At 43.2% G+C, this 144,179-nt stretch overlaps 1 protein-coding gene across 1 annotated transcript; it reads left to right on the top strand.

Moving 5' to 3' along the window:
• Positions 1-55,428: 55,428 nt before the first annotated feature.
• Positions 55,429-131,198, top strand: CNTN3 (contactin 3; the record flags this gene model as incomplete). The annotated part of the gene is made up of 20 exons (XM_084214565.1): positions 55,429-55,492; positions 78,100-78,195; positions 91,889-92,092; positions 93,156-93,258; positions 94,205-94,389; positions 102,716-102,852; positions 104,752-104,881; positions 105,939-106,089; positions 114,357-114,484; positions 116,342-116,517; positions 118,796-118,913; positions 119,989-120,147; positions 120,700-120,849; positions 121,657-121,727; positions 123,622-123,856; positions 124,354-124,469; positions 125,113-125,299; positions 129,158-129,270; positions 130,403-130,571; positions 131,095-131,198. The coding sequence occupies 20 exons, from the start codon at positions 55,429-55,431 to the stop codon at positions 131,196-131,198; spliced, it is 2,796 nt and encodes a 931-aa protein (XP_084070691.1).
• Positions 131,199-144,179: the final 12,981 nt, after the last annotated feature.

Raw genomic sequence — 144,179 nt, 5'->3', positions numbered from 1 at the left:
TTTGTAGACACAGTCATGTGCTGGGATGGCAGGAATAAAGCTGATTAGAGAACATTAATTGGCTCCTATCTTAATGAGGAGGGAGATTTGCCACGGAGGGAGTGTCCTTTGAATGCTGCCCTGAATTTATGACACAGCCCTGGCTATAAATGCTACAAAACCAAATTGTCAGAAGCGAAGTTTGATTTGAGGGCTCCGATCCCTTTGTTTGCCTACAAAGCTCTGGGTAAACTGTAGAGCTGAGGAAATAAATAATGAATTCTGGCAATTAATAATTCATCCTCTTGCTTGATCTCACTATTTCACATCCAGTGACCTACCTGGCCTCCTCTAAGACTACAAAGATTTGCCTCCAGCAAATGTCTTTTAATGGTTGCTTTTACCTCTTGTTTACCAGGATTGTTGACCCCAGTCACATCCCATAATGTAATTTTAATGGTGACTTTGTAATCAAGGAGTGTGTCTTGGAGGGAGCTGCAGCTGAGGCTCAGAGCAGCTCCCAAAGCAGCTCTACCTGGATGTTTCCCCTTCCCTTGGATCCAGCAGGATTTAATGCTGGGAACACTCTGAGCATCCCCAGTCTGCTGGCTCAGGTGGGGCTGACACCAAATCAGAAATATTCCCCAAAAACCTGTCCCAAAAGTAGCCTAGAGGAGGGGACATTCTGCTGCTGGGGCAGAGCAGATCTGGGTGACAACCACGTGTTCTGGATCTGCCCATGGAGCCTGGCTGGGACACACACCCCAAATACCAGGGAATCGTGGAATATTTTAGGTTGGAAAAACCCTTAAGGACCACTGAGCCCAACCTCAGCACTGCCCCTGTCCCCAGGTGCCACATCCACACCTCTGTTAACTCCCTGCAGGGATGGGGACTCCAGCACTCCCTGGGCAGCTGTGCCAGGGCTGGACAAACCTTTCTATGAAAAAACTTCTCCTAAAATCCAATTTAAATCTCTCCTGGCACTAGGGATTGACTTCCTGATGCTTTTTTTGAGGCTGGCTGGGGGCAGATGATGCCTGATGTCACCATCTCTTAAAAAATGAAGTCTCTGAGTGTCAACCTACACATCAGGGTTTGTGTCATTCACAAAATGACAGGAGTAGGAATAATAGTCTAACTGTAAATTTAATTATTCCTGTTGTACCAATAGTTACTCTCAGACACAGAGAGGCAATGTTATCTACAGAGGAATTTCAGGAAGAAAGTTGATAAATAGGGAAGATTTGAACAGGAAAACCTTATGTCTATGTTCTTTTAACATGAGTTGAAAAAATTATCTCCAAAGTTAGAGCACAGCAGCAATAAACTATTCTGAAATTAAGTGATAGCACTAAGAAATCTGGAGTAAACACTACCCAGAAAGAAATTGATTCAGCCTTTGAAAGGAAATTACAGTTATGAATTCATTTTTGTTGATAAAAACTATTTTGCTTGACAGCTGGCTGAGGTTCTTATAAATATACAGTTGAGGGGGAAAAGATGAGAAAACAAATTCTGTATACAGTAGAAAACTTTCTTTGGAAGGGATGAGTTTATTCACATATATATGTGCATGTATACATTGCTCTTGTGACCCCCATGCAGCCATGTGTTTCCAGTTCTGATTATTTATACATAAATATTCTGAATTTCTGCAGAGTAGGCAACAATCCCCTGCAAATGTGAAAACCTATGGATTTGAGTAACTTTTAGTGCTACTGATTGGATTTCTTTGGTGAGAGAAAATGAGAAATCAGGAGAAGGAGCAACTTCTAGAGCTTTCTAGCTCAGCCTGCTCAAACCTGATTAAAAAAAGCAGGTTTTCCCCTCAGGAGGAAAGCTGCAGGAGATGCTGCAGTTCTCAGGGAGCAGAGTCTGCCTCTGGAGATCTGCTCTGGTCCTTCAGCAGTGGATCTGCACACTGGGACAAGCAGTGGGAACGCTGCATGCACCATCTCAGCGATTTAATTACCACCAAATTACCCATTTAATCAGGACATCAGCTTGAAACACAAAAAGAAAATAAATTCTGTGTTTCCCCCTTCCTCCCCACACCTCAAGGATCCACTGATGAATGCAGGAGGTGCTGAGGTGATAATAGTTGTTAGTTCATGCTGTGCAAAAGCTTCATTAAGCTTGTGCTGAGCTCTGTTGGTAAATCCCTCCCTGCCATCCATCAGCAGAGAGCTCGAATCTGCTCCAGATATTGATCAGCCTGTTCTGCTGAGAGCTGAGCTCCTCAAAATCCCATCTATTCCTCCTCACCATGCCCCAGCAAAGGAGAAAGGTGTTTTTTTTACCCTTCCAGGGACCAGGCAGCCCCTGAATCTCAACTACTTACTGAGCAACACCAGAGATGCTAGGAAAGCTGTTTTCTAAAGTCACACAAGAAGTTTTGGACGGAGCAAGGAAAGAAACAAAATCTTCCTGGTCCCAGCCCTGCATCCTAAGCAGTGACCTGTTCTCCCCCTGCCTCACAAGGACAGAGTTTTAGCAGGAACACAAAGCAAACCTTTTTTTCTTTTTTTTTGGTTCAGTCTCAGGGTCATAAATCACTGAAGCATTTGGGAATGAAGCAGTAACCAGAACAAAATCCAACCCTGTATTTTTGATAACTTTATGGCCAGAGCAGCTGAGCTGTGACTCAGCCATGAGTGAACTCCCCTTGACTCGCTCCAGGTGCTCTCCTTGCCTCCCCATTCCCAAGGAAAAGCTTCTTCCCTTTCCCACTAATGCTGCAGTTGGCCAAGGGATCTGTGCAGCCACTCTGGGGGTTCAGGATCAGCCTCTCCATGCTGGGAGCAGAGCAGATGGAGCAGGGAACACTCCATGCCATGACAGGGCTCGTGGTTTTCCCTACAAAACTCTGCCCAGCCAAGGCAGGTGTGAGATTAAACCCAGCTCTTACAGGTGGGACTGGATAAACAAAGTGCAAAGCAAAAAAATAGAAGGGAATCCTGGTTTTCTGCTTGACTTTGTTGCCTAAATTGCTTTATCAGGTGAACTAAAGCATAAAGGAGAGAAAAGAAAAATAGAACAGGGAAAACATTATTTGTTTTTCCTCGCTCCTTCTCACCAAGAGAAGTGAAGAATTCAGCTGCATGCTATGCTTTGGAGGGATGAATTTTACAGTCCTGCTCCAGGAATAATAAAACTCTTCTTTCCTCTCTACACTCTTGTGTCTCTACTTAAGCAATAATCGAGCAGTTGCTTACGCAGAATAAAGAGAAACAAATGTTCAAATTCTCTCCCTCTCAGAAAATAATGAAACCCAGTCTCATGTCTGAGAAGATTGTTCCAATCCCATCATCTGTGTGTTCCAATCCCATCATCTGTGTGTCCCCAGCATCATCTGTGTGTTCCAATCCCATCATCTGTGTCCCCAGCACTCCCTGCTCAGGTCCTGTGGAGCAGGACAGCAATAATTCAGGTGTTCTGCTTGTGCTGGGGAAGTCAATTGCACTTTTAGAGGGATGATAAAGAAGTGAACATTTCTACTGGCTTTATATTTGGGTGAAAGAACACTTTTGGGTGGTCTTTTTGTTGTTTTTGAATTTTCTATTTAATTTTTTAATAGCAATTCCGTGTGATGCTGCTCCAGCTCCATCTCCATCTCCTCCAAGGACAGCATTCCCAACTTTGCTTTCTCTCTGGCAGTGCTCATGGCCCAGCTCCCTCACCCTGCTCACACACTCCCTAAAGTGTCCTCCCCTCCCAAAGTGACAGTCACTGGCTGTGCCTGGGTGCAGACTGCAGGCAGCATGAGCTGTCCACATGTCCCAGCATTAAGGACACCTGGGACATGACCCGTGTCACCATGATATTTTCTGAAAAATTCTCTTTGCCCAGGATTCTTCTCCTAGCAAGCTGAGAAGCCTCAGAGAGAAATGAAAACAACAATTATCTGATTGCTTCTCCTGTGTTTTGCTGCTTTGGAATGTGGTCTAGAGCTTGTTTACCAACAGGTGATTGTTTGTTTGGTTTTGTGTGAATTGTTTTGACTTAATGACCAATCACCATCAGCTGTGTCAGACTCCAAGGAGTCAGTCACGAGCTTTCATTGTCATTCTTGTGAAGCTTTCTGTCTGTATCCTTTCTCTTTCTTTAGTATAGTTTTAGCAAAGCATTCTTTAATATAATATAATATCTTAAAATAATAAATCAGCCTTCTGAGAACATGGAGTCAGATGTTCATTTCTTCCCTCATCCTGGGGACCTCACAAACTCAGCAGACCTGCTCTCTTCTGAAGTTTGACTTCCAGCCTCAGTTCATGTTGTATCTTATTACTAACATGGTTATGGCTGCTTCTTCCTTTTATTCAATCTGTTTCTGGCCCCTGCAGTAGAATTTCAGCATTGTTTGCAATGAGGAAATACAGCTTTGATCCAATCATTATCTCCTGTACAGATTTCCAGTACAGGGATGTGCATCCCAGCTCAGCTCTCCTGTGAGCTGTCAGAGGTTAAATATCAACATCTGCTTTAATTGACAAGATAAATCCTCTGCTTCAATCTCACATTGTGTTTTATTAAAAAGAAAATAAAAATCCAGATTTCCATGCTATGCAAAAATCCTCCTCTTGCAGAAAGTAGATTGTATTTCTATTTTCCTAACTGCAGTGACTATTTTGTATGAACCACTAGCAGCTCCATCAGATCATTCTTCCCTGATAACCCAGGTGTTTATGATGAGCACGGGGGTTTTGCAGGAGTAACAATGTAAGTACAGTGATAAAACTTGGATAAAACCAAAACATTATCACCCACTTAGGAAATTCTCTGGAAAACTTTGTTGTAGGGATGGGACAATCAGGATATTACACATGTCACCCCACGAGGTCCTTCAGGATGGGGGCCTTTGTGCTGGTACAAGGCAAATAGCAAAGGGATTGGATTGGGAATTCAAAGATCACTGCCCTCATCTGTCTGGGATTTAATTCAATGCAGATCTTGTATTTATTTCAAAAGAATATTTTAGGAATTGATCTTTTCGGGGAAAAGAATTTTAGGACTACTTCTCCTTATCCAAACCTAGGAAATTTCCCTAGGAGTTAAAGCTGGCTACAGCTCGATGTTACCAGGCCATACCAAGGAGACACAGCTTCTCCATGTGGGAAAATCTTCAACATCAGACTTTAGGAATATGGGTAAGACATGGATATTCTCCACAGGGTGGTCACCTGGATGGCAGCTGCCATCCCCAGCCTTACTCTTCCCCCTTCCTTTACATGGTACATTAAATACTGGCTGCACTATATTTGGCACTTTTTACAGATTTCCCCACAGATCTTCAGATTCAGCATTTCCATTGGCTGGATGTTGAGTGTAAACACATTAATCATCCTGCATCGTCCCAGATCCAGTTGCAGGATATTCACTATTCTGTAGAGTTAATGCTTCTTCAGATGCAAAAGTGAAAACATGTAAGAACATTTAACTTTGATTAATTAAACTGTATTAATTTAACAGATGGTGTGCTGTGACACCCACCAGGCTGAGGTTTAGATTTGTGATACTTTAAAGAGGGATCACTGCCTCTGTTTTGATATAAATTTTGAATCTCTGCACAGCCAACAGATGTTCAACTCAGGGTTTTTTTCCTCCCCCATTTTGTTTTGCCTTCAATTCATGGTTGGCAAGTCCAGGGACTTCCAGGGGGTTGACACTGCTGCCTGACAAATCTGAGTCCTTGGTAAGGAGCCCTCTCTCATTGTGTGCAAACAAATCCTCATCTTTAAGTAGCAAAGCAGAATTCAGTGGTGAATCCCCTTTCTCCTAGTGAAGTGTTAATTAGTGGAGTGAACCCTGCTGTATGTTCGTTATTTTAAGAGGAACCATCCAAGAGTTCAAATATTTCTCATGAAAAAATGAATTTAGAAAGAAGCACAATTTTAACTTTACAAGTATGCATGCTAAGGTATTGAGAGTACATAAGAGGTATATTAAAGAAAAGGCAAAAAATCATCATGGCATCAGTGCAAAGCAGAAATGCATCAGGGACCCTCCTGAGCTCTTGAACCTGTAACACTCTGGGCTTCCACTGCCTGGCTTGTGGCACCTTCCTGCAGCCCTGGTGTCACCTGGGTGTCCCTGCCTTGTCCCTCTGCCTCTCACCCTGCTCCTCCCCTGTGCCCAGGGCTCGTGGTGACAGCTTGTGAACATCCTCTGCTCGTGGGGGAGCATCTGCCTCCCCCTGTCCTCTGTGTCAGCCCCAGGCTGCTTCCCCTGCTCCTCCAGCCTCTCAGCACTCCGTGGCACTGCTCCATGTCTCCTGTGATAGATGAGCTAGAAGCAGTGCTGGCTTCTTTCAAGATTTATGAGATTTAGCTTGCTTTGAGCACTTCACAGAATCTACAAATGACATCTAAACACAAACCCCCTGATTTGTGAGCTGGGCTGTGCAATGCTCTAGACATGCTTTTTTAAATTTTTTTTTATTTATTTTATTTTTTATTTAGGAGAACCCTTCCCTTCTGGAAGCTGCTCTTCCAGGGTTGCAGAGATGCTGTTGCAGGCAGAAAATCTGCTGGAATTTCCACCAACCCTAGCCCCAAGAGTTGCTTAGTAACTACCAGTTGTTTCCCAGGCACAGCTTCCATGTACCAACCTCAAAGCCCAGAAGAGCCAAGCTCAGAAGCAGCTCTGAGCTTGCACATCCCCTCATGTGCCATGAGGCAGGAAATCTCACTGCTGAGTTTCAAACCAAAATTAGGAATGTATATATCCAACAGAGAGGGTATTTACTTGGTTTAGCTCATGCTGATTTGGAAGGCAGTTTGTGGAGTTAAAGCATTGCCCTTATAAATTGGATTTACAGTGGGACAATGGGTATTGAATACATTAACATAGGTTAAATTCCTGGAAGAAGATAGGGAAATAAAACCCCAATTTTTCACATTAGAATTTGGTGATTTTTTAAATGGCAGATTTCAACATGTCCAGAGTTTCTATACTTAAACCCCCTGAAGGAAGAAGGGAAAAAAACCCAGTGTGGCAGCACTGCTGGGAACAAGGGAAAAGCTACAGTAGAAGGGAGGCAGGAGAGAAACTGGACAGAGCTTAGCTTGTGTCAGAAATGGAATTAGCACCTGAGGCTGTGAGAGCTGATATCTCTGCAGGATTACTTTAAATCAGGATTAGTTTTCTGAACTGATTAAGAAACTGCTGCATAATGTAAATTCAGTTATGTACTTAGAGACTTGAAATTTTAGACAGGTGAGGCAACCTCGCTGGTGAAGGCAGTCATTCAGGCAGACCACAACAAAAATAACTTCTTTTTCAGTGCATTTTTCTCTAAATAAAGACAGAAAACAGGAGATAATTATTCAGACAACTCTATTGGAAAGGCTTGGGAATTGTGTCACTTTGTAACTGAACTCCTCCCATGCAGACAGTGAAACCCTCTGTGTCAGTGCCAAAATGTGACAGCCCCAGGCTGCTGCTCCTACCCTCAATGCAGCCCTTGCAGGATGCCAGGCAGCCAGGGCTGCTGGGGAGGCACTGCAAGGAGGAGAAACACAACTGCAAAGACAAAATGCAGTTCTTCATCTGTGCTATCTTGCATTATATACTTGTTTGAGGTTAAAAAATGTATGTTTGAATCATATCAGTGCGTTTCTATTTTTATAAGGAGACCTCTGAGGAGGTCTTACTTTTGTTTTTGGCAGGAGTCAATTCACCAATTCAGGTGGTGTTTGTGCCAAAAGTGACCATTTATCCCCAAGTGATGCAGGGCAGCCTCAGTCTGGAGTGTGGACTCTTGGTGCATTCAGGTATTGTTTGCTGTGGCTTTGGTTTTGTTTTGGTGGGTTCTGACCAAAAGCATTGAATGCTGCAGCCTCTGCTGTGGCAGCGCAGTTTTAGACTGTGAGCTTCCATCCCTGTGCACAGCCTGAGCAGCTCTCAGCACAGCCATTCTCTTGTCCTTGCTGCTCACATGCCATGGCTGTGTGAGCCCATAAAACTCCCAAACCACACATAAACCCCCTCAGTTGCCTGGAACCCCAGCCAAGGCCCAATCTGGCTAATTGCATTCTGTCTATTTAAAATTCAGGTGTCAAGTTTCAGTTTGCTGTTGGTTGGACTCTTCCTCCCTGTCTTCACTCCACCATCTGCAGGTTTTCAGGCAGGAGCTGCAGTTTGTTTCCCAGGTAGCTGTGTTCCAGTCCGTGGGCCAGGGGCTGGATGAGGGATGGCCAGGCTGTTCCAGTGCCATGGGCAGTTCAAGTGGCTCCTTGACTGCCTCACCAGCAGCTGCTCCTCTTCCTCAGCCAGGGATGTCACCTCTGCCTTTGCACGGTGACAGAGCTCTGACAATTCCACCCCAGGAAATGGCTGAGATTTATTTATTTTTGTTCTTGGCATCAAACCCCTTGAAAAACACAGCCTGGAAGGAACCTTGTGCATTGAGCTAAAGTTGGTCCCCTGCCACCTTGGCAGGCACAGCCTATGAAATGCTGCTGCCCCATGCCAGGCTGCATTGATCCCAGCACTGCCAGGAAAAGCTGTTCACTGTTTCAGAGGTGCACACTGACCCTGGAGGGCTGAGCTGCTGATCACATTGCTTGCTGCTGGCCCGTCTCCACCCCTGCAGTTTAATATTCCAGGAGAATTCTCCTAACAGGAATGTGAACTTTGCTGCAGAGCTGAAAGGTCCCAGACAGCCCTGAGGAAAGGTCCCTGAATGCAGCTGGGCAGGGGAAAAAAAAAAAAGATAAATTCTTCCCTTTCATGCTGAACTTTCCACGAGGCAGCCAAGCCAAAGCTGAAGCTTTCCACCAGCTCCAGATAATTCATGGCATGAAGGAGGAAAGTGAGATATAAGATCTATTTCTTGCTGAATATATTGCTGATGAGTAGTGGCTGAAAAGCTCCTATGCACAATTACAGGGACGGAGTCCTGGAGCCAACTTTAATTAAAGTTCTTTTGACATTACAGTAAATCCATAGTAATGGTGTCTTATTATTTCAGTTTCCTTTGACTGGCATGCCTGCAATGCCCACTGGGAATGGGAAAAACCCTCTCTGGAAACCCTCCTGTCTACTCTGCTTTTCTGTAATTAGCCTGAGCCAACAATGCTCACAAGAATATCTCTGAGCCCCTCAATGGATGCTCAAGTCTCCTCAGAGTCCTTTATAAACTGGAGATAATTACCCACAAAATAAATACTTCTCCCTTGGGTGCATCTGGGCACCTGAGAGCTGTGCCCATGGCTGTGTCCATCAGGAGAAATGTGGGCACCCTCCTGGTGTGTCCATGAGCTGCCCTCACCAGAGGGGTTCTCCTCAAACTGCAGAGAGAAACAGCCACATATCCTTTGAATAAAGCCAGAGATTTCCAGTACAATTAATAATAAGGGTGTAATGCATCCTCTCTAAGCTTCACTTATGCTTAAAATCTGCTGGAAATCTGTGTTAGTGGACATTGCCCAGCACCACCAGGGCTGTAGTGCTTAAAGCTCCTGGTGTGTGCAATTCCATGAGGTTGAAGCTGCTTTTTGGGACTTTTTTCACATGTTAACCCAGGAGAGAAACCCACAAACCTCATTTACTCAGCTAAGGAATGTAGAAATGCAGTCCAAAAAGAGGATCCCATATATAAATAATCACAGCCATGCCATTTCCAGTGTTCTCTATGATATCTATTACCTTGCAATAAATCTTGGTTCCTAAATAATAATGCTATAAACACTGAAGATTTGCAATATCTCCAAAAGCAAGATACCCAGTGACATTCAGATGTCACACTCCCAGGCCACATATTTATTTCCCACTTTTACAGCATTTGTAAAAATAAGCAAGTAAATATATAAGAAAAAAATAAGCAAGTAAATATATAAGAAAAAAAATCAACCACATTTAAAGATAAAAAGAAAAATAAAATGTGGAGAATTCAAAAGAATGAAGGGAGGAAGGAATAGGAAGCAGCTCAAAGCTGCAAAAATGGCTCAAATATCTAAATGACACCAGATGTTTCTGGCCAGCCCTAACCTGATGATCATGAACAGCAGCACTGATAGGCAATAACAAATGCACTTTGAGAAACTTCACTTTCATTGCCTTATTTTGGTGGCTAAATTATGAATCTGATAAGACAGATTCATCCCTTACTTAAAACTTTGCATTTTTTTATTAAAGTGTGGCATCATCTTCACACAGGAGCTCTTGTTCTCCCCTCTCCTTTTTTATGAAGCTGCTCCTTGAGTTACTTTGTCTTTCACCATCAGAGTGGAGGCAATAAAATATGTCACTGAGGTGACTGGAGCCCAACAGATCCTAACAGAAGCTCTTTTTCTCCACAAAAAACCTTAATTACTGAGAAAACTTTCTTTTTGCATACAAAAAATATTAAAAATCTTTATTTTATGAAGAGGAGGAGTAGAGGATCAGAAATCCCTTGATGTTGTCAGAGCTCAATCCCACTGAATAGACCCTACAGACTTCTCTAATTATTCACAAAACATTTGGAGCAGATGTCCACAAAATAAATTATCTGCTGCCTGCCAAAAACTACTTCTGGCAGGCAGCACACCAGGTAAATAAGATGAGAGGTTGGGAACATGAATAAAACATGAATGGAACAGCTTAGGGCGTTTTGTTCCTCGTAAATTCAGCAGCACCAGTTGAACCCATGGAGGTGCAGAAGGCAGGGGAGGGCCACCATACGAGAAGGGGTTGGAGGAAAAGCTCTTAACGAGCATTTTCTTGTGTCAGTGGCAGTATCCTTGTGCCAAGGCACAAAAAGCACTTTGGGGCTGCACTCTGCAGTATTTACCACAGGAGACAGAGAATTTGGGCTTCCAGCAGCAGCCTGAGCCGTGGGAGTCTCATAGGCCACCACCTTGGATTCTTATATTTAGCAAAAGATGCTAAACTGTGCTATTGGCAAGGACATCCTTATCTAATTTAGCCTTAGTTTGATAATCCAATTAAAAATATTTACTTTCTTGCCCTTCTTAGTAGGAACATGCTTGATGTTTCCTAATGAAGGCAGGATGCTCTACACCATTAAAATCAGGGGAAAATTACCTCTACAACAAGGCTGAACATTGCAATGAGTAAATCTGCAAATAGAAATGCAATACAGGAGGCAAAATTTAGGTTTTAAACCACTCAGCCTCATGTTGGCTCATCTAGTTCTGAGATGAGATACCACACTTTTTGAGTGTGGTATCGTTTCAGGCAGGTTCATATAGATCCACACAAAAGAAAACATCAATTATTTGAGAAGAAGGGGTTTCCCAAAGACTTTGCTTTGAAAAGGTAAAGTTTGCTACTCTGTATTCTTTCATTGACTAATAAAAAATTTATAGTGCTTTAGGAACAGGTATTGTCCTTCATCCATATCAAAATTTTATTGTGCTGCACAAAATTTGCTGCTTTGTTGTTTCAAAGAGAAAGACCCCATAAAGTCAGGCTGGTAAATCTAAACATCAAGAAAATATGAATTAATCATTTTGCCTTATGGAAAAGGTTGCCACATAAGAGAGGGAGAGGAAAAGATGGGAGGGCAGAGTAATCTGAAAATTGTGATTAAAAGAAATGTATGGGCAGGTAGGTAACCCCATAAATAATGGATCAGATTTATTCACAGTGGGTTCATTAAAAGCAGTGATAAATTAGTGCCAAGCAGAATTCTGCTTCTTTGCAGTGGTTGTGACCTATTCAGTGGAACCATTGTAGTTACTAATTCATACAGGATTATACATAATTGGGATGCCCAATTATTACAGCTGAGTTTCAGAAATGACAATGTTCCCTTTCCTTCTGGGATCTGTAATTTATTCCATTACCTTGAACCCGCGTTACGCAATCTGCCAAAATAAAATTTGCAAATGTTCTGCTAAATCCTGCTATCTTTGGTTCATACTCTATGTGTGAGGGAAACATGTTGAGAGGATTAAAAATATGGGGAAGAATTACCATTTTAATACATTTGACTTGTCCACCAAGAGACAACAGAAGGTTTCAGCCTCAGTAAATCCACTTTATTATATGCAAAGAGTTCATAAAAAATTATTCTATCCCATTGTCGTCATGAAAGCTATAGCTGGTCTGTGCTAGAAAGGCCAGGATTAGTTTACCAAAGAAATCTGCAGGTTTATTTTGTTTTGCAGGGACAGCTTCCCTTACCACATTTTATTCCACTCAAATACTTCCTAACCATATTAATTCAGGTGAAATCTTTTATACAAACTGCCAGCAGAAATATCAACCCTTTCAAAAGTGTGGCTGATGCCACGTTTCCCTGCACTTTGAAATCTCCAACGTAGAATTTGGCTAATGGCTCTGCTTTCCACGTGTCATCTTGAGAAGCTGTTGAGATATTAAGATAATACATGTTTGAAGAAAAGGATCTATTCACACAGAATCAATAAAGCGTTGCCAGGAGAAATCTGAAGCTCTCAGAAGGAGGTTTCCTAGAATAAAGGGTTTTCCAGGGAAGAATGGCTTGTACACGTTTGATTCTTTCTGATTGTTGCTGTCTCATTGCTTTTGTTCCTGTGGCACTCAAGCCGGCCTGCTTCAAAGCAGGAATTCCCCTCAGGAGGATCTTCCAGCAGCAGAAAGTGGCAAAATGACTTGCTGGGATGTTCAGTCTGTGTTACAGGGGTTGGATGAGAGAGAGGTGTGTGAGCAGCACCTCAGCAATGCAAAATGATGGGAAGGGAGCTGGGGAGGGACTGAGGTTTGGGGAGCTTTGGATGTGATGAAGAATTTTGGGGGAGGTGTGAGAGCTTTGGGGTTTTACAGATTGCTTACAGGGCAGGGATGATGATGGTGATGATGATGATGATGATTTGGTCAGCTTGCTGGATCTCCAAGGAGAAAGTGCTTTTTCTTACAGCTTTTGTGCCTGGACAATGCTCTTGGGAACACGGTGTGGTCCTTGGGGTGTCCTTTGCAGAGCCTGGACTTCGCTGAGCTTCTGGGTCCCTTCCCACCCCAGGATATTCTGTAATTTCTGTGTTTGTTCTCAGTGGAACAGTGCAGACATTATTTTGTGGCTGTTCAGATGATGTGAACTACAGAATGTGCATGAAAGTACATTTATACCTTTTTCCAGGGTTTGAGGGTGGATATCAATATCTGTAAGATGTGACAGCATTATCTTCTGTTGCTACAGTGAACAGTTCTTCACCAGCTGCTAAAACATGGGGATGAATTGGATTCTTTCCCAGTCACTCCTGCAGAGCTTTTCCTGTGGGATCAGCAAGCCTTTGGGCACACATGTGACACAACAAGGGGTGCTGCTGTCACCCTGCCTGCCTCCCCACAAAGCCAAAATCCGTGGATTGTCAGCCCAGCCCAAGGACAGGGTCTGTGCTGCTGCACATTCCACGGGTATGAACGGAGGGGCTGCTTCTCTGGCTGCCTCTGAATTCAGTTTACAAGGCAATGAATTGGAACAAAGCCAGAGCCATCCCTGAATGTCAGAAATGGGATCTTTGAAGTGATTCTGGATGCACAGCCAGCCAGCCAAGTTTGGTCCCTCTTCAAAGTCATGATGCAAGTATTGTAATGCAGATTACATCGATTTGCTACCAGTGGCTGGCAGCTCGCAGGAGTCTTTTCAAGATTCTCCACAGCACCCATGGAGTAAAGAGCTCTCTGCATGAAAAGGAAGCTGCATTTTCATGCAGATGACAGCTCAAAAAAATAGTATCAATGTTATCATATATGTAAGGCAAAATTCAATTTTGTGTAGTGGATTTAATGGCTGTGTAGGGGTTCAGCTTACAGCACAAAGAGAACTTACATCTGGCACTTGAGGACATGGTTTAATGGTGGTGCTGGGTTGATGGTTGGACTTGATGACCTTAAAGGTCTTCTCCAACCTGAATGACTCTCTGATTTTATGATTTAAGCACATAAGAAATGCTGCTGGCTGAAACACCTGCTTAAGTGCTCGTTGATTATTTGTTTTGTAATTAATGTATTGCAGAAAGGCAGCAGAAACGCTGACTTGCAATATCCCCACAGCAAGTTTGCTGTGGATCTGAGCTCTCCTTGGGCAGGACTGGTGTGCAGGTGTTTGATGAATGGGAGTAGACAAGATTCTACAATAAATACCTGAAATACCAAAGCCATGACTACTGAAGCATAAAAGGAGTGCTGCACCAGGCCATAATTCAAAGCAGCATTCCATTTACAAATGGAATAAGAGTAATAGAAAAGATTAACTTTCATAGGGAATTACAGTTTGGGTGTGTGGAAGTGCCTGTTTTTATGAAGTGCAGTTTCTTACAGACTTTATGTTGCTGCATCAAAGTTACCAGAACGATTTGAGGCTGCATCTCCTTTCAGTGATGTTCTGTCACGGTGTATCAGTGCTCCCAAGGACTGCTCCCCACTGGGACTAGGTTTTTGCAAAGATTTCTGTGTGTATTTAAAGCCTAACCATAATCCAAGCGCTGGAAACTGCAGTGTGTGCTTTTATTTTTTTTTTCTTTTGGCATATAAAGGCACATGCAAGCCTCTGGGATTACACCTGAACACTGCCTACAGCTGGATGCACAGATTTGCAGGCTGGAGGAATGTTCTCCAAAATATGCCCTGGTTTCTCCAGCTCCTCATTATCTAAAGACAAAGTGATGCAATGTTCAACCATGGCAGGGACACCTCCCACTGTCCCAGGTGCTCCAGCCCCAGCATCCAACCTTGGGCACTGCCAGGGATCCAGGGCAGCCCCAGCTGCTCTGGGCACCCTGTGCCAGGGCCTCAGAATCTCACAGGGAGGAATTCCATCCTAATATCCAATCTAAACCCTCCCACCTTCAGCTTAAGGCCATTTCTACTTGTCCTATCTCTTCATGGCCTTGTGAAATGTCCCTTCCAGCCTGGACAAGAGTCCCTGGACAATACCGATCCTGCAGTCCTTGTTGTTTGCTTCCATTCTGATGAACCTCCCAGCCTAATAACCCTATTTAAAACAAAGAAACCTAACACACAAAAAGGGACCTGAAACCAAAACACAGGCAATATGAAAATCTCATTGTTCATCCAAAAATAAAATCCAAAATCAAATGTGATTATGCAGGGGAAAGGAAGAAAGCTAAATCATTGCTCTGCTTCTACCTTTTCCTTCTTCCGCTCAACATCTGAGTTCCAGAGACTTGTTTAAAACACCTGTCCTTTAAAAGTTGCTATCCCATCACTAATTTTAGATGTGAAAGATCACATCTCACAGCTTTAATTTTCCTGTGTGAGCTTGAGGCCTATCAAAGCTGGTGAGAAATCTCCTTCGCAGATCCCTGCGCAGAGGGCCTGGCCGGCCGTGCCGTAATTGCTGCCCAGATTTCAGCTGCCCTCGCTGGCATTATCCACAGGACAGCTTTATTGCATCCCCAGCTCTGATCATGGGCTGTCAGCAGTGCCCAGGAGCAGCAGTGACAGCCCCGAGCTGGGGAAGGAGCGGCTGTCACAGGAAGACACGGCCCAAATGCCACTGAGGCCTTAATGGCAGCCGGGCCGCGACGCGCGGGGATGTCACACACGGGACTCCCAGCTTAATAACCCAAACACACAAAAAGGAACCTGAAACCAAAACACAGGCAGTATAAAAATCTCATTGTTCAGATGATGTCCATCCAAAAGTAAAGTCAAAAATTAAATGTGATTATGCAGGGCAAAGGAAGGAAGCTAAATCATTGCTCTGCTTCTTCCTTTCTTTTCCTTCCGCTGCACGTGTGAGTACTGCAGAGTTGTTTAAAACACCTGTCCTTTAAAAGTTGCTATCCCATCACTAATTTTAGATGTGAAAGATCACATCTCACAGATTAATTTTCCTGTATGAGCTCGAGGCCTATCAAAGCTGGTGAGAAATCGCCTTCACAGATCCCTGCGCAGAGGGCCTGACTGGCCGTGCCGTAATTGCTGCCCAATTTTGGTGGCATTATCCACAGGACAGCTTTATTGCATCCCCAGCTCTAATCATGGGCTGTCAGCAGTGCCCAGGAGCAGCAGTGACAGCCCTGAGCTGGGGAGGGAGCGGCTGTCACAGGGAGACACGGCCCAAATGCCACCAAGGCCTTAATGGCAGCCGGGCCGCGACGCGCGGGGATGTCACACACGGGACTGCTCCTGGAGTGGCAGCGATGCCTTGGAATTTCAGCTTCTGTATTTTTTCCAAATCCTGTACTGCTTTGGTGCATAACTCTGAACTCCTTATAAAGTGTTGGTTACTGTCTTCACATGTTGGTCAGACACAACGATCCCGCTGCTTGCTGAGCTCTTGCATGACTTAAAACCCAAACTGGAAGCCCTTAACATGATGGACCACCTCTAAAAATTCTAATTGAGCTGCACAGTGTAATAGATTGGGGGAAATGAGGTAAAACGTTATCACTAATCTTCGTGCTAACCGCATTAAATCTCAGGGTATATTTATAAAGGCAAGGGAGGATATTAGCAAAAAGATTTATCCAACAGTGAAGGGTTTTTTCCCCATTAACCAACTTCTAAGTTTCAAAGTTCTTGCAGTTTAATTGGAGATAGTGGAATTTAGGAGAAATAATTATAAACATGACTACACAGGCAATATGCTGCTATTAAGCACAAAATACAACAACTGTTTGTTTGGGGCTAGTAATTGAACCGACACAATGGGAGAAAATTCAAATAAAATTAACTTTCATTGGAAAATGGGAAAACGATAATAAGGAAATTTTGAACAAACTGTCAAAGCTTAATCTGACTGCCATTGAGAGGAGCATAAATAAATGGAGCAAGAACAGAGAGACAGCTAAAGCCGAGTGGCCTTATAGAAGGTTAGGGGTTGTTTTTCTCAAGGAAAAGAGAGAATTTAATGTCTGAAGTCAAAGTTAGACTCAATCAATACATTCAGGGCTCTTGAGAAATTTTGAAAATAGTTTCCTACTTGTAGTGATTTAGGGCAGTCAGGCATATAAAAAGATTGAATCGGTTGTGAGAAATCAATGACCTCCCCCCAACATCCCCCCCCAAGATTCCCACTGAAATGAAAACTTGCCAATTACAATGGGAGTTTTGATAAGGCCAGCAGGAGAGGGATGTTCCAGACTCGAAGAAACAGCATTTGAAATGTAATATCTGTTATTTTTTGTGCCATTAGGCTGCGAGACAGAAACCTGCTGAACATTTCAGCTCAAAACCCCAGCCTCCATCTCCCGTGGCAGATTAGGGGTGGTGATGCAAAGCAAATAAGCAGAGTTTACACCTGCATGGGATAATGATTCTCCATCTTCCAGGGATGTCCGCAGACATTTGCATCCCCACCCAGCAGGTACCTGAGATGCTCCTTCTTGCAGCCTTTGGAACCCCCTGTCAGAGCTTCATTTGGGTAAAATGGGACAAAAAATCCCTCACTAGGTAAAATAACAGATAATTGATTTCACCATTTAACACCTGGATCACTGGTTTCTTATTCTTTCACCACAATGGTCTGTCTTGTGCCATGCCAAGCACACAGGAACTGGTGGGGCCCTGTCACCACCAGTTAATGGGGCAGATCCACTGCTGTGGGGAGCTGGTGTTGGCTCTACAATTCCTGGGGACATTTTTCAGTTTCTTTTCACCTGAGAGGAACCAGCTGGTGCACTGTGAGAGTTGGCCACAATGGGAAGTGATGGATGGGATGAGGGATTCAGTTTGAGTGCAGAAGGGAGGTCCTGGCTTACAGACCCAGGTGCAAACATGGAATGCAGGTCACCATAGCACTGCACTGCCCTTTTCCAGCCTTCTCCCCCTTCTCCATACCTTCTCCTTTCCAATTTAGACATTTCAGCTGGGGCAACATTCTTCCTTGACTTGCTGCTATGGCCACTTGACAGAATATCTCTCTGAGGGCTCTGAGGAGCAACCAAGCTCTTGGGGATGAACCTCTCAAACCTCCACATAAGCACAGGTAGAGAGGATCCCAAAAAATCCTGATTGCCATGGCTTCCTGCAAGCACCCAGTGATTCCTCCTAAAGGCCAAGCCCATTCCCTCTTCTCTTGCCTTCCAAGAGCAGTGTTTGAGGGAAAAGCCAAGCAGCTGTGCTTACAGGACCTCGCAGAGATTCCTAAAAGCTGATAATCAGGTTTGACAGTCATGTCATAATTGTTAACAATGGTACTGGAGACACGCCAACAACCTCACACTCTGCTGCTGCTTCTCTGGCTGAGAGGAATTGCTCCACGAGCGCAAGTCTGCAAACCAAATTTGACATCAAGGGATGTTTCATTGAGAGGAAATGTAGAGCACTGGGTTGTATTGCTGCCAGATTACACAGCAGCCTCACAGGGCAAAGTAGTGAAAGAGCAGAGGCTGCAGTGATGCCACATTAATATTTGGTATTTCTGCTCTCTGTGCACTCACACTTATTGTGTTGTTAAGGCCTTTAGGAACCCAGTCTGGCAGGTTTGGCAGAGGGTGCTGGGCATGCTCTGCTGGGACAGCCAGCAGAGATGGATTCACATTGGCTGGTGATGCCTCACACCGCTAAAGGCTCTGCTCTTCCCTGCTCCTGATACACCACGCCGAGAAAAGTTTCCAAAAGTGTGATTTGGAGCTCCTTGTGCTCCTTGTGCACGGCCATCTGTCCTGGTTAGCATGCACCCAATAATGTACCTGCCAGAATAAATCACAGCAAATGATACTTTTCCATGTGGGTGTCATGAATTTCAGAGCTCAAGGTTCTGGGATTGTTTCAGGCCGATGGAGGGGACCAGCTCCTTGTGAAATTTGTTGACCCTCAGACAGCTATAACTCTAAGCAACCTTCACTGTGAAAGGAATCAAAATACAAATCAACACCATAAAAAGTGACACATGAGAACGCTGTCCTTTCTGCCTGTGTTTGTAATTCCTTCTCAATGGCTCTATTAGAACTCCTATCAGCAAACCCATGCAGATCTCTGCACGAGCTGTTAATGATTATAGACTGTTGTTTACCTTATCAGGGAAGCTGTCAATAGACCTAGTTAATGAATTTTTTTTTTTCTTGTCATGGCCATTTTATTTAACAGTTTATTAACTCCAAATCCAATTCACTAGAGGTCTTGGCAGAATTCTAGAAGATATATTATACATATGCTTATGCTTTCTTCTCTATTTAGACTATTTCTGGTCCAGAATTATTACATCAATTTCCCAGCACTGCAGATACAACTCTGACCACTCCAATTATCTGCCTGCTCCACAATACAGCAGCTGTAACTTCGAGCCATCAGAAAGAAGTTTATTAATTTAGCTCCAACTGAGTGCCAACCATTTCACTGCAGTGCTACAGAAAGTGATCTGCCCACGGAAGAAACCTCACCCTGTTCATCTCTTGCCTTTTCTAAAAGGACTTTATAAAACTTGCAAGGATGAACAGTGGCTCCAGTACATAGTCTAAATGGTAGCTTCCCTAAATTGCTGCAAGAACAAAAGAGATTTCAGGTGAGAAGCTGCTAGGTTTTGAGCCTCAGAAATCAGGTTTGCAGGGGATGCACAGCACTGAGGCTCTTTTTTCCCCTCATTTCGAAGGCCTGGAGTTTGTTTACACTTATTGGTGTGTGCTGTTTCCCCTTGAGTCAGCTTTTGCTGGTAACTCTGAATATAAACCTCCAAATTCACTCCTAACCATATTCTTCCCAAGAATGCTCACAAACTTAATATCCTGAGCATTGGATACACCTGACTTTCAGGCAAAATTGGGTTGAATTTCAACTGACCACTGTGCCCTGGGGCTGTACAGTCACCTGGGATGTCCAACAGCCTGGCAGGAAGGAGCAGAGCTGCAGCAAAAAGAGATGCTCAGAATAGATAAAGCTGGACTGTAATGGCCAGTGTGTCATGGAGGAGTCATCAGCAGAGCACCTGGGGATCACAGAGCTGGCCCAGGGCTGAGGGAAGGGGAGGGAAGGGGAGGGGAGGGAAGGGAAGGGAAGGGAAGGCAAGGCAAGGCAAGGCAAGGCAAGGCAAGGCAAGGCAAGGCAAGGCAAGGCAAGGCAAGGCAAGGCAAGGCAAGGCAAGGGAGAAAAAGCTCCTCAGCTGGATAAAATGAAGAACCCACCCAGGAAAGCAAGGAGTGAGGCAGGGACAGTCTCATAGGGATGTCAGCCAGGCTGTAACACCTGGTTGTGTGTAACCTCCGGCATGATCCTCACTCTGCATCCTCCATGTGACAGGAAAATTCCCAGGGATTTCCTCAGCCAACAGAGATTGGTCTGGGATGCAAAGGGATTGCTTTGCCTGCTCTCTGTGTTTGGAATAGATTCTGTACTTCCCAAGGTACTGAAGCAAAACAAAATTCTCTAAGCTCATGGCAAGTCCAGGTGCTGCAGCAAATCAGCCACTGAAGCTGAGCACATTTTGCAGGTGAGGTTCTGCTGTCTGTTTGAAAATGTCAGTTGTCGTGGGCATTATGGTACAGTTCCAGTCATCTCCTGTCATCTTGAATTGCTGTTGGTCAAATACCTGTAACCCCAAACTCAGAGCCTGTCTCTGAATTACAGAAAACAGCTGCCAAAACTGGCAGCTTAAATACCATCAGTCCATCAGCTGGGCACCAGCCGAGGGGAAATGCCAAGGAAATGTTCCTGCAGGGCCAGGCAGGAGCAGCACAGCCAGGGCAGAGCTTTGGGGATCTCTGGGGCTCCTGAATACATCCCAGTCAGGGTGCAGAGCCCAGTACAGGGAACTGGGACTGGCTGGGAGCAGGTTGGGTTTCCATGCTTTGAGAAGTCACACATGAACCTCTGACTCTCAGCGGAACACAAGACCAAAATCTCTGATTAGATTTTCTGCTGAGTAGGGGGAGGAGGGAAAAAAAGGCAATTCCAGTGCAGTGCTCCCAAAAGAGCCAAAAGTGACCTGCAGAGCCGGGCTGCTGCCCAGGGTGAAGGCCACACTCCATTTCACAGGAATATCAAACATGTTTGGCAGTCAGGTCTTTTTCTGAGACTGAACTGTTGCACTTCATGGATGGTTACTAGTGCAGATGTCTGGGGTTATGAAAGAGCAAAGATAAATTCCTGATGTTTAGGTGAGGCAAAAGGGAGAATAGAGGAAAAGAGAGCTTCTCTCAATTGGAATAAGGAACAAATGTGAAGCAACTATTTGAAAATTGCTTTAAAGCCCCTTAAGTCAATGAGAGGTTTGATTTCCCACTCATTCCAGTAAGCTTTTAATCAGGCCAATAAAGGGGAGACAGAAACAGACTGGTGGAAATTAGAGAGGTGTAATCAAAACACGTGTCTCCATTTGGAAATGGGACATAAAATGGACTTTTCCCTTTACACCATGTTTAATGCTCATGCTTCTGAACATATTTATTTAGAAAACCAATCAGATTCTCGTTGGCAGTGAACATAATAATCTAATAAGTTTTGCAGACTTATATGGAATGGTAGCTATAAAAGACACCACCTACAAATTAAGGTTCAAAAGGTGAGACAGAAACAGAATATTAAATAACAGCACCTTTCCCTAAGTTGAGTTAACTGTTCCAGCAAAATTTATTGCCAATCTGGCTCCAACATCTGCAGAACTAAAGGAATTGTTAGAGAAAAATGAAACTTGTCTTCCTGCCAAAGTTTGGAGAGGCTTAAACAGAAATTAATATCCATAAGAAATCCTGGAACATTTTTGAAAAATCATCTGCCTGGCAAATCCTGCTGCTTTTCAGAGAAATAAAAGCATTTTAAAAGGCATCTTTCACAGTGCAGCACAAACTTGCTCCACAGAAATGATGGTGCTTTGATACAACTGCTTTCAAATGCCGTCCCTGTGGTAAGGTAAATTTATGCTAATCACTCTTATTTCTGTCAAAACAAATCTGATGCATTCTCTACAGAAAGAGACACCAGGCTCCTGTATCCTCCCAGAACGTGGCACATGTAGGTGCTGAATTCAAGGGATATGGATGATAAGGCAGAGGTCTGTCTGCATGAGCAAGTTCAAGGTGACACTTGAGGACAGTGCTGTCCTCTGGGTCATAAATCCTCTCTCTGGTTTGTGTTCTGGAGGAGAGCTGCCAGAGCAGCTGTGACGGGCTGCAGAGGCCTAAAAACTCAACACTCGCCCATTTTTGCCTATAAAATATCCAGCTGTTTATAGTTAAACATGCTAATGGCCCTTCCCTTCAAATTCTGGAATCCTCCAGTTCCTTTTAATTACTAGATTGTAAGAGATTAATGGCACCAAGAATTCTCTCACTTGATGAGATGCTGCTTCTCTTTTTATCACTGAAATCTGATGCATACAGCCTCTGCTATTTGTGATAATAGACCATGGAAAAGAAGATAATCTATACTGCTACATTTTTAAATCTGAATTCTCTCTCCTCTCAGAGAACTGGGCTCTCTGGGCTGCTCCTCATTAGCAGGAGGCACACGTTGGATTACCAAGCAACATTGCACTTGCTGAGGGAGGTGCCCAAATTCCTGCCTTGGGATGCAATGCCAGCACTGCCAGCACTGTTGGAAAACCTGGGTTTAAAATGGCAAGGCCCAGAGAAGAACATCAGTTGCAAGTTGAGATCCCAGTACTGGGCAATGGTAGGGGCTGAAATGCTGAATTCATGACCTAAAAACCAAATTTTGATTAAGCAGTAGTTGGTGGAGGACCAGAAACCAGGATTAAATCAAGTAAAGGATGGCAAAAGATACAGCATTTGGATAGCATGGACTTCTTCAACACACAGAGCACTCTTCACTCCTGCTCAATCAAACTGGGAGAAATTCTTGCACAGCATTTAAGGATCATCAGGACTGTGAACAATGATTTCTGTTCGTAATGCTTTGGTTGTTATGACACCTTCTGGCTGTGGATTTCAGCTAATTACAGTAATTACTTTATCCACAGCATCTTTAGCTCTGGTAAAGGCACCACCATCCCATTATCCATAAGCACTTCTGCACAGGGCAAGTTCGAGTTCCCCTGCGCCCACAAGGACCAACATGTTTGGATTTTTCTTGCTAACAGAGCATCAGGGATAGATCCAAGGTGCTTCTTGATTCTGGGGTTTCAAACTTGCAGGGTCCTCACGTGTAAAAAAGTCCCTCATGCATATTTGATTGCTGCCTTGGGTGGCAATATCCCTGCCTTTAATGTATGTGCACATTGTGCAGTTGCTGTGGGAACTGTAACTTTGAGGCTTCACAATTTAAAAAACAAAATAGAAAGAATGTATTTATAGCCTTTATTTATTTGGCTTATGAATCAACATGTTAATATTGATGCAAGGGAAGAAGAAAGGAAAACAAACTTCTAAACAGAAAGTGCAACATCAAACACTGATCTGTTTGTTTTTCTCTTCTGCAAAGTTCCCAGAACAGCAAAATCGCAGCAGCAGAACGGGAAAGAATTATAAACCAAGGGCCAGAAAAAGAGAAAGCAAGCTGCAGAGAGGTGAGCAGCTGAATTAAGTTCTTAGAGATCAAGTTCTACCAGTCACAGGTGACACTGTGCCCAAAGATGCTGTGACACATCCCAGGATTTGCTGTCCCCAGGTGTTCCCCCAGGAGCCTGGAAGCTCAGCCTGCTCAGGTAATCACAGCCCTGCTTTCCACAGCAACCACCGAGGTCTGGGTGGGCACAGAATGTGGGATCTCTGTCTGCTTGCAGCTTTGGGCTTAGCTGAGCTGCCTTGAGGGGTTTGTCCCAGCAGCAGTCACAGCCCAGCACTGCCCTCACTGCCCATGGAGTGGGACTGGGGCTGGCTCAGCTGCAGATTCACCACAGATGTGATATGAAGGAAATAGAAAAGTCCCCTCACAGGTGGCTCTGTGGGGTGAGCCTGCCCTCTCTGAGTCTGGGAGTGAGAGATGCTCCTGTGGTGAAGTCAGAAGAGTAAAGCACTGTGGTTAATTTATTACACCGGGGAATTTCAGGGAAGGATCCAGCTCGATCCCTCTCTCCCTCTCGGGGCCAGGCCACTTTAGCACTTCCCTCTCAGATGTCCTTTACCTGCATTCCCACCATGGGAGTTATGGCCACAGAAAATGCCAGATTTGAACAAAATATGGAAGGAAGGGAAAATCTTTCCACTCTCACTTCACAGAGGGCTGGGATTGCGCCAGAGATGAGGAGCTGGTCAGAGGAAGGGGGCAGCAGCTCTGGTGTGTGGATAAAGTGGAATGAATATCCATGAGATTCTGACTGAACCACATGTACCAAGGGCCATCAAGCCCTGGGCATTCTGGCTAATTGTTGTGACCAATTAATAAGCTGGAGTCCACTTAGTGAAGCCCAAACTGCCCCATGCAGCTCTTTGCAGGAGCAAGGAATGAACTTGTCTGCAACACTGCCTGAAGGTGGAGAGTTGGGTTACCAGGCTCAGGGGTGGAGATAATCATGGCAATAGCATTGGTTTTCTTCTCTGAGATACTCCTGTGATACATTAAAAAAAAGTTTTGCTTTCTGCTGATTCACCACAGACACACAGTAGATTCCTAACTTAGAATATTAAGGGATATTGGTTTTTGTCCAGAGAAAGGTTCTGCCATAAAGATAAATATGTTTGAAACACACAGCAGTTCAAAGCAACAGTGATACCTGAGACACTAATATTTACTCCTACTGTGACACAGTTCAGCACAGAGAAGTTGGCAGAAAGAACAGTGCTGTAAGCACAAGTGCATCCTCTGCTTTCCTGTGTGATTACAGCTCATTTGGGCACTGTAGTTTTCTCTGGCAATGAAGCCCTTAATAGCAGCCTGAGATTTCTGAAGGCTGACCCTGTGCTATTTGTACCCACCTCATCTCCAGATAGAGGTTCTTATGAATAAAGCCACTTAGAGGGGACATTATAACTTTATTCTGTGATAAATGATTTGGATTCTGCTGGTAAACAAACTCTTTCCACTGCAGAGGGACAATGCTGGAGCCAAAGAAAGGGACAAGAGAACACTGGCCCCTTCATCTGCTGACTATTAAGTTTTCTGGGATGTAATTATTTTTTTTTCTTCTCTGATCCGTGTGGTCTGGTATCCATTTAATCTGCAGAGTGTAACTACATTTTACAGAAGGTGAAAAATGAGGGATCTGATGTGTTCCTACAGGCTGGATAAAAGTGTGGAGCTGGCTCCCAGTGTGGGGCTGCTCCCCACAGCTCCTTGAGGTATGAACATTACTGCCACTGTGCTGAATGGCTTCCATATTACGGCATAAATCTGTCAATTAGGATTGCAATTAGCACCTCTGACTAATCCTGCCCATGCTGGGAAGCTGCAGCATGCGAGCTCCTCACCAAAGGGGATGGTTTTTTTCCTTCATTTTTCCATTTTAATGCCAGTCGACAACTGCAACAGTGGTGGATAGGACAGAAAATTGAGTTTTCTTTTCAATGGGAGGTGAAGGGTTGATTAGAAGGGTTTCAGCAGAGGGTGAGGTTTGATTGTTCTCTATCATGTGAAATTCTAGATTCAAATCAAACCCTAAAATTTCCTTTAGAGTGAATACTCCAGATTTTCTTTAAAATGAACGCTCCAAAGCTGCTCTAAACTTCATGAAGGACTTTGTCACACAGCTCTGTTCTCATGGTCTCTGATAGCACAGCTCTTAAAAGCCTCATAAAAATGAAGTTATTTTAACTGTGTAAACACACCCTCCCCACCATCATACTCTTCTATGGCAAAGCCTTTTTATACTCTCTTAACAGTGTAAGCAGATTTTTTATTTTAAAAATAATATCTGTAAGCATTTAATGTGCTAAGATTTAATGATGAAAATAATCCAGTCTTCAGATGTGACTAAAACATAAATCAAAAAACCCCCAAGGAACAACTAAAAGTCGATTTGAGCACTGTGTTTTGGTACAGCAACTGGAAGCAAGGGATTTCTTTCTCTTTTTCCATGACTTTCTTTATGCCAGTAGAGGGCACAACTGTTTAAATCACATTTATTTCACACACAGTGGGACATAATAGAGGCAATTTAAAAATTCATAGGGAAAAAAACCCCATCTATTTCTAATAATGAAAATTTTGTAGCATTTTCCTGTATTATCCAGAAACTGCTAATAGCAAAAAGAATATTATTTAAATGATTTTGCATTCCACAACTGCAAGTGTTTGAGTGTTTATGTCAAGTTCACTATCAGAAAGCAAATTTTTGGGCAATGGTATTAAGGGAACAAAAGGTAATGAGATGGAATTGCATGAATAGAATAAAAACATTATTAATTTAAACCCAAATCCCATTAATTTGCTGCTATTAAATAACAGGAGTTGGAATGTTTGTGACTTTTAAATCAAATTTTATATAAAAACTTGGTGAACTTTCTGTACAAATCACCTCTGCCATGGGAAACAAAATCTTGGGGTAATTTTTCATTGCATTATTCCACCTGACATCCACGTAAAGGGAATTAGAGAGGCTTGGGATAAACCATGGGCTTGAAAATGACAAAACAGCAGTTCTACTTTTCATGCATAGCTTAGGATCCTTTCATCCCAGAGTTTATTTCTGGAAAGGCTTTGAAAAATCCTCAAGTCAATAGATTAATAGCTTACCTGGAATTGTAAAGGAAAAATTAATTAACAGCAAGAGCATCCAGTGGGACAAAGTTTAATAAAACACAGAAAAAAACCCAGTTACTTGTTTTCTTCCACTTTCTGGGCAACATCTCTAAATTTTTGGAGCCAGCTCTGAGCAGGGTGGAGAGGAGAAAACCTGATACTGGATTGATTCTAATGCTGAAATTAGAGATGTTATCTTGCAGCCAGCCAGCACTCTGCTGTCAAGGAAAGTTTGACAGAATTATTGAAGAACGTGGAAAATTGCCAGCCACGGATGGAATTGGTGTTTGGGAAAGGAGCACAAGAATCATCAACAGCAGGAACTGGGAAAAGAATATATTATCAACTTGAATTCTCTTAGAATCTTCCTTTCATTTTAACATTCTCCAAGTATTTTAAAGTCTGCTTTCAATGTGTTAAGGTTCACAAGTGCCCTCACTCTGAGCTGCAGGAACATTCTGGCTGGAGGTCACTGACATGTTGTTTCCCTTATTTTTCCTGCTCAAAGACATTTGCACAGGGTCATTTGTATTCATTACTGATGCAGAGTTTTCCCATCAGGGTATTTATAGATCTCAAAATTATTAATATTTGATTTAGGGAAGTATTCTTAACCTGGACAGGCATTAAGATGTGTTTTCATGGAGACAAATGTAAATAGTGGCTGAAATTCTTCACCAAATCCAAGCTCCTGGGGCCCTTTTTTGCCTTATTTATCTCTCAGGTAGGCTGGTTTTCATTTTGTTCCTTTCCAGGTCACCATTATTTATGCTCCTTGTTTTATCTGGCTGCATCTGATCCTGCTGGCAAAGGATTAAATGCATTTACCTTCTCTTTCCCTCAGACATGTTTGGGATGCCTGAGCTAACTCATGAATGAAACTGCATTTTGCTGAAGCCTGAACCTACTTTATTGTATTAACATTTAAAGTGTCAGATGATTTTAAAGTTCTACAGAATTACTCCTTGGCTGCATGGAAGGTGCTGTGTGAGAAATGTCTGAAGGGATGAATACAGTTCCTGATGTTTGGCTGCCATAAATTCCCCAGCTAGGAGGGAAAGCTTTGGAAAACACTGAAATCCTGCATCACATTTGCAAGCAAATATTGTCCCATTACAGAAATCACTTTAAAAGTATGAGTTAAGCTCTTTGGAGTGGAATGAAAAATCCCTGTGAGGGTGAGAAGAGAAGGAGGAGGAGCTGCTGTTTCCTCCTCTCCTCACAGTGCCAGTGATCACATTTCAGAGCACTTTTCAGGAGTATTTCTTTGCTGGGCAAGTATTTCCTACCAAATTTCATTGGAAATGGCTTTCTGTGTTTTGGTTTCTGTCTTCATCCCCTGAACAGCAAATTCAGAGTCACTGTTCGGATTAATTTATCCTCTGTGGGTTCCCCTCCTCAAAAGCCAGTTTGAGCCCAGAGAGAGGAGTCATTTCTCCTCCAGGGAGAGCCTCCTGCCCTGTGAGAGCCCCTCAGCACTCCAAACAAAATATCTCATTTCTTTAATAAGCTAAGCTGAGCTTTTGGTGGAATTAAAACCTCTCATTAATAAAATGTTCCATATTTAGCAAACTTGAATAGTACATCAGGCAATTTGTTGGAACAAAGGATGGCAGGGGTGGTGGGAATACGACTTTGTGTTTAATTGGATTTGATTAGGAAAGTTACACAGCCCATCACTCAGCTTCCAGGACAGCCATAAAATGTCTTTGCCTTTCACTGAATTGCTGGCCAGGCCTCCAGGCATCAGGCTGGTTCCTGCTGAACACTTCAGCTCAAGGTTGCCAGTTAATGGGTAATGATAAGAACTGATCCCTTGCATTTTAATGGGTGTGACAAAATCAGGCAGAAGTACTGCAAAAATAACTTGAAATACAGGGGAGTGATGGTATTTTAATGGCTGGTAGCTGCAGATGTTCAAATTACTGTAATGCTATTAAAATCACTAGCTATTAATACACAAATATTTCAACGACACACAAAAGCAGAGTCAAAAAAACCAAGCCTGAAATAATGACAAAACTAAAATTGCCCGTTTATTGGAATTAGCCTTCAATCACTTCTTTCTAATGGGCAAGAGGCTGCACATCTGACAGCCACACTCTCACTGCTATCCCTCCCAGAGTTCACAGATTGCTTTTATGCCTCCATCTACCTATATGTGAAATCATTTCCCCATTTTAATTTTCTTCCTCTGCGATTTCAAGATATTGTATATCAGTTTGCACTTGCTGGGCACTTAACCTTCCTATTATCATTTTCTTTCTGTGAGATGCTCTCCAGCACAATTGCTCATAATCCACTTTCTTCGATGGCTTTTGGAACAGTCACCGTGGCCTGCTGCAGGTCCTGCCTGCATTAAGGACATTTGCATCCACACCACTGGGGTTATTACAGAGGTGTAAACCCTGAAATGCAGGTTCTGTCAGGGCAAAGCGTGGCTTCCAGTGCTGCTCTTTAATCCAGCCACAGAATTAATTTCCTTCATACAGCCAGAGCCACTCATTAAGCCTCCCCTTCCAGCCCTTCCCTCCTGCTGCTCCCAACACCAGTTGCACTCTCCATTTATTAGCACGAGCAGCAGCTCATGGAGGCAATGAAATGGGAATTTTAAGATGCCTGGTGATTTAATCAATTGGGTTCCATGCCAAAAGAAGTGTTACCATTGAATTCAGTGAAATTGGACCAGAGCTGTGCTGGCTGCTTCTGAGAACAGAATTATCTTAAGATAACACCTCCCAGGCCTGTGGAGAGCAGGATTGTCCAAAATCCAGCTGGCCATGGGCACGAGGAGAATGGCTGGTGTTGGGGTCAGTGTTGGTGACCATGGACCAGGCAAGGAGTGAATTCAGCTTCTTCTGTGGCACCACCATGCCAAGGAATCTCCCCTGGGCTTGTGATACAGATATTCCAAAAAAAACCCCAAACCCCCGAGTTGTTACAGCTGACCTCAATCTTGAAAGAAATGCACAATCCATTAACTGTGCCTGCAGATCAAGGCCTCAGATTAGTTGGTATCAGTGTCAGCTTAAGGAGGGAAGCATCACTTAAAAATTAGGAAGATTAAATTGACATTAAGCAGTTCTCTTTAAATAAGAATCCCATAAATATTACTGGAAGGAGTTGATTTTCTACTCATTTAACTGCATCCAAAGGATCCTATATTTTGTCCATATATTTTTGCCTTTGACACAATTATGACTGAAAGTGTGATTGGAAGAGGTGGGCTGCTCTAACCTTTATGCCTAGAAAGACTGAAAACTAAATTTTCAACAGCTTTTAAATTTATTTTTAATATTCTACTTCCCAGGCTGTTTCAGTTAATTGAAACTGATGGTGATTGTCAGCGGTAAGACCAGACTAATGGTCTTTCACTGAGGCCCATTGGCCAAATCCCACTTTGGCAATGTCCTAGAGATTTTTACAAACCAAGTTCTGCTTAAGCTTGAGGTGAGTTCCTTGGTATTTCTGCCAGTGGTAAGAGAAACTCTTCAAAAGCTAAAGCAGCTGGGAGAAAAACACTGATTTTTTTTTTTTTAATTTTTTTTCTGGAGGAATTTATTGTGTATCTGAGTCTGCTTGTTACTGATGGCTAAATTTCCATCTCAAATTTGAAAAAAACAAGGTTTGTCAATGCAGGACACAAAAGTTATGTGGGCAATCCATGTGGTGAAAAGATGAAGATGGAAAAACAGCTTGGAAGTGGATACAGCAACTAAAGCAGAGAACAGTGAGAGGGTGTAGTTAATAGGAGCAAGAGCTCCGTTGATATTTTAGGTCTACAGCTGCCATCAGGATGGACAGGGTTAAGCCAGGTCTTCAAAACAAATGATTAGCTGGGAAGATTAAATATGATCTTCATGTACCTGCTTACACCTGTGCAGGGCTTTTTTCCCACTTTGATTCTTAGGAAGCCTTAATTAGACAACACTAGAGTAGAAGCATTGCTGTTCTTCACATGTAATTCCAGAGAGCTGTCGACAGTGATGTCTGAATGACAAGTGGAAATGAAAAAAAAAATCATTAGCTGGAAGGAGCATAAGACTGGTAATTCAGTTGTTATTATTGAAGGTGAATATTGCAGGGGGTTCAGAAGCCCCAGATGGCAGAAGGGCAGCACAGGCTCAGGGGCTGTGTGAAAACATTCCAGGTAACCTGAGAGAATTCACTGTCTGCAAATTGCTTCCCTTCTGTAAGTATATGGTGATACTGCACCTTTGCTGTGTTTTCTGAAATGAATACAGGAAAAGCACTTACAAACCCACTATTTCTGCATGCCTGGGTTGCTGGAAAATAAGTGAGGGGAAGAGTGGGTTTTGTCCTTTTTAAACTTGTCATCTTAACGATTAGAGTCATCTTTTCAACCTCACAATCTCATAAAGTGCCTCTATGACAAACTTAAAATAAAAGTATCTTTTATGTGGCCGAACTTGATACCTATGATAGGAATTTGAAGTCCTTGACTTAACTGAAATTGAAAAAATATATTAGTTGGCCAAAGGAGACCAAAATGGGGCTGGGCTGGATGCGACAAAGGACACCAGGCAAGGCAAGCTGCAGGATGCATTTTTAAATTTGAACAGCCTCTGTGGTTGGTCAAGCATAAAAATACAGGCTATCCTTCTCACGCTGGCCTTCACAGCTAAAGCTGCTATTTCCATGTGGAGAGCTGTGCCACAGGTCCCCGACCTTGTCAGCTCTCATAAGACTGGGGTGTTGTGAGTATGTGAGCAGCACAGCTCTGAGGGAGCCAAATCTGCATCTGGGGTTTGCTCCTGCCCCACAGAGGAGCTCACAGCCAGCACTACCTGAGCTGCAGCTTGTGGGGAACTATGGCTTGAGTCCTAGCTAAGGATTAGTGCAATAGTCACTGGGAGTTAGGATTATCTTCCAGGCAAAAGCCTGGAGATGTGGTGGAGTGATCAGACTGTGCTACAGCAGCCCAAACAGGCTGGGAGCACCCTCCTGCTCCATGCCAGGGCTGAGCTGGACCTTGCTGCTACAAATCTCTGAGCTCAGCTCATGGTAGCTCATTAAATCCCTGTAAGTCTATCATCTCTACGAGTCCTATTTGATCACACTCTGCCAATTAAAAATGCATCTTGTTTTCCTGAGATAATTTATTTTTTGACATCCCTTCCTCAGACCAGTGCCACATTTCATTACAGAAGTGGCTACACTTCTGTGCTGGACATTTCTTAATTATAAACCTGCACATGCATGGAGAAGTAAGGACATCTCTTTGGGTCAGGGCTCCTGCACCAAGTCTGGGTCAACAGATGCTGTGTCAAGTCTCTACTTTCCCCAGAGGAAATGTCATTGTTTCTCAGCAAGCACATTTCAATAATTCATGACACAACTGGACAGGAAGGGAAATGGAGGTGGCAGTGACTTAAATCTTATCTGCTGAAGAAGCAAATTGTTTTCCTCACATCCTTCCTCCTAATGCCATGACAGCAAAGCATCACCACCCTGTCCAGAATTCCTCTGTGTACAAAACAAGAGCCATTCAATCCTTTCTCCCTTCTGGGAAGATCCCAGCACAGGGAGGAGCTGGAGCTGCTGCAGAGAGTCCAGGGAGGCTCCAGGATGATCCCAGGGATGGAGCAGCTCTGCTGGGAGGAAAGGCTGGCACAGCTGGCATTGCTCACTGCACAGGAGAAGCTTTGGGCTGAGCTCAGGGTGGCCTTGCAGGGTCTGAAGGAGCCCCAGGAAACCTGGAGAGAGACAATTGACAAGGGATGGAGGGATAGAACACAGGGAATGGCTTAACACTGACAGAGGGCAGGGGTGGATGGGATCTCAGGAATTGGGAATTGGTCCCTGTGAGGGTGGGCAGGCCCTGGCACAGGGTTCCCAGAGCAGCTGTGGCTGCCCCTGGATCCCTGGCAGTGCCCAAGGCCAGGTTGGAGCAGCCTGGGACAGTGGAAGGTGTCCCTGCCATGGCAGGGGTGGCACTGGAGGAGCTTTAAGGTCCCTTTCCACCTTACGATTGACTCTCTTATACCAACACTCCACTGTGGCTTTGAAGACAAAGTCATCTCTGGTAAAATTTGACTTCAACTGTGGCACAGGGAGCTAATGCACACTTTATTATAATACACACAGCACTGTGCTTTGGGATGCTGAAAGGTTTCAGGAAATTTAGTACTACCTGCTCAAAAAAAAAAAAAAAAAGGACTTAAAGGAATTCTGCTCAGACTTAATTACACCACACAGCTCTTATGCTGCGATCAGCCGGAGCCAGATCCAATAAAACCTCCATCCGGCTCCTGCACAGCGACCTACGTGAACCTGACTCTTTCCCTGGGCTTCCAGCCCAGAAACGAGATGCAGTTTTCATTTAAGCCATAACGCCTCAACTTTCCCCGGCAGCGCATCCCTCCTGAGCGGGTGGGTCCAGCGGGGCTCCCGGGGGAACCGCGGACGCCGCCAGCGGAGCATCCCCGGCGCCGGCGGGCCCGGCCGTGTCCGGAGGGGCTGTGCCGTGCTGGGCAGGGCTGTGCGGGGCTGTGCCGTGCCGGGCTGGTCTGTACGGCCCCGGGGCGGTGAGGAGCCGTGAGGAGCGGTGGGCGGGAGATCGCGCCGGGCCCGCCCCGCCGCCGGGAGCGCGGCCAGCGCCGCTCCAGAAGAGGCGCCGGGAGCCGCGGGAGCCGCAGGATTACGGCGCTGGCTCCGCAGGGAAGGACAGCGCTGCGGCGGCCGGAGCGGCTCGGCTGCAGGTGGGCAACTTCGGGGAACAAAGTTGGCCAGCGGCTGAGGGGAGCGCAGAGCCCCCCGCGTCCCTCGGGGGGATGGAGCGGGGGAGCGGCACCGGGGACGCGGACACCGCTCCGGGCGCGTCCCTGCCGGGCTCGGGGGATGCAGCGCCGGGCACGGGCGCTCGGTACGTGCCGCTGCCCGCCTGGGTGACCCTGGCTGGTGGCATTTGCGAGGCTTCTCGTCCACCTGCAGGGAGCTGCTGTCCCCCCCGGTCCGCCTGTCCCGGGGTCCAGGGCTCCGCCGGGCGCCCGTGGCTCCCCCGGGGCTGGGGATGCGCTCCGGGTCCGGCGGCGCCGGAGCGTGCGGCTGCCGGCGGTCTGAGCGTTTGCACGGGGTTTGGGCTTTTTCCCCTGTAAAATTGTTCTGAGTCTGGAGTTGCTCAAGTTCTTAGTGTAGGAGGCTCTGGCTTTGCTTTTAATTAAGTGCTGATTGTCTCGAATGCGAGAAGGGGCGTACGGGAGCTCGCCCCCCGCTCTGGTGGCGGTGGGGCTCTGCCGTGTTGGTCTCAAACAGCCCCCGCACCGCGCCAGTGAAGGCTCGTTGAAAAGCTTTTTCCTTTCCCTCCTGAATGAGAATTTGGCTCTTTCTGCACGTCCCTCACGGCCATTCGGGTCTGACCGAGTCGTGGCCACGGCGGAACTTCGCCGTCAGCCGGGCAGAGCAGACCGAGCCGGCCCCAAGTTCCAGCCGTGGCTCGGCACAGCCGCTGCCTCCGCTCCCCGCCGCAGCCCCCGCAGCGCTCGCCGGCTCTGCTGCTCCTTCTCCAACCGCTCATCTGCCTTCTCTTGCAACTTCATGGTTCACACCTGTCTGGGTGCGAGCTGCTGGTGTCCCCAGCACCGTGGCGTGTCACCTTGTTGTCAGTCCAGCGTGGTGCCTGGCTGTGGTTAACCCAAATCCGAGCACCATTTTGTTGGATACGTCGGAGGGAGATCAGCCCGTTCCTGATGGGGAATGATCCAGGGATAGCCTTGGGTGGGAACTAGGTAGTCAGGTTTATCTTATTGGTGCCACTGACACACGCACAGAATCAGTACTGATTTTTTTGCTGTCGTGTTTTACACGGGGGGAAAGAGTGTCAGTATTTCTGTTGAGTGCAAAAATCAAAACCAAGATGTTATGAAGAACAAGAAACTCTCCAAAGTATTGACTGCTGTATTTTGCAAGAGAAACTTAAACTCCAGCTTAAGCTGCATGCCAGGCTTATTCAGTGATGTATTTTTGAAATGTATATGGGAAATTATGAACGAAATACCAAAATCAGGAATGGAAATGCTGAACTTGTAAGCACTGAAAGTGTGTAACTACCCATGTGGAATTGTTCCAGAAAGTTGTTTATCATGCAACAGACTTCCCATAGTAATCTGGCAAATGCATTTGTGAAAGCATTAGAGGGGACTGATTGGTGAAGGTGCTTAACTCTTGCCCAAACGCGGCTGCAGCTAAAGATGCTGCGAGCTCTGTCCTGCCACGCTGGCTCTTCCCAGGGCTCCCAAAGATCCCTGCTCCTTCTGCTTCTGTCTCTTACTCCCTTGCCCAGCAGGGGATGGATGGAAGCACTGCTGGAACTGTGCTGTTTTCTGGAATAAAGCAGTGGGAGGTGCTGCTGGGAGCACAGGATCTGCGAGCTGCCAGTGGCTGTGGGGTTTTTCCAGAGTGGGTTCTGTGGATGTCAGCTCAATGGATAAGAACAGGTAGGGGCTGGTCTGCAGCTTGGTTTTTTTCTGTGTTAAGGAAGTTAAACCACTGGATTTTGGGGGGTTGGAGCTGCTGTGGGATGGTGGCAAGCTCTGGTGGTGATTCCTGTGGCTCTGTCACTCACTCAGCTCCAGTGTTGGTCACCTAAGTTGGGGTCTTGTCCAGAAATCCGAGCATGCACCCAGCTGGCTGCACACCCTGCAACCCCTTGAGCTGGATGTGAAATATGGACCTACCTAAACAACTTGTTCTTTAAATTCCTGAAGATCACGTCACCGTAGCTAAGGAGCAGTGCCATATTTTCTTGTCACTTTTCTATAATGCTTCTGAAGTTTCCACCCACAAATGCTTCCAACCACTTGTGCAGGGGCGGTGGTTTTGGTTGTTTGTTTTTTCTGAGCTAGCTTTGCTGTCTTTGATGTTGTTTATGTTTATGTTCTTGTGGGAATTTTCCCATTGCAATACCACAAGAACATCTTAATGTTGTTGTGATACAGCAACGGGAGGTTTCTGCAAATAGATTCAATCATTTTACTGTTCTTCCTGGAAGAGGCTGAGTCTTACAAGTGACATAATCCAGTGGTTTTTCATGTATGGAAGTGATCATCAGGATTTACTTTGATACCAGAAGACACAGATTAACGTCAGTCTGCAAGTGAGATTTTTTTTTGTGTATTCACAGTAGTGTGAGGAGTCTGGGGAGCCAGCAAACCTGCAGGGACAGGGAAGTGATCAGTGATGAGGAGTGACTGGGGCTGGAGGTGAGCATCCCTCCTGACTTTGGATGGCTTGAGAAAGAATTGTAAGCCTGGTCTTGGTTTACTAGAAAATCAAGGAAAATGGGAGGTTTGTTCATGTATAAAGTAATTTTTAATCCTTCTTGGTGCTCAGCTTGGAGCTAGGTCTGTCTTGTTGTGCTGTCAGATCCATACCCTGCCAGTTCATGGTGGGAAACCTGGGAACAGTAGATTAGAGTCCCCTGGGAGGCATGCACACATGGAAGTGGAACACTACTGGAGATACAAGTAATGAAAAATGACTTTTTCAAGGGACCTGTGTGATGCCAGCCTTGTTTAATCTCCTGTTGTACATGGGTGATGTCAAGATGGGTTAAATGGCAGGATAGTGTGAAATTAACTTTTGTTTGGAGAAGTTAGGAACTTAATGTTCTTCAGAATGGAATGTGCCACAGGAACTGGCACTGGAAATGGACTTGCCTTGGTGCTCTGTTGCTGCTGTCTTTAAAATATATCTACAGTGACAGCAATTCTTGTTTCAGGTATTTTTGGTTGGTTGGTTGGTTTTGCAGCTCTGCAGCTGAAGTTTCCCTCTCTCAGCCAAACCAGGGATAGTTCAGTCAGTGATTAGCCAATTGAAAAACAACTGGAATGCAGAAAAACGAAGCTGGAAGAGCTGTAGTTCCCTCCTGTGCCAACATCTCCACCTTTGACTTAGTGAAGCTGTTTGGAATTGCAGCCCAGACTTTCCAGTGGAAATTTGATGGTCCACATTTTGCAGGATGTGGCGTAGGAAAATGAATTGCAGGAAAAAAATTAAATAATCAGTGATACTTTGTAATGTGCCTTGACCAGGAAAGGATTAGGTAAAGGCTGCAGGTTTGCATAAGCTGAGAAGTACTTTCCTGATTCAGAGCTCCAAAAGCCACACAGTTCTCTGGTCCACTGAGACAGATGAAAACCTGATCAGAGCTGATGGCCTTTTACACAGAAGTGTACCCAGGAGAGCACTGCTGGGGTAACAAGACTGGGAAGGGGGGAAAAAACCTTTGAGCTTTGACTACAGTCAACTGAAATTTATTTATATTGATTTATTTTTTTTTTAGTGTGCTGTCTAATACAAAGAAAATACTTAATACAGAGTGAGGGAAAGCGGCAGGAGTTCAAAAATCATATAGATTCTCAGTCTTCATGATTGAGTGAAGGTGGTGGGCAGCTGGTGAAATAATGGAGTTAGGTGGTATTTTATCAGTGTAAAGTTAAAATCTGCATGTTGAAATTTGGTCAATTGAAATGCAGGTCATAGTGTTTACAGCATTGGCTTTATTTTAAACAGTACTTAGTTTTATACCCCTAAAATTTCACTTTTTAAGTGTAATAAAGTATAATAATAGTTAAAATAAGTAATACTTTTATTTGGCACAGCTGGCGTAGGAATTTTTCCCAGATTATAACATCCAAGTATTTTTCTCTTGAAAAATTTATCTGTTAATTAAAGAATAATTAATTAACTGGCAGAGGTGTTGCACTTCCAGCTGGGGGAAGCAGCATTGGAGCTGCTGAAATTGTGCTCAGCCCTGGACAATCCCACCTGCAGCTCGTTCTCTTCTGGAGAAATCCATTTAATGGGAACAGCCAGGATTTGAAACCTGGACATGTATTTTAGTGTTTTCTTAATCCTGACTGCACACAGGAGGAACTTTATCTGTGTTTGACTGAATCATGAAATGCTTAAAATCTGGACTGCAGAGCTGGGGGCTCCCAGAAAATGAGCTGTGGGCTGTGAAAGGCTTGGGAGTGGCTGGTGATAGGAGCAGACAAGCAAGGATGACCAGACTTGTGTCTGGGTTTGTTTTTGGGTTTTTTTTTTGTCAGCCAGTTCTTGGTTGCTGGCAAATACAAATAATGCATTTCTGAGCTGCACTGTGAGGGGGAAGCACTGCCTGTGATGGCAAACAGTGAATAGGTGTGAGCAGGAATGTGCTGGAAAAATCCCTCTGCAAGGGAAATCTGACTTAAAGACAGTGCCACCAACCTCCCTGAGACCTGGGGACCCTTGTGCTCCCTGATACTCTGCAATTCCAGGATGGAGCAGGGATCCTGCAGGCCCTCACCAGGTGTGTGAGCAGCTGTCTCTGCTTTCCCGAGCCCAGCTTATTTGCAGAACAAATCCAGAATGGCTAAACTGGTTCAGCTCTTCCAGATTAGTCCCTCTACATTTGGTTTAAATTATGTAAACTAAATAAAGCAGTTTTTAACCCTAGTAAGTCCCTTGTGTAGTGTATAAAGAAAGCTGTGGAGTCCAGAGCTGTTGTGAGTGAGGGGTGATGGACAGCACTGCTGGAGGCACCAGGTAAGGGCACAGCTCCTACCATTCCTATAGATCTGTTCCTACAGATCTATTCCTAGATCCTGTTCCCTTGGTTTTGAGATCTATGGTTGAGGAAAAACCCACTTGTACAGTTAATTTTAACAGAGAAGTGAGAAATCTTGAATTTTACTGTAGCTTTGAAAAAGTGGTTTGAGCTTTGTTGAAACAGTATGGTTAAATCCAGCTTCTTTTTCCACCAACATCGCAAGTGGTAATGAGCTACCCTGGTATTAACTATTCTAAAAACTCTCCTCTCACTATTCCTGTTTTTTGTGACTGACTCTTTGAAAAAAAATAAAAAAGTCCTACTGCTTTTCTAGCACTGCTGAAATCACAGTGCCATGTTCCTGATGTGGGAAGCATATTTCACTTCAATAGGCCTTGACAATTCTGAAGAGTATTACTGCTCAACATGTTCAGGCCTTTTGTGAAATGTAAAATATAATAAATTACAGCTGTTTGTAGCTGTAAACCTCTCATTGGAGTAAACTAGTGGGGAAAATCAACTGGTTTTCCACAGTCTGGCTTAATGTGAAGCATGTCCAGCATCCCTTTTGCTTGTGCTGAGGTCAGGACAGTAATTTCCAGTGTACTGCAGTACTTGACTACATAAGGAGCAATTCCTGTCTAATCCAATCCAGGGTGGATCAGTAAATGATAAATTCTGTTTAGCTTGCAAGCATACAGATTTTCATAGTTCATTTGCAGAAGGATCACGCATCTCTGCATTTGAAGACATTCCATTTGTTGAAGTTGGCATCTCTTAGCATTCCTGGTGAAATGTGCAAGATGAAAAATACTGTTCTAATGACATATTACTGTGGAGTATTTTACAGGGAGAAACCAGCAAATTTAGCTGCAGGAACTACTGTTTATTCCCCTGGATATTGTAAAATATTTTGATTTTTATCCTGCATTCTCAAAGCTCGGTGCAGTCACCTGGATGTGTCTGTCCCACCTGTCCATCTGTCCTGCTGCTTGAGGAGAGTTGGATTGTAAACCTATGGAAACAGGGTCTGTTTTTGCCAGAGTGGGAGAGATGCTTGATTTTTGTGGGATGCTGGAGCAGATAAGCCCTTGGTGTGGTCCTGGGTGGTGCAGTTCTCACATCAAAAGCTCACTAGTGAAATATCAGCATTCCTGTGATGACTTTCTCTTTGTTCAATAGGAAATTTTTGGTGCCTGCTGCTGTGAGTGGGGTGCAGGTTGCTGTGTGGGCAAAGCAGAGTGGGAGGAGAGCTCTCTGCAGCACCCTGGGTAATTTAACATCTCAGCCCAGCGTGTTGGTGTAGCTTGTAAATGACAATAAAAAGAAAAGGCTGTATATGCATGTTTGCTCTGCCAGGGTAATCTATAAAGCAGGCTGTAATTGGGAACATTTCTGCCAGGTCACTGCTTGACCACCAGCACCTCCTTACCCCTGAAGTTTGTGTGCTCAAGCAGGACAATTAAATAATAACCTTATTCACTTTTTAAAAACAAATGCTCTAAAGAAAGAGGATGAAGAACCATTAGCATCTACCCTGACCCAGGTGCTTTCCTTTGCAGTGCTGGGATCAGTAGAAGACCCCAGGTCTCTGTGGTTTGCAGTCCTTCAGGTGCATCAGTTGAGTGTTTAAGAGCATGTTTTTAGCAGGGTGCACCTCCTCTGGATAAAGATTTATTGATGCTGCAGAGCTGCTGTGTTTGTGTGTGTGCTGGTGGTGTATGAAAAGCACGTTTGCACACTGAGCTTTCCACGCCACAGAAAATGTTGTGTTGTTTCAGGCTCAAGATCTCATCATTGATCTTAAGAGAAGGAAGATTACCTTGATTTACCTGCCCTAATGTCTTCCTGCTAAAAAAGTTAGAAGTTGGCTGGCTAAATTGATGCTGAAAACTTGAGTTTTGTGTGTTGGAGTTGAATTCCAGTTTACCTGTACCTGTGTTAGCCCAGGGCTTCATTCACAGCTCTGTGCCACCCCTGCCTGCTGGGGAAATGCTTTTCAATGGGTTTTATCCTTCTAGGCAAGATAAGGGGCAGCAGCTGCTCCTGTGTAACCCTTTCCCATTCTTGGGCACTGACTTCTTTTCTACTCTTGCCTAAGCAGGAGTAGAAGGAGCCGAATTAATGTAAACCAGAGTTATTTTCCTCTTTTCCCCCATTTTTGAGGGGCTGCACTGTTCTCACTGTTTCCTCTCATTGATTGTCACATCTTTCCTGGTCTAAAAATGCTGTTGAAATTACAGTGGAAAAAGCAGTGAAGCCTTACAGAGAACTGGCAAAGTATTTGTAGAATCAAATGCTGTTCTTGGAGGGGTTGCATACACGTGGTAGTTTTCCTTTTAGTTGTGGAGCTTAATCTGGTTATAGATCTTGCAGTTTTTCAATTTCTCACTATAATTTTTGTAGCTATTTGATTTTGAATCTCACATTGGCTATTTTTGCTATTGTATTGCTGAAGAAAATAAAAATTGCTGGTGAAGAGCAGTGTTTCTAATGCTTTAAAATCTATAGTTTATAGCCTCTTTGAGCATCTCTTTTCCTCAATAAGCTTAAAATGCAAACAGGAGAGGTGTTGCATCTAACAGTGCTGTTCTTCTGCAACTGTTAAATGAAGGATAAGTCAGGTTTCATGCCCTCTGCTCCTGGAATAAGAGATTGTGGATTTTGCTTGGATTTTTTTTTTCTGTAGCAGGTTCTTCCCTGCCACAGAGCTGTGGCTCACACACTAAAAAGCGGAGACTAGGAAGTTCCAGTCCTTCACCAGGTGCACTTGGAGACTGGAAAGTTACTCTGCAGATCTACAAAAGAGCTGAAATGAGCTGGGCCTTGGTGGGGAGATGCCCCATCCTCTTCAGAGGCACAGCCCTGGGAGCCCCTGGCTGCAGAGGGGAGCGGTGCCAGCCCTGGGGTGTTTGCTGAGCCCTGACCTGCTGACTGCCACCCCTGGGACTGGTGCTGGCACTTGGTGCCTCTCCAGAAGGCACTGAGGTGAAAGAAAGGACTTCTCCAAGCTTTTGTCAGGCTTTCTTCAACACCTGCCAAAGAGGACTGGAGTATCTCCCTCCTGTCTCCCCTTTTGTTACTCATTCAATTCCCAGCTTGGATGGAAATTAATCAATCATGTTGTAAGTCCTTAGGGCTTTGACCTTGTCCCTGTCCTGTCCCATAAATACCCTTGATGAGACCCATTGTGGGTTGATGGGTTTATTTCCAGGTTTATTTCCAGATGAAGAGTCTGAACAGCCCTCTGTAGTCATGTTTGGTGACTGGAATGGCTGCAGAGTTTAAACTCCGTTCTAAACCTCTTCTGCTTTCAAAAATACCACCACGAAACAGCTTCTTCATGTCAGGCTCCACTTGGAAATGTGAAATCATTTCTGGCTCAGAAGCTGGTTTGGGCTTTACTGTGCCATTTCCCAAGTCATGCAAGGGAAACATGAAGGAAAACAAGTATGGAACTCATCTCCTCTACTAAACCATACCTGACTCTTCTGGACAGATTTTTCTTGGGAGAGGACTTGGATTTTTGCTTCTTTCCTTGGTCAGAGGGCAGGATGACTCCTGAAGTGTCTGTCCCAAGTGTAACTTAACCTGAGCACTGTTTGCCATCACTTGCTGGATGTCCTCCAGAGTTAAGAAAGTTGCATAAGCTCCTTATCTGGAGCTAAGCAGCTTAAGGAAGTTGCAAAGCTCCAGCACCTTCTTCTTGTGGAGCTGTTTTAGCACAGTCCTCTCTTCCCCCAGCACCTGAACATCCTGATGGTGCAGATTTTGATAACCTGGTCTTTTATCTCCTCCTGCCTCTGCATCCTGAAAGAACAAAAAGCTCCCAGACCTTTGTGTAGCTGTGGATACAGAATGAAAACACAACAGTAAAATGTGTGGAACTGATAGAAAACTGTGCTGTGGTTTGGGTTAAATCTGGAGTTTTCTCCAGTCTGATCTCTTTCTGAGATGGGGTCTTGATTACTTCATGCAGAATAGGCATCAGTTCTGATCTGGGTCATTGAATCCCTTTAATTCCTCACCTGGTACCTGCTGCCTTTTTGAGAACCTTGGGCATTGTCACAGTAGGTGTTCCCAGCCTGAAAAATTATATGTCACAAACTTATAAATCCCTAATGACATAGACATACTTACTTCTAGTGTTCAGGAATGTTCTCTGTCCAGCAGAAAATAGTCCAGAGTGACATTTCTAAGAAAACCAGGCTTGGAATTTTTATTTGGAGTGTGCAACAACACCCCGAACATAAAAATGACATTTTTTTCCTTGCAGTCAACCTAGCAAAACAAGCAGAAGAAAAAAGTCTCCTCTTGTGATGCCCCTTAGCAATATTGTAACAAGGGCCATCTTCTGCCAGCCCTTGGCTCCCTGCAGCAGGGACAGAGGAATCAGCAGTTCCTCTGTATTTTCAGGAGAATTTGAAGTGCATTATTCCCCAGAATAAGCACTGCAGACAGTGAAGTGCCTGTCATTCTAATGCAAATTTCTTTTAATTCTAGATTGGTAAAGATCCACATTTTTCTTTTCCAAAAGGCTCAGCAGCTTGTCCAATAAGCCTAATTAAAGATGGTAATGGACATTCCATTCTCAGATTGATTTATTCCAAAGTGATTTGAACTGGTTAAATGGCACCTGTGCAAAGGGGCTGAGATACAAGCAGGGATGGCAGCAGAGAGCTGATGTGGTTTTCTTACCATCATAAAATAAATGGCAATGTTGCACTGATGGAAAACCCATTTACTCTTTGCTTTTGTAAAGTTTAACTCACAGTGAACTTACAGAGAATCCCAGAATGGTTTGGGTTGGAAGGGACCTTAAAGGCCATTCCACTCCAATCCATGGGACGCCTTCCACTGTCCCATCCTGGCCTTGGGCACTGCCAGGGATCCAAGGGCAGCCACAGCTGCTCTGGGCACCTGTGCCTCTCTCCAGATGCAGGACATTGCAGTTCTGTGCACACTTTTTATTTGTTATTTTTCAGGTTCCTTGCCAACCCTCCTGAGGAATGCATTATTCTGATAAATTCCACGAGTTCTCTTTGCATTATGTGGAGGATTTCTAAAATATCCAGCCCTTTGTTTTATGTACCTGAGACTTTTCCTGATTAAAAGGGATTGGTACTTCTAGAAACAAAATCCCAGCAAGGCTTTATTGTCAGTTGGCAAAGCTCTATGGTTGTGTTCTTCCTCTCCATGAAGTCCAATATATGGAGATCCAATTAATATTATAGGAAAGCGAAAGAAGTCTTGAAAGTCTCCTTTAATATTAGGCTTTGAAAAATCCTGCTTCTCTGATTCATTGTGGTCAGGTAAATTTAATGGTCTGCTTAGTCAAAAAAAAAAAAAAAAAAGAAAAAAAGCTAAAGGCTCCTTTGTAGAATTAAATTCTTTTTTTATGAGTTAAAACCATGCATTGCAGGCACAGCTTCAAGTGCTCTTGTGCAAGGGTTTTTTTTGTTGATGAGTTTATCCTTTGTTCTTGAGTTAATGGCTCCGCTTCAAGCCAGGCACAGTGTGTTCTTCAAGGCTCTGATTTTCACCTTCACTCCTGTACAGTGAAGGATGCAGAGCTGTCCCAAGTATTTTAGCAGCTGCAGCCTCTTTCAGGCCATGTGGAAAAGATGTGACTCCTCAAATTCCATATTCAGCTAAGAATCACTTCTCCCTGTGAGGAGGATGAGAACCCATCCAATATAAGTGTTGACACACACAAATATCCATTGTTCAGAGAGGATTTTTCCTCATGATGGTGGTAACTCCAGAAAAATGAAATGTAGAAGATCTGAAATTCTCTGGGAGCATTTGGAAGTTCAGGGATGCTGCTGCCCCTAGATCTGAGAGGTTTGGGAAGAAGTATTAGGTAAGACTGTGCTTTAGCACAGAAAAATACAGATTTCATGGTGGATTGAATTTATGTAGCACATCTCTAGTCTCTGTTTCTAAAGGATCTCTGGTGTCTTTGGCCTCTTCCTTCCTTTGCTGGCTCAAAGCACAGGACTGCTGTTAAACCATATAAACAGTTTCCACTCTGTGCTTTAAATCAAGGTGCTAGTGGATCTTGCTAAAGGGAATAAAGCAGCTTTGTGTGCCTGTAGCCCAGTGCAGAAGGGCTGAGCTCTCTGGTTCAGTGGGTTTATTGGTTTTTAAAGAATTATGAATTTAGTTTGAGGTCATTTCTGGAAAAGCACTTTCTCTTGGTCTGCAGTACACGATTAATGGCGAGAGCAACGCCAAGTGCATTAAGACATGAAGTGAACCTTGGAGATCTGAAAGAAAAACAGCATCTCCTCAGGCCTGGGGCTTGCTGCTGCTTTCCTGTTAGACATGGTGCAAAAGAATTGTTACTCTCTGAAGGAAAGTGGTATTTGGGAAGTGGAGCTTTTTGGTTAGTAAAGCTCCCAGTGTAACTTCCCTGGAGTTGTACCCCAAACTCACCTTGGTGCCATAATGAACCTCACAACAATATTATCATCATCATTATGAAATAAAGCTCAGAATTTAAATTTGTGCTTGTTTCTCCATCCCCCTGCATGGGCTCTGTCTGCAGCACCCTTCTGCAGATTTATTTTTCTGCCAGGGGAGAATGCCAGGGCATTTTTTATCTTGGTATTTTCAATACTTTGCAAACCAATTAACCTCTCTCCCCGTCTTCTTTTCCTTCCATGTTTTTCAGACCTTTGTCAGACAAAGATTTCCTAATTTGAATTTAGTTCCTAAGTCGAGAAATTGATTTTTTTAGCTCTTTAGATACTCCGAGGTTCATCACCACTGAACGTTATCTCAGTGTAGCTCTCTGCTCCTTCCAGTTTTGTTTGGGTTTTTGGTGGTTTTTTTTTAAACCAAAGCTGTCAAACTTGCCCTGCAAAGGCAGTGGAGTCTTTATCACATCTAACCTTGTACTGATATTTAAACAGATCTTGTTAAGTAATTTAAATACTTGCTGGATTTTTTTTCTCCCTGAAAGTGAGGCCTCATTACATGGGAAAGATAAAAGAGGTGTTCCACAGTTGTTTGGCTGAAAAAGCTGGTTTTCTTTGCTGCTTCTGGTGGATTAGCCACATTAGCATGCATTCATCTTGGGATGGGATGCAACATTCATCTTTTAGTGTCAGTGGAAGAAAACTTATGGGAATTTAACCTCTGGTTTCTGCTTTTTCCAAATTATGGTCTTATGCTGAGACTCACTTTCCTGAAGACACAAGGAACACAGATCCCCAAATAATAATGACTGTAATATCTGGATTGTTCAAAACTGAGATGAAATTCCCTTTCCTTTCCATCTCAGGGTGCTGGCCTCCTCCAGCAGTGAGTTAATGAAGCAAATGTGTATCTAAACCAATGCTGGAATTAAGTGGATTAATGATGGGGAGCAGGGATGTGGACAGCAAAACAGAGAAAGTGAGGAGTGAGAGGAGGGGGCAAAGTGTTAGTTTAAATTAAAACAAAACTGAAAAAACCATATTAATAATGTGTTATTAATAATAACCATATTCTGTGTTGTTAATAATAACCATTAAATGGTTTGGTTCTCTTGCTCTCCAATATGAGAGCACACAAATCAGCCCCACTCATCCCCTGAACATCTCTGGTGGGATTCTCATGGTCTCCTGTGGGTTTTGGTCTGCCTCCTGGTTGGGTGTTTCTTCTCTGACAATCTCACTTTTTGATTAATATCTGTGCTACTGGTTTGAAATTTGGCTGAAATGCAGTCTTCAAGTTCTCAGGCGATGTCTCATAGTTTCCTTTGTAAAAAAGAAAAGAAACTTTTTCACAAAAATATTTGAGCATTTTATTCCTATTCATAAGAGAGAGGAAACTCTGTCAGACTGAAGAACTTTTCAAGTGAAACTTCATAGACATCAATGCAGATTAAACTGCCTTGGTCTCAAATAAGAAGTAGAAGGGGGGAAAAAAAATGCAGAAATGGGTTCAGCTCTAACCATTCAGCTGTGACTTTGAGCTTTTCTCTCCTTTCACATCAGTGCTCTGTGCTGCAGGGGATTATTTTCCTGCATGTGACTTGGAGGGAGATAATCACAGACAGGATAGATTAAGGGTACCTGTGGCCATATCTCCCAAAGCTCAGTTCCTTGCTGAAATTGGTGAATGTTTCTATCAAGCTCCTCCATTTCCACTCTCTCTCTCTATATATATATTTCAAAAGAATAAGAAAAAGCTGGCAAAGCTGTATATGAAATGAAAATTTCACATTTTTTCCTTTATTCATCTTGTTTGCTTCCCTGCTTGAAGCATCTATCCCATTTTCCTCTCTTGCTTTATTACTTCTTGGGAATTAATTGTTTTGTGATTAAACAGAGACAAAACATCTCATTACCTGTTGCATCTTGGGCTGTGAACAAATGTGGTCCTGGAGCATCAATTTTATGTCAGCTTTGGTCTGGGGAGTTTCACTGATGTTGGTCAGGAAGAAACAGATGTGTAATAATAATAAAATATCAAATTCACGTGTAGGATCAATTTAGGGGGCAATCATCTGCCTTTGTGTCATGTAGTACATTTATTTGTCTGAGTTTTTTGAGGGATTGGACTTCCTAGTGTTAAAAACCCCAAATAAAACCAACCCAGCCATCAGACATCATCTGCAGGGCAGTGGGAAAAGCTGTCCTGTCTTGCTCTGAGCAAATTGGCCAGAAAAGTCTGCATTAAAATTCATTATTTAAGAGTTTAAAGTCTGCTGTCTTGGAGGCATTTTCCATTTAAAAGCCAGGCTGAGGCCAGGCTTTGTGGGAAGTCCCAATTCCATGGTGGCATTTGGGTGGGAGAGGTGCAGGTTCTCATCTTCACCACTGTTAGAGATTCTTTTTAATTTCTCTTGGGAAAAAGAAGTAACTGTGCTGCACTTTCTGGAAAATTCCTGGTTAATGCAGCGCACAGGTCGTGTTTTAAGGTTGGGTTGGGTGTTTTAAAGATGTGGTGGGGGATTGTGTTGGGTTGGTCATAGGACAGAAATGCCATTTAAATGGAATAAATTTTCCTGTAGGTACTTGAGCATTAATGAGACTTGGGAGGAGAGAGAGGGCAAGAAGGAAGAGGTTTTTCTGCCTTTCTCTCTTTAGTACACATTATTAAACTGATACATATATATATATATATTTGTAAATACATATGTGTGTATGTGGAGGAAGCTACACATTTTCCTGTTTGCCCTAAAAAGTCTCTGGAGTTTTTCAATCCCAAAGTGTCTGACTGTTTAATTTGCCAGCTCTGAAGGTGTCCAGCACTGAATGATTTCCTCATGTGTTGCAGTTTAAGTTGTCAGTGTAGGGGAAGTGCAGTGGGTTGGAAATGCTGTTTCTGCCTGCTCTGGTGGAGTCTGAGCCTCTCCTGCAGTGAGAGGGACCAGACAGCTGGAGTGCTCACACTGATGAGGATTTTTGGCACTAAGAGCAGCAATAGGGAGCTCTGAAAATCAAAGTAACCTCTTAGGAGACGTTAAACACTGCCCTGATGTCAGTTTTGGTGCATTTGGATGTTGGGAGTATCTTTGTGTTGAATTTTACATTCTTTTAAGTTGCAGAGTGATACTGTCAGCACTTTTTAAGTGGAGTGTCTGTTTTGCTGTTTTGTGGCATTTAATGGGCTGTCGATGGTTGGTTTTTGTTGTTTCATTTTAAATTTGTTTTCAGCCTTTTTGTTGGGAGGGAGTCGAGGACAGGCTTCAGGTTTGTGTCGGATTTTTTGTTCCATTTATTGAAGTGCTTGCTGGCCTGTTGTCACTTTGCTCCCTGGATGCCTCAGTTCAGGATCTGCTTGAATTTCACTTCCTGGGATTTGCTCAGGTGTAGGATCTTGTCCTACCCTGTGATTTTTGAGTAGAGACATGAGGGAGAACAGCACATTCTGTTTAAAACCATATTTGAGGGAGACGGTTTTACCATTTGCTGTAGCATCATTGGAAATTCAGCAGCCTGTAAATTTTTGATGAGGAGGGAACTGTTGACAAATTGCTGCAGGTGACCCTTGGAGGCAGGGCAGCCAGCATGGATCAGCATTCCTGGGGATCTGTGTGGGATGTGGGTGTTAATTCCAGCTGGACACCAGAGAGGCACAGAGCAACTTTGTTCTGACCGAGGAATATCAAAGTGGAATTATGTATGCAGGGGAAAGTGAGGAGTTTTTATTGGGGCAGCAGTGCAGGATGAAAGAGGCTTTTGAAGCTCTGATTTGTGGTGGATGGCAGGAAGGTGCTTGCACAGAAATGCTGATTTTTGTGCCTCACCAGGGACAGCTCTGAGTGTGCTGGTCAAGGCTCGGGAATGAGGAATGGATTGTTAAAGCACCCTGGGCTGGTCCCAGCAGGAAAGGAAAGGGGGGATCCTGCCCCACCTGCAGAGCTGCCCCAGCCCTGCCCCAGCCCTGGAGGAGCTGGAGCTGCTGCAGAGAGCCCAGGGAGGCTCCAGGATGATCCCAGGGATGGAGCAGCTCTGCTGGGAGGAAAGGCTGGCACAGCTGGCATTGCTCACTGCACAGGAGAAGCTTTGGGCTGAGCTCAGGACATGAAAGAGCTGCAAGAAACATGGAGAGAGACAGTTGACAGGGGATGGAATGATGAGACACAGGGCAGAGGGCAGGGATGGATGGGATATTGGGAATGAGGAATCGTTCCCTGGCAGGGTGGGCAGGGGCTGGAATTCCCAGAGCAGCTGGGGCTGCCCCTGGATCCCTGGCAGTGCCCAAGTCCAGGTTGGACACTGGGGCTGGAGCACCTGGGACAGTGGGAGGTGTCCCTGCCATGGCATGGGTGGGAATGTGATCTCCAATTTCCCTTCCAACCCAAACCCAACATTCTGATTCCAATGATCACCCTTCTTTTCAGGGGCTAAGAATTCTCCCAGCAGCAGCATCTCCTCCACCCCACGGCTCCCTGTGCTCCTGGCAGCCCTGGAGAGTTTGGAACACAAATGGGAGTCATTCCTGTTATGGAAATAAAAATCAGGTCTCACATTTTCCCCCATTGCAGCTGTACAAGCCAGAGTTCACCCAACTTCATATTTGATTTTTTTTTTAAATTCCAACAGCTCTGATTTATTTATCATAATTCTCAAGCCCTGCATTATTTTGAAGTGATTTGTGACATGCTGTCGTGTGGGTTCACAGAATTCCTGACCTCTGGAGGTACCTGCCTTGGGATGCCTGGTTGAAGGTGTTGACCCATAAATGTTATCAAAAGGGAGTCTGGAATTGGTAGGTCACAGGGGAAAAGCCTCAGGCACACAAATTACAACAACAGGGGCCTGAAAATGAAAAAGGAAATACTTGATTTTTGACAGGTCACTCTTCTGGGGAAAAAAAAAAAGAATTTTCAAGTTGATTATTGATTTAAAATATGGTTAGTCTAAGAAAGGAAGAATTAATGGGCAGGGCACAGGTCATGTCATCAAGGGTGCATTGCAATTTTAACATTTTTGTGTTCATCAGCATGGGTTTAAATGCACAAATTTGTGCTGTCACTGGTTGGGAAGGCATTTAATAATTACTGAAGTAGAGAGATGTATCTGTACAGAGCAATAAATGGAAATATTTAAAGAAGCAGCTGAAGTTGGCTTTTGTCAATGAGTGGTGAATATGATTATCTACTTCTCAATTTTATTAACACTTGTACGGAATCTTAAACTTTTCTTTGCGCTGAATATGCAAAATTCTGGGTTGCCACAGGTAGAGAATTCTTCCTGCAAGTATTTGGTTTTTAACATCCTTCTCTCCAGTGTATTTGGGAAGTACAATTTTGGCACTGAATGAAGGTTTTGGTTGGAGCCTGGGAGTGAGTTTGGTGTTAAACACCAAGTCCGTGTGCAGGTGGGATAAAGCAGATTTCCACAGCAGTTCCATGTGTGGATGTCTCTCTAAGTAATGCAGAAAAGGGCAATATAATTCTGATTTAATTTAATAGCTGCATGAAAAATTAATCTGCCCTAGCAGCGTAACACCTTCACTGCACCAACACCAAAAATAGTTTCCATCAAGTCCACATGTGGTGGTGTTTGCAGGGCTCCCAGGACGAGGGGAGAGATCAGAATCTTGACTCCATGTTTTAGAAAGCTGATTTATTATTTTATGATAAATATTATATCAAAATAAAATGATATATTAAAACTATACTAAAGAATAGAAGAGAAGGATTTCAAAGAAGGCTAGCAAAGAAAGGCATGGAATGATAATAAAATCTTGTGACTGACCAGAGAGCCTGAGACAGCTGGACTGGAATTGGCCGTTAATTAAAAACAACCACATGGACCAATCAAAGATGCACCTGTTGCATCCCACAGCAGCAGATAATTATTGTTTTTTCTTTTCCTCTGAGGCTTCTCAGCTTCCCAGGAGGAAAAATCCCATCAAAAGGATTTTTCATAAAACATGTCCATGACACACGTGGCATGAGATGTGGGTGGGAAGGTGGGGATTGGTCTTCATCAGTGTTTGCTGGGTTTTGAGTTGCTGTTGCTTCAGACTTACTAATTTTAAATTGTATCTCATAAGTGATAAGATGGCAGGAGTTTAAAGGGAGTCTGGTGAACATTTCCTGGAAGACTTTGGGAAGAATGCGGAGCTGGTTCTTTGGTGAGGTGTTCCCATGGCTGTGCCAGGGTTGATGGGGCTGAGCTGTCTCCACAGGTGCTGCAGAGTAAAAACCTCTGGCAGCACGTGAAGAGGCTGATGGGCTTAAAACAGAGCAGGAATCCTGAGGACTTTAAGATAAATAGCTCTCCTTAATTATTTTTTTTTTTCTTGCTAGTGTGCTGCTTTTGTTGAGGTGGAATAACTCCCTGTGGTAAAGGCTGAGCTGAGCTGAAGGTGTTTGAGTGATTCCAGAACTGCAGGGAGGGAGCTCAGCAAACCCTGCTGGTGTGTGCAGGGGCTGGGCTGTCACCAGGAATCAGAGAGAGATAAAAAGCAGAAATGTTCTGTGGCACTCGCTGTGGGCAGAGTGGCCATTCAATCACTACAAATGTTCTTTGCTGCTCTGGGAGAAGGAGGGACTGGAATCAGTTCCAGGGCCAGGAGGGTGTTCTGCAGAGCAGAACCACCTGTGTGAGCCGGGTTCCAGGGATGTTGGGATCAAGTGCAGAGGATGGATGGGCTGGGGAGGCAGGGCACCGTGCCTCAGAGTCCATAAATGCAGCCAGACACGAGAAGCTGCAATAAAACTCTCCACAGAACAGTTGCTGCTTCTTCCACATTAAGCTGTTGTAAATTAATTTTGTATAAAATGATGCTTTTAACTATGGCTCTGCTAATGGCACGCTGGAGAGAGCTTTACTCCTGCTCAGTGCTCGGGAATGGGGAAGTTCCTGTGGATGCTCCTGGCTGGTTTTTGTGCCTGCAGCGTGGTCAGGGGGGTTTGGCTGCAGGGACAGGAGGCTGAGGAAGAGCCAGGGGCACCTGACAGTGGCCAGCAGCTCCCTAATGAGTGCTGCTGCCCTGGACCTGGGATCTAATGAGACCCCAGAGGAGTTGGAGCAATCCCATTTTTCCTTGGAGCACCGTTTTAAACTTATCCCAGGAGCAGGGCACAGCATTGCTTAGCAGGTTTTGTCACTCTGTTCTTTGTCTTGCTGCTGAGGCTTTTAACTGGTCAATTCTTTTTTATTTACAGCCTTGCAGGTGTAGTGGATGCATTTGTGTTCCTTTCAAAAGCTGCTGCCACTGCTGGCTCTGTGCTGGCCAGTATTGCCTCTGTGTTTTGTTTTCCAGAGCCTTTCCAATCTCTCCCTTGAATTTACTCTGATATCTTATTCTCTAGATCTGCCTGGTCAATGGTGTCAAATTGAATTAACTCTTTCCTTCAACTGACAAAAATCCTCTTTTTAAACTGGCACCATCTCTGCTTCAGTGCAGTAAATGACAGATGCCAGTTTGGTTTTAGTAAATAATTAGTGGTCAGCTGTGGCATTGGACAGTCTGACCTTGTCTGGGTATTTGCAGAGACCTTTAACACTTTGGAGTTGGATTCATCTCAGCACAGATCCAAGGGAACTGGGCTGTGTTGGTACCGAAGCAAAATCTGGGGATTCCCTGGTATTAGAGAAGGATCAGCTTGATAAATCAGGTCCAGGTGGCACCTACCACAGGGGTTTGGTTCTCTTTCCTTTGGGTTTTCAAAAGCCTGTGACTGTAGCCTTTTTCTAATTATTTTTTAATTGACCATGGAGAGGTAAAGTGTGGAATTCCCATGCAAAACTGGAATATTTTCATCATGGCACTGGTGCCTTCAGACTTGGATAGGGACAGAGGTTGGACTCAGTGATGGGGAAATTCCCAGCTCAGCTGTTTCCTCATGGAAACCTGGTGGATTGGGTCGCCTCTCCCAACTGCTGATTTCATTCTGAGGCTAATCAGAAATGGATAGCACTCCCCTCTCTGATAAAGAAATAAAATTAACTGCTTGAGCTTCCTGTGGAGGGTTCAGCACCTCATTTTTTCACGCTGTGCTGTGGAGATGACTTCAGCATTACCTGGAGGGTAAATCTCATATTTTATCTGGATGGGCCCTGGCACAGCTGGGGCTGGATCCCTGGAATGTCCAAGGCCAGGCTGGACACTGGGGCTGGACATTGGAGCACCCTGTGATAAGTGGAAGGAGTCCCTGCCGTGGCAAGGTGGCAATGAAACGATCTTTAAGGTCCTTTCCAACCCAAATAATTCCGTGATTTTATGAGATTTTAATAATTCCCTGCCTTAGCAAAGGTCTGCTGGCCTCTAGTGTCAGGATATCACTTGGTTTTCTGTGCTGGGCTTTTTGTGATCAATACAGAAAAATAAGTTCTGGGTCTCCACAGCTCTCCTGAGTTCCAGGAATTACTGATTAATTTAGACTCAATGACTCTACAAATTCCTCCTGCTCAAACTCCAAGTTTAAAATGAACTTGCCAGCCAGCTCTGACAAGTTCCAGTTCTATATATATAGAAATAAAAATTCCCCCTTTAGGGAACTACTGCTTTTCAATGTTTGCCTCTGTATAGTAAAAATTAAGGTCACTGAGTAAAATTACTGACTCTTGAACCTTTCCCAAACTTTTTATTTCTTTCAGAATTTCATGTGCATCACTTGCCATGTTGTATGATCTGAAAGCTCAAAGGTCTGGAAGGCTAATTTTAAAGGAAAAAAAATGAAGCTGAATTTTTTTATATGTGTGTGCTCCTATCCTACTGAATTTGTTTGGCTGGTGGTTTGTTTGGTTCTTTTTTCTGGAAAACTGGTTGTTTCCATCAAAAAATGATTGGAGCAACTCATGAGAATTGACTTTTCTCTGAAAGTTGAAAAAATTAATAATAAGAAAGGTAATCTGTTAATTTTTCCTGGTGTTTTTCTCACCACTTCACAGCTTTTCTTTTTTACTGCCTTGAAATAACTTTGGCTTCTGAAAACTACCTAATAATAGGAAGCTTTCTGATTTAAAAATAAAGTTCTATTTCCTTTTGCATATTCTGTGGCTCTTACTTTGGTTCTTTACAATCTTTTCCAGCCACATCAGGTGCTGTTTGTCTTTCTGGCCTTTGCATACAAAGTGCTGAATTTTGGGGGAGCCAGTTTAAATCTTATTTCCAAAACCCCCCAGATAATGATGTGCATCTGCCCCTCTGCTTCTGTAAAGGAGGACATAAAATGACAATATTAGCAGTAATTTAATAATAATTGATATTTTCTAATTACTATTACTATTTTAATGTGGATATTTTAATATTAAATTAAAATTTAATCTGTAAAATGGGACATTTTGACCACAAGATCCAGAGGCAAGGGGCTGAACCTGAGGAACAGCTGGAGGAGCTGGACAGAGATGCTCAACGTTGTCCTTGGATTTTGGATCCCTGCATTGGCAGTGGATTTCTTTGTTGCAGGCTGTTTCCATGTGAGAAATAACTGGAATATCCATATTACAAAAAACAACCCACTGCAGCCTTTCTAATACAATGTTTGGGGATTTTAGCATCTTCATTTTTAGATCATCAGGGTAGGAGATAAAAGGTGACAGTGAGGCTGAGCTGCTGTGGTGCTCAGAATTTGATTTTCTTTATTTTTCTGGAGCAGTGTCCAAGGCAGAATCTCTCTCCAGGCACTGAGCAAGGCTCTGTGAACAGCCTGATCCCCCTGACTTGGCCAGGGGCAGCTCTGCTGTGCAGCCCTTCACGTTCCCCTCTGCAGAGAAAAATCTTCTGTGGGCTCCTTTTCTTGAGAGGAAAGCGATGAACTGAGGAGAGACTTCAGTAATTCACACTTTGGGTGTGCATCTGGCTTTGCATCTTTGTAAAGAACAGATATTGTTGGTGCATTTTTCTGGCTTAGAGCTGGAAATCTGAGCACTCCTAAGTGTGGTGCTTTTCAAATGAAGCATTGGTATTCAGGAATAGATCCTAGATTAGCAAAACCTCACAGAACACAGGGAAAATGAAGTGTTTAAAGTAATTTAAGTGTTACAATGTTGGCTGGTAGCTACTATTCTCTCTTTAGATATTAAAATTTATTGAAATATAATGCAGCCAGAGGTTGAAATGTATTTTTATGATTTTATACCCACATACAAAGCTTTCAATTTTTCAGGTTTATTTTTTTTTAACTTCTACCAAAGCAGTTTTTTCCTGGCCTGAAATGGATCTATCACGTTCTGCTTTGCCCAGAGCACTTAGAGAACAAAACCAAATTAATTTAGCTTCTCCATATTTTTTTTTTCCCCTTGCAAGAAAGCTGACACACAAGAGTGACCCACTTTAATATTGATGCTTCACCTCCTCCCCTTTCTCTGCTCTGGGCAGCAGTGGAATTCCTGGGTTCCAGGGGCTGGGATGGGGGTGACATTCCCTTGGGAAGGCTTTCCTGGTGCTCCTTGGAAACACAGGCTGAGCAATGGCCAGCTCCAAGTCTACAGCTTCAATGAGATGGGTTTTTTTACATTGTTTATTTTTTGTTGTTTCAGTTTGCCCTATTTTTTTTTTTTTTGTGGGTTTTTGTGTTTTGATTCTGAGCACAAGCTGCTCCTCCCAGATGTGTTCAGCTGCTGAACTGTGTGTGGTTGCACCTCATCTACTCCCTTCCTTTAAATCCACTCTATGTCACAAATAAATCAGTGCTGGAGCTTGGTGGGAAGTGGAAACTGCAAAATCAACTTTGCTGTCAGCTCTGCTCCTGCTGGAGAATAAAACTTCCAGCACCTCATGTACATAAAAAATGTGAAATATGGCTGCACCCTTCTGTTGGGGGATTAAGGCCTGGAAAAAAGAGGAAAGTGAAAGGATATGTCAACTCTGTATTTATTTAAAAATGCATTATCAAGGAAGCTGGTTCCTAAGGACCATCCAGGGATTCAGTATTATGTCTGTTCTTTTAACAGGTTAAAGCTTGCCACCTGAAAGACTCAGACAGTTCCTGTGAGACAGCCAGAATTTCTGAATTCAGGAGACTGAAGATGCTGCTGCTGCTGCTGCTGTGGGAGCAGCTGTTCCTGGTGTCATTTGTTGGCTGCCTTGCAGGTAACAATGATCTCCAAATTTCTCTTCTTGAACTGTGCATGAGTTCCAGATTCAAGGTTTCAGCTGCACTTGAGGAGGAGAACCCAGAGGCTTTGAAATGCAGAAGTTATGTAGAGTTTAGAAACCAAGCATGCAGTATATGTGTTAAATAATGGAAAATATTAAACGTGAGTGAATGAAAAGAGCCTTTGCCACATAGGGATGTGCTTGCCAGGCAAGCAGAAATACTGGGATGCATTAAGGATGCTGTTGGTGGCTGTGCTGATTGAGGAGCTGCAGTGTGTGTTTGTCTTTAGCTGGATGCTGCACATCCTTGCTGAGGCTGATTGCTGCAGCTTTTCCCAAAACCCTGCTTTGGAAAGGGCTTTATTCCCGAAGAGCAGCCCTGTGTTGTTGCTGAATTGGTGCAGAGATTTGCTTTTCTTGCTGTGTCAGGCAACTCTGGGAGTTTGGAGCCGTGCTGCTGCTGCTCTCCTCTCTGCTGCCACACCAGCCCTGCAGAGTCATTTTCCTTTCCCTTTTGGAGCTCAGGGCTCATCTCTCTGCTCAGCCTCTGCTCCAGTCTCCCCTGTGATGCCAGGGGTGTGAGTGGAGAGGAGCAGCTCCTCTCCTGTGCTCAGGGCTTGGCTCTGAGGTGAGTTCTGTGCCAGGAGCAGGGCAGTGTCCCCTGTGCATCCTCCTCAGGATGGCCAGCACGGCTCTGGGAGCAGGGCAGTTCCTGCCCTTGGTGGAGCCTGAAAATGGAGTGCTGATCATACCCAGGGTCTGCTGGGGATAGATGAATTTGCTTTCCAAGAGCTCCAGTGCAGGAGGGAAATGCTGGGGCTGCCCTGGGCTGTCCCCTGGCTGGGATCTCCTCCTGATCCTGTGCTGTGCCAGCCTCCCCTTCCATCCCCTTCTTCCTTCCATCCATCCATCCATCCCCTTCTTCCTTCCATCCATCCATCCATCCCCTTCTTCCTTCCATCCATCCATCCATCCCCTTCTTCCTTCCATCCATCCATCCATCCATCCCCTTCTTCCTTCCATCCATCCCCATCCATCCCCTTCTTCCCTCCATCCATCCCCTTCTTCCTTCCTTCCATCCCCTTCTTCCTTCCTTCCATCCCCTTCTTCCATCCCCTTTTTCCATCCCCTGTGTCCTGGCTGTGCTCAGGAGGGTTGGAGTCCTGCACACAGCTCCAAGGTAAATGGATTTAGCTTCTCATGGAGGCTCAGAGGGCCAGGAATTTTTTTTTCTTTTTTTTTGGCTTAGTCAGGAGCGTGAAAGAAGGGGAAGTGGCATTGTTAAACCGGTGTTCCTCCTCCCAGCCCGTCTCTGCACCTATTTCAGGTCACTCCCTGCAGCTGGGTCCTTGCCAAGTGTCAGTTTAGTGGCCATGGGAGTTGGTCAATTGGAGAACCAGCAAGAAGTCAAGTGAAAAGCTGCTTTTCCTGTTTCCAACAGCCAGCTGGCAGGCTTGGGAGCCTGGAGCAGCCATCAAGGATGTGCCTCCCAGAGTGAATGTTGGATTGGTGTCACTGGGGAGGTTGTGTGGAGTCCCTGTCAGCACCTGCAGAGACACGAGTTGAGCCAGATGCAATTCAAGGAACTGAGCATTTCCAGCTGCCTGACCCATCTCCCTCAAAACTCTGCAGAAGGGCTCGATCCTGACATGAAAAGCTGTTCTTTGGGCACGTGTTCATGCTAACATGACCTGTTTGCTTCAGTTGCACCAATCTCTGCAGTGGAGCTAAAATCCACTTGGGAATCCTGGAGCTGGATTGATTTCTAACCAGATTTTAGTAAGAGCACTCTGTAAACGTGGAGACAAGTTGTCAAACAATTTGGAGAATTTTGTTTTAACCTCTTATTAAGACAGATCAGCAGGTATTCTGCCTGCCCATAGAAAACCATTTTTCTTTTGCTTTGCCTATAAGCAAAAAGACAGTTCTTGAAAGAGCTGTGTGCAGTTCAGTGTTATGAAATAACATCACAGCTGCAGAGAAGGAGATGATGCTGATCTTGGCTTATGAACCCTGACATTGTCTGTCTTTGCAGATAATGTATTTCAAACTAGGCCCCTTATTGCAGTGTCCTATATTGAATTGCTTTTCCTTTATCTGTTGTGAATCTTCATAGTTCATCAAAGGGGAGAATGTGAGAGGATCTAATGAAAAAAAAAAAAAAAAACAGTGGCCCTTGGGTTTTTGTTTATTGGAGAATGATTATATCTGTATGACTGATGATGCCATGGTCTTTTTTGACCATTTACCTTGGGGAGCAAAAAGGTGATTACTGAGTATTAAATATATATATGTGTGTGTGTGTGTGTATACATATATGTGTGTATATATATATATATATATATGTGGGGTTTCCAAATGTCTGCCTTATTAGGAGAGGCATTTCCATACACAAACTTTAGCATTATCATCTTTAAATTACTCTGAAGACCAACTTTAAAGATAAAAATGAGTAAAACGTGCAGGGCAACATCAACAGTATAAGTGCCAAACTAAACTTTGCTAAGTCATGAATTAATTCCAGGTGTAACTTCTTGCAACTTGTGATTCTTGTAGGGCTTTCACCCCTCCTGAATGTGCTGATTGCACTTGGTCCTGGGGTAGAATTCCTGTCTGGAATGTGTGAGGAGGAATTTGATGAGCAGTTTGATGCATTTGTGAACCCCCATCACACAAGTGTGTAAACACTTCCCTGCAGTTTGAGAGGCAGCTGCATTTTCTGAGCACTTTTGTGCATTTTGGCCTGGTTTTGCTGCTCCTGGAGAGCAGGGAAAGGCAGGAAGGGCAGTGCCTGGGCTGCTCCAGCCCTGCAGAGCACAGGCTCTGCTTTCTGCACTCCCTCCCCTGCTCTGCCCTTCTCTCCTGCTGGAACCAGCTGCTCTCCTCCCCAGAAATGGATGTTCCTAAATCTGCTCCTGAGATTTAACAGAAAATCAACTTCTGAAGAGTGGTTGAAGGGGAAGGAAAGCTGTGAATAAAGAGAGAGTTCAAAGAAACGAAACAAGGAGGACCCTGTGTGTAAATGCATAAATTTTTCCCCTTCAGGAGATGAAGGGGCACATTTCAAACATCCAGGGTTTGAAATATCCAGGGTGAGACTGGAGACACCACTTGGATTAACTTTCTCTCCTGAAATTCTGACTCCTTGCCATCACAAACTGTGTATCCCGACACTGGATTTGCTGCACTTTATTTAAATAGAGAAAACAAAAAATAATTATTAATTTTTTTCCTCCAGCCCTTGCAAGCCTTGGCAAAAAAACAACCAAACAAAACCACAAACCAAAAACCCAGCCAGTGCACTACTGTAATATATAGAAATTATTTGGACACTGAAGCCTTGTTCCTGTTCTGTCACTTAATACTAAAATTTGCCAATAGGGAGATTTTTCTTCTAATTCCTTATTCAGCAGTTCATTTGAGTTTAAAACTAGATCATAGTCTATGTATTTCTTTATGTCAATTCAAGTGTTTTTATTGCTTTCATTTTCATTTTTTCATTTTGTTTTCTCAGTCTAATACAGAAATAAACTGTTAGGCCTTCAGGCACAGCCATGTCATGTATCAGATTCACAGTTCTCTTTTTGAGTGTCAAGTTTAGGAGACTTATGAAATTGGAAATCATGATTCTTTCTTTATTTTTCCAAAGAGCATGAAAAAAAACCTGTGGTCTTACTGCTCTGATGTTGTGATTGAATCATGCCACAAGGAGAGCAGAAATATCCCCTTCAGATTTAGTCTTTGGTGGGGAGTTTCTTTATGGGTTAAAGTCCATTTGTAAGAAAAATTAAATAAATAACATCATTTACTACTCTTGTTCAAATTCAGTTTTCATTAAGAGTTACAGCCTTCAGCCAGAGCCAGCCTGGCTTTTGATGCATAATGCTTTTGCATATTAATAGTAATCTCCTTTTTGTGCATTATACATGCCCAGCCATCATGTTCAAGTGCAGCTATGCCAATAGTGACTGTCAGAATTGTTTAGCTGGGATGGCTTGTGCAGCTCTACCAGCACTCATTGCACTGCCAAAAAGTTTGGGTTCAGCTAGTTGCAAAATGAGGAACTGGCCTTGAGAGTTCTGCTTTCTTCCTGAAGTGTTTGGGAGCACAAAGGTGATTAGTGAGCATTATATACATATATTTATTTATAGATGCAGGCATGTATATATTCAAAATGTCTGCCTTGTTCAAAATTTCAAAACACACACTTTAGAATTATTATTTCTAAATTACTCTGAAGAGCAACTTCAAAGATAAAAATGAGTAAAATACACAGAACCACACGAACAGTGGAAGTGCCAAATGAAGACAGCTGAAGTCATTAATTAATTCCTGGTGTAACTTCTTGCAGTTTTTGATTCTTGCAGGGCCTTCACCTCTTGCTGTAAATCCTGCCTTCCTCTGCAGCTCCTTCATTCCTCCTGGGTGAGGTGACCACATTTAATCCATTCACTGGGAATTAGGTGAGGGGGGGAAAAACAGAGTCTCCTTCATGAGGATCTGTGTTTTCTGGTAAGCTAAATGTAAACTTGGAGCTGGATATAAATTCAAGTCCAAAGCCCATGAAAAGACCTTTGTTGGTGTCCCAGCCTTTCTCCAAGTTCATGGATTTCCACCAGTCTGGGTTTCCATGGTGGGTGGGCTCTCACCAGTTACAATATTGAATTCCATGAGTGCAGAAAATGCTGTTACATTCAAATTCTTTTTGAAGAGAGACCTTTAATAGCTTTTGAAGGGTCTCCTTGGTCTCTGCTTTATCTTTCAAGCTGAGGAAAGCCTCCTCTTGAAAAGCAGCTCCCTGGTGCTGCAGATACTGTCTAACCTTAAAGCTGAATCCTCACCTTCAGACAATTAATGCCTCCTTTTAACGAGGCAAATGCTGCCTTTATCTTCATTAATTAAGCTCATTGCAGATTTGATGGCATTTGAATGGAGGGATTTTGGCTAGTGGCAATTCTGATTTTCACATGAATTACCCAGAAGGACTTTCCAAGTGGTTTATCCTGCAATAAAATTCTGTTATTGCAAATATTACTGAGCATGAAGGCTGCACATTTGTACTTCTGCAGTTCTTCTGCCTGCTGCAGTTTGAAGTGCAGTACAATAGAGCAAATAACTCCAGTATATTTAATCTAAAAGGTTGTGGAGTTTGGGCACATTGAATAGTAATCCCTACTGGAACACTTACTCCAGTCCACAAATAAATATTGATTTAACAGGAATTGTGGTAAATCACAGGGCTTTAGCACTTCTGTTTGCTGAATTTTTTGGTAGATAGATCATAGCCTGATATTTTGTTTATGGTTACTTCTTTGCTGTGTGACTTCAGCCTTTTTTGCCCAGACACATTGGAAAAAGTGACTTTTGAAGATTCCCATCTTGCCTGCCTTGTGACAGGGACAGCACAGGAGCCCCTCCATGGGTGTTTTTGGGTTTTAGTGTGGAACAACACAGTCAAAGTTTCAGAAGAAGTGAGGTCCTGAAAGTTGCTGCAAGACTCTTTGCTTCCATCCATTCCAGGCCTTTGCTTGGGAAGCTCAGGACATCGTGGAGTTAAAAAAATCAGATTAAAGAGGCTGAGACTGACAGTTGAAAAACAGGGGAGGTACGCTGGGTTGAAATCTAAAGCTGAATAATTTGGCAGATGTTCAGCAAAACAGCAGAACTGAGAATAATTCAGTTTGTATTTAAAAAAAGCTTTTCAGTAGAAACTGTTCTGATTTTTCATGTTGTTCCTTAATGATGATGTTCAAAATGAACGCTTTAGGTTTTTAATTTTGGGTGATTTTAAATATGTGGCTGCCAGTGCCTCGGACAAAAGCTTTATTTGTGCCATAATTAACCTCTCCGTTTTTTGTGTAATAACAAATGTGTTAATGGTAGCCTTTAGCTCCTCCAATACAGGATGTACATATCAGCAGTGAGATTCCAGGGATCAGTATTTATCAGGGATTAAAACACAAATTACACATTGTTTTTTCAGTAACAGAATAACCCAACATTGTAGAGTCTAAAGCTTAACCTCAACCATATTTACTAAACGTGTTTGAAAACCTAAGCGAATAAAAGCTGATTTACATTCCTGTCTGATTAGCACAATCAGAACTTATTGATGCTAAAACGAGCCAAATTTCCATAACTATAAACAGAATATTAAAATGCAGTTGACTAGCAGAGCATGATGCCTTTCCCCTCCTTGGATGGAACATGGAGTTACGACTTTCTTGGTGACTTTTTAGGGGTCTTTCAAGAAAATCAAAGGCATTTCAAGGCCAGGCCTTTGGGTAGGGAAGCAGAATTTTTTCCAGGCAAGTTTTGCTGCCTTGGAATAGAAAGCAGGTGATGATGTGTAGGTAAATGTGCTTGTGCTTGGCTGTCCTTTATTTCTGCATAGCTGGGGGTCAGATGTTCAGGAGCATTTCAATGTAGAAACCACTTTTTTTGAAGCAGCCACTACAAGTATTTGTAGTATTTTACTCATTAGATGTGGCCAGAAAACCTCAGTGAAGAGGGGGAGGTACAGAGTGGCTTTGTGATGTAAATTAAGGAATTCCATACTGAAGCCAGCTAGGTGTTTCCCTCTGGTGTAAAATGAGAGTGACAGAATGGTTTGGGTTGGAGGAGACCTTAAAGATCATCCAGTTCCACCTCCTTTCTCAGGCAGGAACACAGAAACATGGAATAATAGCACAATAAAGGAGTTTTGAGGAGACCTGGGTTTGGTTGTGATGGCTCTGAGGTTGTGCAGGTGACTCAGGTGTCCATTTGAATTGCCAGGAAAAAGCCCAGTGACACTTTAAAAGTTTCTGTGTGGTGAATCTGGGTGAAGAGTCCCAAAGCTGAGACTTGCCACATTATCCTAAATAGCATCAGGGTTGGTTCCTGTCTCTGAAGTGTCATTTTGGTAAAAAGTGCCACGTGAGGAGCGTGACTTTTATTCAGCAGACACAGTAGAGCGTATCAGGATCCTGTTTGAAATAATCAGAAAATTTTGCATCTCCAGTGCTGCCACTCCAGCCTCACAGACTGTGAGCAGCAAAGCCACACCTTGCACCTGCTTTGCAAAATAATTTGGGGCAACTTGAGGTGTTCTAGGTGCAGCAAGAAGCAAAGGACTGCAAAGAGAAGTGTGGCATTCCCTTGCCTTTGGCAGTTGTTGTGCAATAAGAACCTGAGAATGGTTTAAACCTGAATTAAAAATAGCTTCATTTGCATAGTCAGGGGTAATCAGCGTGTATTTTGTCCTCCTACAGCTATTTGTAAGTCTGAAAGCAGTAAAGAAAATCCTCAGGTAGTTGGATGTTTGATTCAGTTAAGGATTCTCCTGTAGAATCCTTAACTGGGTGGCACATGAAGATCTCACTGCTGGTAAACACCTGAGTGGCAAATTTTGATGCTGGGCAATAGCTTGGGAGAGATAAGGTGCAAATAAGAGTTCCTCTCCCAGAGCTGTGCTGCATGTCCTGGAAAAGTTTCTAGCTTGATTATTCCAGATTATTTCCAGGCTTTATGTTGCCAGAGATCATCCCCTGGTAGAGACTTTATGAATTGGGTGTTTGAAGGTTTCATCCCGTTTCTCATTTTTAAGGTTTGCTGTGTAGGGAGATCACATGGCCCTGGATTTATTGAGTCAGGGCAGCTCTGGGGGTGTGGAAGGGAAGGAAAGACATTTTCCCTACGCTCTTCAAAATGAGAAGAGACATTTATCCTGTATCAACAACTTGAAAATGGGACAGATTCATTCCTTGCCACGATGTTTTGTGCTGGCTGGGAGATGATTCCAGCAAGCACTGATAAGAGAGTGTTTTCTGAGATAAAGTACTGACAGTAATGGTGCCTTGGCTTTTGGGGGAGAGGGGCTGTGTGACAGTTCTTTCTGCCTTCAGAGTTCATAAGAATTGCCTTTGATTGCAGCTGTAGAAAAACCCTAAATCTGAATTTGCTTGCTAGCCTGTATAAAACTTTATTGTAGGCCACAGACTGTAGTTTAAAGTGAGACAACTACTTTGGCTGAAATTATTTTTTATGCATAATTTATATCTAAAATCTAAAGATTCATCTTCAATTTCCCATCTACGTCCGTAGCATTGCTGCAGAGGGGACATATTTCAGCTTTTGCAAGGGTTTGCCTAGTGAGTGACAGCAGTGAGCAACATATTGGGAAATATTACTTCTAATTCATTTTTTAAAGTTTTTTGAATCTTAACATGAAATATTGTACACTGTAAAGAGATTCTGACGAGAAAATGAAATTACATAAAAGCATAGAGGAAATGAGGGAGAAAAAGCAGTTGTTTCAGATCATAACCTCATTGGTTGGGGTGACAGTTTCAATTCCATCTGAGTTCTCTCCAGTTCTCATCCTTTTTATGTTGGATTAAGTAACAGTTTTTGTCTTCTTATTCCCATAGCAACCTTATCTCTCTTTATTTTTTTGATGTAAATCTGCTTGTCTCTTACTGTCTTTCAAAGCTTGTGCATGAATAGCTTGTGAAGGAGAGGAGTGTGGCAAGGAGAGAGCAGAGACTTTCTGGCACAGAAAATAAGGGAGAGAATATTTTGGAGCAAAAAATAGCGAGCTTAAAAAATACTTTTTTCCTCCCAAAGCTGCTTTGTGTCCAGCCCTTGTCCCTGTTGGTGTCAGCACTGGGAGAATCCTGGTGCTGGAACCCTCAGAGTGCCAGGGATGAGGCTCCAACCCCAGCACCAACCTGCTCATCCAGAGTGCTCCCCATCCTCAGCCAGGGGCAGCTGCTGCTTGGCCTCAGGCATTAAAGGAAGTTGGAAAATGCAGCTGTTGCTTTGTCTCCCTACATCCTTTTATTTTAATTTTAATATTTCCATATTACATTTATATTAATATATTTATAAGATAAATATATTATAATTGAAATAGATATTTATATTAAAATATAAGTGTAAATGTAGATATAAATATTCTAATTTTTATAAATATATAATTATATATAATTATATATCTATATAATTATTATATATAATTATTTTATATATACTAAATTATAAATTAATAAATTATAAATCAATAAAATATAATTATTATATATAATAATTATTAAATAATATATATTATATATACTATATGTTATATAGTATATATAATAATATATATTATATACTATTATTATATAATTATTATATATAATTATTATATTATATTATATTATATTATATTATATTATATTATATTATATTATATTAATATTAGATACAATTATTAGATATAATTTACCTTTATTTATATATATAATTATATATACAATATAAACATACTAATGTCTATATTCTAATTTCTTTTTATATTTATATCCTTTTCCATTTATATTATATTTAATAATATAAATAATAATTTATATTCTTAAATACTTCCTTTGGACTTCCTTATCACATGTCTGAAGTGAAAGGGAGACAATGGACACCAATATGATTTTAGATTTTTAGACTTTATGCCTAAATTCTGAAATCTTTTTTTAACTGGAGCCTTTTGAAATGCTGGCTTCGTTTCTGTAAAAAATATTTATAGATGACAAAAAATTGTGGCATTTCCTGCACAGCTCCCCTCACCTGGTAAAGCTTTAAATCAAAAATACTTTAATTCTGTTGTGTGTGTGCTTGGTTTCTTTGTTTAAGAAAAGAAGTGATGTTCTTTAGGCTTTTTTGCATTGCAGGACTGTTCTTAACATTCTGAAATATGGATTATTTGGGAAAACAGAGTTTATATTCACTAAAAAAATCAAAGCAAGTCCTTGCTAAGGAAAGTATTTCAGCTCTTGATTTGTGTGTCAGAATTACCCTCATGGAGTCTTGTTAGCCCATTTAACATGCTCCTGGTAATATTAAGATAATACTTAAAAATGTTTACATTCCATTAATACCCCATTAAGGGCCTGCTCTGAAGCCCATTGAAGTTGATAGGAAGGTTCAGGAGGCTCTGAATGCTTTGATCTCTCAACTGTAGTTTTTGCAAGTTAGGAAAAAAATCAAACATGAAAATTGTTCCAGTCGACAGAAACACGACTGTGCTGTGCCCTACCCCACCCTTCATGGCTGTGGGATCTGGAGCCTCCTCCAACTGAAATAAAAATGGAGAATATCAATTTGGAACATGTTTGACAGCAGCAGGCTGGGGTGTAGAAAAAAGGGTGTTGCTAAAAGGCTTTGGATGAGGAGCTGGAGTAAGGGGAGGCTTGGCTGGGTGGCTGAGAGAATTTGACTTCATCATTTAGCAGGTGTAGGGTTTGGTTTTTCTTTTTTTTTTTTTTTCTTTTGAGATGTGGAGTGCCCTGGCATGGTTTTAGACAACATTACATTATTTAAAGAGCACCTTCAATAAGGTAGAGCAGATGTCCTTGTCGTTGGAGGTCACTTGGAAGATGTGCAGAGGGGGATTTTGGGATGTGGTTTAGTGGGACTTGGCAGGGCTGGGGACTCGAGGCTCTTGGAGTTCTTTCCCAGCCTAAATGATGCTGTCATTCTATAACAAGCACAGTACTTGAGATCTACAGAATTACTCTGACATTCAGTGAATTTATAAGAAATACACAGCAAAGTTTGGCTGAATTAACCCCTGGCTGCAGCCCAATAAATGTGGACAGATTGCAAATAACAATTTCAGTGCCTTCACTGGGTATCACCTTACTTTAAAGATACTTTTTCAGAGCTCCAGTTTGCTGCCAGCCTGTGTATTTTGCTTTCTGATGTTCATTGCAAAGCCAAGCAGGCATCTTAAAACTGAAGCAGTGGAAGTTAGAGAGCTGCTCCTATTACACTGCCTTGCTTGTGTCTCTGTTCTGGTATTGATTATGTATTTATGTCTTGTTTCTCATCCAGCGTGGCACTGAGCAGTTACAGAGAGCCCAGGCTGGGACTTGTGGGGAGTCTCATTTAATAACCAAGGAAATTCTCTGTACTTATGAGAAGAGATGCAGTACCTGATTTTATTTTCCTGTTATTGCTTCTCTCAGCCCCGTGCAGCGAGACATCGTCTCTCTTTTTTTATGGAACTGTATTTTTTCAGCCCATGACTTTTTATTCAGTTGTAGTTAAGGATATATTTCTGAGGATTACATCACCCTGCAAGGAGCAGTGTGGCTTAGGCTGGGGATCAGGCTGCTCATGGAGCATCTGCCACACAACAATTCTGCTCAGATACCAGCAAAAAGATTTAAAAGATTTGAGGTCTCCCTGTCTTTTGGGGGTTTTCTCCTTACTTACATGTCTCAATCTATTAAACTCTCCTCAGCCACGCTGGGATTGTATTTATGTCTCTAAATGGAGTAGCAGAACTCAGCTATTTCTCAGGAGTTGGGTTTTTTTTTTCCACTCCTGCACTCTCTGTTGTTGAATGGTCTGATGCTGAATTTATTAATCTCTGCTGTTGCTTGCTCAGGTGTACTCCCTCGTTCAGCCACAGTTATTCATCCACTGAAGGATGTGCACATTGGTCCATCATGGCATATTAAAGGTTTGCCTCCTCCTGCCACAGCTGTCATCTCTTTGACCCCTCAGTAAACTAACAGTCTTCCACATAATTTTGCTTTCATTCAAGTGTAATGCCATTACTGTGGAGGCAGACAGAATGCAATTCTCTAAAGATCTTGTCTCATTCCCTTCTCTTCCAGGGAGGTTAATGTGCTCAGATGATCCCTGCCTTTTCTTTCTGCTCTCTTGCTGCAAGAAGAGCAAAATAAAATAGTGCTCCTGGATAATCTGTTTGGACTGGCTTTTGGGGGATGGAGCAGACTGGGAAGATGAACTCACCAGCTGGGTAGAAGCTCTCTTTACCACTTGTGTTTCAAATGCCTTCATTTGTTTTCCTAGCACTTTTTATTTCTACAGCTTTTTACAAAGATGTTGTACAGATGTTTTCCTGAAATGGAAGTAACTGAGTCAAAACCTCTTTACCCAAAACAAGCTAAGCCAGGTTGAAATATTAATGATGTCTGGGAAGCACTTTAGTCTGAAGTTGGAGCAGTGTTTTGTCCACAGCCATTTGTCATTTACAAGTGGTAGCACTGCAGAAAACCCTCAGCCTGCAGGGAATGCAATGCCTGCAGCCACAGTGCTGGGGTCACAGTGATTCCTGATTTTGGGAATGAGAGCTGGGATGGTCAGAAAGGAGCCAGCCCCAGCAGGAATCCTGTCCCTGATGCAGGTTCCCTAATGAACTTACTGTCATTGTCACATCTAATGACTTGGAATGGCATTGATTGCCTGTACTGTACACACTGCTATTTTACCCACTAATTGAGTTAAAAAATCAAATGAGGCAGTGATTTGTTGGGTGTAGGGGCTGGTTCTGCACTGCCCCAGCCTCTCATCTGCTGGCTGAACTCTTGTGTGTGATTTTCCAGAGGCTTCCCAGGATATCAAATGAGTGTATGAGTGTGTGATATGTTGCTTTTGATTTTTAATAATCTGACATTAACAGAGGTATTTTGCATTTCCTTATCTGTTGTTAACACTCCTTTGCATTCAGCTGGTTTTGAACCTCTGATTTCTTACTACATCTCTCTTCCTGATTTTATTTCAGATTCTTTTCAGAAGAATTTTTATGCTGCTTTGGTTAGCAAAACGTAGCATTTTTCTCCTTAGTATTTCATAACTTCAGCTCTTAATAACACATGCTGCTCTAACGTACTCTTTCATCTTTTTCTGTATCTCTTTTTTGCTTCCATTTAAAAGTAACTTTAGCACCTCTTTAAGCCAATTGCATCTTCTCCATCCCTTATTTTTCTCCTATCTTTCCTGATGAGGATTCAGTGGAATCACTGTCTTATTTCTTCAAGGAACCTTACTGCCTCATAATAAATGAGGCAATAGTTGGTGGGGAGGAAAGAAAAAAACAACTTGTCTTGTGATTGTAGGTCTGAGCTTTATATCTAAACTCTGCAGATCCCAGTTCTGCCTGAGCCAGGCCAGATGCAGTTTTGTCATCTCTTTACCCCTTTGTTTAATTGTGTAACGATTATCGTTCATAAAGCAAAACCTGGGATTTGTTATCTGCCTGGGGATTACACTGATTGGGTTTTCAACGTGCCTCTGGTACATCTGGGTCAGAGCAATGATTAATATTGAAAGAGGGCTTCTGTTGCCAGGCTGAAGCTGTAGCACATGTCCTGAAAAGGCTGCTGTGATTTTTGAGAGGCTGTGAGGGGCACGAGTGGATGTGTGGCAGAGCAAGGGGAATTTGGGCTTGATGACAAGCAGGTGGAATTTGTCACCCTGCTTGGGCTTGTCACTGGCAGGAGCAGTGGGATGAGAGGTAGTGCTTACAGTGCTTAGAGTGGAGAAAATCAGCTGTGCCAGAGGTCATTCATGTCTCCCTCTGATGAGGGCTCTGTGTTGGTCTCACAGGTATCACAGCAGGCTTTTACTGCCTGACCCTGCTGTTAGCCCTTCCCCACTCTGCAGTGACTGCCCTGGCGTTGTCATCCTGACTTGGCTTTGCCTGGCTGCAGCCTCTGGGTCTGTCCTGCCTCAGAAATGCCCCAGGACCGAGTGCTTTGACCTTGTGGTGGGAGCATCCTGCAAAGAGCCTCTCTGGGCATCTCCTGGAGCTGCTCCCGAATCCCTTCACCCGCACCACGGAGCCTGTGCTGCCTGCTGGGAGCTGCTGAGGGCAGCACAAATGTGAGAAAGCTGTTTAACAGCTCCACATCAGTACAACAGCAAGCACGGGTCCAGCTCTGTGTGTTGGAGCAGCCACACGTGGCCGCTGCTCCTCTGGCTCCCCCAAACATCCCGCCAGGAGCACGGAGCCAGAGCTGCAGAATAACCTCACACCTTCCACCGAGCGCTCAGGCTCTTGAAAACCAGTTAAACACACTGGGCAGCACTTCAGAGGTTCCCAGGTAGGACAGGAAAGTGGCTGCTTTAATAGCAGGAAGCCCTGGTGGGAACCACAGTGCTGCAATCTCACTGGTGGGGCTGCTGCTTTGTGCCTCTGCCAACCTTTGTGGTCTTAGGCAACCTCAATTCTGGGGTTTTCTACCTGCAAATAATTGAGTTTGCAGCCTCAGTGTGTTCTTTTAATTTTATTAGGGACTAGAGAGTAATAAGTTTGCACGATACTAAATTAGGTTATGCTGTGGTTTTCTTCTGCTTTTCATTAAATAATTAATTAACAGCTCGTGCTTGAGCACAGGTTGGAGATGTGACTTTGTTGGGAAACTTCATCATTTGGCTTTCATCTTCAGCACTGGAGAAATGATTTTGCTTCATGGACTCTTCCATGGTCTGTCTCCTGGAGATAAAGTCCTAATTTTCATTTTTGCATTTTTATGTGAACCTGGCAAATTAGTATTGTTTTAAACACCTCCACTGTCCACACCACAGCAACGTGGGGCTTCTTGCAATTTTTCTACCTTATCTGCCACAGAAAATCCCTGTTTTGCTTGTCAGCTGCAAATGACATCAGGGTAAGAAATGCCTTTCCCTGCATTCCTGTTCCCTGAAGTCTGTAAGGAAATAACTCCAGACTGCCAGCTTTAGCCAGTTTTTGCTACTGTGAAGGAAGTGAACAAAATCTCTTCTGGTTTGCTTTGATGTGCTCCTGAACATCCATTAAGCTACAACCTCAGTGTTGCTGTATGGTGCTGGGATAGAAATAGATCATTTTTCTTATCTCTGCTGTCCTTCTGAGCCTGTTAATGTAGTCTAATCCCAGTGAGTAACCCCAGAGATTCACAGGCAGAAATGTTTGGAGCGGTTTTGCAGAACCTGCTCTCTGCTGTGGTGACGCCTTGGTGCTCACTCAGGTCCTGCTGGGGTTGGAGACGAGTCCAGGGAAGAGCACCTTCTGTCCCTGATGCAGAAATGGTGGGTTTGAACTTCCCAGGAGCAATTAATGTCAGTCCCAAATGCTGTGTTCAGGGTGCTGAGTCTGGGGGGCTTTATTTGTCAAACGTGGAAATTCGCCCAGCTCTTCCTTGAAATTGTGCTGTGAATAGTTAATGAGTGAAATAATTTCTTCCTCAGCGTGAGCCAGGCAAATGTGCTCTGAAAACATATTACTTTTATTTCTGCCTCTTTTTCATCTTCAGTAATAGAACTAAAAGTTTAAATTTCTCCTAAATTCCTCTGTAAATATTATTTTTGTTGCGGTATGAATCAATCCTCGCACCTTGTCCTCTCTGCAGCTTACTTCAAGTGGGTTATTGAATTCAGTTATGTAGAAATAGTCACCTTCTCCAGGTTCCCTTGTATTCCTTTTATTAAAGAGTTGAGGCATAACATACCTGAGGTTGAGAACCAGTGAAGAGGAGAATTATTAAAATAAATACAAAAAATAAAAGTCCATTAACGTGTGTTAATGTCCAGTGTTTAACACGTCCAGTTAAAAATACTGAGCAGCAGCTGGACCTGGAAATAAACCCCAGCTGATTTGGAACTGAAAATGGCCCAGGTGATTCTGGCAGGGTGAGTTGTGGGTTAAGGTTGGATGTCTTATTCTTGGCTATTTCACTGTTATGAAATAATTATTATTGCACTGTTATATAATAATAGTAATAATATATAAACATAATATATGACAATATAATTATGTAATCATATATATTATCTATATTCTATAATATTTTAATTTTTATATAATATAAATGAAATAATATTATTCCCCTGTGGATGGATGGGGAGATGATGTGTTTCATTGCACATACAACAGAATATTTCATGTTATTGTGCTCAGTCCAGGTAAGGCCCCACGTTTTGATGAGAACACAGCTGTCAGGAGTGGCTGTGAAATTGGATTTTTCTGCTGACTCAGGTTGGTGGTTTGGAGGTGTGGAGGCTGGGGTGGGACATCTGTGGGCAGGACCCTTCTCCATCTGCTGGGTCTGTTCTTTGTCACTGTCACATCTGGGCTGGCCCAGGTGGCCCCTGTCCAGGCTGGGGTCTGTGCCAGGTGCTCCATACCTTGTGAAGGAGGAGATGACAGATCCTGGTCATCCAGGAATCCTTTCTGGTGATATTTTTTAATGCTTGTGGCAGAATCTGTGCATTTCTCTGTGTGGAAGGGGCCACCTCTGGAGACATAAAGGGCTGAACTCAGTGGCAGGGGAAAAAAAAAATAAATCCCTCTGTCATCAGCATGTTCCCAGTGCTTTAAAACTGAGCTGTTGTAGGATGGTTTTCATTGATTTATTTATTGAGGAAAGGCTTTTTGGGAACAGTGCTGCATATTTAATAAATAAACAAACCTTCAGATAATTAGAGCTAGATCTGGCAGGGCTGTAGCCATCTGTTTAACTATTAAAATGTGAATAGCCTGGTGTTCTTCAGCACTAAACCTGCTCTGTGCTTACCAGGCCTGGTGCTCAGTAGACTGCCAGGATGTTCTTAGGGCTTGTTTTGGGAAAGTGTTAGAGGGGAAAAAAAAAAATAAAAATCTCTGTTGCATCTGAGAAGTCGACTGTAGGATAATTTCCTTGAGCAAACATCCTTGCCTCCTGAGATGTTTCTCAAATTGCTTGAATTGCTTTGTTCAGTGCTGTGTTTGCCTGGAGTTGAGTGGTAATTCCCAGATAATACGAATTTATGAAAGGCATATTTTTGGAAATATCTCTTGGAGAACGGTTTTCTTTCAAAACATGCATTTCCCTAGTAACGCTGTTAGGGCTTGCTTTGGTTTCTTTCCAGTTCTCTCAGTGCATTTTTGCCTGTGCAGAACATGTTTTAAAAAAAATACTCCTTGTTTATCAGATGTTGAGTCAACTTTTATGCTATTAATATTCTTTTATTGCCTTTTTTTTAATCTCTGGTCCTTTCCTTCATTCCACAGAGCCCACAGATCGCCTCATCCCTTCCTGTCCCTCTTGCCCCTCATTATTGCAAATTCTTCTGCCTCTTCCCATGCTGGCATCTCCTGCTCACCACACTCTGATATATCTGTGCCAATTTATTTTTTAGCTTTTCCTGCTTGTGTTTATATAAAGCAGACTTTTGAATTATTCTCCTTTAATTGGTGTAAGAGCATTTAAATGTCTCCTGTTTGCTATTTTCCTGCACCTCAAGTTGATTCAGGGGAAGAGTTTCAAAGATTTGTAGGGTTTTTTTTTTGCTGCTGTTGGCTGGTTGTTCACCTGTGAGATATTCAGCATTTCATGAGATGGAAACAGCCTGCAGGGTCTGTTCTGCACTGAGGTCTGCTGCATTTTATTGGCAATATTTCTGTGGATTTCTGTATTTTAAACCCACTGGATTTCCGTGCTGTTCTGTGGACACTCAGGTGGGCTCTGCTGGTGGGACTGCCCTGAGCAGGGATGGGGACAATATTTCCAGTCAGAAGTTGTCTGACTGGCATTTTGGGTGTAAAATGAGCCTTGGAGGGGGTGGGAGGTCGTTTTTCTTGCTCTGTCAAGGAGCTTTCAGGGCATAAAATGCAAGTTCAGCCACGTGGCACAGAAGAAGGGGATTTTGTTGGTGTGGAACTCTGTGATTCCCTGTAGCACCAGCCTGACCAAGTGAAACCCTGGAGATGCTTCTGAATCTCTCCTCGAGTGACAAATCACCCCCACCCTGCCTGCTTTGGGTGATGCTCACGATGCTCACTCCTGCACTGTGAATATTTTTGTCCTCTCGTTCATCCCAGCAGAAATTGATTGCAGAGATGATTTTTGGTCTCATCCCTCCCTTCTAGCTCAGTGTGATTCTGCCAGGCTGGGAAGGAAAGCAGCAGAAGGTTTTTCACTGGCTCACCTGCAGCCCTGGGCTGGTGTTTCTCTGCTGTGTATCCCAAATATCCTGGTGGAAATTAGTTATGCAAAGTGCACGTTCAGTTTTGGGTGTCTGTCTAAAGAAATCCCAGGTTCATGATCCCAGCAGTGCCTGGGTATAGCCAATTTTGGGGTTTAGGGGGTGGGGGAGAAGGTTTGCTCATGCACACAGGTGAGTTAGGGGATGGTGTGGAGGGTTGCTGGGTTTTGTTGCTGCTTGTGTTTGTTTTTTTCTTTTTAAAGAAACAAATTGGTGTTACTCTGTTTTCTCCAGCAGTTCTCATTACCAACACAGCTATTACAACGTGCTGAGGCTGTTATTTGCCCTCAAGAGCCGAGAGAGTGGAATTTCCGTTCTTTTTAATAAAGTGACTTATACCAGGGCGAGTGGGCTGTGAATTAGTGCTTCATTATGGGCTGACATCAAACAGAGTCCCCACTTCAGAATTACCCACTCCAGAAAACAGCTTACATTTGGTTGTCTGACTCATTTAGGCACTTGAACATCCAATACAGAATTATACCTAAAGTACATTTAACAAGTTCTGCTCCTTTGAATAACAGTGGGTCTGATGCAGCAATACAATAAATATTTTCATGGCTATTAAGGCACAATTATGTTTGTAGAGCTTGAATCCTTGTTCTGCAGTTTTCAAAACATGGTAGAATTGCTAACAAACATGTTGACAATAAAGAGCAATTGATATAAGTGTGATAACGAGATGCTCGGGTGTTGCTGGACTTGGAATTGGAAACCTGAATTTAAAAAAAATAAAAACAGTAGGAAAACTGAATCCTGCTCCTCTCACAGTGAATGTGTTCTGTGTATTACTTAAAAAAATAAATAGGATTTGGTGCAAGTTCTAGCACTGCCTCAAATCTTACAGAGTTCCTGTGTACTGGTGTCTGGGGGTGAAATATCACACAGGTTTCTTGACAAAACACCACATAACTCAGCAGTGCCACACGCCAGCAGCTGTGTGTGTGGAGCAGCTTTGTCATCAGAAACGCTCTGGATTTTTCACAGCACCATGTTCTGTGTCTCTCCAAAGCATGGCTCTGCTGTTTGATGTGATCTTGGCCTGTCCCTCCTCAATTACCTGAGATCACAAAACAGAAACCTCTGGGAGGTGATTGCAGTGAATGTGGTCAGCGGGCTCTGAGATGAGTTCTGATTTATTCTTTTATCGAGGTGTCACTGTTGTCAGTCTCATCCACCTTACAGAGATGCTCCAGGTCATGTTTTCCCATCATGAATCCACAAATTTTTATTTTATCTTTTAATTGTCCTGAGTATCACAGGAGTGTCCCAGTGCAGCTGTGACAGGTTTGATACTCACATCACTGTCACTCCACATTTTGGAATCTTTCTCAGCCACTTGAAGTCTGAGTGCTTGAGACTGAAAACTTGGCTTAATAAACTTAATAAACTCCTTAAAAGGAGGGAACCCAGTGGAGTGTACAGTTTTCCCATCCTGTTTGTATGGGCAGGAACTCGTTTTGTTGCTCTCACTTTGGGCAGAATCAAAGACTTTTAAACAGAGCTGAACTGTGGGTTTTTTCTCCATTTTATTGCAATGGTGGGTGTATTTCAATGGATACAACTTTATGGATTTGGTACTAAAGCAATTAGGCAAATACATGTATTAGCAGGGGGAAGGAGAAGAAAATGCTGTTTCAGGAGTCAGAAAGCCTCAGTTGCTAATTTTAAACTTCCTTCTATATGGCAAACTATAAACAGGCAATAAAAACATTTAATTTGCAAATTACAGTTCTAGCTTGGTTTTTATGTTGGATATTTTTTTTCCCTTGTAGTCAGGATTTTTGTAACATTTTTTCCAAAATATTTTCAGTGGCAGGATTAGAGCCTTTGCCTGGTAGGGTTAAGTAATTAAATTGTGGTTTTTTTTCCCCATGAATAGTTGCTTTTTGGATGAAAGCAGATTAGAAGTGAGATGTAATAAATGCAAGGAAGAAGTGAAAAGATTAAGGCAAGAGAAACTAATGAAAGCACTTCAGTTTGGTGACCAGTTTGAGAGAGTTTTAAAGATATGCTGGTGGATAAAACAGTCTTTAGTCCAGCAGATAAAATGCAGATGCACTTTGTGTGTTTCTGGCCTTTTCTTTCACTGATCAGTGGAATATTGTCATCCCATGGGTGCTGAAAAGTGAATCCTGTTCTGACTCACCCCTCCTCAAAACCATCTTCTGTCCTGATCTCTGGTCTTTGTTCCCAGTTATATTTTATCTGTCAAGACAGGCATTTCAGCAGGATAAGAGCCTCTGATTTCAGAGGGATACAGTTCAATCTGTAAAAGTAAACAAGCCTTGCCATTATTAGTCCACCTTTTAAGGGATTTTATTTACCCTGAGGACTTAATGTCCCTTCCCAATGAGTTCATGTAATAATAAGTTTTGTCAGAAGACTCAGCTCTCCTCCCTGGTGTTATTGTGCTTGGAATAGCAGCTTTATTAAAAATCAAACAAAAAACCTTACAAAGAAGCTCAAGGATAAACAACCACTCTTGATACACTTCCAAACATGCCTGGATTTGACCTTCAGTCCTCTGAATCTGCTGCAGGAGCACCTGAAAATCAGACCAGAATCCTGTTCAGGGGCAGCCAGTGCTCGCTCTCCAAGGTCAGAGATTGGGACTTCACTGTGTCATGCTAATAAAGAGCCCTGCTCCTGTTCTGCATGCTGATTTTTCATTATCAAAGCTGTGCCAGACAGGAGAATACAGAAGTTTGTAGAGAAATTAAGTGCTGGTATTTTGGCAGCTGTGTGATGAGTCTGCTGGTTGAGCTGCTCTGGAAGGTGGGACGGGGAGTTTCATGCCAATTTGTGGGAAATTATTCTTTTATTGTGCCGTGGCTCATATCCTCCACTTTTGGATGGATATGCATTGCTTTTTGTTAACCCCAAAAACTGTTAATCTGTGTCAACAGTCTTCACCTGCAATCCGTGATTAATAATTCCAGTTTTTACAACATTGCAGTGCTCAAACTGCAGGACTGTGGTGGGTCCTGTCTGGGTCCCACATCCCTTCCCAAGGTGCTCCCACCCAATCCCATCCTGCCATTTGTTGGACAACACAAAGACAAGGAAGGTTCTGTAGGTCTGTAGCTGCAATAAATGAGCCCATGGGCTTAAAAACCCGTTTCAGTTATGGAAGTGGTATTATTTAAGATTTATGACTTCTGATGGTTGTGATGTAAGAGGGCAAAATGTGATCTAAATGAATTTTTTATGTAAAATATTAATTCTTTGGGTGTGATTCATCCTGGAACACAGCAGTGTGTTCTCTGAGGTGCTGTCAGCTCCTGGTTTTTCCTTGCATGGCCCTGAGGAATGGTGTTGGGGCAGCTGATGAATGTATAATGTTGTGGGGGAAAGAGCAAGGTGCTGGAGAGGCCTGAAACAACAATTCAAGGCTGTGCTGTTTTGAGCCCTGAGTGAAATCACTTTGGCTGGGGTTTTACATGACCTCTCCATCACATCCAGCAAAAGGATCTGAGTTTATTCTGAGGATACCTGCGTGGAAATTCACTTGGAAAGCTGAAAACAGCCTGAGAAATATTCTATGAACTTGATGCATGCTAACAAATGATTGTACAACGCTCTCTTACTGCAGCATTTTTTAAAGGAAGCATTGAAATTCTGATGGCTCTTATTCAGTGTTCTCACTGTAACAGCTGTTGCTTTGCAGTAATAAAAAATGCTGTGTTTTGGGGAAATAGCTGCTGTTGGTCAACTCACTGCTCCTATTATGCTTGGTTATAAAGACAGCCTCATTTAAAGACTGTGTTAGTTTAGCATCCTACTCAATGTTATAAAGGATTTTTTCTTTTTTAAATGTCTTCTGTTACGGAAAAATGTATGGCTTATTTAGGGAAAAGCCTTTGTAAGTGTTGGACTTTGATCGACATGTTGTATTTAGGTTAATTTTACATTACATGTAAAACATGTATTACATGTTGTATTTAGCTTAGTTCAAGGGTATAATCAGGCCCAACTTTCTTGTGTCTTGAGTCACCAGTTAGAGGGAAAGCCAATATAAATTTATGATAAAATATTTACATTTATGGAGGCTGTAGCATTTGCTTCCCCCAAGAAGTGCTGGACAATGCTGTGTGTGATTTTTGGGGTGTCCTGTGCAAGGCCAGGAGATGGACTCAATAATCCCTTCCACCTCAGGGTGTCCTGTGATCCTTTCACAGCTTAAATTTAATCCCAGAGACCCGAGGCCAGCCAGAGCAGAGCACTGGGTCAGCACACCGAGGTGCAAAGCTCTGGCTTAGTGATGCTCCAGGGGATTCCCCTGCAGGAACAGTGGTCCAGGAGGTTCCTTACTCTTAGGAAAGATCCATGTCTGTTTTCTGAATAGCTGTTATTAATGTTATTTTACATTGGACATGGGAGCTTGATGCTGTGTTCATCACAGCCTTCACTTCCAAAGAAAGAGTTGATTAAGGACCTATTTTTAAGTCATTGGCTCATTTTTGGTTATCAAAGTCAGGGTAGCAGAAGCCAGGCATAAGACCAGAATTAGCCACAGGATCTGTTGAATTATCTCACTGCAGATTAGGTCCCTTCAGCCCTAATTCTGTCACCCCCCCTTGTGCCAGGCAGCCTTTGCTTCTGCAGGGCTCAGCTGCAGGCTGAGAGATGGGAGGTCAGGATTTGGGAATGCCAGGTTTTGAGGATGTCAGGCTTCGGGGATGCCAGGATTTGGGGATGCCAGGATTTGGGGATGTCAGGATTTGGGGATGCCAGGATTTGGGGATGTCAGGCTTTGGGGATGCCAGGATTTCAGAGTGCCAGGGTTTCAGAGTGTCACTGTCCTGTCTGTTGGTGTTCCCTGGCAGATGTGGAGAGCTCCAGGACGAGGATGAGGAGCGCGGTGTCGGTGCGCGAGGGCCAGGGGGTCGTGCTGCTCTGTGGGACCCCGCCCCGGGCTGGAGGTAAGGGGGACCCTGGGGTGATGGGGCTGGGCAGCATCCCTGAAATGCTAAAAATCAGAATTGTAACAAAATCTGAGCAAAAACAGGGAGAAAGAAAGCAAAAACAAAGAAGGGGGGAGGGAGGTATTCAGGAGGATTTACTTTTATCTTGGAATGCCTTTCTCGTTCCTAGTAATTTCTGTGCACTTAATGTGTCTGATTTTTATGGGATTTCCTGTAATTAATGGAGTATCTTCTGGAGTTACATTCTGCCCAATTTCACAATTGCTGAGCCTCAATGAATCCAGTTTTCCCTGTGAGCAGAGAATTGCAGGTTGTCTTGAACAGTGCTGGTGTCTGCCTGTGTTCTTGCAATCAAGACATTCTGTGGTGGGATGGAATGGTGCTGTGTAATTTAAACCACTGCTGCACTCAGGGGGTGAGAAAAGTGGATATATGGATTCTTGGTGGACCAAAAGTTGCAAGTACATTTCTTCCCTCATTCTGCATCTTCAGTCTTTGACTAATTGCTATTGAGCCTCAAGTAATATTTGGAAGGAACTGGTTTTATTGTTTTTAATTGATACGGTGTGTCATTATTGAAGGGCTGTGATGTTAAACATTAGATCTGATTGCAAAGACAAGGTAATAAAAGCTAGACATTATATTCAATAATATAGGTGTTGTGGCCTCATAAATTTGGCAGAGTCCAAGCAGACACAGCCATAAAGTGGCAATTTTACAACTGTCTGAGCTTGCAGAATTTTTCCCCCTCTAAACTGATACATACTCTTAAATCATCTTTATAGCCTTGCAACAGCTTTGTCTTTCAGCAGCTGAGGAAATGGGTCGTTCTCCCAGCTATCTATAAGAATTAGAATGATTAAATTTTCCTTCTAGATGCAGCCCAAGGCCCGAACTGGCCCAGCTGTTCCTACAGCTGTGTCCCGTGTGTGGGTTTACACCCAGAGGTGATGGCCAAGCTGAGGCAAGGCTGCCTGCCTCTGGCAAGGTTTAAGTTTGAGGTGTGGAACAGGAGGTGGTGCCAGACGTGCTCATGGGGCTGAGAACAGTGGTTGGAAGAGGTGAGAATTCCTCCTGCAGTCAGCAGATGGGAGAGGATTGACACCCCCACTCTAATTGTGGTGTTCCTGCGAAAACAGAGCTGAGCTCTCCCAGAATTACCAAATGGCATTGAGAACTGGTACCAGAATTAGTTCAGATCCTTGGATCTGTCTGAGAGTTGGAGGATTAACTGTTAAAATTTGCAGGAGACACGGAGCAAGGTGGAAAAAAAACCCCTCTCCTTTCTTCACTGAAATAAAGCTGTAGCAAGGTGACACAAAACACTCAGGGTGGGATGCAGGGCAGGAAGTCTGGGATAAAACATCCAGCCAGGAAGCAGAGGTGGTTTGTTAGGAGGGGCAGGGATGGTTTAGGACCTGCTGACCTGGCCTGAGGGATGTTCAGCCCTTTCCAGATCAGTGATCTGACTCTTTTTTTTTTACTGGGAGTCTGTATTTATTGCGCTGAGCTGTCAAATAATTCCAGACAATACTAATTCTAAAAACGTGCTCCACCAGCTTGTTTCCTCTCCCCCTGTAGCCCCCAAATACTCTGCTTTTGTTTTCTGGTGTGTTGTGCAGTTTCTAAGATCTTGCTAACTTAATTGCACTTGTTTCTTGCATTCTCTGCAAAGTTTGCAAGAAGAGACTTGATTAAATAGTGATTATTCCTCCATGTACAGCATCCCAGTTACAATAGAAACCAGTGCTCATCCCCAAAGAGATGCCAGCTCATAGTATGGAAAAAGAAAATTGCTTCCCTTCTGCAATTTATCATATTTTTTTTCCTTGCTTATCTTAGGCACAGATATTTGCATAAGTCATATGAATTTCCCTTTTCAACAGGGAGCAAATTATTCCTGCAGTGAGCAGTGGTTTTGTCCTTCTGAGTGTGCAGTTCCAGCTCCTCTGGGCTGTGGACATCCAGCATTAAACCAGCAATGAAATCCATTTACGAATCACAAACCACTCCAATACTTTATTTAGAGTTGCCACATTTCCCCTTTCAGGGAATTAAATAAAATTCCCTTTTTTAGCAGTCTTGTTTGGGATTTACTGAGCGGAAGATTTGGTAAATGACTGGATTTGAGTGTGAAGACTTTTTCCCCCAAATATTTTTCTGATCCAGGCTGGTTTTATGTTAAATACCCTGAGTTGTCTCGTAATTGAGCAGTGATGTTTGGATAATTAAGATGGTCATCTGTCATTGTTCCGCATGGCCATACTTCTGGATCTTTGAATTCTTTTGCAGGGAACCTGTTAAAATACCCTTTTTTTTGCCACCAAAAATCAGTAATTCGTCTCACACACGTGCTCCAAAGGTAAATTAAGGTCAAAAATGGATTTATGTAGCTCTCCTGCTACTTTTTCAGTTGTTACAACCTTTAAATTGCACTGAAACCTCTGCAGCTATTTTGACTTTTTGCTGTGTTACTGTGATGTCTTTAATGGTTTTAAAGGGCTGTCGATCCAGCAGACATCTCAATATCCCAGACTTAATGTTGGACGCAGTTAATGTGCAGCTGGTTAAAAAACATTCATGTGATGCTAATTTTTGCCCATTCTGCCAAGAATGGGAAAAGCTAGACATATGGAGATCTAAAAATGATTTTTCTCTGCTACTGATTTTGGTCCAAAATTGGTATCTAATGAATGACAAAGCCCTCAGTAAAGCAAATCTGAGTTCCTGTAGGGTTTTACCTCCTGTTACTACTGTACTGTATTGTGATTATTGTGTAGCTTGTCTTCAGCTGTTATTTCTGTTCCTGTATATTGTGATTTATATTTGTTTAGTTCAGTCAGTTTTCCTGAGCTGACATTGATTTTGGATTTATGAGGTGTTTCTGCTCTTTGAGAGAGGAGCAGGCAATGAGGCATGGTCCTTTTGTGTTGTCTGGGGTGGTTTCAAGCTGCTTTATACACAGAGAAAAAGAGGATTTTTAATGGTAGATGGGTATTTGAAAACTTCAAGAAATTTTGGTTTGCCTGGAAAAACACTACATTAGTTTTACATTTGTGTCCTTCCTGCTGCATTATTCCCATGGGAAATGTGACCATAACCCAGGAGAACTTAAATGAATAACAATAATTTTGTGGAGCTGTTGCTTGGAGAAATTGCAAGGAAATTCTGCTTTATTCCTAATTGTGCTCTGTGTTCCTGTTTCATGCAGTGTGGCAGGGATGTTCCTAGGTGGATAAAGCAGCAAGGATTTGTCCTCCCTCTTCATGTAACTCCCTGAGAAATGGAGGTGTAATCCATAAATGAGGCGGGATTTGAAGGGCAGGGATCAGTTCAGCTGACAGCATATTGTGTCAGGGTTGACATGCTGATAGGAAATAATGTTAGATCATGGAAAAATAGATCCCAGTTTATTGCTCAGTGTTTGCTGTGACAAATCCTTCACTGAATAATGCCGTGTCTGTTCCAAATGAGTGTTTAGACTTGCAAATTTTTGCTCGTGCCTCTTGTATTGCCATTTGGAGACCTGCAAGTTCCAGCAGGGCTCTGCTGCATGAATTACATGGCATGGAAAGAGTCTCAGACGCCAGAAATATTTGGATGCTCTGATTGCTTCTCTTCTGCAACTCTTGAATAGCAGCCTGCTGCTTTTTCAGGGAACTAGAAGTTGAATTAATTGTATGTATTTGGCTTTGGAAGCGTTTTATACCTTTAAAGCGAAGCGAAGTTAAACGGGTGCAACTCCAGAATAGGATTTCTGTCCCACTGCACTGTCACAGACATATTTTATGAAAAATCCTTTTGTTAGGATCTTTTCTCCTGAGAGAGAAACCGAGAAGCTTCAGATTCTCCATGTTTTGCTGCTTTGGCTTTTGGAGAATTGCTTACCCAGTATGTGAAATTGTTTTTACTTGATGACCAAAGGCAGCCCCCTGTGTCGAGGCTGTGAGCAGTCACAAGGTTTTGTTATCATTCCTTTCTTTTCCTTTCACGCCTTCTGATGAAATCCCTTCTTCTATTCTTTTAGTATAGTTTTAATATATCATTTTCTTTTAATATAAGATATATCGTAAAGTAGTCAATCAGCCTTCTGAAGCATGGAGTCAAGATTCTCATCTCTTCCCTCCTCCTGGAACCCCTGTGAACACCAGCACACTGCACAGCAGTTTTGGGTTGGAAGAGACCTTAAAGATGGGCAGGGACACCTCCCACTGTCCCAGGTGTCCCCAAACCCCATCCAGCCTGGCCTTGGGCACTGCCAGGGATCCAGGGGCAGCCCCAGCAGCTCTGGGCACCCTGTGCCAGGGCTGCCCACCCTGCCAGGGAACAATTCCTGCCCAAAATCCCATCCTAGCCTGCCTTTCCCCATCCTGATTTGCACCTTTGCTTCCTGCTGTCATCGCAGGCTGTGGATGACACACGCCTGGGCATCAGGAATAAATCACCTTTGGAAAGCTTCTTGCACAAAAATGCATTTTGAGGAGAGTGGTACCTTGAATATTGTAAGAGCATTGGCCTTAGAAATGGCTCCACGGTGTTCCTGTGCTGTTTCAATCTGCCAAGGAGAAATGGCATTTTTATTTAAAAACATATTTTTCAATAGTCCTGCTGGTGTCATCATCATCATCTGCACAAATTTCAGCTGACAGTTTGAAATCAAATGGTACCTGAGAGACACTTATGTTTGTCCATATGAGGGGAAATAATACATGTTCACAGCTGGATCTTCCAGTGATTTCTACCTGCCAGAGCATTATTTTCACCACCAGTACCAAACCAGTGCTGCAGAGACACTCTGCTGTACACTTTGTCAAATGCAGTCATTCTAAAGCACTTTTTTCTTTTGATAAACCTGTTCTCCAGGCTGAAATTAGTTTGTCTTACTTATAAATTATAAATTAATATATTTTTAGGGTTTTATTATTATTAATATTATAATTTTATAGATACATTTATATGCTTGTGCACTGCCTTCATTTGCCTTATAGTGCATGTTTTTAAGCTGACAGAGAGGTAATCCAGGCTGAAATCAGCACATCTTATTTATAAATTATAAATTAATATATATTTATATATTTATTATTAATATTATTATAATTATATTTATAATTATATATTTGTACACCATCTTCATTTCCTTATAGTGCATGTTTTTAAGCTGACAGAGAGGTGGATAAATGACCTTAGAAGATTTTAGCAGTTTCTTACCCCAAAATCTTACAGAGCTCTTGAACTCCACGTTCCAGTGTGGGGTATCTCTTGGAAGAATGGAGGGATGGAAAGAAAAAGGGAGAAGTTGATTGGGAAGAACAAAATTGCAAGCAAAAAATTCAGGTTGAACCTTTTCACTTACCCAGTCCCCAGGTATAGTTGTGCCTGGGGGGAAAAAGGAGAAAACTGGAGACAATAATTGCATTTGGCTCTCCACCAAGTTTATTTTTATCCCTAAATTGTGACTGTGGGGTGTTTCTCCTCCAGCTCTTTATTCTCTTCTCTACTAAAATATTTGGGTTTTTCTTTGCAAACAGGATAATTGATTAGGACGAGGCAGGAGGGAGGTGGCTGCAGTCCCAGCACTCAGAACAAGAGTACTGAGTGGAATTTTTGTTTTACACAAGGGTTTTATCAAGCACCTTCTCCTAAAAGAGTGCAAGAGTACCAAATGAAAGTGTCACTAAGTACTGCTTCCACATATAAATATTGGTGCTTTACTTTGAAAACTGACTCCTGGGTTATTTCCGTTAGTTTCCCTTGGTTTATGTCCCTAATATTTAACATTCACAAGAAATCAGATTTATTTTAGTTCAGCAATAAACTAAACGATCTCCTTTTTTATCCTCAAAATTATTATAGGCAGGAAGCAATTTTAAAATACTTCCAGCTATTGAAAAAGCACAACAGAGTTCTGGAAATGCTCTCAGCAATTAAATGTAAAGTTCTAGGGAGGTGATTAAAAGAACAATTTGTCACTTGGAGTGGATGTGGCTAATGGGGATGTATTTACATATTGCTTCCTAAAGCACTTTCTTACTTCTCTGCCTGCCTCCAGAGTGGCAGCAGCGTGCTCAGAGCCAGGGCTCCTGCACTGACACAGCCAGTCTGGAACAATTAGTGCAGAAATGTGATGAGGAGGAACCAATCCATCTCCTGCACAGCTCCAGGGGAAGCAAAACGGGGATTTTAATTCAGCACCGGGAGCCCAGAGCAGCAGAGCTCTCACCAACATCTGGGCTGCCCTGGGAGCACCCAGGGGTGTTTCACTGCCAGCTGAGGAGCACCTGGGGGTGCAGAGTCATGGTCAGGCTCCTGGATAATGGTCCCTGGCCAGCAGGGCCACGTGCTCAGCCCTTCTGCAGGGAATCTGTGGTATTTTTGAGGGAATGAGAATCTGACTCCATGCTCTTAGAAGGCTGATTTATTATTCTATTCTATTCTATTCTATTCTATTCTATTCTATTCTATTCTATTCTATTCTATTCTGTTCTGTTCTGTTCTGTTCTGTTCCGTTCCGTTCCGTTCCGTTCCGTTCCGTTCTATTCTATTCTATTCTATTCTATTCCATTCCATTCCATTCCATTCCATTCTATTCTATTCTATTCTATTCTATTCTATTCTATTCTATTCTATTCCATTCCATTCCATTCCATTCCATTCCATTCCATTCCATTCCATTCTCTTCTATTCCATTCTATTCTATTCTATTCTATTCTATTCTATTCTATTCTATTCTATTCTATTCTATTCTATTCTATTCTATTCCATTCCATTCCATTCCATTCCATTCCATTCCATTCCATCCCATCCCATCCCATCCCATCCCATCCCATCCCATCCCATCCCATCCCATCCCATCCCATCCTTTCCTATCCTATCCTATCCTATCCTATCCTATCCTATCCTATCCTATCCTATCCTATCCTATCCTATCCTATCCTATCCTATCCTATCCTATCCTATCCTATCCTATCCTGTTCCATTCTATATGCTATACTAAACTGTACTAAAGAATAGAGAAAGAATACAGATAGAAGGCCACAAAGAATGATAATGAAAACTCCTGACTCCTTCCAGAGTCCTGGCACAGCTGGACAGTGGTTGGTCATTAAGTCAAAACAATTCACATGAAACCAGTGAAGCAATCACATGTTGGATAAACAATGTCCAACCACATTCCAAAGCAGCCAAACACAGGGGAAGCAATCAGATAATTATTGTTTTCATTTCTCTCTGAGGCTTCTCAGCTTCCCAGGAGAAGAAATCCTGGCGAAGGGATTTTTCAGAAAATGTGACAGTGACAGGAATCTTTGGGGTGGGACTGACCAGGAGGGGCCTGGTGTTAATAAAGAAATCAGCTGCCAGTCTGCAACATCTGTTTCCCAAGGATGAGCTGGGAAATGCTGGTGCTTTAATTACAGTGGAGAGTCTGGCTTGTCACGCTGCTTGGGATGATTTAGAAAAGCTCCAGGAATTATTCAGTGGCTTCAGCCACCTTCAGTGGCTGTGTGACATCCCTGTGGCAGCTGAGCACAGGTGACACATCATTGTGTGCACACCTCTTCTGTGGCTGGGGGGACAGCAGAAAAAAATACTCTTCAGTATTTTTGAAGAGTTACATCTGTTTTTACATCCAACTAAAACTCATTCCAAAATCAAAATAACAAGTGGACTCTTACCCTGTTTCGTTTAAAAATGAAAATCAGGTTTTAGCCTGAAGTAGGAACCTTGCAGCTTCAGCTGAAACATTTCAATATTCTCATTAAGTGAGTAGATTGGAATGGCAAGATATTGTGTGTGTTTGTGTCTCACTGCTCTCATTGTTCTGGGCTGTTCCATACACACAAGTTGCATGCCTGATTACCTGCACAGCAGGCTGAAAATTGATCTGGTATATTTTAGCTATAAAATAATTCACCTTTTATGCCAAAACAATTAATGTTATACATTAGTTTTTAATCAGAGTGTTGCCATTATACTCTGGAATATAAAATTAATTTCTGGGGATACATTTTTCACTTTTGGTAGCTGGACTTGCATTCCCATCACGCAGTTTGCATTTGGTATGAATAAAAAATTCAGCCAAAAGAGTTCTCCTGCAGAGTTCATGTGAAATCCCAGTGATTGGGAAGACACTGCACCTATTTGAAGCAGATCTCACAGTCTCATGTCACTCCTGGAGGCCACAGGTCGAGCCCTGCCACAGAGGTTTTGTAATTGCCATTATTTTTATATAGAGAACATGAACAAAAAGTAAATACCAGCTCCATTTGTTCTCTGAAGTGTGACTGCAGCTAAAGACTTTTTCATTATCAGTGATAGAACTACTGGAATGCCAGCAGCCCAGGATCCCCCTGGAAATGCAGTCTGAGCCTTGGTTGGGTTCGTTTTTCCCAGCTGCACATACCTAGGATGGTTTTTAATTTCTGAACAGTGAATGTGTGCAAGAATATACCCCAAACCCGTGAAATGATCTCCAGTTTATCTCAAATAATGTTTTAAACTGGTTTTTCATTGCCAGAATGCTGCCATTCCTCACAGAGGCACCTTGGAAGCTCCAGTTTACACCTGTGTTATGGGAGCACACAAACACCTTGTCCTGAGCCTCCAGAGCAGCAGATTTTTGTTTGGAAAGCAGCCTGTAAGGTTTTCCAGGAGAAATGAGGGAGGTGTTCTTGGTTTGAGGCACAGGGAGGTGACACCAAGAGCAGCTGGTGGTGGGGCTGGCCAGGGGAGGACGGGGTGCTGAACCAAGTGTAGGAAAATTGGCCCAAGGGAGAAAGGAGAAGTATTGAGGAGAAGCTTGAATTAATTAATGTGAAATAAAAGCAGTTCTATCCCTGGGAGCACTGACATTCCATTATCCCAGCCCCACAGCAGTGAGATCCAAGGATTTGCCTGCAGGGAGGTGAGGGCAGTTTGCACCCCAGAGCATCCTCTGGGACCTTAATGCTCTTTTACCACATGAATTAATTTCCTGCTTTTTAGGTTGTTTGTTTGCACTTTCCCAGAGGTTCCTGTGCAGGCAGTCAGAGCTGCAGCAGTGGTGAGAAATGGACATTTCTGTGGGTGATTGTCCCCCAAAACCCAGCCTGGAGGCTCTCAGAGCTCCTCCCTCCTGGGTGAGGGATGCTCATCCCCAAACTGCTCCCTTTTCTGCCATTTCATACTCTTGCAGCTGAAATTGGGCCAAATGATGAACTAATTGGTTTCTGCCTTAATTAGGGAGTCTGTTATTATCCTCTCAAAATCAGTGTTACTTTTGCATCACTTTTAACCTAAGGTAGCTCATTCCAAATAGCTGTTTGCTGCAGATTTCCATGTTTTTAATTACAGCGTCTGTCATTGCTAAATTCTGTCTGATTACTTTCTTGGAAACAGTTTTCCAGGAGCCACGTGCCATCCTGTGGGATAGGCAGAGAGCCACTGGGAGACAGAAAATTCCAGGATATTTCAGCTTCTCCTGGTGTTTCTGCTCCGGAATATTGTAAAATCCCAGCTGGAGAAGTGCATGAAATAATTGGGATTTGGGCATCAAGATTGACATGAAACCTCTTTATGGTGGTTTTTTCCTGTTTGTTTGTGTTTCTGGATTTTTGGGGTTTTTTAAAACCTTGAAGTGTTGTTCAGTCAGCTCCATGCTCCCCAAAATCAAGAATTTTCATTTCTTACCAGTTTTATTTCTGGAATAAATTGGCTAATTCACTTGGCTAATTGAAATCCCATCAGTTTGGAACGTTTTAAATCAGTTTCAGAAGAACATTGTTCACATCACTCACTTGGGGCTATTTTAGAAGTCTCAGTTTTGTGTGAATTATGGGGCTGGCAGGTAGATATTAGGCAGGTGTAAAGATGTGATGGCCCAGAAGACCAGGAGCAAAAGCTGGCATTATTTATGGAAATAGTGAATAAAATGAACTTTTTGAATTCTTCTTCTCCTTTTGATCATGGGTCTGTGTGCCTTTTTTCCCCCCTAAACTTCTGCTTTTCCAACTTCCTGAATTTAATTACAGTTTGGAATTTCCACCGCTGCTGTTGTCGCTTAAATTCTGTTTACAAGAAGTGAAATCACCCTGGTTCTGTAAAGGATCTCCCAGTGAAGTGTTTGTCTCACTCAGAAGAAATCTGTGATTTCTTTAAGTTCTGTATTTCTAAAATTCTTTAAACATTATTTAAAATCTTATTTTCAAAAGGATGTGCATAAACTTTAGCCTTGACTTTGAATATAGTTAAAACCAATAAATGTGTAGGTTTTACCCCATTATGTTCCTTTAGCAACAGTAATTTGGGGTTTTTTCAGGTTCATAAATAGCAGGAAGTGACCCTGGTAAAACCCCAAAGGCCATGGTAATTTAATTGTTGAATTTTATATAGAATTCAGGTTTTAAAATGACAGGTGATTTTATAAGCATTTTTTTAATTGAGCACTTAGGTGCACAAAAGGCCTGGAACAGTGTGAACATGCTGAGTGTGTTGGAAACTGCACAGTAAATAATAATCAAATAATGCAAAATAAAGAGAAGCCGCCAACCAAGACGTAGTAAACAAATAAAAATTGAGTAATAACTGTAATTTCCAATACCTTATCCATGTATGGTCGCCAAATAAGGAAAAAATGCATTGGAAAGCAAAGGCTTAGAACTCAGAGGAAGCCCAGGAGAGACATATTACTTCCATTTATAACAGAAAATCAACTGGAAACTTGTAATTGACAGAAAGGGAGTGAGTTTGTGTCCCTGGAGGTGCCCTAAGATCAGCAACAGGCAAATGGTGTAAACATAATAAATCACTCCACAAGTTGTTTAATATGATTTTTTTTTCCTTTTTTTTTTTTTAATTTTTTAATTTTGGTAAATAAGAGAGCAATTTTGTAAAGGATAATAAATATAAAAGGAGGGGGTGGGGCATGGGGCTAGACATACCCCACTTTTTTAAGGGAGTCAGTGAAGTGCTGAATGGGGAATTAGGTCTCCAGGAGTGTTTATTCATGGGTTGAAGGACCCAATTAAACTGGAATCCACCCTGCCATAGTCCCAGTGACGGATTTCAGTGGGTTTATTCTTGACTTAACCCAACATCCTAGCAATAAAATGAAGCTGCTTCTTTTCCTGCTGCATCTCCAGATCTCCACGCTGTTCTGGACATCTTTTTACTTTTTATTGTCTCCTTTTTTTTTAAGCATGAAATAATATTTTGAGCAAGGAGACACAGGTGGTTCTATAAATACCAGAAGCAGTAAAGCTGGTGTCACCCACGGCTGCCTTGTGGGTGTCTGAGTTTGGTGTGGAGCTGAAAAATGGCTTTTTTTGGTCCCTAACTTGGTGTGCAGCCCTGTGATCATCGTGTCCACCCAGCTCCCCTGCAGAAAGAATTCTCCTCTATTTTCTGCCCTTCCCTTTTAGAAACACCCCACATTCCTTGTTCCCCCAGTCCCCTTCAACCTCCTCAGGTGTGCTCTCTTTTTTCTTTATTTTTGGAACAGTTTAATCCTTCCCACTGCACTAATTCCCCCGTTGTTTCCTTGATAAATCCTGGCTGCCTTCCTTTCCATAAATTAATTGCTCCTCTGAGTTCTGGAGGAAGGATTTGTGGTGAAAGCCATTGGTGCTCCTGAGGAGATGCTGCAGGTCCACAGGGGTGGTGGGTCTTGCAGGTCTTTTCCTCCTTATGGTTCTGGTTTTGGCAAGAAATACTTCTAATATTTATTTATTGCATTATTTGTAAATAATATTTAGAATATTTATTTATTTTTATTTATTTATTTTCATTTATTTCTAAATATGACAGAAGTTTAACTCCTGAGCCTGTTAATGGTTGGCCCAAGCTGCTGCTGCAAAATTATCATAATGGAGGAGGTTTAAATATTGATAGAAGAAAATTAAATGCAGGTTAATGATCAGCCATTTCATTTGATGCCTTTTTTGCATTAGGCAGCCTATACATGTCTCAATAATTCCATTTACTGAGTGGTTTTTTTCACCTGCACTGTCTCACCTTGTGTTAAATTGTCCTGTTGGCTTTGGCAGCCTGGGGAGGGGTTGAGGGCTCAGGTGGTGTCACCTTTTCCTTTCCTGGTGCACCCAAATTTGTGCAGCCTCAAATTAGAGCTGTGCAGGCAGGGCTGATCTCCATTTCGTGGGGGCAGTGCCAGTGCTGCAGACCCTGCAACACAAGAGAGGTCAGTCAAGATGTAATCATTGCTAATTAGCGCTTCCAGAAGCTGTAATCTTTGTATAAGCGCCACGTGGGTGAAAAAATTATTCCTTGCCTAGAACACCATTAAAAATTTATTTTCCTTTGATCCTGTAGGAAGTGAATGAGACAAACATGTGGCCTGGCACAGGAAGGGGTTTTTGCCAATTAAAGCTGGCCACACAAGGCTCAGAGTGATGCTCAGGAAACAAAACAAATTCCCTGGATTTTTTTTGCCAGATCTCTTAATTTCTCTTTCGAGGTGTGGGTTTGTGGTTTTTTTTCCCTTCCAAATAATCATAATGAGTGGTAGCGAGGGCTACTTTGCCACATCACACAGAAATGTTTTTAATGGAGTTTTGATGGATTTTTGTATGAAAAAAATAGTTTTGCTGTGTGATGAGCCCTACTGGGAATTTAGGCTTCTTCTGACATCCTTATCATGTGGATTCTGCTGTCCTGTTTCCACCTGCTAATCATCTGGCTGAGGAGTTAAGCAGCTACTGAGTGAATAATCTGTTTTAGCAAAGTTTGCTCTCGTTTTTGCTGTCTGCTCCTATTTCCATGCATATTAAATTTAAAAGAAAAAGGGAGAAAAGAAGGAGATTTAAACAAACTTGCTAATATTATGGATTTCTCTTGCCTTTTTTTTTCTTCTGCTGAAGGAGATGGTGAAAAAAAATGGGGGTTTTGCTAGTTTCTGGTACTTTTTAGCATGTATTTTTCTCTGTCACTGGCAGTTTTTTACATGGTACAGTGCTGTAAATAATGCAGTACTGTCAAATATAGCAATAAAGTGGTCTTTGAAGGGAAAAAAGGTGGAAAAATCCTACCAAACACCTTTGCATGTGTGTTTTTCCCCACCCCAGAGATGGTGAAAAAAAAATTGGGCGGTTTTGCTAGTTTCTGGTACTTTTTAAAGTATTTTTCTCAGTCGTTGGCTCTTTGTTACACAGTACAGTACTGTAAATAATGCAGTGTATTGTATTTGCAGGGATCCCCGTGGCAGGAAGGAATGATGAATCTGACTCCATGTTCTCAGAAGCCTAATTTATTATTTTATGATGCTATGTTATATTAAAGAATACTAAACTATACTAAATAATACAGAGAGGATATTTACAGAATGCTAAAATGATAATAATGAAAACTGGTGACTCTGGAGAGAGTCCTGACACAGCTTGGCACTGATTGGCCAAAGAGTGAAAACAACTCACAGCAGAATGCAATGGAACAATCACCTGTGGGTGAACAATCTCCAAACACATTCCACATGAGCACAACACAGGAGAAACCAATGAGATAAGAATTGTTTTCCTTTTCTCTGAGGCTCCTCATCTTCCCAGGAGAAAAATCCTGGGCGAAGGGATTTTTCCAGAGAAATGTGAATGCCACAGCAGTGCTGTCAAAAAGTGCTCTTTGAAGGGAAAAAAAAGCTGTAAAAATCCAGCCAAACCCCTCTGCTTGTTGTGTTGTTGTTGTTGTGTTGTTTTTCCCCACGCAGACCTGTCGTTCGCCTGGATCTTCAACGAGTACCCCTCGTTCGTGCAGGAGGACAGCCGGCGCTTCGTGTCGCAGGAGACAGGACACCTGTACATCGCCAAGGTGGAGCCCTCGGACGTGGGCAACTACAGCTGCGTGGTGACCAGCAGGGCCAGCAGGAGCCCCGTGCTGGGCTCCCCCACGCCGCTGGTGCTGCGCACCGACGGTACGCGGCGCCGCCGGGGACGCGCATGCCGGGGTGTTCCGGGCAGGAAAGGGTGTTTGTTCCTGGACCCCCGTGTTCACAGAGGTCCAAAAGAGGCCGTGGGATGGAGGAGGAAATTGGCACCTCTCCAACCACGCTGGTTAAAGCAGCAGCGCGGCAGTTCTCTCCTCCTGCAGAGAGGAGCGCAAAGCGATCGTTGTTTGTACTCCGTTACAAAAATGTGAATATCAGAAGGCTTAGAAGAAATTTAGGAGAAATTTAGGGCAACAGGGAACCACCAGGAAGCATTCCCAGCATCACTCAGTTCCCAGAGCTCTTGGCTCTTGCAGCAGAAACTCTCCCGTGTTGTCCTGTCATTGTCACCTCTGTAATGAAGGGATGGGACCACCATGGGGCTAAGAACGATTTATTGCTCAGATAAGCATCAGTCTCAGAGGCTGAGAGGTTTTAGAGGAGCAAGAGCTCGGCCATAGCTCAGAGTAGCCACAAGTTCTTTGTTACGAGGCAATAGAGAACTTTCTAAACCAATAAGCAGTTGCCACAGGGTTTATTTTGCTTTTCTGACCTATCACCTTTACTTACTTCTGCTGCACTGGGGATAATTTTGTCCAGTGGGCCATTATCACATGCACACACATATGCTTCTATCATAACTTCTCTTAATTCATTCCATACAACACCACCCTTAGATTATAAACCCTTCACCATTTTATCAGTACAGTTTCTCACTTACTTAAGGCATATTCTCACCTACAACTGTAGAAACACAACTTTATGATTTTTCTGCTTAATGTCTGTGTATTTTATTTCTGCATCAATCCAAGCTTCTCTCAAGGCTGCAGATCAAACCCTTCAGTGCCTGTGGGAGTTTCTGTTTTTCCAATTCTCACAGTCAAACTTTCTTCTAAGATAAACTCTGTTGCATCCTAACTCTGTCCCTGATATCACTGTGCTTCCCTTTATAAGCAGATTGTCAGAGAAATAATCTTGAATTTCAAAAGACAGAAAGAAAACCCTTTGAAAATCCCCTTGAAGATTTGACCTTCTCAATTGTCTCACACAGGTGTGATGGGGGAATACGAGCCCAAGATAGAAGTTCAGTTCCCTGAGACCCTGGCAGCAGCCAAAGGCTCCACTGTGAAGCTGGAGTGCTTTGCACTGGGAAAGTAAGTGTTGATCTTCACTGAAAGTTGAAGCACCTTTGGGTTCACCTGCACAAGAACTGTGGGGTTCTGGTGTTTCCCCAGCACCTGATTTTGATCATCACAGCTCCTACCTTGAAATGAGAGGGCAAAGACTCTTGGAGTCTATTTTGATTTTTGTGTAGAGTTAGGATGTGTATGTTGGCAGGAATTCACAATTCATTTCAAATTAACTTGAGTAGATTCAGTGTGGTTTTGCATATGACCTTTGAGCTAAGTCTCTTTGTGCAAGGAAATGGTGCTGAAGCCTGTGAGAATGTTGTCTGAATTTTCCCCTTAAATGTATTTGATGCTTTCATGATATTGTTCTTTCTTTATAGCCAAAAATAAAGATTGAAATGCATTTCTCCTCTGAATGATGCTTCACTCGCAGCTGATATCTTTTCTCCTCCACAGATGATTTGAGAATGCATTTGTGTGTCTGTAAATGTATTTATTTACCAGTGTGGGGTTTGTTTGCAGGCAGTTTGTCAGGTGCCCATGTCAGATTGATAACTTGATCACACACTATTGCTTTGGCTCCCTGGAGAGGGGAGGGAAAGTTTGCAAATCAGAGAATTAAAGGCTGCTGGAGGATGGCAATTCCAAAAGACTTGCCTGGATTCTTCCCCCGTGGAAGCCACTGGTAAATCTCACCCATCCTCTGGGGAGGCCAGTACAAGAAATGTTGCAATTATTGGGCATCCACAGAGTTATTCCTGACAAATTTGGGACCACGAATGCAGCCCAGGAATCAGCAGGGAATGCAAATCAGGTGCCTGAGTGTCTGACCATCTGTCATGTACAGTGTGGTTACTGCTTTTTGCACAGCCTGGAAGTCACTGCTGAATTTAGTTGGCTTTAAGTATCTCATTATGACAATCAAGGACTTTAAGCAAAACTGTTTAAAATCTCATTACTCTCTCTTTAGCCCCGTGCCTCAGATTAACTGGAGAAGAACTGACGGGCTGCCATTTCCAAGTAAAATAAAGCTGAGGAAATCCAATGGCATGATTGAAATCCCTAATTTCCAGCAGGAGGATGCAGGGCTCTATGAATGCATTACTGAAAACTCCAGGGGCAAAAACATTGCAAGAGGACGTCTCACTTACTATGGTAGGAGACCTCTGTTCTGTCTCTCCCCCCTTTCTTTGCTCATGGAACTCAAACTGCTCTGGGCTACTCTGGAATTTCCACTTTCTGCAGTTCCATCGGGCATCTGGGCTTAAAAATCCATGGCATTTTAAGTGCTCCCAGAAAATGAGAATTTCTGCAGCAGTTTCTTGGTAAGGTCTCTAAGAAATGGCTTAAAAGCTCACAAGGATTGCTGAGAGTAAAGCACAGTGTGCTTGTGCTTGGTTTTTTTTCTCTGATGGAAAGACCTTTTTTTTTTTAAAGAACATTTCTTCTTGGTCCATTGGTGAAACCTTCAATTTTCAGTCAATTGGATTTATTTGGGGGATCATTTAGGCCTCCCATTTATGAGAAGTACAAATTCTGTCTTGCTTTGTGAAAAGATTACTGATGGGTATTCTCGATCCTGTGCTTTCAAAACAGCCAATTTTATTTTAAAATGAGTAAATAAATGGGAGGATATAATCCAGTATAGGAAATGAAATAATATGAAATTTTATAGCTGGGAAAAAAGCAGTCTCTTGTGCATTTGAGGCTATAGAGTGAAATGAGTATCAGCAAAGCACACTGGTGGTGGTGTAAAGCGAGAGTGATTTGCAACAAAGTGGTAATTGACAATTTTTGTTAAAGCCAGATCTCAGCAAATATAATTTTCTTTACTTCAATGGCAATTTAAACAGTGATTCTGACTCTGCCTTGGAATGTTTCCCTCATGGAGGAATATTTGAGCAAGGAGATGGTTTTGGGTTGGATAAAGGCACCGAGCACAGCTCCTCTGCAGCTGGGAGCAAGTTCTTCACTGCCTCTCCGTGGGGAGCAGCTGGCTGGTAGAACACACACCTTCTGCTCCTTGAAGATTTTACTTCAAGGCACAATAGATTTGATAAGGAGGAAGGGAAATTTCTCTCCTTGCCAATTTCCAAATTAATCTTTACACTGAATAAAGGCCCCGTTGTTGGGAATGTCCAGGGTCAGGTTGGGCAGGGAACTTGACACAACACAAATTTTCCAGGCACTGGTTGTAATTATGACTTTTTGAGAAATCCTGTGATTGACACAGGGCAATAAATCTAAGCTGCTTCACCTGCCAGTGTCCTCTGCCATGCCAAACTTGGCACTGTGCATTTTATTTTAAAATAAAATTTTAAATTTGTTTTATTAAGTGACCTTATTTTTTGCTTGGAAGTTCCAGAGTTGGGGTTTGTGCATCGTTTTGGCTCACCATTCCTATGGCAGTGTCAAATGGGGGCAGTTGTGAGATACATGGCTGTAAATTAGATATAAATTAGAGTAGATAAAAAAATAGATAGATAAATAGAGAATAGAGATATATATATAAAAATAGATAAATAAATAGAGAAATTAGATATAAAATGGAGTGGATTTGTTCATCAGTACTTCTAATTCCAGCAGTGCCATTCCTGGGGTTCCTGCCCTGCTGCCCCAATTCTTCTTTGCCCATTAAAAGGCCACAGAGCTGAAATAAAGGATGTTGCTAATGAACAAAAGCAACCCAGCTGCAGTTCTGTGACAATGGAATCATTGTGAACCTTTTCAGTGCCAATCCAGACAGGGATTTGAGCCCTCAGAAGGAGTTCCTGTTCCAGTAGGAGTGGCTGCCCATGTTAGGAGTCATCCCTGATCTGGATGTTTATCTTGAGAAGAATAATGAGAGCTGTAGTGGCAGTAATGGCACGCCAACTGTTTCATTTCATTTGTTCTGCTTCATGGAACCCATTCTGCAGAATTAAATAGATTTAAGTAATCTTTCTTATTTTTGGTGCTTGCTTTGTTGTTGCAGTTGGAATTCCAACAAGCCTGGATTCAGGATAAGAGCATTTATAACTTCTTTGGATAATTCAAAGTTTTATAACTGAAGATAATATCTTCTGATGGGTTGCCACCTCATCTGGTGCCAAAGCCCAGAAATCTGTCTGCTGAAGAAATCTAACCACATCCCACTCAGCCTTCCAGTAAAAAAATCAATATTTAAGGAAGTTGTTCTAAAAGCAAATGAGGATTTGGGGGAAACTAATGCAATAAACTGAAGACATAGAGTAAAAAATCACCCATCTGCCAGAAATGCTGTCAAAAACCCACAAATCTGCTGCTCTTAGGGAATGGTGGCTGCTGTTAGAACATTTAGAAGTTTAAGGTGTGTCTGCTTATCAAACGTAGAAAAATATAAACATTACGAAAGTACAAATGTCTTTTTATTTCAATTGGGACAACATTCATTTTCCTCTGGGCAGACCAAAGTACATTTCTGCCTGACCAAAAAAAAAAATAGTATGAGAAGGGTTGGGGTTAATGGTTTGCAAGTTGTCGTGGTGAAATAATATGAAAAAGAAATCTTTAGGCAGAAAAATATTGACAAAAATCTTTCATGTGCCTGAAAAATAGGTTTTTCTTTCATTGCAAACTTGAAGGATTCTTTTTAAATGTAACATAAAGCTGGTCCTAAACCAAAGCTTGAAACATTCGTTGCTCTGGCACGAAGTGAAACACTTCTATTTCTGATTTGTTTTATGAGCTGAAACTGCAGAGTTTAAAATCTGAAAATCAGGTTTTCCAGTTCATAAATAGTTTGGTTAAAAGTCTTCCTTTTTCATGCAATAATGAATTACAGCCTTGAAGCCACAAAGCCCTTGAACAGCTTCACTCCTGTTCAGTTTCCCAAGAATTCCTATAAATCTGTCACATCTGTAGCTCCTGAAAGAAATGAAATGAGTCTGTTTTATTATAATTATGGTGTGTTTTAAATATAGCTCTCAACCCATAGTTGGAGCTGATAATTAAAATAGATATTCTAAACCAGATATTCTGGGTTCATTGCAATACTCACAGACTATTAATCTTCCTTTTCTCTCCTGAAGGATTTTATCAAGAAAAGCCTGACATCAAATGTTCAGTTTTTTGTCCTTTTTACAGTTCCAACATTTGTTAAATGCCAGTTTTCTACTCAGGAGAGCTCAGATTGTGCTAAAAATAGGAGAAGATTATCCAACTTTGATTGAATGTAGAACCTGAAGATTTAAATAATTTGCTTTCCCTTTATTAGCGTGTTCGTTTGTCATCGCTTTTAGCTTCCCATAAAGAGATAACTGGGAGAAAAAAAAGAATCCACAGAGGTGTTTCCTGGCAGAGAAAAATGAGAGGAGGTGAAACAATCGTATTTTTGTCTTTTAGGGTGCAATTAAACATGAAGCACGGTAAAGATATGTAAAGCAATTCATTTAAGGTATAATTGAAGGAAATATATTCTTAATTAGCCCATGCTGATATACCAGAAGTTCTGCTTGGCAGTACCCAGGTAAAGTATTTGACAGGGAGAAGGAAATTCTGCTGCTGTTCTCCTTTTGCTCTGCAGCACTGGTCTGTGATAACAAAAACAAAATCCCCCAGTAATCAGTAGAATCTACCTAATTTTTTAGTGTGTTAAGAAATATTGGTGTATTTTGGTTTTTTTAAAAATAATCTATCAGCAGAACTAAACTGCAGCTGTTGTTTGTGTATGTGGAAGAATATCTCTGTTTAAAGGTTTTCTCTGATTGTCTTGGGCTTGACATGTCTTCAAAACATCAACAGCAAAGTTACAAATGACTGAATAATATCTATCAGTTGCTGAGTTTGATCACCTAGAGTTTAATTGTTAATGCTGTCAAAAAATATAATTTTCTTGCTGCCCAGACAGATAGTTTTTCTTCTTTCACATACCAAAGCTTTCCCCAGTGATTTGGAATAACCTGTTGCTTGAGGGCTTTCTCATTTTCCAATGGGAGCCAAAAATGGACATTTTCAGAGATGTGTCAGCTGCTTCTCCAGGCCCAGCTGCTTCAGCAGAACAAAAGTGATTTGTGCTTGAAGTCCTTGGAGTTTGAGGTGAAATCAGGGTTCATCCCTGCTGCAGGCATCAGTGGGAGTGTCAGAGCCTGACTTTGAGACAGGAAAACTGCAGGTTACACTTTTGGGGTGGGTTTTCCCCCTGGCTGCTTCACAACTTCCCCTCTTGTGCTCTGGCAAGTTCTTTCTGCTCTGATTTTCCTGCCCAACTGCTGAGCTCCCCAGAGGTGTTCCAGAGAGTTCCAGCCCAGCTTTTGTAGTGGAAATGGCAGAGTAAAATTGCAGGTGCAAGAAGGGAACGCCTTGTGTGAGTCCCTGTTCTGGAGGAGCTCCCCAGGGGCTTTGGCTCCCAGCAGGAGTCATGGCCCTGCAGTTCTGCCTTCCCTGCACTCCTATAGAATTAAAGCCAGATTTTTGTTGGATTCTCTCACTCTGAAGGGGGTGATACATAAAAATACACGTTGTGATGGTTAGCCCCCAAATAATTCACAAATGCCAGCACAGCCTCTGGAAAGTGTCACTTCTTCAGCCAAAGTGTCACTTCTTCTTGCAGTTGTTCTTCCTTCACATCAACCAGGACATCACAAAGGATTTTGTGAAAGCTGAAAAAATGGTTTTTCCTTCCCTTTTGGCCTACAGGGGAGGCTTGGAGTGTAATGGAGCAACAGTTGTTTCCTGCAGGTTTAACTGGCTGGAAGAGCAGGGTCATCATCACCTCCAGGAGGGATGAGGGGCTCTCCCTGGGATGCTGCTGATGAAGTTGCACACTTGTTCTCTCCTTGCCTCTGGGACCACGAGCACTGCAAGGAATATTTTAGGCTAAAACAACTGAAGCAAAATCCAGGCTGGTGCTTTTCCAAGTGACTGGCCATGGAGCTGACGGCTAACCTGCTTCAGAAAATCACTTACCTACAAGCATCTCGTCCTGGGGGAGCTCCAGATGAATCTTTCATGAAGATTGCACAGCAAGTTCCCAAGAATTCTTAATATTATCCCTAAATACAGATTCCTGTCACAGCCTCCAACCCTGCACTGTGAACTCCTTTAAAATTAACTTCCAGCCTCTCAGCTTACAGGACAATGTCTGCTTTTATTTTTATTTTTTTTTAAATCTCAGCAAGGATGTGCTGCCTGCCTATTCCTTGCTTTAGGAAGGAGTGACTCCTCTGCTCAGGAAGACCCAGGTTTCACAATAACTCTGCAGTGGTTCCAGGGGAAAATGAGGCTTTGTTCAAGCCTTCCTTCAGGAGCACAGATGTGGCAGTGATGCTGAAATTAGATCTTCAGGGAAGTAAAATCTGCCTGGCAGTGGCTAAACCTAGAGAGGAATAAAGCTGTTTATATTATTATTATTATTAGTAGTAGTAGTAGTAGTAGTAGTAGTAGTAGTCGTAGTAGTAGTAGTAGTATTTTATTATTATTATTTTAGTCCTTCAGGTGTCCTCGAGCACAGCTCAACCAAAAGGGGCAGAGCTGGGCTTGGCAAGCCCTGCTCCTGTTTTGGGAGGGTGTCAGAGTGTGGGAAGCCAGGAAATTCCTCTGGAGGGCTCCAGACCCTGCCCAGGGTGCTCAGAGACCTTGGCACAGAGCCCCAGACCCCTGTGCCTTTGATTTAGCCTTGGAAAAAACAATTACCAACCTTGTATGAAGAATTACAAGCCACAAAAATTTAAGTAGAGTGATAGTGAATTTATCATGGGGTGAAACATAGATTTTTTGGGTTTTTAAATGGGGGTTCAGGGGGCAAGATGGAGGAATCTGGGCATGTCCAGCCTTCCTCCTTCTTCTTTTTGGCCTCCATCTTCTGGGTGATATTGGGACTTTCAGATTAGTTTAGAGTGGAAGCTCAGTGTCTAACACAGGTGATGGGTGTTGGGAAGTTACTGTAAATATTGTACATGCAGTTTTTAGTATAAAGAGATAACACCACCCCAGGGCAGGCAGAGTGCCTCTGCTGTCCTGCTGAGCAGACCTGGCTGCACAGGAGAAAGAATTTTATAGATAAAATACAATAAACAACCTTGAGACCGAGAACTGAAGAGCTCTGACTCCTTCTCTGACTGCCAGGCTGGGAGAGGAGACTTTGTGACACATCTGGGGGTCACTGTGAGCAGCAGAGACCCCGAGATCAGAGCAGTGTCAGAGCTGCTGATTGCTGACTGGCTTTCTGCACATGGAGCACCTTTGTCCTGGCCAGGAGTCAGAGTATTCCCAGCTGGAATTGCCTCTCTTGAGCTGCCTTTTCAATTTTGAGCTGCTTGGTGGAATTGTTCTCTTTCAGAGACAGATTGAAAATGGTGCTTTTCTTCCTGCTCAAATTCTCCATCAGGAATTGGAAGAGAAAAAGAGCCTTCCTCCAGGAAATCACTGAAGTCTCCATCAGCACTCTCTTGGGGAGGGACCAGCAGCAGGAATTTCTCCCCCTGTGCCTTGGGAAGCTGCTCTGTGCATTTCTGCTTTGTTGTGTTGTGTGGGAACTTGGGGGACCCTCCCATGGAGGCTGCCTGACGCAGTCCTGAAACAAGATTAGACAGACAATGATTTTCTTACTGGTAGAATTGAATCCAACACCTTTTGACTTAAAAATAGTTTATATTTGACCTACTTTCAAGTGGAGATGGGCAGCAGGTGCTGAATATTCCACATGTATGGATCCATCAGTAATTCAAGCACTGCTGAATGTTGCACAAATATTTAGGTGTGCAAAGTGCTCATTACATGGAGCCCTGAGCTTTCATTCCCTTGACACGTGTGGCACAAATTTGAGCTCCAGTGTTGTAACGTGGACTTTGAGGGTTTAACCCCAATTAATGCCAGTGAAATTTTACATCCATGTGACACAGAGATCAGGTCATCCTGTCTTTGGCAGCTGATCTTGATAAAGAGGGTGCAAAAAATAAATTATCCCCAAATCTGTGAAAGGTGTTAATCCTCATTGGGATGAGGAAGAAAAAATATTCAGAGGGTTTCAGCAAATATTGGTTGAATTCCAATATTTATTAGTAGTTCAAACCTCAGTGAATGCATTTTAGGAAGTTCTTGTGTAAGCAGTTAACCCTAAATACGGATCCATAAATCATAAATAGATTAATAATCATTGTTATAAAAGCCTGGTGCTGTACCTGGTCGTGTTGAGATCTTTTCACTGCATTGCAGAGCCTGGGATTGAGAGGAGATTTCCCTGCTAGGAAAGAAGGAATCCTGTAAGGTGGAATTGGTGCCAGCCCTGATGCAGAGCTGCTGGGCTGGTGCTGTGGCAGGGAAGGGCTCAGCCCCAGCTCTGCCCCCTCCCTGCTGCCCAAGGGCAGATCATTAATTTCCCTGGCCTGAGTTAATTGCTGCTGAGCTCCATGGTAGTGAGAGGTTCAGTGGGAATTAATCTGACCTTCTGTCCTTCCCAAACTCATGTAGTAAACAATGTTTTCCTGCATCACCAGGGACTTGTTTTCTCCCTGCTGTTTTCACGTGGGGGTGGCAGGAGATTTTCCTGAATTACTGACTTAAGAGGAGCAAATTGACTCTGGAAGAATCCAGCTAAGTGTTTGCAGCCAAGTTTCATCCTGCTCTTTCATCTGTTTTTTTTCCATAGGCCATATCCAGAATTTATCTTTTCTTGGAGAAATGGCATAGGCTGAGATGATAAACCTTCTAGTAAATTAAATAAATTCAAAGAAAATTCACAAATTACCTATAAGATAGTGTTGAACTGATGTGTGAAATAGCACTAAAGGAATAAAAATAAATTACTGTTGTCTTTCATGCACTGATGTTTATTTGCCAAGTGAGCTTTCTACTTCCTGTGAAAGCTGTAATGGATGTTTTAAATATCTTTACAGTTTTAAGTGTATTTTGGGTAATTCTGAAGGATGCCTGGTATTATTGCTTCAAATTTTGGCTTTAAAAAATAGTGATTTCTATGGAATTTATTCTGCTGGTTTGCATTACCCAAATTCTCTGCCAAGACTTCTGCTTTCAAAAACAATCTCATATATCCATGTTTTCATCCAGTTAAGTGCTGCCTTGCATTAGAAAGCAATTTAAATGGTATTTAGCACTAAGGCTGACATACCATTATTTTTTTTTAGGACTTAAAGGATTCTCTTCAGCATTAATTTGATGATTTAGCCACATCACTTATTTAATTTCAGTCTCCCCCATTAATGTCTTTCTCTTCCATTTGCCTCAATTGCCAAGTGATGTTGTTTAATCATTAGTGATTTTAATATTGGTTTCACCAGTCCAGCTTCAGTGATCTGTACTCTCAGTTTTCTTCTGGCTTAGTGCTCATAATAGAAATATATAAGAGGAATAAAAAGTGATTTATTTCATCAGGGGGCTGGGAGCAGGACCAGAGGGAAGCTCTGTTGGTGCAGATGAGTCTGTGCAGGAAATGGATGAGTCCCATTAACCCTTTGTGGTCTGGAGCAGTAACTTGTGGGCTGTCTGTTGTGTGTTCCACCTGCAGCCAAGCCTCACTGGGTGCAGCCCATAAAGGATGTGGAAGTTGCTGTGGAGGACACCTTGTCCTGGGACTGCAGAGCCAGTGGGAAGCCCAAACCCTCCTACAGGTGGCTGAAGAATGGGGAGCAGCTGGCAATAGAGGTAACATTCTGTTGGGGAGAGGTGGTGCTGTGTAAAATTAACGATATCCATGCAAATAGGAGAACCTTGAGTTTCCTGGTGTCAGCCAAGGGAGGTTTTGGGACTGGGTTTGTAATTTTTGAGAGCATCCTGATGAAGCCTCCACAGCTGCAAAGGCAAATTGTGTTGTACAAAAAATTCCAGCTAAAAGCAGATTGAAAACCAATAGAACCACAGAAAGAAACATGTAAGGAATGACTGGAGAAGAAAGTTTAATAATGTTATAAATAACTATAAATAAGGGATGGAGAGCTTGAATTATTTTACTGTATTTGCAGCTGGCATTTCATTAAAGGTAGTAAGAAAATATTTTCCAACTTCTTGACAAAACTCCTGAAGATTCAAGGGTTTAGCACTACTTGTTGCAAAGAATGGAATACAAACAGCAACATAACATAGATATTTTCTTTAATGCAGTTGTCACAGTAAATTAATTGAAAGGAATGCATTTGGTGACGGGGAAGAGAGGATGAACTTAGAAGGGGAAAGGTCAGAAATGCAGAACAGGATCTGATACCCCTTTTTATTGGTTTTAAATCTCACTGCTTGGTTGGAAAGCAGCCCCTTGCAGGTTATGAGGAGTATGAACTCCAGGCACTCCTGCCCTTGGCCGGTGCCTTGTGCTCAGCCCTGAATTTTGGGGGAGGAAGGTGAATTCACTGGGTGGTTCTGAAAAATGAGTAGAGTGCTGGAAAGCATTTCTCACATCTGTGCTGGCTGAAAGGAGTGGGGGTGTTGTGTGGACAGGTGAAATGAGGGAGCACCAAACCTCCTCTGGGTGCTTTGAGAGCATTGGTGCTGTGTCAATGGGCTCAGAAATGCCTTGGAATCACTCAGTCTGCTGTTCCTCCAGTTTGGGGTGCTGCTCTCCAGCCTTTTGGCTGTGACTCCCCTTGGGAAGGGCGAGGGAGCCCTTTGGGGAGCAGCCCTGGCAGGAGCAGAGCAGTTCTGTGTGTGCAGTGATCAGGAGTCCTCTCCCTCCTGCTGGGTCTCCTGCACAAACACCCATCAACAAATCTTCCCTAGGAGCAGCAGCTTGGGATGCTGCAGAGGAGAGCAAGACAAGGGCACTCAGCTTTTTCACCTTGGGGATTGCTGCCTGTCTGTCTGTCTGTTTGTCTGTCTGTCTGAGCCTGGGGCTGTCAGGGAAGGAGCTGAGCTGTCCTGGAGTCCCCCCAGATGCAGAAATCAGCCCTTAGGAGACACCTCTGGGCAGGCAGTGTGGGGTGCTCTGCATTCCAGTGCCTCTGGTCTCCCCCAGAGCTGTTCCCCCAAGCTGCTGCTCCCTTGGTTTTGTTTTTCCCCCTGGTTCCTTTTGTCAGCCACTCAGATCAGTCACTTCCTGCTGTCATTGAGCTTTCCAGGATGAGCCAGGTGAGGAGTCCCAGGTACTGGAGTGGCTGTGCTGGCTCCAAGCCCTGCAGTTTGAGTCTGGGGTTTGATGGCTGCTGGGGTTTTTTCTGCAGTGTTAGAGAGAGCTCATTAGCAAGTGGCACATGTGAAATCTCATAAATAATGTGAAATGCCAGGGCCATCTGCACAGTTTGGATACTCTGGGCTGTCTGAGGGGGCTGGTAGGATTCTCTCAGTATTTCTGGAGAAATAAAAGGGCATTTGAGATTGCCAGACCTCAGTGCAAGTGGGCAAGTTTGAAGAATTACTTCATACACTGCATCAATCTCCATATCTGATCACCATTGCTGCACTGCTTTTAGAACTTCTTTTAGAACTGTTCTCATGATGATGCTTTTGCACTTACCCTATTCATTGTATTTATGCTGTCCTATTTCTGTTCCTTACTTATTTTAAATTTTTCACAGGAAATATATCATCAATAAAGATATTTTTCTTAATATTCAGGGAAGGATCCAAATTGAAAATGGTGCACTTACAATATCAAATCTAAATCTGACAGATTCTGGCAGATACCAGTGCATAGCTGAAAATAAACATGGTGTCATCTCTTCGAGTGCAGAGCTCAGGGTTGTAGGTAAGATGTTCCTTTTTTCACTAAAACACAAACCTCATTATCCCTCTCCACACCCCCTCAGATTGCACCTCAGATTTAACTCACTCAGCTGCTGTCGCTGAAATAAAACATTTTTGTCAACCTGATGTCTCTATCTGCAGAGCTGAGGAGTTGAGTCATCTGCTGCCAGAGGATTTTCAGGCCAATCCCTCCTTTACAGCAGAACAGGATAAATTATTCACGAGGGGAAGAGCAGGGAGGGGGGTTTGGGATTAAAACCTCCGGTGTTCTGTGGCGGTGCTGCTGGCTCCATTGGCTGTTCTCACTCCTGTGGGGGCTCAAGGGGTTAAAAACCTCTGTGTGCACCCCCAGCCTGCCCTGTGCCTGTGCCTGGGGCTGGGACAGCCCCAGCTGTTGGTTTGAGGGGCACAGCTGGGCACTGGCACACCCCGGCCATTCCTCCCTCCAGCACAGCTGGAGCTGAGTTTTGGGGATGCAGGTTATTCCCTTTGTGGTGTGGATGGGCACACAAGGCTCCTTCAGCCTTGCTCTCCTCAAACACTGAATTTCCTTTCCAAGTTCAGTGTTACACAAGGAGAAGCCACGAGTCTTCTCAAAACTCTTTAATTCATGAAAACTCCACCCAGAATGAGCTGCGCTGTCATTTCCTGTCATCTGACAGGCACTGGCACATGGAACTGGGAACCTTCCAGTTCCCTGAGGTTCAGTGAGACCCCTGGTGGGATGTTGATTAGATTAATTACATAAATCTGCTCCCTTCAGCAGAGCATCCACTTGGGCAGGTGCTGAGCCCGAGGCTGGGTTCCTTGAGCTTTGGTGGCTTTGATCCTCTGTGCTTGCCTTGTTGGGTGCTCAGCTGCAGAGCTGAGACCTTTGGTAGCAGGATGAGGCACAAAAAAAGGAGAAAATGCCTAATTGCCCAGTAGATCTGTCTGAACTAATTAATGGTGTTAATTATGTTTGGAGTCTGAGAAGTGCTCGTGTAAGTGCTAACTAGTAGTATCATTAATGTCATTAAAAGTGCTTTATTTCACTGCTACCACCCCTTCTGTTTTAGCTTCTGCTCCAGATTTTTCCAAGAGTCCAATGAAGAAACTGATCCAGGTTCAGATAGGCAGCACAGTTGATTTTGAGTGCAAACCCAAAGCTTTCCCTAAGGCCAAATGTTCCTGGAAGAAGGGAGGTGAGCAGCTACAGGAAAATGAAAGGTATCACGTTACATTGGTTTATTTGTTTTAATCTTACAAGAAGCTTTTGTGTGTCCTTTTATGCAGTAGTGTCAGCTGTAGATCCAAACACCTGTAAAGTCTCTCTGAAGTCTGGCTGGCCTGGGGTTTTTTGCTTGTTTTTTGTTTTTTTTTTTTGTTGTTGTGATGGTATGAGAGCACTGAGAGGGCAAGTGTGCTGCTTCCTCTAAAGTCAAGGGTCAGATTTTGTTTTCAGCTGAATGCAGAGTTGGGCCTGATAGGAAGCTGGGAATGCAAAGCCTGTACAAGAATGCTAAAAGGCTTCCACAGAATGCTCTGAAGATGTTGGCAAAGGGGCAGTGGAAGTGTGTTACAGCCATGGGGATGATACAGCTGAGAAAAGAAAGAAAAGTTAATTTGGAGGTCAAGAGTAGCAAATGAAAACATGGAAAGAAAAGGAAAATGCATTTCCAGGTTCTTTGCAAGCAGCCATGATCCTGCCAGGGCCAGCAGATGCCATCCTTGTTTTTGTTTATTTGTGAGGGTTAGGGTGATGGTGGGTGAGTTTTGGGATTGTAATTCTCAGGGGAGATTCACCCACGCCCCCAGCTATTGATTTCCAACAACATAGAAATGGTTTTTTCCAACAATACCCATTAAAGCATTATTGAATTAGTCATAAACTGAAACTGCACAGGTGTGCTGCTTAAATCATATAAAAAGACAACACAGGGCTCTCCCACACTGGGCATTGCTGATTGCCAGCCTTTCTGGTCTGCATTTCAGTATTTACAGACTGGGAGTTCTGGGGGGGAGCTGGGGCAGCACAGGTGCTCCTTGGAGGACAAGTGGGATGGAGGTGGCTGCAGGTGTGATGAAGGTGGTTGCAGGTGTGATTCTGAGGTTTACAGGTGTGATGGAGGTGGTTGCAGGTGTGATCCAGATGGTTGCAAGTGTGATTCAGATGGCTGCAGGTGTGATGGAGGTGGTTGCAGGTGTGATTCTGAGGGTTACAGGTGTGATGGAGGTGGTTGCAGGTGTGATGGAGGTGGTTGCAGGTGTGATGGAGGTGGTTGCAGGTGTGATTCAGATGGTTGCAGGTGTGATTCAGATAGTTTCAGGTATGATTCAGATGATTACAGGTGTGATGGAGGTGGTTGCAGGTGTGATTCAGATAGTTTCAGGTGTGATTCAGATGGTTTCAGCTGTGATTCAGATGGTTTCAGGTGTGATTTGCCATGGGCACAGCCGCTGTGGCCCTTGGGGCACCCCAGCTGCACACTGCAGTGCTCAGGACAGGCTGTGCAGCCCCAGAGGAGCCAGAGTTGGTTTTGGGGAGCTCTCTCTGGGCCAGGGCAGCCTTTGTGGCTGGGTTGGACGAGGCTGCAGTACCAGCAGCAGCTCTGGAAGGTCACAGAGTGTGCTGGGAGCTGGCTGTGTGTTCCTCTGGTGTCACACTGCTTAGCCTGGCACCAGGAACCTGCTTCTGAATTAGACAGAATTCTTCTGGTCCTGTTCCTGTAAAACACCACCTTCTGCTTTTCTTCTGCAGTTTTTAAACACAGGAGTTGCTCCCAGATAAGCAAAACCTGGAGAGACATCAGTGGAGACCTTTATTTGTGCCATCCTCAGGCTGGAGCTGTCTCCTCGTGCCCAGGAGCTTTGGGCAGTGCCATCTTTGCCCTGGCTCTTTGTTCAGGGGGGCCTCAAGAGTTTTCCCGAGTTCTGGTGTTAAGTGATGTCAAATGTGACCATTTGGCAGCAGTTGGGGCATCTGTTGCTGCAGAGCTGGACGTGGTGCCACAGCCTCCCTGGCTGCCTGCCTGCAAGCAGGCCAGCAAAATCCCTTTCAAAACAGCATTGCTTGGTTATTGAATACTCCTAGCCTTTAATTAAACAGTCCTAATGTATCAACTTAAACAACGACCTCTAAAATTTATGTGAAACTTGTTGCCTTTTGATGGATCTCAAGCAGTTTTATGTTTGTCACTGCTTTTGTAGAGCCTGTGCAAAAAAACACACAGCGCCTGATTCTGTCTGTTTAGGGAAATTCCCAGCTTTTGTCCCCTTCCATTTCCATAAAAAGCAGAATGGTGTCGGTTTCATTTGGGGTGATGGCACCAGGCTGAAGAAATCAACACTCAGTTTGCAAAAATGAATGGAATGTGATGCTGCCTGCTTTAGCTTTATGAACATAAATTACAGCTGTTACTTCTGCCAAGTGCAGGTAATTCCAAAATATGACCCAGAGCGTGTATTTTTGACAACACACTGTAAATGGCTTCCAGAGGAAGCACAATAACGAGGCAGTAATCCTGAATTAATCTAAATGAAATAAACTTGCCTTTGGAGAAGAGCAGAGGGAGGTTCTTTGCAGAAAACCCTGGAGTTCATTACTGTCTGCTGTGAATAATTGCAATCCATGAATTTCATGCAGTTCTACAAATTCCTGCAATTCAGGAAAAGGGTTTCAAATTAGCAGTACATTTTTCAGCCCTGAACTCCATTTCCAGTGGAGAACTCTGCTGGGGAGGGTTTCCTCTTCTTTAATTGCAGCAAGCAGGAGGAGTGAGTTCCTCCACAAGGGAGGTCCAGCATGGACAGCACCTGGGAGAGGTGGGGAGGCAAAAGGAGCTGAATTTTAATTTTAATTACATTCTGGCTGGAAAGTTGTGGTGCTGTTGTGAGGGTCCCCAGGACGAGGTGAGAGGTGAGAATTGACTCCAAGTTCTCAGAAGGCTGATATATTATATTATATTATATTATATTATATTATATTATATTATATTATATTATATTATATTATATTATATTATATTATATTATATTATATTATATTATATTATATTATATTATATTATATTATATTATATTATATTATATTATATTATATTATATTATATTATATTAATGTCATATCATATTATATGTCATATCATATTATATGTCATATCATATTATATGTCATATCATATTATATGTCATATCATATTATATTATATTATATTATATGTCATATCATATTATATTACATTATATTATATTGAAAAGAGACATCAGAAGGCTAGACAGGAGTGAATCAAAAAACCCATGACTGACCAGACAGCCTGACACAGCTGGACTGGGATTGGTCATTAATTAAAAACAATTCACATGGAACCAATCAAAGATGCAGCTGTTGATAAGGAGCCTCCAAACCACCTCCCAAGCAATGAGATAACTATTGTTTGCATTTCCTTTCTGAGGCTTCTCAGCTTCTCAGGAGAAAAATCCTGGTGAAGGGAATTTTTAGAAAATATCATTATTATATTCAGAAAATATCACAGCTAGAATTTATGTGTCTTAAGAAAACTTCTATTTGAATAATAAAGATACAGCACAAATACTTGAATTTCTTGTCATCAGAGAACTTGGGTTTCTCTGAGGTACTGACCACAATGCTTTAGTAAAGCCTGAGAGAGTTTCATTTTGATGGCACTCTTGCTCGTGTTCTTAATTTATTTTTAAATGGTGCTGCCTTTTCCGTATGTAGAAGATTTGGATAATGACTCAGTAAATTTTAATTAAATGAGCTGAATATAGTGTGTCTTGTGGAGGGGAGAAAATATAATTCAAAATGGATTCATGAGCTCTGGGCTGAGAAATCACTCAGCATTGAAGAAAGCAATCTTGTTTCTTGTTAATTTTGCGAAGTATGTGATTTTTATTTTTTTTTCCCTAGAATATCTTTAATAAAGAGAGCTAAACATTAAAGAGCAGTGGAGTGCAGAGAGCAGTGAAAGTATAGGATAACATGCAGAAGGAAAGACAGAAAATGGGAATTAAATTTAGTGCCTGAGACACCTCCACCTCCGGATGGATGAATTTTTGTTGTCTTTTTATCCTCCAGAAAAGGAGGATTAGATGCTTAACCAAGGTTAAATGCTCCTGATGCTGGTTCAACTCACTAAAACCAGAATAAATACTAAAATAACTCTTGTCCAGACGTAACCCCTTCCAAGATTTCCTTAATATTTTATGTATGTACGTGACTTTTAATTTTCAGTTTGTGCTTGACAATCACTGCCTGTGGGTCTGAACTCCTGGCTCAAATACCTGACTGGAAGAGGGTTAAAAAACAGGATTTTGTGAAAATGCAGAGCAGCATTTGAAAATAATTCCCCTTTAAACAAACTCACTGGGTGTTTCCTGGATGTTTCTACATCTGGTCTTTACCAAGACTAGAAAAAGATGAGAAGATGCTGCATAAAACTTCACTGAAATACTTCCCAGTGGAGTTCCCTTAGGAAAACTCCAGTTTCAGCAGCTTCCATTGTGGACAAGTGATGGCAAATTAAAGGAGGAAAGAAATAATTCCTGATAAAAAATTGCACTATACTTAGAAGTATTAGTTAGTGGATTTAGCTTCCTTGCAGTTTGAATTCAGTATTTTTATTCATTTTGTGTTACAGTTTGAAATGCTGTGATGGGAAAAGTATTGCAGTTACTTACCAGTGCTTGCAGAGGATTTTATTTTGCTGACTTGCCTGTTAATTAATCTGCTTTAATTGAGTTGGAATTTGATTGATACATTATAAGACAGTTTTGACCCCCTTTTCCACTGTTCCTTTGCACTGAAATGTTATGAACTGGAAAGGAATGTGTTTGTGTTTAGTACCATACCAATCAGGATCTAAAATAGTTGCTTTTTTTTTTCTTTTTTCCTAAATAATGTGAGAAATGAAGCAGGCAGTGATTCCTGAGCTTGGTGGTGTTTGATAGTTCAGTAATAAAAAATTGCCTTGGGAGGGTGAACAGGTTTGCAGCCATCAACAGCTCCATTAATGGCACCAGTGGAGGCATGCTCTGTCTCCTCTCTAAATATCAATATATAAAGAGGTATAATTTTAAATTTAGTGTATAAAGAGGTATAGTTTCTCTCAAATTGGGAGCCCCAAACTCCTGAGGTTGTTTAATCCTTCTCCCCATCCTGCTGCCCTCAGTGGCAGGGCGTGGGGGTGAGTGAGGGGGATTTTATTCGACTGGAGAGGAAAAGAATCTCCCCAAACATCAATTTCCCCCAGTTTAGCTCAGGAATTAGTGAGAGGTGATGAGTGTGTCAGTGATGCTGTGATCTGATCACCAAACAGGTCCTAAATCCATCTCCACTGGAATTGAGGTGGGTTTAGGACCATCCCTGCCCCATGGTCCCTTTTACAGGGCTGAAGGTTTTGTGCCATTTGCCAGGGTGCCAGAAGGGTGCTGCTTGTGGAAAATGGAATTTCCATGGAAAATTGCTGGCATTAAGCAGAATGTTTTGTAAAAACACCTGGAGATACTGGAATGCCAAAGGCTGGATTGTTATTTGTGTGGATTTTATTTTATTATTTGTGTGTGTCACGGGTCTGGGTCTCTCCCTGGCAGTGTGCCAGCACCATGTGTGAATATTTGAATAATTCCAGTTAAAGTAAAAGCTGTGGTTTGTCTCCTGCTTCAGCAGGAGGGGCAGAGCTGTGTTTGGGGTTGGGGTTTCTGCAGGCTCTGAGCAGTATTTATTGTTTTGTAATTGGAAAAAGTGGAGCATTGCTCCTTTCCTAATTTACCAGTAAAGATTTTATTTCAAGTATATTTTTTTCCTCTAATTTCCATGTATTGTTTGCTTTTTGTTTTTAATTCTAGAAAAAAAAATTATTCTTAATTATATCAGGGTTTTAATAAGCTTTCTGTTTAATTATTTTAGGCAAGCTAGGCTTGCAGGTAGCTCAGAGCACTCTAAAAATGATTCATTTTAATTAAACAATAGACATTTTCAGGTTTATTCCCTGATCTGCTTTTTCTTCTGTTTGATCTTAGGCTTTGTCAACACTTGGGGTTTCTTTAGTTTTGTATTTTTTCTGTTGGAAATTGCATCAAAGCATATGAAACCTCAGCTAGAAAGTGCAACAGCACTTCCTTGTAACCATAATTGATATATTTTAACACCTTTTTTTGATGTCATTCTAATTACCTATAAAATGTATCACTCATGTCTTTAACACATTTAAAATACCTATAAACCATATGGCACGCTTTAATTAATTTTAAATGTTCCATCCAACATGAAGTGCAGCCAAATATGACTGAGGAATTTTCCAAAACAAGCTAATGAACCCCAGGGAAGTCACTGGTGAGGCACATCCTCCCTTGCAAAAAACACCTCAAATGCCACCACAGCAGCTGAGGTACCTCGGGATGCTTTGTGTGGTTATAAATGGATTTAACTGCCTATTTATAGCTCTCTTTCTCACCCCTGTAAAACGCTTTTGTCTGTTGTTCTAACAGGGTGACTTGTTATCTCTGGTAATTTGCATCTGCTAATTTCATTACTGCACCACCTCTGCCCAGAGGAGGAGCAGCTCAGAGAGCTGAAATATCCTTTTTAGGGAAATGCAGAGTACAACTGGAGCTGATGAAGAGAAAAGCCTTGAAGAGTTGTGTGTATTTCTGGGCTGCAATTCCAAAATCTCTGTTGTCCTTGCACAGGGCAGGGGAGCTGTGCAGAGTGCTGCTGTCAGAGGGTGGAGAAGGCTCCAGGAGGATGAGGAGGGTTTGGTGAAGGAGGGAGTGGGGCAGTGGGACCCCAGAGCCCTGGGGCTCTCCCACTGCTGGGATTGGCATTTGGGGAATGTGGGTTTGGGTCAGAGCAGGTAGGAGGGCAGGATAAGATCACTGAACCCCCTTGCAGGAAGGAATGTTCCCCAAAATCCAGTCTGAGCCTCCCTGGCCGTTCCTTGTCACTTGTCAGCTGGGAGAGGAGACTGAGCCAGCCCTCTCTGCAGCCTTGAGGAGAGCTGGACCCAGCAGAGCAGAGCACAACTGGGATGAGGGGTGGGGATTTACTGACCCTGTTCTACCTCAGGAGTGTTTGTAGCAGTGTGATGTCACAGCTATCCTTTCCCAGAGTTATCAATTCATGCCCTTCTTGTCCCAGAATTGAATATTGTGGATTTGTTCAGGAGAAATCTGTGAGAAGTGTAGAAAAAGCCACTTTATAAACCATTTCATTTTCCCTTAGAAAACGTTACATTACCACTAGCTAAAATTCCAACAATTTGATAATACACCCCTCTTTGTGCTGTGCTTAACTTGGAGCCCGTTTTAGATGTAAAGGCACAGCACAATCTGACCAAAAACAAAACCAAAAGTGTTGAAAATGAGGAGAGCAGCAGAGGTGTGTGATGAGCCCATTCCTTCAGCTCTGAATGGAGCAGCAGGTGGAGGTGAGCAGGCAGAGCCCTCCCAGCTCCTGGTGGCAGTGCCAGCTTTGGTGACATCTGCTGCCATTTCAGCTGGCACTTCCCTGAAAGGGAGCAAGGCTCAGCTAGTGCAGGCTGCAGAGGGTTTGTGTTTGTTTGCTGCTCTCTTCATTCTGCAGCATCGTTTCCAAATGTCCAAATCACCATCCAGCCAAGTTTGGTGCCTCTCAGCTGGGTTGATGGGCTATGAGAAAAAAGCTCTGAAGTTCTTTTGACTTGGGCACATCAGGAAAATTGATATTTTTTTTTAATTTGTTAATTACCGTGGACATTTTTTTTAATATATTCAGTTATTTTGCTGCTTGCAGGTTGTCTTAGGGTAGAAGTCCCTGCAGCTGTGGATAGAAGAGATGGGAGGACAACAAATAAAGGAAAAGGGAGTAAAATCAGAGAATGCTGTGCATCAGCAGTGCTGCTGTCTGGGATGTCACCTCTGCTGTGGGGACATCCCTGCTCCTCTGTCCCTCTGTGGGTTTTCTTCTGTCCACATCTTCTAAAAGCACCTTCCTGCTTTTCACTGTGTGGAATGAAGGGAATTTTCTGAATTTTCTGTCCTGCAGGTCCTTCCACAAAGGGAGTTCATGAACAGCCCTATGGAGTTGTCATGGTAATCACAGTTATTTCAAAGTTGCCGTGCTGGATTTCTTGAGCTAAACAACAAAAGAGCTGAAAATTATTCCTGTTTCAATTGGTGCAGCTAAAAAAGGTGGAGCTCACGTGGCATTTCTCTCTTTCACACCCATCCATGTGCCCACATCCCTTAAAAAATTGGTTCTGCTGGTGTCCAGAGTGGTGTGCCCAAAGTAATACAAATCCAGAGTGGCTGGGTTCAAATTTGTGGATGGCCACAACATTTTCAAACCCCAGGCTGGAAATTGTCCAGGTTTCAGCTGGCATGGAGCTCATTTTCTTCCTGATTGCTGACACAGTTTAATAGGGTGAGATGACAGTAAAGCATGAAAGAATTTTGTCTGCAAATGCTGCGACTTTGAGACCCTCCTTGTGATTTTTCAGGATCAGCCTGCTGAAGGATGGAGGACTGAGGGTGGCCAACGTCACCAAGGGGGATGCTGGCACCTACACCTGCCTGGCCACAAACCAGTTTGGGGCAGCCAGGGGCTCCACCAGCCTGGTGGTCACAGGTGGGTGAGCTGGGAGCTGCAGCCTCAGGAGCCTGCAGTGGGGTGGCAGAGTGTAAAGGCTATGATAAGTTATTTATTTAATGTATAAAGATAAAAGGATGGCTGTTACAGCTCTTTTATTAGTGTCAAAGACACTGAGGGATTTTGTTCTGTCTTTGACAAAGATATTTCTCAGATGTGAGGGAGTTCTGAACACTTCCCTCCCTCCTCTCACTTCTCTAAACACTAAATAGTGCAATTATGATTTTAAGTTCGTGGGGGTTTTTAATTTGTTATGAGAAAAACATGTCAATCAAAAAAAAATCTTCGAGGTAATTTTGTATTCCTGTGGAAAATCTTTTTGCCCAAAAGAGGTTTAAATGCTGTTTGCTTATGGAAAAAGATGTGGTGGAAATTCCAGCTGCAGGGGAGCATTCAGTGACTCCACGGGCAGTAGAACACAGTCTTTGAAAAGCAGATTTTATACAGAATTGTTGTTCAGGGGGATCCTTCCTGCAAGTCATCCGTTCCTGGCTGCTGGTTGAGATACTGGATGAAAAGAGCCAAGAGTTTGTAAAGTTTATCTGAAAAATGTCTTCTTTCATAATGTTCTTTCTCAAAGATTTTAATGCCTAAAAGATTTCCCAAACTCAGAATTATCTAATATCCCACTGCATTACATATCCTGTATGTCTCATAGTTCCAAACAAAATTATTTTGTTCAGTGAATTAACAGCTTCATGTTTTCAGCCTGTGCTCCTAAATGATTCATATCCCTTTATATACAAATAATAAAATTATGTGCAGAGAATTCCTAGAATTAAATTTCATTGTTACAGTATTTACAGTGGCTGAAATTTTTCTCCATTAATGTTAATTCAGCAGTTCTTAATGCCACTATTTATGTTCTGTGTGATGTATGGACCCAAACATCCAGTGTGCTCCTCCTTAAGTGGATTTCCTGCAGTTTCTGGGGTTTATTAGGTTCTTCCCTTACTCCCCCCTCTTCACCTGCCCAGTGGCTGCTGCTGCTGCTTCAAAACCCAGTGGAGTTGCTGGGAGCCTCCCATGGCAATTCCTGCCTGTGGATTCAGCTTGGTGCAGTGGATTGGCTGCACCCAGCAGGCTCAAATTCACCTGCCAGTGCCCAGCAGCTCCTGCTGGGAAATTGTGGAATTTTCGGGGTCCCTTGTTGTGGGGAGGAAAGATGAATCTGACTCCATGTTCTCAGAAGGATATATTATATTATATTATATTATATTATATTATATTATATTATATTATATTATATTATATTATATTATATTATATTATATTATATTATATTATATTATATTATATTATATTATATTATATTATATTATATTATATTATATTATATTATATTATATTATATTATATTATATTATGCTATACTAAAGAATAGAGAAAGGATACTTACAGAAGGCTAAATAGAATGATAATGAAAAATTTGTGACTCTGCCTCCAGAGTCCCGACACAGCTGGACACAGTGATTGGTCATTAAGTTAAAACAATTCACATGAAACCAATCAAACAACTACCTGTTGGATAAACAATCTCCAAAGCACATTCCAAAGCAGCAAAACACAGGAGAAGCAATCAGATAATTATTGTTTTCCTTTTTCTGTGAGGCCTCTCAGCTGCCCAGGAGAGAAATCCTGGGTGAAGAGGATTTTTCAGGAAATGTGATGGTGACAGGAAATGCAGGACACAAAGCTCCAGGCAGCATTCCCAGTCCAGCTGCACCTTTGGAAGCGGCTGTCACCGATCCCAGCTGAGGAATGGGGGGACATCAGTGGCAGGCAAAGCTCAGCAGTGCAGAAAAACCCAATAACCAACGTCTGTGCTCCCTGCAGAGCCAACCAGGATCACCTTGGCCCCTTCCAACCTGGATGTCACCGTGGGGGAGAGCGTGGTGCTGCCCTGCCAGGTGCAGCACGATCCCCTGCTGGACATCAGCTTCACCTGGTACTTCAACGGGAGCCTCGCAGACTTCCAGAGGGATGCTTCCCACTTCGAGAAGGTTGGAGGGGTGAGCTCAGAACTCTTCTGCCTTCTCTTCTCTTCTCCCTTCTCTTCTCCCTTCTCTTCTCCCTTCTCTTCTCCCTTCTCTTCTCCCTTCTCTTCTCCCTTCTCTTCTCCCTTCTCTTCTCCCTTCTCTTCTCCCTTCTCTTCTCCCTTCTCTTCTCTCTTCTCTTCTCCCTTCTCTCTTCTCTTCTCTTCTCTCTTCTCTCTTCTCTTCTCTTCCCTTCTCCCTTCCCTTCTCCCTTCCCTTCTCCCTTCCCTTCTCCCTTCCCTTCTCCTCCCTTCCCTTCTCCTCCCTTCCCTTCTCCTCCCTTCCCTTCTCCTCCCTTCCCTTCTCCTCCCTTCCCTTCTCCTCCCTTCCCTTCTCCTCCCTTCCCTTCTCCCTTCCCTTCCCTTCTCCCTTCCCTTCCCTTCTCCCTTCCCTTCCCTTCCCTTCCCTTCCCTTCCCTTCCCTTCTCCCTTCCCTTCTCCTTTCCCTTCTCTTCCCCAAAAAAGTCCCACAAGATTTGGCTTTTCCTTCACAGACAAACTGAGTCCCATCTGCTTTTACTGCAACACAGGGGAGCATCCTGCTGCTCCCCCAGTCCCTCCAGACTCTTCCCAAACCCCCACAAATTACTGAAATGCACAAATTACTGACATGAAGTTAACGTTTTGCTGAGGTTTATTTCAAGTGAAACTGTTCTGTTTGAAGCCCCCTCCCCTTTGGTGAGATGCCTCCAGTTGAGTTTGCTGAAATTTGTGTAGCACACGATTTGCTTGCGTTCCCTGCTGGTGTTGGGCATTCCCTGAATATCCACTTCCAATCAAGGAGATGGATTTTAGATTGCTTTTGACTCAACTTTTAATTTATTGTAAGCAATCAGCCCTGAATTGTCCTGCAAACAGCTTCCATCTGTGCTTTCACAGAAGACCAGGCACACACATGGAAGGGAATCAGGCAGAATTGGCTTCAGCTTGTGTTGAATAAAGGATTGAGACATTGTAATGCTGAAACAAAGGAAAATAATCAAATGTTTTGAAAGGTTCCTGTTTTTTCCAAGGCTAAAATAGGCAAAGCCATGACTCTGAAGCTTTTCTCCCAAACTGCTGTTTGCCCATGGATCAGTGGCCAAAGTAGCTGAAAATACCCACAAATTAGGGTTCTGTCCTTGAAGAAAATGCTGCTTATCCAGAAAAAAATTAATTTAAAAATTAAAATCTGACTGAGGCATTTTTCACCTGGAAAACTCAACTGGAACTGAGTTAAGGCAGTAATTGAGCTGACACAAAGAGGAGAGGTTTTTGTTTTGTTTTTGTTTTTTGTTAAGGGACACTGTTTAGCAAAGGTTTCATATCAAGTTCTCTGTTCAGTGGTGTAGAAAACAAACAGTGCACAAATGTGATAGGAAGTTACAGTTTCATTCAGGTTTTATTTCTTTTCCCACGATCCAGGAAATAACCACATGCTGTGATCTGAGGGAGAACAACAGGGAAAAAAAGACTAAAGATTAAATAGTGAATAGCAAAGAGCAGAACTTGGGCTTGTAATATGGGAAATTCAGCCTGGAATGTGCAACCTTTAAATGAAAGCGCTCACAATAACCTGGAGAATGGACTGAATTCAACTTTGTCTTTTAACACATTTGAACTCCTTAAAAATCTGTCATGACTTGGCTTGCAAGTTCAAGATAAAAACTCCATGAATTCTGTCTGGAAATCCAACTGTTAGTGGCCACAGAAAAGACATTTTTCACTTTTTAGGGCTTTGAGACAAGTGGTCACAGGGCGCTGGGTGTTCCAGGCAGGAGATGCTTTCCCAGTGTGAGCTCCCCATGTTGGAGCTCATTTCTCCCAAAAAAGGGGGGAATTTGTCTTTTACACATTTGAACTCCTTAAGACCTGTCATGATTGACTTGCAAGTTCAAGATAAAAACTCCATGAATTCTGCCTGGAAATCCAGCTGGTAATGACCACAGAAAACACATTTTTCACTTTTTAGGGCTTTGAGAAAAATGGTCACCGGGCATTGAGGTCACTGGGGGTTCCAGGCAGGAGATGCTTTCCCAGTGTGAGCTCCCCATGCTGGAGCTCATTTCTCCCAAAAAAGGGACATCCCCTGATGTTTTTTGGGAAGATGCTCCCAGACAAAAAGCCTGGAGCTGCTGATGGGCAGGAATTTACTGTCCTGCAGCGCAGCTTTTGAGCAACTTCACATTTTCGGCGGATTTCTTTTCCCTTTTCAAGGAACATACTGGACATCAAGGGAGGATTGCTTGCAGTAATGAATGTTCTGTGTTCCCCAGAGTGCCTCGGGGGATTTGATGATCAGGAACATCCAGCTGAAGCACAGTGGGAAGTACGTGTGCATGGTGAAGACAGAGGTGGACAGCGTGGCCTCTGCTGCCGACCTCATCGTCAGAGGTACAGCCCAGCCCAGCCCCAGAATCATCTTTTCCACCTTTTTTTGAATTACAGGCTACAGAAATAACTGCTGGTGGAGGTGACAGGACCAGTGCATGGTTTGAATGGGGTGATGAATGGCTGTGAGTTGAATTTATGCCACTCTGACCTGCAGCTAGGGAGAATTGCAGCTCAGGTTTTGGGTGAAGCCGGATTTTTCCCAGAGAAATGAGGAGCTGGAGGTTGTAATAGTGACTTCACACCTTTTTTTCACTGCCAGTCTTTCAGGTCAATGCCAAGAGGGAGCTCACTGGCAGCTGGAGTTGCTGCCTCTGCAGACTGAAGTGTTGGGGATCCAGAATCCTTCCTGTGAAATGGGCAATTCTGCCAGAGCCCAGGAGAGGTTTTCTCCCAGGGTTTAAAGCCTATAATGCAGGATTATTCCTTTTCATTCTGAGCTGGAATGCTCACAGTTGAGCCAGAACTGTGGCTTTCTCTGCTGATGTTACAGCTACATTTATTGCAAGGTAAAAGCTTTGATCTAGAAAAGCACATTATGTGATCAGCACTTACTCAATATATTTTAGAATATATCAGATATTTTCTCGTTGTTAATGCACTGTTACTCATTTCAGCCCCCTTTGCTGGTGCAGGTGAGACAATACCCAGCATTTTGGCCAGGAAATGCCCAGAATGAGAATTTTCCAGAAGGCAGCAGGAAGTTTGTGTGACTGAATTACTGCTTGGGGTGCTGAAAATTTGTCCCAGTGCCTTGTACAGTAAAGAAGTTTTAGGCAGAGAATTTCCAGACTACAGAGATTTGTCTGTAGAATAAAGAGGACATTTAGGGCTAAAGGAAAAAACAGAGGGATGTGCTGAACAAAGGTTCTTGGTAAAAAAACCAAAACCCAGCCACCAGTTCTGCCCTTGAGAGTATTTCAGGTTGAAATTATCAGAGTTTAGTGAATGCAAAACCACAATTGTGAATGTCCTGATTCCAGTCTGAATTGTTTTCCTCCTCCCTGAGGAAGAAAATAAACGGGAAGTGATTCCCAGGGCTTCACCAGACTCTGCCTGCTTTCCCACCCCATTCCAGGCTCTCCTGGGCCCCCTGAGCACGTCAGGGTGGACGAGATCACGGACACCACTGCCCAGATCTCCTGGCAGGAGGGCACAGACAACCACAGCCCCGTCACCACCTACACCATCCAGGCCAGGACTCCCTTCTCCGTGGGCTGGCAGCGAGCCACCACAGGTGAGCACAGCTCCCAGCCCAGCCCTGGCAGTTTCCTTTCCCTTGGGCTGTAGCCATGAAATTTTATGAAAAATCCTTTCCTTGGGGTTTTTCCTCCTGAGAAGCTGAGAGGCCTCAGGAACAAGATGCAAACAATGATTGTCTGCTGCTGTGGGATGCAACAGGTGGGGCTGGGATGGGTCTCATGTGGTTGTTTCTAATTCATGGCCAATCCCAGTCCAGCTGTCCAGACTGTCTCAGTCAGTCTGAACCTTTGTTATTCATTCCTTTTCTATTCTCAGCCAGCCTGCTGATGAAATCCTTCCTTCTATTCTTTTAGTATAGTTTTTAACATAATACATATCATAAAATAATAAATCAGCCTTCTAAACATAGAGTCAACATTCTCATCTCTTCCCTCATCCTAAGACCCCTGTGATCACCATCACAGTTGAGCCATTTTCCTTTTCCTGAGCTCCCTTTTCCCCTGAGCCATTTTCCTTTTCCTGAGCTCCCTTTTCCCCTGAGCCATTTTCCTTTTCCTGAGCTCCCTTTTCCCTTTCTCTTCCCCAGTTCCAGACGTGATCGACGGGAAAACCTTCACCAGCACAGTAGTGGATTTAAATCCTTGGGTTGAATATGAATTTCGTGTAGTTGCCACCAACAAAATAGGAGGTGGAGAGCCTAGTTTGCCCTCAGAAAAAGTAAGAACTGAAGAGGCAGGTTAGTGGGTCTTTCTATTTGTTTTAAATTCAAGAATCTCGAATGTTAACAACGAAAAGGAGTGTACATATCTTTATCTTCTTGACTCTTTGCAAACAAGCTTGGAATTGCCATTGGATATAAAAGCCTGAAACAAGTTTGTTCATATTTTTCCATTTAGCTGTAGGACAGTTTGTGTTGCATTACTGAACATCACAGAAGCATAACATGTAAATCCATTTAAACTGCATTTACTGTGGCAAAATCTGCCAGTTCAGGCAGTGCTGCAGAGTCTGAGGGTATTAATGGATGGAAAGAGGTTAATTTTGACAGGGATTTTTCATTCCTGCTGTTTGATCAGTGAAACCTTTCCATGTGGCTCAGAAGAACCCATCAGTCATAACCCCAGTTCACTTGGAACGAGGCTGTTTCCCAATTTATCTGCACAACATCCCAAGGATGTGGAATTCTGAGCAACATGGGCCACTGGAAGGTGTCCTGGAAGACAAGATGATCTTTGGGGTCTCTTCCAAACCCAGGAAGAGTTAACTCCAGAAAAACGAAGCTTGTCTCCAGTTTTTGAAAGTTCCTAAACCCAGCAGCAGTGGTTAATAAATAATTAAATAATCTGTGAGCTGCTGAGGTTCTTCAGAACTCAGAGGAGCCCCAGGGAAGGATCAGTGTGGGTCAGGGCTGGGGCTCTCCAGTACCTCCTGCCCCAAAACCATTCCCCCTGATGAGTGTGGGTTAAACTCAGAGCATGAGGGTGCTGTGCTGTGTCCTCCTGTCTCTACTCTGTGCTGACATCTCTGCATTTCCTTCCCACAGTTCCTGAAATTCCTCCCTCTGAGGTCAGTGGGGGAGGAGGCAGCAGGTCTGAGCTGGTCATAACGTGGGATGTAAGTTTGCTGGGGAGGAGTTCTCCTCAGAGAGCTTCTCTTCTCTTCTCTTCTCTTCTCTTCTCTTCTCTTCTCTTCTCTTCTCTTCTCTTCTCTTCTCTTCTCTTCTCTTCTCTTCTCTTCTCTTCTCTTCTCTTCTCTTCTCTTCTCTTCTCTCGTCTTGTCTCTTCTCTTTTCTCCTCTCTTTTCTCTCTTCTCTTCTCTTTTCTCTTCTCTTTTTCTCCTTCCTCCAAATTTCCCTGGCTGCAGCAGTTTCTCCTCTGGGATGTGCACATGCTCTCTCTGGGCCCTGTGTGATGTAAGCCCTGCACTTTGGCCCTCATTTTTTACCTTTCATGTGTCCCTGGGCTGGATGGAAATCCCCTTGGCTGGGATTGCTTCTGTTCTCAAACAAAAGTTGATGCTCAAAAAGAGGCAGGAGGGCAGGGTGAGAGGGCTAAGCCAAAGAATTGAGCTCTGCAGGGCAGATTTGCAGTTCTTGCTTTCCCACCATTAAATCTGGATGCACGTGCTAACCAATTTCCATTGATATTGTGTATCCCTTTTTTAATGATTTAAGGAACTGTTAATGTTCTGTTCCTAGCATTGACTGCTCTGTGTGGTTATCTAATCATAACGACATCAGAAGAAGGTTTCAGCCACTGTATGAAGGTGGTATTGGATTCTCTAACAGCTGACCAAGCAATCATTCATTTTTTATGAACTGTGGATTATGAAAGAAAAGCTCTATTTACTGAAGAGCATCTTGAAGCAGAATACTTAGTGAAAACCTGAAAGTTGCTCTCTTATTGAAATGCAAACCTTAAAACACCCTATAGGGAGCACATTTTGCTGTTCTGTCCTAGAGCTCATTGGCTGATGGTTTGATGCCCAGTGCAGTGCCAGCACCTGCATCATGTCCTGAGTTTCCTCTGCCCAGCTCCCCAGTGGCTCAGAGGTGTTGTTCTATCCCTGAGTTTCCTCCTGCCCAGCCTCCCTAGTTGCTCACAGCTGTTGTTCTGTCCCTGAGTTTCCTCCTCCCCAGTTTCTCACAGGTGTTGTTCTGTCCCTGAGTTTCCCCCTGCCCAGAGGCTCACAGCTGTTGTTCTGTCCCTGAGTTTCCCCCTGCCCAGTGGCTCACAGCTGTTGTTCTGTCCCTGAGTTTCCTCCTCCCTAGTTTCTCACAGCTATTGTTCTGTCCCTGAGTTTCCCCCTGCCCAGTGGCTCACAGCTGTTGTTCTGTCCCTAAGGTGTGATGGGTTTATTCTACCCAGCTCCCCAGTGGCTCATGGGTGTTGTTCTGTCCCTGAGTTTCCTCCTGCCCAGCCTCCCTAGTTTCTCACAGGTGTTGTTCTGTCCCTGAGTTTCCTCCTGCCCAGTGGCTCACAGGTGTTGTTCTGTCCCTAAGGTGTGATGGGTTTATTCTACCCAGCTCCCTAGTTGCTCACAGCTGTTGTTCTGTCCCTGAGTTTCCCCCTGCCCAGTTTCTCACAGGTGTTGTTCTGTCCCTGAGTTTCCTCCTCCCTAGTTTCTCACAGCTGTTGTTCTGTCCCTGAGTTCCCCCCTGCCCAGAGGCTCACAGGTGTTGTTCTGTCCCTGAGTGTCCCCCTCCCCAGTGGCTCACAGGTGTTGTTCTGTCCCTGAGTTCCCCCCTGCCCAGTGGCTCACAGGTGTTGTTCTGTCCCTGAGTTTCCCCCTGCCCAGTGGCTCACAGGTGTTGTTCTGTCCCTGAGTTTCCTCTGCCCACCCTGCCCAGTGGCTCACAGGTGTTGTTCTGTCCCTGAGTTTCCCCCTCCCCAGTGGCTCACAGGTGTTGTTCTGTCCCTGAGTTTCCCCCTCCCCAGTTTCTCACAGGTGTTGTTCTGTCCCTGAGTTCCCCCTTGCCCAGTGGCTCACAGCTGTTGTTCTGTCCCAGCCTGTCCCCGAGGAGCTGCAGAACGGGGAAGGATTTGGGTACGTGGTGGCTTTCCGCCCCTCGGGCACCACGACGTGGATCCAGACCGTGGTGACGTCCCCTGACACCCCCAGATACGTCTTCAGGAACGAGAGCATCCTGCCCTTCTCGCCCTACGAGGTCAAGGTCGGCGTCTACAACAACAAGGGCGAGGGGCCCTTCAGCGCCGTGGCCACGGTGTTCTCGGCTGAGGAAGGTACAGCTGGGCTGCCCAGAGCCTCCCTGGAGCAGAGGACGGGCAGAGTCAAGGGAATAAAGCAGGGATTTATTAAAGGTCTTCACAGGATGCACCCCAGATGAACCCCAAATCAGGAGTTGTCACACTTTTATCAGTTCTGGTCCATTTCCATGTTGGGTTCAGTGTCCAGTTCCAGCTCCAGGGGATGCAGTCCCACCCTCCCAGGTTGCTCTCCTCCATTCCCTGTTTTTTACAATTTCTTTGGCTGGACCTACAGCAGTGTCCTTGGTTCTGGGCTGGACAAGGATTGTTCTGTGGGACTGAGCTGTGAGGAGAACTCTTTATCCTGAGCTCAGAGTCACACACCAGTGCAGTACAGAACCTAAAGAATACAACAGCTAAAATTCAAGGCATCAGTTCCAGCAGCAGCTCGGTGCAGGGAGGTGGTTGGGATGAGGATTTAGTTATTTATTCCCAGGTTTAGTCACCTCTCCCGTGTTGATTCCCCAACCCAGAGCCCAGCACAGCCCCCTCAGGAGTGTCTGCCACCAGCCTGTCCTCCTCGGCCATCCAGGTGTCCTGGACAGCCATTCCCTGGAAGATGAGCAATGGAAGGCTGCTGGGCTATGAGGTGAGTCTGTGGGAATAAAACACATTTCAATGAATCTACCCTATTTATTAAATAAAATCCATTCCTCTTTGTAAAGGGCCATGGGCCAGAAGGGTCGTGCAGGCTGCAGCACAACCACACAGATTCACCCCAAATCTTGCTCTTCCTGCCCCACCAACAGCCAGAAGAAGGATAATTTTTTCTGTCTGTGTTAAAAAAACCCTTTGTTAAAAAACAGAATGAAGTTGTGTTTTGGTACTTGTGCTGATAGACACGTGTCTGACATAACTCCAAACTAACATTTTTTCAGAATTACATTTACTTTCAAAGGAACTTCTTTATAAGGTGCATTTTTCTGAGCTTAAGTTGTTTCTTTCTTAATGAAGTAATGGTTTTCCTCTTGTCATTCTGTAGTTCAAGCAAGATCTAATATTTCAATTGTCTTTTTCCTGCAGTCACGCTGAAAAGAGCAGCAAGCATGAGAAGCAGATGGATAAGAGTTGTTTTTTTTTTTTTTTTGCACAGTAAACATATTTCTGGAACTTTAATGTATTTCTACCTTTTTCAGCTGAAGGGGGGAGGAAAAAAAAAAGCACTTGAAAGAGCTGTGGGTGAACAGCCCATTCCATGCAAGATTTAAATGCTTTTGGTTTTTATCTCCTAGGTTAGGTACTGGAATAAAGGCCAAAAAGAAGAATCCTCCAACAGAGTAAAAGCAGCAGGGAATGAAACATCAATAAAAATTACAGGGTTGAGGAGCAACCTGGATTATTACACAGCTGTGCGTGCCTACAACAGCGCTGGGGCAGGGCCCTTCAGTGCCACCGTCAATGCCACCACCAAAAAGCCACGTGAGTGCCTCAACTGGGGGGGCAGGGGGGAGTTTGCAGGGTCCCCAGGGTGGAGGAGGAATGATTGAATCTGACTCTGTGTTCTTAGAAGGCTAATTTATTATTGTATTATATGATGTTTGTTATATTTTATATATTATATTACATATTATATTTATAATAAAATAACATAATTATATTAATTAATATACTTATCATATATTAATATATTTTATATTCTATATACTTTCTATATTTATATATTTTATATAATATATCATATTAATTATAATATAAGAGATTATTATATTATCGTATAGTACTGTATATATTATATATTATATATTATATATATCATATTATATAAAAAGTTATATTATATTATATTATATTATATTATATTATATTATATTATATTATATTATATTATATTATATTATATTATATTATATTATATTATATTATATTGTCATATAGGATATTATAGTATAGTATATTGTATATTATAGTATATTATAGGAAATAATTATACTAAAATTCTGCTAAAGATTAGAGAAAAGATGCAGACAGGGCTTAACAAGAATGATAATGAAAACTTGTGACTCCTCTCCAGAGTCTGACACAGCTGATGGGGATTGGTCATTAAGTCAAAACAATTCTCATGAAACCAATCAGACAATCACCTGTTGGTAAACAAATCTCCAGACCACATTCCAAAGCAGCCAAACACAGGAGAAGCAATCAGATAATTATCTGATTTCTCTCTGAGGCTTCTCAGCTTGCCAGGAGGAGCATCCTGGGCAAAGAGGATTTTTCAGGAAACGTGACATGGGAGGGGAAAGGAAATGCAGTGGAATTCCTGGGAATCACAGTTTGAGTGACCTGAGTTTCTGTGTAGCCACATGAACCAAGCACAGAGCTTCCCCCACTTCTTCAGCAGGGTGGGTGACACCCAGCCATGCCAGGGGAGCCCAGGGAAGATCTGTAATTTCTGCCCTGAACCTCTGTCATGCTGCTAATGACTGGAAGAAATTGAAAAGAAAAATCTCTGTTACTTAGAAGGGAAAAAAAAAAAAGAGACTTGTTGAATTTTTCAGTGTTCTATAACATATTTATAAGTTCTCTAGGGCATGGGGTTTGAAATGCAATGAACCTCCTGGAGTTCATGCAAAACAATCCTTCATGTCCACTGTTTCCCCTTGAACAAATTGCACAAGAGGCCACTCTGCTGCTGCTGAGGCAAAATTAAGCTGGAGAACAGATTGTCAAAGGCTGCACTAATTTTTTCTACAAGTGGAAATATTTTTAGTGTGCTCCTCGGTTGTAATACAGCTCAGAATCAGGGTCATCAGTCTTGAAGTGTTTCTGTCAGAGGCACAAGAACAGACAATTAAATCTGTCTGAAGGGTCAAATCCCCTGCAACAGTCATTAACATCCCCTGAGCAGACAGAGTTGTAGCATTAATATTATGAAATAAGCTAGTTTATCAGAAATTATTCTCGGCAAAAATGAGTGTCAGTCTGTCACTGAGGACTAAACCAACTCAGATTTGCCTGAGTTTAAATATATTATATGCACAATTACCATGAACTGGCTGATCTGAAGTGGCTCACTGCCTGCAGCCTGGACAGGACATGGGAAAAGGAATTTTTTTCTAATTAATCATCTTTGTGGCTGCTCACTAGAGGTGGTGCCAGGCTGGTCAGCTCAGGGGTTTTGAGTCTTTTTTTGGTGTGCCCCCTGCTTTTGGAGTGTGTGACTGAGAACTGGACAAGCTCCTGATCTCACTGGTGTGAGCAGGATCTGGATCAGACCCTTGGGCAAAATGCTGCTGTTTGGAATAATTAAAAAGGAAAATTAATGGCATTATGTCCATGGATATTTCTGGTGAATAAGGAGAGCAAAGCCATGTACTGTCAGTCTGCAGATTTTGATAAATTAGTTGAATTGCTGAGAGAAATAATTATCCATGCTACTGCAGTAAAAACTGATTTTTCATTCAAATCTGTAATTTCTCATCAATCCTGGATTGTAATTTAATTTGAATATTTGTGATTGGTGTGGTTTTCACTATGAAGGATTTGCATTCCCCCACAGGACCTGCCAGGTACATCTCGGAAACTGTTGCCATATCAAGGAATACAAATAGTTCAGTTCTGTTGGCAATGTATATTTCAAAATTGAAAGTAAGCCTTTGACAATTAAAATATCTTTGCTTTAAAATTTGAAATATGCACGTTTACAGCCCAGAATAACAAGTGGAGGTTTAGATACTGCTATGTAAAATGCCAAGTGGGTGGGGAAGACTTGCCTAAGTTGTGACAATTATTTCATATTTTGAAAGTCTTAAAATAAAACCCCAATGTTCTGCCCATCAGCTTTTAATTCTGAGAAGTGCTCCTGCCTGAGAGCAGCTTTCAGCCCTGAGCAGCTCAGAAATCCCTGCAGCTCCCTGGACGTGTCCTGACGTGATTGATGCATCAGGACCTGCCACAAGTGAAGTTCTGAACTCTGGTGATTGTTGGAGATTTTTGCAGCAAATGGAGCTTCTGAATCCCTCAGACAGAGGCTTACAGTTTTTGTAGATAATTACTCTCCATTTTTTTTCCACGTGTCATCTTAATATTTTGTTGTGGATTTCGAGGATGACTCATTTCCTTTGAAATTCAGCTGTAATATCTCCGTGTGAAAACAATTCATACATGCTGTAACACTTCATTCTCAGGAGTGAAACAATCTCCTCTTACATTTACAAGGAGTGGTTATTATTAGAACATCAGGTTAAACCTTCCTCAGTACACAGAACAAGACAAATAGTAAAAGAAAATAGCTGTGGGTGGTCGGTTGACTTTGGAATAATTCTTTTAAGTCTCAGGGGTTTTTTTTCTGGTTTTTTTGAGTATAATCAGGTGGATTTTGATCTGACTGCTTATGGAAAGAAGGCAGGGAACTTCCTGAGTGAGAGAATTGAAAAGAGGAGGGGGGAAAAAAGGGGGAAAACCCTATCAGGAGATGGATACAAGTGTTCAAAACCACTCTCAGTGCTCAAAGCTGGAACCTCCAGTCTCAAAGCACAGCTCAGCCCACCTAAGCAGCAGTTGCCTCCACTAGGTGACAGCAACAGTAAATTGTTTTCCTTAACACATTTAGAAAAGATTTTAATCATTGATTTGTGTCACTGCAGGACCTGTTTTCTGGGAAAGCAACCTGAGGTATTTGAGGAGGTTTGTACTTCCCTGAAAGCTCCAAGGTACCTGAAAGGGGCAGAGCCCAAAGCTCTTTGCAGCTGCTTTGCAAATAACAGGCTTGGGTTGCTAATGAACCAGAATTCCCAGCAGATTTCCGTGGCCAAAGCCCACTTTTGGCACAGGCTCCATTCAGAACCACAGCTCGAGTTGGAAGAGCCAAAAGACAAAAAAAAAAAAACCCTTCAAATATTTTCCATAACAAACATCTTAAAGTAAATCAACATAGTGGGTAAATATGAATATTCACTGAGACTAAATCTGTCTAAAAATCCATTGTCAAGAATTTTCTTATTCTTGGCGCTGTACTAAACCTAGAAATTTTCTGGTACCATCATTAGAGTTTGTTCTAATTAATCACCCATGTCCTAAGGCACATGCTTCTGTCTGGCTGTATTGAAAGAGGGACCAGCAACAGATATTTCAGCTTCAGAAACAACATTTATGTGCCATTTTGGCTTTTTCTTCCTTCTGTTTTTCAAATTTAGCCTCTGAACCATACCATGCAGAGAGGGGAGCCTGCACTGGAGCTGCTTTTGCATCCCAAATGCAATGGCAGCCAATTACCTGAGCTGGTTAATCAATCACCAACACCAATTAAATTAAAGTCTCGCTTCTGTTGTGTGTTTGAAGCACCCAGCCAGCCCCCAGGAAACGTGGTGTGGAATGTCACAGACTCCAGGGTTGTCCTGAGCTGGGAGGAGGTCAGAGCCATGGACAACGAGTCCGAGGTCACGGGCTACAAGGTCAGTGGGGACAGAGCTGGGGACAGCCCGGGGCTGGTATTTCCTTGTCTGTCTGCATGCTCAGAGCACAACCCCACCTCTAAACCATCTCACTGGGGTCTCCTTTTTGGGATTTTAAATATTTTAGATATGTATTCTAACAGTGTCTCACCGTTAATGTCCCCCAGTCCCTTTTCCTCCCATGCTGGCACTGCTCAGCTCTTGGGATCCCACCCACACCTGGAACTGAGAATATTCAAACACCACATCCATAACTCTTATTTTAACTGTGTAACACTTACCCACCCAAATGGATAAAACTTCGAAAGGAACCAAAAACATTTAGCCTGATGGATGTAACTTCCATTGCTGGCCAGGTGTATTCATTATATTTAGAGTATATTATCACATTTATTAAACTGATATTTTTAAACCTTTCTCCTTTTACCTGCTGTGGGCCATGCTCATTTCCCTGATAGAAATTACCCAGCTGCACCTGCTCTAAAGCTGATCAGCACACAAATGTAGAAGTGTTTAAATATATCATATAAGTGTGTGTGAAAGAACAGCTGAGGATGCTGGATCCCACAGGATATAATCCTGAATAAAAGATTCAGGCTGAAGATCTGATGACCCAGAGTTGTGCAGGCAAGAAGTATATGTTTATTGCTTGTTCCAGTGTCCCGTTATTTCATATTATTGTAATAAAAATAATACATAGTGTGTATTATTTTTATATATATTATGTACATATACATTTTATATGTACATATACATTTTATAATAATAATATACATTTTATAATAATAATATACATTTTATAATAATACAAGACGGATGTATTAGCATCCGTTGTGCCGTTTGAAACTAAATATAAAATAAAAGGAATGGAATAAATGGAATAAAAGGCAAAAAAATGTTCGAAAATTAATGAAAAATTCATTCTTTTTTTTGAACAGAAAAACATTCCAAAAAAATGTTTTTGACCATTTTGAGTCAACGTTCAAAAGAGAACATTGACTGATGCTCCCTTCTTCCCTTAAACCCTGCAATATTGACCCAAAATGAGATCTTCCCCTCATCCCACCCCTCCCAGAGGCTGCAGCCGTGTGTGCTGGGGCAGAGGAGGTGCTGAGGCCGTGCTGTGTTGCAGGTGCTGTACAGGACCAGCAGCCAGGGCGGGGTGGAGGTGCTGACCACGGCCAGCACCACGGCCGAGCTGTGGCTGCAGCTGCAGGACGATTATCTCATCGAGGTCAGAGCCACCACCGAGGGAGGGGACGGCAGCAGCAGCCAGCAGATCCTCATCCCCAGGCTAGCCAGTAGGTTGAACCATTTTCCTTTGTCCCAGCTTGTCTGTGCTTCCTTTGGTGATGGGGAAAAAAAAAAAAATAAAATTAATGTTCAGATGCTGTGTGGTAATAAGGTAATAAAAGGAAAGCAATTAAATCTTCATGCCCTCATGCATGGCAAACTCCATTCTGCTGAACTGGTGAGTTGGTATTAAAAATGTTGCCTTTTCTTTACTTCTCCTGTTTTTTTTATAAAAAACTATTACCTTGAAAGTGTACTCACAGAATCATTAAGGTTGGAAAAGACTTCTAAGATCATCGAGTCCAACCTTTGACCAAACACCACCTTGTCAGCTGAACCAGAGCACCAAAACCATTCATGATCACAGCATCTCTGTAATTTTTAAATATTTCCTGTACTTTTGTAGATCTCTAGTGCTTGTAAGAAAAAATTACAGTCATTCTTGCTTGGCATCTAGGGAGAGTAATAATGTGGCACAGCAGATGCTTCTGCTTTCATTCAACACTAAATTCATTTTTTCTTTCATCACAGGTATGGATGCAAGAGGTTCTGGCCCATCAGTCTTGAGTATCTTCGGTCTCTCCAGCTTCTTAGCAACAATATTTTCCTTGACCCTTAATTCTGTGTTGTGCTGATATATTTGCATTTGCTGGGGAAAAAAAAAATTGGTTACTAAAGTGCTTTTTTTAAAAAAACTGCAGTGGTTAATGCATGTTTTTTCTTCTATCCTGACGTGTTTTTAAATTCTTTATATTTCACTGTAAGTTGAAGTAAAAATACCATGTAAAGTTTAGCAAATCCTTTAAAAAGGAATCTAAAAATGCCTTAATACTTGAACCAAAGGAGTTTACATGTTACATACTTCAGATACAGTGTAAGAGAGAGAGAGAGGGGGAGGGATGGCACTGTGAGGTCAGGGCGATGAGGGAGAGTGAGAAACAACATTTTTGCAGCAACCCTGAATTGTTCTGGGTCTGTTCTGCATGGCTAAGATAACATTTGCTGTGGAAAAGGTGAAATCAGAGCTGTGGCTGTCCCCAGCTGGAGGGCAGTGCCATCACCCAAGAGCTCGGATCATTTCCCTGCTGCCCTTTGTGGGAGTTGCTCTGAAGGGAAAGGAATCCCAAAAAAACCCTCCCTGAAAGAAATCCCATCTGGAGCAGGGCACAGGCTGCTCCTGGGAAGCGATCTCCCTCCCAGCTGTGATGCGGGGATGTTCTTGTGCCCCTTCTCAGTAAACGCTGATATTCACATCCTCATCTCCCCACCTCGCCCTCCCCAGCCCTGTTCCTGTTCTCAGCCCCACTCTCCCACCCTTAGGTGCTGTGTTTGCCCTCCTGCCCATGCTCCAGGGGCTGAGCAGCCCAGCTGGCAGCCCTGGAGAGCTGCAGGGGCTTTAGGAACAGGGACAGACACCCCCTCCTTCCCTTGTCACCTCCCAGACCTGCAGCCCCAAATTCTCCTGCTCATGTCTGTGCCACACTGCACTGCCAACATCCCAAATTCACACTTACAGTCAGACCTCTCCTTCCTGCTGCTCTTGGACCAGTTCTGAGCTGCTCCACCTGCTCTGGCTCTGCGCTGCACCCCGCTGCTGTCACGTGAGTCTGGGAAGTTCACGGCAATATTTGGATATTAAAAAAATGATACAACAACTCTTCAGGCTTGCTGTTGAAGAGAAACCTGTGCTTTCTTCCATGGCAGTAAATTAAAGATACATTCAGCCTGGTCCATTTGACTTCTGGAGTTGTGGCTTCAGTCAAATCAGACAGACACCTTCCAGAGAGGTCACAGCATCCCTCTTCACGTGGCATAAAGCATCTCCTCCTAAAGACTGGGTTTCTTAAATTTCACATCACTACTACAACACACAGAAGTACAAAGGGGGAACCAGGATTAATAAAATTATGGTAGCACTTTGGAAAAAAATACCTTGATATGCATTCAGCTGGCACGTGAGCTCCAGATGAGACAAAGTGCTGCTGAGGAAAGCAGGAGCTGTATATACTGTACATAGAGAGCTATAAATGAGTTTAAAATTAGTTGCTTTTCCATGTGGCTGACCAGTGTTGTTTTCAGACACTTGCAAACAGGGGGGGTGGGTGGGACATGGAAATCCAGTTGTTCCTAGTGAGTAAATAGTTCTATTTCATGCAACAAAGGGTGACTCTTGTTTCACAGAATTCTAGTCCAGGTTCCTTTACTGCCCATTTTTCATGCACTTACATTGTATTATTACTTGATTTCTAGCTCTATATCTCCATGAGATATGTACCCAGTACCTTGTTTCATATTGAAAAGGTTGAAATTTATCCTTGAACTTCCAGTTGTGTGTGTATCCTATGGTTATCTGTATGCATTCTTTTCTATGGCTCTAATAAAATATTTATTACATTGAGGGATAATAGACTATCTCAAAGTGTTATTGCTTGTTCTGTTACATATTTGCACACGTTGGGGGTTTAACACATCTGAAAATGGTTGTGCTCAAGCTTCTGAGCTCCTCCTCTGCCTAGGTTTGCAGCAGGATGGGCAAAAATCCCCCTCCATTTCCCTGGCTTCATTTCCCATCTATCTAGTCAGGCTGTTTCTTTTTCCCTAAAGTGGGAAAAAAACCCCAACACTATAATTATACTGAAGAAGAGTTAGTTTTTTATAATAATTTATTCAGTGTATCCCTATTTAGCATTAAATTGCAGCTCCTGTTTGCTGCTGAATTTCCCTGTTACTTCCACACTGCAGCTTCCTATAAAACCTGAGATTTTCCAGCACTAAAACCTTTCTCTGGGGAACACAGGCACAGCACAACTATTTACTTTCAGCTTTTAAAGTGTGGGTTCTGCCTGCAGAACAGGGAGCTGATCCAGATGTTGTAATAAGGGTTAATAGCGATCCAAACAAATCACAAGTGTGTACACAAGACTGGAGTCATTTTTCTGGAGTAAATCAGGTTTAAATCAGGTTTTTATACAACAAGAACTGCAGGGGGTGAGGAAGGTGGTTCTGCCATTCATTGGACTTGGGCTTCCCCAAATAACCAGCACTTTGTCACATCTAATATTTGAAATCTCATAAGGAACAATGGTAGGCTTCAGTCATAGTTTTTAAAATTGCATTCTTTTCAATTCCCCATCCAACATCAGAGCTGTATTCTAAAGCCTGAATTTCTCAGAGGTACTTGGAGTAAGAATTGCTTTAAAACCCAACTTTTCCTTTGAACAGTTTACTGTGGGATATGTTACAAACATGCAGGATCCTCTATGAATACAAAATGAGTTAAAACCTAATATCACTTCAGGCCAAAGAAATATTGGAGATCTCTATTTTCTACTTAATTTGCCTTTCAGTGGTGGCAGGCAGATGTGGGCAGTGCCTGTCAGGTTATATCTGTTATGTCTTAATAACAGGCAATAAAGCAAGCTGTCCAGCATGAGGGAGTGCATTCATCTGACAGCTCTGCCTGAAATAAATAACAATGGAAAATTGTGAAAATAAAATGAGTTTGTAAACAGGCCCTGGCTCTCTTAGGGGAAACAACCACCTCGATTGTTTTATGCTAATGCTGTGAACTCCTGCAAATCAATAAAAAGGGATGTGTTCAGCACAGACAGACCTGAGTGCACCTTCTGCAGCTTCATCAGGGCTGATGGATGGAGAGAGGCACTTGGGGGCTGCCAGGGATGGATGTGGAGCACCTTCAGCAGCTCTGGGAGCAGCCCTGTCCCCTGGGAAAAGGCATTTCCTGACAGTCCCACAGCTCCCAGCCTGGGCTCCCAGGAGGAAGGGCAGCCCAGAGGACAGAGTGTCTCATTTTCCAGGCTGAACTCGCAGAATTCACAGAATCACTGGGTGGGAGAGACCTTCAAGATCATCGAGCCCAGCCCAGCCCCAACAGCTCAGCTCAACCCTGGCACCCAGTGCCACATCCAGGCTTTGTTAAACACACCCAGGGATGGGGACTGCACCACCTCCCCGGGCAGAACATTCCAGAACTTTATCACCCTTGCTGTAAAACACTTTTTCCCGCTGTCCAACCTGTATTTCCCTTGGTGCAGCTCAGGCTGTGTGCTCTGGGTCTGTCAGTTCCTGCAGACAGAGCCCAGCCCAGCTGAGCACAGGCACCTTTCAGCTGAGCTGTTGGGGCTGGGCTGGACTCATGATCTTGAAGGTCTCTTCTAAACCCAGTGATTCTGTGAATTCTGTGAGCTCCTCAGCAGCCTCAGCAAGCTCTGTGGCAGTTATTGAAGCCTTACCTTTGGCTTGGGGGTGTTTCCAGAGGTGGCAGAGGGTGGGACACCCCACTGGCACCCGGGGTATCCCCTCCAGGACAGTCCTGTGCCAGCTCTGCCACTTCCTCCTGCTGGCAGGTGGTGCCAGAGCCAGGGGACTGTCCCTGGAGATGTCCCAGTGTGTCTGTGCACGAGCATTTCCCACAAACACATCCTTCCATCCTTCTCCAATAACCCTGCACCAGTTTGGGATCCATTTCCCTGTTTTTCCCTTTGTGGGTGCCTCTGTCCTGGCTCTCAGATGCACCCCCGAGCTGCCCCCAGGAGTTTGTGTTTCAGTAAGAGACTCTCAGCTTTCCTTTGGCTGCTCCTGCAGAGCCTGAGCTGCCAGGCTGCAGTGCCCTCGTTGGAATTCACACCCTGCTCTTTGCCTGCTTTGCCTCTGAACTCTGTTTTCAGACTTCACAGTTTGTGCATGAGAGTGTTTCAGTATTAGAATTTCACAGGACCTTCATGTGCGTCCTTCCTTTGCTTTTTCCATCCTTAAGGGTCAAGAAAACGTGATAAACTCAACTTGGAATTAAATTTCTTTTCTTGAACTCCTCACTGATCTTTTTGAGGTCAAGAAGTGTCTTTGAAACTCTTTTTTTTTTCCAAATGCACAAATATAGGAGACAAGCCTGTAACCTCACACAGCATTACTGAGACACTTTCCTCCCAATGTACCCAGGATTATTTTCTTACCCTTTAAGAGCATAATTAGTCCTGGGAGGCCTGGACCATGCCTGCTCTTTGTGCTGTGCTCTCCATTCCTTCCCAGCCATTAATTCCCTTTGGGGGAAGAACATCAAGGCACTGGCAGAGGCTGAAAAAGGAACAATCAAAAGCATCACACTGGAGCCTGTGAAAGGATGCAACTTCAGGATGTTCATTCACTCAGCCCGTGGCAATTTGAACTCAAAACAGCTCCTGGGGCAGCTGGGACAGCCAAAAATGTCCATCAGGGATGAGAAACTTTTGAGGAGCCCAGCTCCTTGCTGCCTGCTCAACCCTGATCCTCCCAAACCCTGCACTCCTTGGGATGCAGAACTGCAGGAGCAGTCTGGTATTTTCTGAGTCCCCTGTCAGAGGAGGAAATTAATCTGACTCCGTGTTCTTTGAAGGCTAATTTATTATTTTATGATCTATGTTATATTAAAGAATACTAAACTAAAACTATACTAAAGGACAGAGAAAGGGTGCAGACAGAAGGCTAAAAGATAATAATGAAAAACTCGTGACTCTCTGGAGGCCTCAACACATCTTGGCCATCACTGGCCAATGAGTAAAAACAATTCCCATGTGGGATCAACAATCTCCAACCACATCCCAAAGCAGCAAAACACAGGAGAAGCAAATGAGATAATATTGTTTTCCTTTCTCTCTGAGGCTTCTCAGCTTCCCAGGAGAGAAATCCTGGGCAAGGGGATTTTTCAGAAAATGTGACAGTGACAGAGGAGGGACAGGGATGTGCTCCATCATGAGCCAAGGGTGCAGGACTGGGCTGCCCCAGCACTCAGGGAGGGTTTGCACCCCTTGGGCAAAGGTGGGACCCAAACCCAGCTGCCCAAGCACGTGGCCATCGATGAAAATGCACAATAAAAGTGATTCCTTTGCACAAAAGCCATGGGCAGTGCCAGAGGGGCTCCCTGCTTCCACAGCATCCTCCTGCTCAGGGACAGGGGCCTCGGGAGCCTCCTGATTGTAGTGGATATTTCTGCCTCTGACAAGGGGGAGAGAATGATGCATTTGACTATATCTTATCAAAAGGCTAACTAATTATTTTATTATACTATATTATTCTATACTATTACATTACATTTAAAGTGAATCTGCCAAGCACTCGGCTCACTTTAACTCTACTGCACAGAATCTCTTGTGACTGTCAGCTGAAACACACCTGAGTGTCATTGGTCAGTGAATTAAACCAGAATCTAATCATCAATTCTTTTCAGGTAAACAATCTTCCACGATGCATTCTACTTGTGAGCAAACACAGGCACAGCAAATGAGATAAGAATTGTGGTTTTTCTTTCTTTCTGTGAGGTTCAGAGAATGTGAAACCCAGAAATATTCATGGGAAGAATTGTGCCTTGATTTTCTCTGTGAGGAACCTGATGCTGCAAATTGGGGCAGGAGCTTCCAGGAGCACAAAGTCTGAGGCAGCCCTGAACCCTGCAGCCCCAGAGGGAGCTGCAGGAGGGTTTGGTTTGCTGCAGCTGTTCCCCTGAGACTGGAGCACCCAAAGGCTCTCCCTGAGCCAATTCCTTCTCCAGATGGGGTCTGGGTGGGCAGCAAAGGTGTCCCTTGGGATTGCTGGCCCTGGGGAATCTCTCTTTTGTGCTGGATCTTTTACATCAGGTAAAAGCACAAAAAAGAGTCAGAGAAAATGGGGGGAATCCCTCCCTGATGATACAAAGAATAAATCATTTTCCCAGCACCTGTAAAGGAGTCTGAACAGGACATGTGTTTAACAAGAATTCCCCTCATTAGCAATCCAAGGAAGGCCATGCTTAAGGCAGACAAATAATTTAATTTTTGTCACACTTCCTAACATTGCCACCAAACGGAGGCATTTACAGTCACCCTTGTCACAACACTAATTATCTACTTGAATAGCAGAGCTCTCTGCTGATTGAATGAGTTCTGCAGTGAGAGCAGATCATTTCAGCAGCAGCATCTGATCGTCATTACTTTCTGGATATAGGATGTAAATAGACTATAATGACAAAAAAATATGGCTTTGGTACCTTTACAGCAGCTTCAGACGAGATGGGGGAGCTTCTGGAGCAGCCAAAAGCATCACTTCATGGTCTGGAAAACAGTGTCCTGGGGGTTTGTGTTGCCTTGGAAACGTGAAAAATAAAGCACCATTAATTACCAGTTTTCAAGCAAGCAGTGTATCCAGGGCTGGGGGCTGATCCCAGGCTAATGAATCCTCACCCCAATTTCTGCAGCCTTGGGCTGATCAATCAGCCCTGCTGAACCTGGGCAGGGCTCAGGCACAGCAAAGCCCTGCCAAGTTTTCTGCTGGCTGTGATTCCACCGTGGCACCAGGAGGCTCCAGGCAGACACTCCCAGGGCTCCTCTTGGTTCCTCTTGCCTTCACATCCATGACCTCAATAACATCTTCAGCTGGTTGGTTTTCATAATAAATGCACTTTTCTTCAAGGAGGTACTAGCAGCAGGCCTGAAAAACATCCAGGAAAACATATGCAAGTCCTATATATATATCCCATATATATGGGATTTATATATTTATATTTATTTATTTTATATATATCATATATTATAATATATATTATAATATATAAAATATATGACTATATAAATAATATCTTAAAATATATATTTAAAATATATGAAATTATATTATAGTGAAATTATATTATATTATAGTGAAATTATATTATATTATATTATATTATATTATATTATATTATATTATATTATATTATATTATATTATATTATATTATATTATATTATATTATATTATATTATATTATATTATATTATATTATATTATATTATATTATATTATTTTCTCCAGATAAAAACCATTCTGCTAGTCCTGGCCACTGACACAGAACCAGGAGTTCAGCCAGACCTTCTGCTGTCATCCTACCCAAAATACTGCCAAAATCTTCACTGTTACATCTTCTGTATAATAACAATTTTAAGTGGAATTAAGCATTTTTATCTACAGACTGCAAGTGCTGTTTATTTTCCCTCTAGTCCTGGTGCTTTGGTGCTAGTTTTATAATTAGGAAATACAAGTCTATATGACAACTCTGTGAAATAACTCTAATAATAAATAATCTGAAATCAGTGAAACTGAAATCAGCCTCTTCTTGTAGGAGTTTAAAGCTGCCATAAAAGTTTCTTTTGGGAATGCTCCACCCCCCTGGCAGCACAGCCCAAAGCAATCAGTGAGAACTTTAGGCACAAAAAGTATGGAAGGATAAAAATAACTCCAGTAATTCTGAGATCTTGCCCACAGCACAAGTCTGGGGCGCAGCCACCCCTCTGGAAAAGCACCACTTTCATCTCGTATCACACTAAGCAAATGCTATTTTTATATTGGTCCCAGCTATTTTAAGCAAAAATTTGCTTAAAAAGGACACTGGAAGACAATCTTTTCCTTTGGTGAGCATCCATTTCTAAAGGAGCTGTTTACAGCAGTAATTTGGAGTTTTCTTTTCTCTCTCCAGTTTTCCTCAGGACGAATGCCAGTGGCAATCTCTGTGAATCTCCTGACTCTTTCTGGAGGTTAAACTGGCTACAAGAAAACCAGATCAAAGGGAAAGAAAAACTTTGTTTGGGAAGCACAAAAATATTTACGTAACACAAGATAAGCCAGAACTCCTCTTTTCTACCATGCGGACATGCTTGTAAATAGCAGGGTAAAAACTGGCCATTTTTAGTTCAGCTGTGGGGGAGAGAAGGGATTTTATAGCTCATGTAAGAGAAGAGAGACAAGGCTGGAAATCAGTTTGTGATGCAGCTAATTGAAAAGTTTCAGGGTTTCCTGCCTGGAGGAGAAGAATTTCTTGGAGCCATTTTGAGGCACAAGAGGAAAAAAGAATCAAGTTTCCTACCACAGACAACTGACTGGGAAATGGCAGCCAGAAACAACGGGACTGGAGCAGGCAGAGCTTGGAAGCAAGACAAGAGCTTTGTTTCAACCTCCCAAGCACCAATTCTGGCAGCAGACTATGAACAGAACTCATGGGAGATAACACAGAGTGAGCTGGGGCTGGCCACTGCAGTAAAAAATGAGAGACATCTTTTCACAAGATATTTCTCAAGAATTCACCTCTTTCTGGCCAGCTCTGGTGAACTGAGACAAAATGGGGAGTTCAAAACGTTTACTGATATTTCTTCTACCGAGTTCATCATCTCTCCTCTCTGCTGTGCTGGAACCAAACCAAACCATAAATGTTTTGATATCAAACACCCACTTGTGCCTGCCCTGGGAGGAGCAGAGCTGTCCCTTCTGCACTTAATTAGCTGTCCTCTGGGAAGAAAGGAGAAAGGCCATGCTGTAAATGAGAGCCATTTGGGGGAAGGCTTTCCTGGGAAGATGAGAGCTCTGGGATGCTCTGGAGTGGTCCACGGTGGTTGTTCAGATGGAAATGGTGACCGAGGGGTCAGGGTGCTGCCATGTGAGCTCCCTTCCATACAGCCACAACGTCAAGACTGCATTGCTGAAAATCAGGTTTAAATCTCAGTTTTTTCCCCCAGTTCTATGAAGTTACAGTTAATTCCCAATATTCCACGTGCTCTTTTCTCCAGTCCCTGCCCAGCTGAGGTCCAGCCACAGGAGCCCTGCCATTCCCAAAGCAGATCCTGCCTCACTGCTCTTACTGGGGCAGGGCTGGGACCAGCTCCCAAGGAGAGCAACTGCTGATGGAATTCATGATGTCTCCTGTGGCCAAAATAATCAGTCAAGCTTATAAATTTAAGCAGACACTATGAGAGACAATATGCTTAAAATGTTGGATTATATGGTAGTGGCATAGAATGGGAAAAAGCTGAAATTAGAAGAGAATAAAAAGAGCATTAGAGAAATATTGAACATTTTGTCTATTTTGCCTGTCAATAATGCCTCATGTGTTGCTGTAAGGATTCATGAAAGGTTGAAGGAAGGTATTTGAAGTGCCAAGAAAACATTATTTGTTGGTGAGTCCCACCTGCCCAGCAGCTGCTGTACATGGGCACTTTTCAGTGGTGATAAGGAAAAAAAGCATTTGAACAGAGAACCACAGAATCATTTAGGGTAGAAAAGACTTTTAAGATCATCAAGTCCAACCATTAACCCAGCACTGCCAAGGTCACCACTAAACCACGTCCCCAGGCACCACATCTACACCTCTGTTAAATCCCTCCAGGGTTGGTGACCCCACCACTGCCCTGGGCAGCCTGTTCCAGGGCTTAACAACCCTTCCAGGGAAGAAATTCTTCATCATATCCAATCTAAAACATCCCCTGGCACAACTTGAAGCCATTTTCCCTCTCTTATGGCTCGTTACCTGGGACAAGAGATATCTATTTCCCACTCTGTGTAGAACACTGAAATCTGTGAGCACGGGAACTCAGACACAGAGATGCTCAGATGATCAAAGGGCACTGGAGCATCACTGCTCCAGAGAGAAAACCTTCCCCTGCACACCTATGGCAGGACAGGACTCCTGGCTCACAAATTCAGGACTTCTTCACTTAGACATGAGGACAAATATATAAAACACACACCCAGAAACCTGAGGGAGTGAGGGGCTGGTTTCTCCACAGGCCAGCAGCAGAGATGCTGCCGACTGCCAGGCTGCAGATGGACGCTGCATTTAGAAATTAAACTGTAAGTCGGGCTTTTTTTAGAGCATCAGTCAGGTTTTGTGTCTGTGGGAAACTTTTCCTCAGAGAGGCTCTTTTCACAGACACAGCAGGGATGGAGGTAACAGCATGAAATGAGAGAGCTTGAAAAGCAGCGGCGTGCTGCAGGAAGCCCAGCATTTGCATGTTAAGCTACATCTATTCCCTGAACGCTCAGGCACATGAAAGCAAGCCTGGATTGCTGGTTAGCAGCAGATCTGTTCGCTGCAGCCTGAATTTAAAGGTCAGGGATGTTTAGAGCTGGGGTTTTTTTGCACTTAGCTGGAGCAGAGTTCCACGGCTCTGCTCGGGAGCGGACGCCGTGCCGGGACAGCAGGGCACGGTCCTGTCTGCAGCACAGTGCCTCGACATCAGTCCCTGTCTCCCAGTGCCAGTGGCCCTGGTTCACTGGGATGTTGTAGGAGAGACATTTCTCTGATACCAGTGACCTTAACAAGAGCTTTTCAGCGCTTGTCAGGCTCTGACAGCTGAATCCTTTTAGGCGCGTAAATGCCGCGTGAGTGGAAAGCAGCCGAACGAAGCCTTCTTCCCAAAAACACAGCCCTGAGGGAAGTATGAGACATTCAAACTCAATTCAAACCTGTCTCATCTTCGGAAATTAAGTTGATTTTTGACCAGGCTGAAGCTCTCCTACCTGACACGGCAGTTCTGCCCTTTGGCTTCTCCCCACGTGGCTGGAGGGGCTGGCAGGGCTGGCACCAGGGCTGCGGGCACGGATGCTCAGCTCTGCCTCCCGCTGCTCCTCATCCTCCTGTGACACCCTGATGAACAGCCAGGCACAGCAGGGTTGTCATCCACACCCCCGAGCTCCCCAGGACGCTGTTTCCTGCCTTGCTTTGGCATCCAGGAGCTGGAGATAAAGAGTAAAATGATGACCCTTGTCATCGCCTTCCAAACGAGCAGCTCTGATGTGCTGCATGTTTGAATAGTCAGGGCAGGGGCAGACACACATGCTGGATTTACTGAGATAAATGTTGGTCTCAGCTGTTGAATTCCTGGCACTGATGAAAGCTGCAGAAAAATTGCGTGTATGCAGAGCGGATAAGAGATGAGGGCTCGCTGTTACCTGCCAATAGATAAAGGACTGGAGTGACTGCTGCTTTGTTTGGGTTTGTGATTAGATTGATAAGGTTCATGTCTTAGAATAGGTGAGCAATTAAACAGCAATACAAGCCAAGACCCTTGGGTTCACCTGAAGTGCACTGGGGAGCTGATCTGACCCCAGAAAGCAGTGCACACCCTCCAGAGGGTTCTTAGCTCAGCCCTTCTGGACTGGTCATTTATCTCATGGTGGTGAAGAGACACATGGTCCCATCTCCTCTGGAGAGGGGACACAACTTCTGATGCCACAAGGGAGGAAGAGGTGGGCACAGACTTCTCCTCCCACCACGCCTGCTCTGGTGAATGGAGGAGCACGTGGGGCTGAGAATTACCAGGCAGGTGTTTAAAAGATATCTGTAAGCAGTTCTGCTATAGTCTAATTAGTGCTCTAATACACATTACAGTGCACAGTCATCATTATTTCCTCTTCATTAGCTGCTGAAATATAACACATATTTAAAAAAAAAAAAAACCTAACCCATTTTCCTTTTTTTTTTAATTAAAAAAAACCCCAAGAGCCTGTTTCTGCCATTACCATAACAAAGGCAATAGGAATATGATTAATGCATCCATCCAAGCTATGAGCATTGTACATTCAAGGCACCAGCTCAGCCCAACATGAGTTCCCACACTCTAAGCCACACTTGGTAACAGCCACACTTGCACCAAAGGAAATAACTCAAAAGGAAACAACAGAAGGCCCGGTCTGAGAGGGACAGGAGATCTCTGTGCTGTGGTCACTCCGCCCTGCAGAGCCTTTGGGATAATCTGGGGGGTTTAACTGGTTGGGAGATCAGGGCCCCAGCTCCTTTCCTCCGTGCCTGTGCACCCTAGGCACCCTCAAAAGTCAGCACAGCACCCCTAAGACAAGACATCCCCTCTTCCACCTCTAAATTTAATTCTCCATCAAAGGTTGGAAGTCAGGATGAACTCACCAGAGGGCACAGCAGCTGAGGAAGGAACATTTTTCTGCCTGCTTGGCCTCTGACAGCAGCCCTTTAATTACAGCAAGTTTTCAGCAAGTCCCTGATGGTGCCCAATCCCCCAAACTCAACTTGGAGCTTCTCTGCAGCTCCACTCCTCACCTGCTGTGGCAGAGCAATGACAGATGCTGCTCCCAAACTGATCCCTTATGAAGCACAGCACCACTTCTATAATAAGGCTTTACTGCAACTACAGATTTTACTCTTCCTCTAGAGATCCACAGAAACCTGGCCAATTTTTAGACTAATTCAAGCTCTGGGGAGCAAGAAAACCCCAAAGTTGAAGCTGGTGAAGCAGCAGACGTCAGAGCTGTGGGGCAGTGCCCTCTGAGCTGCGCTGCTCCCAGCAGCCAGGCAGGTGGGGATTCACACCTGGAGCTAAAAGGAGTGAGCTCACCCCCAGGTGAGGCTCAGGGCAGTCTCACTGGTCCCTGTCAAAACCTCAATCAGCTGGAAAGAGCTCCAGGATTTTCTAGGGATGTTTCTGGCCCTGGGCTTGCAGAGGCCCCCAAAACAAAAACCAACAGCCCCAGTGATGGATGCCAGGGCAGGGAAAGTTTAGTGTGCCTTCACTTCAAAGACAGGGGAGCAGCAGCAAATAGGTTAAACAATTTAGCCCAGGTTGTTCAATAAGTGCTTTGCAGAGCTGGGTTGGGATCTGGAGATCTTGTCTCCTGTTATCGACTTGATTTAACATTGCTGAAAACACCTTAATTATTTTGTTTTGTTGTTCCAAAGAGCTGAGCATAGGAAATAGTCTAAAGCCCTGTGCAGTGCTGAAAAGAAAGCTTGATGAGATTTTGTTTCTTTTGCTGAGAATACAAAGAGCAAGAGGTTGAAAGTAGATGGGCCACTGAGTTCTCCTGGTTTGC

Source organism: Fringilla coelebs (assembly GCF_963513975.1).
Source record: "Fringilla coelebs genome assembly, chromosome: 13".
In the NCBI taxonomy this organism is placed as follows: Eukaryota; Metazoa; Chordata; class Aves; order Passeriformes; family Fringillidae; genus Fringilla; species Fringilla coelebs.
This window is presented reverse-complemented; position numbering and strand designations above follow the sequence as displayed.